The sequence below is a fragment of the Pseudopodoces humilis genome, chromosome 7 (genome assembly GCF_049639895.1).
Source record: "Pseudopodoces humilis isolate 2021_Gansu_Grassland_sample_001 chromosome 7, ASM4963989v1, whole genome shotgun sequence".
NCBI lineage: Eukaryota > Metazoa > Chordata > Aves > Passeriformes > Paridae > Pseudopodoces > Pseudopodoces humilis.
Genome location: NC_142206.1, coordinates 21,919,424 through 22,063,602, shown reverse-complemented (window position 1 = coordinate 22,063,602; position 144,179 = coordinate 21,919,424). Strand labels below are relative to the sequence as shown.

At 41.3% G+C, this 144,179-nt stretch overlaps 2 protein-coding genes across 2 annotated transcripts; both read right to left on the bottom strand.

Moving 5' to 3' along the window:
- Positions 1 to 35,870: 35,870 nt before the first annotated feature.
- On the bottom strand, positions 35,871 to 89,789 carry TTC17 (tetratricopeptide repeat domain 17). The gene is made up of 25 exons (XM_005522403.3): positions 89,574 to 89,789; positions 77,332 to 77,421; positions 75,827 to 75,996; positions 74,763 to 74,874; positions 73,547 to 73,678; positions 72,738 to 72,847; positions 72,307 to 72,451; positions 71,787 to 71,926; positions 71,400 to 71,560; positions 70,969 to 71,081; positions 69,901 to 70,041; positions 69,456 to 69,571; positions 68,168 to 68,342; positions 67,597 to 67,674; positions 65,188 to 65,412; positions 62,843 to 63,029; positions 47,000 to 47,170; positions 46,388 to 46,638; positions 45,683 to 45,848; positions 43,262 to 43,382; positions 42,784 to 42,943; positions 42,223 to 42,306; positions 40,634 to 40,753; positions 38,291 to 38,434; positions 35,871 to 36,926 (listed from the first exon to the last, which is right to left on the bottom strand). The coding sequence occupies exons 1-25, from the start codon at positions 89,787 to 89,789 to the stop codon at positions 36,795 to 36,797; spliced, it is 3,660 nt and encodes a 1,219-aa protein (XP_005522460.3). The 3' UTR covers positions 35,871 to 36,794.
- Positions 89,790 to 91,444: 1,655 nt separating this feature from the next.
- On the bottom strand, positions 91,445 to 108,494 carry API5 (apoptosis inhibitor 5). Its single transcript, XM_005522402.3, has 14 exons — positions 108,354 to 108,494; positions 104,748 to 104,909; positions 103,868 to 103,961; positions 102,773 to 102,838; positions 102,258 to 102,409; positions 100,738 to 100,944; positions 100,108 to 100,212; positions 99,336 to 99,425; positions 98,599 to 98,780; positions 97,349 to 97,442; positions 96,798 to 96,854; positions 95,644 to 95,720; positions 95,175 to 95,311; positions 91,445 to 93,579 (listed from the first exon to the last, which is right to left on the bottom strand). The coding sequence occupies exons 1-14, from the start codon at positions 108,420 to 108,422 to the stop codon at positions 93,500 to 93,502; spliced, it is 1,572 nt and encodes a 523-aa protein (XP_005522459.1). The 5' UTR covers positions 108,423 to 108,494; the 3' UTR covers positions 91,445 to 93,499.
- Between the last annotated feature and the right edge of the window lie 35,685 nt (positions 108,495 to 144,179).

Here is a 144,179-nt window from a genome sequence, read left to right as displayed (position 1 = left end):
GAATGCTGCTACAAATTTGATAAGCCTTTACACTAAGATTTGATTTTCATTAGCCTTTAAAATGGAACCTGTCACGAATGAGACCCATGGCCTTTAACATAATCTGCGCACATATCTGGCAACCACCTTAAAGAAAGAGTTATAAACAAGACCAAAAAGATAAGACAACACTTCAAGGTAAATTATACAGGAACTTGAACAGGTGGAAAACAAGGGGAGGCTGTGATGAAGAAATGCCAAAAATCTGTGTCAGTCTTTACCTCAAGGTATCCAGTATTACAGTCAGTGTGAGAGAATGGGATATGGATAGGGTGATATTGAAGTAATTTAGGAAGAATTTATTTACTGAGATAATAACACATTAAGACAAAGGATCCATCAAAGAAAAAAAAGTCAAGTTCTCTCAAGGCAGAAGACAGTGAGGTGGGAAAAAGAAAATTTATTCATTTCTTAGATGGTGAGGTGAGGGACAAGGTGAGATGCCTAGGGTTATGAAGACAAGGCCTTGTGAGTTCTTATCCTGATCTGTGGTGCTCTTGTAACACTGTTCTTTCCTAATTTGTTGCTTCTGATTTGCTCTTCTTTATAATGTAGTTCAATGTGGCTATCAAAAATTGCAATAAAAAATTGCTACTCAGCTAGAAAATGTAACACATATTCAAATAAGGACAGGATGGTGATTTCATCAGTCACTCCTCTACTTACCTTTTGGGCTAAAAAAAAAGTCTCAAATTCACACTGTTCAGTAGTCCTGGAATTCCTATCTCTCTAGACCCCCAAATTACAGAAATACACATTCAATAAAGCAGAAACATCTGGCAGTTTCTAATAACATGAAGGAAAATTAAAACACAAATGGATCAAAATATCTAGATCACATATGACTTTTTGTCCGAACATCTATTTTTATCCTTGGTTACCATTTATGCACTGTGTGCTAATAGCATCTTCAACCCTATAAATGGCACCAAGATCCAAGCTGTTTATGCTCAGATCCAAGCTGTGTTTTCTGTGCAAGCCACTGGTTCCCTGACTGTGACTGGAAAACCATCATTGTGTACAGAACTTGTGGAAGTCCCAGGAGGTCCAGCTGGGCAAGCACCAATGGCTCCTAATTTCCCAGATGCTGAAATCTTCTCAATAGAAACATGCTAGACTTCATATTCTTTTACTTTGCCAAATAAATGGCAATGTCTATTAGTACATGGTGTTATTTGGTCATGAATTGGGAGGAGATAATTCATGTGACTGGGCACAGGAATGGAAACATCTACAAGTTTTTACTGTATAGACATGCTTCAGCTCCCCTAGGAAAAACTGTGACGGCTGCTGACTAAGAGCTATCACTGAGAAGACAAGACATGCCATGAAATTCACAGGAAGAAGGACACACTTCATTACTTGGAAGAGTATAGGCCCTTAAGAAAGTCCTCAGAAACTCCACTGCATTGCACACACCTGATCAAACCACTACCACCAGCCAGTATATGGCCAAATGCAGGTAGGGGAACTGCACCGGTTCTCTCCATTTTGTCCCCTCTAAAGCACAGGATGGGCAACAGCTCTGTCTCTGGTCCTTGCTGTGGCTGTATGTACATCCTTTTCATGACAAGAGATGTGCATTAATACTTACCCAGCTCATGATGTGAACTGGATGGAGAAGTATCATACATAACTTACAGAGTATTAATAGAATATCTGGAGATCCATGGATGAGCAACAGAGAAGTGCAGGCTATTATCATATTGCTATAAATGCCTGCTGCAGAGCCAGGGGATGAAACCCATATACTTATGCAAATGCCTCACAGATCACTGTTTTGTGCTGCTTTTGCAGTAATTGCAATTATTATAGGACTATATGAACAGAGATACAAAGATTGAATTACATTCCATGTAATGATTATCTGAGCAGTTCAAGGTTTGCATGTAAAAGCTATTCTGAGTTGTTGTTCAAGACTGACAATGAGCATTTAGCTAAATTTAGAAATGTGTTAATTTTTGTTAACGTTAATATTGTATCAGCTGATTGCTCCTTACATTAGCAACGCGTCACAAGTTAAACTTTCAAACGTGAGCTACATTATCATATGCTGGCAATCTCAGATTAAGCTCCCATCCTACTGGATGCTGTGAAAACCCAGAATCAAAAAGTAACAGTGTGGAACATTCTATCTGGGAAACAACACTTGAAAACAGGTTGGAGCACTAAAATAAATCTGGGTCCTTACTCAGGGGGGACAAAAAGTAAAAATAATGACAGACAATGTCACTGTTATGTACCTACCTGTGATGTGATAGGTACTGGACGAAATAATGAACACGACTCAGTACCTGCCCCATAAAGTTACAATTCAAATGGAAGGGCACAGAACAGAGTCCCATGAAAAACAGAGGGAAATTATTTGTGTCCCAGCATAGTTTTGTTTTTTGGAGTGGTTATCTTTTGCAGAAATATTATTTTTACATTATAAATTATATTATGGAGTTAACAGATTATTTATATTATAAATTATATTATTTATATATAAATATATATATTACAATACATATATATAATAAATATAAGAGATATAAACTATATTGTGCAGATAATTTTGATAGGATTACAGTAAGTGACAGACAAGCTTATAGGCAGGAGATCTTGGGTTGTACAAAGAGAAGTGGAAAGTAAGCAAGCAGTAAGAGCAAGATGCATGGCCTCATACAGTGGGAGTCAACGGGAAGCTGGTGGCTAAGCCTGAGAAGCAGGAGGAACTGAAGGTTCTACACAACAAGAATCTGCAAGAATGTGTTGCAACAGAGCAAATATGAGGGCTGAAACAACCTTTGAATCCTATTTGTGATCCTGGTGTTTCAAGGGGAAAAATGTCATAGAATATCAAAAAATACTCCAATGAGTATGAGGATGAGTGGAGCCACTCATCTTGGCTTGATACTAGGTTTTCAGTTGAGAAAGCAGAGGTGAAATAACTGGGCAGTGGGACTGCACATAGATGTCACTGAATTTTGGAGTGTCTTTCAGAGAGGTCTGCAGTGGAATTGAGAGAGGGCAGTTCTTCTGCCAGACTGTTTGTGGCCTTGTGTCCTCTTGCTCATTTTTCTGTAAACTAAAAGGGAGTCCAAGCAATAAACTGTTTTGCTCTACCTCACCAGCACTGACCTTTTGTCCAGTCCTTCTACAGAATGCACAGTTTAGTAGAAGAAAGAGTTTTGCTTCTTGTGCCCAGAGTTTATAAGGTGGTGTGGGGTTGCCTCTCTGAAGGCTTTTCATAAGAAAGTGGTACTCTCATTGCCCATTTCCTATGAAGAAGACTGTATCTAGATCTCCAGAGGTACTATGCAATTCTTGGTAAGACCATTCAAAGAAGTACTTAGAGAAGAAATACAGGATTTTCATCTATATGGCTGTCCACCTGACACTCAATATGGTGACATAAACGACCACCATCTTAAATAAAATCTTCACTTTGGCATTAGCTTATGCAGTCTCCTTGAGATAAGTTGCATCATAGGACATAGTTTAACATGAGAAAATCAGGAGTAGCAGAAGACCATACAAATCAGAAGGAGTCCTAATAAGGAATATCCTTCTGCACAAGCGTCTAAACCAACACAAGCCTTTTCAGGGTAAGATCCTGCGTTGATGCACTCCTGTTCACTGTTGCACTAGGAGGAGACGGTAGAAGAGAGAAAGGACACAGCAGAAAAAGAAGTATCGGTTGGCTCTTTCGATACAGAGAATCCTTCTAAACCTGACATGAAAAAACACAGCATCTGGAAAGCTACAGAAGGGTAGATGAGCAGTGTGCAAGCTGGAGAATTCCCTCTATTGCACAAGCTATGCAAATGTAATTGTAGGCTAGAAAGTGAAGTGACTCATAGGTGAAGTGGATGTGAGAATATCTGGGTTAAAGAGAGTTTGTACAGAGAAGACCTCTGTGTTCTGTGTAGGACCTCAGAAGTTCCCAGAGAGAAAGAAGCGAAAGGAGTTAATGAAAACCCATTACCAAGAGTCATGCTGCCACAAACTGCTTTCTTGAAGTATCAAGGGAGGAGCTCCTGAAGCTGTTTAAACCTGGTGGCATTTCAAAACATTCAGATATCCATAGCAGTCAAAGATTTGGGGGATGGGACAAGGAGCAGAGAAAAGAAAAGATGAAGCACAAACTTCAGTTAAAAAGGGTTGGGAACAGCTTGGGGTTTTGGCAGAAGATGATAGAGGTCATTGAAGCAAAAATCAGAGGTGTTAATGCAGATTATGAGGGCACAGGTTGGACCTGAAACAGCATCCCAAGGTGACACACTCCTGCTTCTGTAATGTTATGTGGAGGAAACAAGAGTGGCACTGTCCTGGGATGTTTCACCTTTTGCAGTCTCATTACTCAGATGACATATTCACAGGAATTAAACACAGGATTTCCATGTTTCCTCAGCTGGACAGGCAAATGAGAGATGAGGGGTCAACAGATGGCAGTAGAGGTGATTCAAGTCCAAGTTTACTTGAGATCTCCAAATTTCTGCAAGGGAGGTGGACCAATGATACAGCAGGCATCAGAAAAATTAAGTGTTGGATATGTTCAAGACCAGGCTGGATAGGGCCTTGAGCAACATGGTTAAGTGGACACTGTCCCTGGAGGTTGGAACTAGATGATCTTTAAGATCCCTTCCAACCCATTCTATGACTCCATGACTAAGAAATGAATGCTTTGTAACCAGCACCCCATTCTTGATAGATCTGTCCTTCATGACAAGGGGTGAAAATAGTGTATGAGCAAGTGTGAAGGGAAAATGCTACCTCCTAACCACCTCACTTTTGACTTTCTGCACAACCTGCAACAGCTTTGACTTCCACTGCCACCTCACCCTTCTGAGGCACTTGGTCATCACCCTGCAGTTGCATGTTGTGTGCCCTCTGAGGTCAGGCTGCTTCATGGCTCTGCTGAGTGCCCTGAGATTCCTCAGAAGAAAAGGCACTGCCCAAGGTGTGACACATTACTCATATTGTGCCTTGTGTCAGTTGTCACAAGGCATTATTCCTCTAGTTATATAGAACTTGAGCAGGATCCTCTGAAGGAAAAAATGCTTTCCACTGGTTACAGTAGTTGGTCCCCACAGCTACTTTGGAAACCTTCCCCTCACACAGTGAAGACCATCCAACTTTTTCCAGTTAAAAAACCTGCTTGAAATTAGTAATATATCAAACCTTCTCTTCTCAGGCAAGACATCTCTTGATAACCACATCGAGTGCAGCAGCAGTAAAGAAAAGCAGGATGTGCACCACAGATGGCTGCAGCCAAGGTGGAGACTAAGATTCAGTAGCTGCTAAACTCCCATTTTCTCGAGCTAACAGTATCTGCAATTTGCAAGCCACCAAGAATTAACCGAGAATTTTGGCATCTTGGCTTGCACATTGCAGAGCAGCAAAGTTTGGAACATGTAATTCTCTTTAGTTTCTTTATAGATCAGCTTTCAGAAATTACTATGTATAAAGATTTCCCTCTACAGGTGGTTAGAGCTTGTAACAGCCTCTCACTTTCCTGCATCAGTTTAATTAGTAATTTTTCTCATCATTTACCTTGTTACTATTTTTCCTATTTCCTCCCCTCCACTATGGACTTTCAATCTATTCCCACTGGTAGCAAATTCTCTATGCAAGAAATGTCAACTCCCTCCCATCCACCTTAAGCTTCAGCACTGCTGACTTTGACTCTTTCTGCAATTAAAATTTCATTTGCAAGCTCGTTTCCCCAGTGACTTGACGCCTTTCTTCTCCCCCCACCCCAAAATGTGACAAAATGAAAGTTGCAGGCTCTATAAAAAGTGTGTGGGGGTCTTAAATGCATAGCTCCCTGCCTGCAGTTTGAGCTCGCAAACTAGCATGCTTTCCTGCAGGAACATCAAATGCACAGGACACACGACACGACAGTCTAGAGAACTCTTCACAAGGAGGGGGAATGCAACGCTGTCCAGTCTTTTCCAAGGCAGGCAGCCGAACAAATCAGAAAAGTCTGCTTTTTGTAAAAGCATCTAACAACTGAAATCAGAAAACTTTGCAAAAAGCAAAAGGAAAACACCTGCACACACACACACACGCACGCACGCACACGCACAGAGAAACCTACCTTGCAAAATCTTCTTCACTTATTTTTGTATGCAAAGAAAAAAAAATCAACAAAGCAAAACAATCCCCAAACAAAACAAAAATAAATAACTCCCTCCCCTCCAAAACTGCTTTCTCCTCTTCCCCACGCCTTAGCTGGATTTCTAGGGAATTTGGGGACTGGTGGGAAGAGCCGAGGGTGGAGGGGCTATATAAATAAACTAGAGCGTTTCGAGCTGTGTATCGCGAAAGGCTGTGGGTTTCGCGTAATGTGTGCCTGCACTCTTCCAGGAGAAAGGCAAAAAAAAAAAAAAAAAAAAAAAAAGAAGAGGGAAAAAAAAAAAAGCCAGTTCGTGTTCAGAGCCTGACTTGGAGACAGGGAGAAGCAGCAGCCCCCTCCTCCCCTCCCCCGCCGGCCCCCCCGCCCCGCCGCCCACGCACCACCCCCGCACCGCCGAGCCCGGCACCTCCTGAGCGAGTGCGCGGGACGGAATCGCTCAGCCCCCGCCGCCCCGCGCCCCCGCCGCTATTTATAGCCCGCGGTCCCGGCCGGCCGGGCGGGCACACGCGTGTCCCTGCCTGCCTCCCTCCCTCCGGGTGCGTGCACCGCCACAATAACGCTGCCTTTCACAGGTAGCGAGGGGGTGGGCTTCTTTTTCACCACACTGCCTCTCACCGCGGATTTTTTTTTTTTTTTTCTGGGGTGGGGGGAGCGGGGGGCGACTACAAACAGCCCCCGAGGTGCGTGGGGGGCGGGGAGGCCAGGGAGGCGGCGGGGGTATGTGTGCGGGAGCCGGGGTGTTGGAGCGGGCTCCCAGCCCTTGGCTCCCGGTAGCACAGTCAGTTCCTCCAGTGTGTGCTATTGACCTGCATTGACGTCATTGCGTCATTAGGTCTCCCTTAGAAACACTGACTTTCAAAAATAGTATCAAATTAATTCAACTGGCAGAGAGAAGCCACTAGCTGGAATGAGCCATAAAACTCCAGAATCTTCAGCCCGGCTTTGCTGTGCCAGCCCACCCCCCTCCCCCCAACCCCCCCCCCCCCAGCCAAGCGGGCAGAAATCAGATTGTATGGAAAATACCACCGATGGAATAAAAAAAGAGAGAAAGAAAAAAAAAAAAAAAAAAGGAGGGGGGAAGAGGGAGACCAAATTAGATTGCAAACCCTAGACCAGCCTCTCTCCCTCTCTTTCCTTTCTCTCTCCCTCTCCCCTCCTTTCCCTTTTCTGATCTAAAAATATCCCCCTTGCTTGAGCTGACTGCGGTATCTTTTGTGTTGCATCTTTCTGTTTTTAGCTTTTGCATGAGCCATTGAAGGGTGGCCTGCAAGAGATCAGAAGCACAAGATATTGATCTATTGATACCCTCTGGGGCCAAGAATTAATTTTAAATGAAAGAGCTGCACCTTGATTTTGGCAGTGGGTGGGTGGGTGGGCAGATGACAGGGGTTATTTTAGGATACCATTCACATTCTATGAAGCTGCAGCTTCCACTTTCTCCCTCTAGATTCATTTTAAAAATATCTTTCCTTCCTCACCCCACCTCTCTCACGTGGACCTGTGGGCAAGCACATGTCACCCCCATTCATACAAACACAATGCAACGGAGCAGCGGTAATTTGCAGAGATGGTACATTCACAAACAGCAACCCAGTCGCTTTAATGCAGGTTGATTTCACAGAGAGGACACCGCAGCCCAGAGGAATTTGATTAGACTGGTGACTTAAATTTGCAAGCTGCTTATTGGGTTCCTTATTGTCTTCGTTCTAAGTTAGCAAAACTGATTTAATGTCTCTCTCTCTTCCTTTTTTTTAAAAAAAATAAATAAAAGAAAAATTCCATTTACACTGTAGATGGTAGACTTAAATCTTAGAACAAGTGGTAAAGGACAGTAAAAAACATTGATGGCGATCAGCATTTGAGTGCTTTGCATCAAGGCACACACCCATGGCCAGATACAGCTATATCTATCCATGACCTACACGATGCAGAGCTGTATATACGTACCAAGCAGCAAATCTAATCCTGCAACGTTCACAACTCAGGAGAGTGAGGATTTTTTTTTTGCATTGGTGAAAATATTCAGAAACAGAGCCACAGTGCTAGACAGTAATAATTTGCAAGATCAGGCCATAAATAGGGCTCTAGCCCTGCAAATATTTATTCACGTGCCAAGTGTTAAGACTGTGACTAATCTAATTTGAAATCAAGGGGATTACTCATAGTAGTAACATTAAACTCATGCATGTTTGCAGGATCAGGGCCTAAGTGATTAATCACCACTGCAGCTAGGCACTTTTGGGTACACCATTTATTACTTACAATACTTCAGCACTGTATACACTCAGACCCATGCTGGAGAGTGTGCATTGCTCTGCTGTAGTGAAGAATGAGCATCGTATTCTGCTGAATGAGGAAGTATGCAACACACCCCAATATTCATGTGCTCGATCTGATTTTTGCAATACTGATGAACTTCCCAGAGGCCCTGGCTAAAACCACTTGGGGCAAATTTGGAGTCATTTGAGCAAGGAGCTGCAGATGCACAGCCTGCCTGAGATGGGCATCTCACATGTCATTTGTGTGCTCAGAGGCTCCACTCTTAGTTCCGAGGGAGAAATAGAGAAAGACTAAAAGCACGGCCATTGTATGAATCATTCATTCATGCATTCATTCATCTTTGTATTACTACTGATATTTATTATTATTACTACTACTATTATTATTGTCGTCATCATCATCATCCTCATCATGTTTTTGCAAAAGATGTCTTGACCCTATTCAGACTGGTTTGTTCTTTGATATTCATTTCTGCTGCTGCTCAGCACCAGTGATGACACTACTGCAAAAGTGATTGACCTTTGACCTTAGGTGCACACACAAGCTTGTGGCAAACTATGGAGTCAAAGAAAGTGAGTTGCACGTGAGAAGGAAGACCTGCTGAGGCAAGAAGGCTTCCAGGCAGCTTGCTGGGAAAACAACTGAGTGATCCACGTGGATCACAGGGTGCCATGGGCTGTTGGCTAAACCTGAGCAGCACTCGTGCACTGTGCAGGTGACTTTTCTTGACAGTTTTGGGAACAGAGTGATATACATGCTGGTCATGTTTTACAAGAGCTCCTTTTGTCCAAACCCCACTATCTCTGGTTTAAACCAACATTTGTGAGTTCTCGAAAATAAACAGTCCAATGTTGTTTTAGAAACATAAGTAGCCAGGAAAAATCAGTAATGACTTACTGAGGGAAGATGGAAGACAGTTAAAAACAACAGGATTAGGTTACCTGGAGCAAGGAAAGTGAATGCAGTCAAAGAAAAACAAGCAATTTGGTCATCTACTCCAATATGTCACTGACAAAAAATCCCTTTAGCAAAAACTATTCTGAAGTTCCTAAATTTTTTACATTCTGGGGGTAGTGGACAGAAGGAAGGCTTTGGGGCATATGCACCGGCTGAAGAGGGGCAGGGTGAGTTGGCTGGATGCAGAACAAAGGAGGGTCTCGAGGAGAGCACAGGAAGGAGAGGATAGGATTCTGAAAGCACAAAAGCAATTAGAATCAGTGGGTTAGAAGACAACAGGAAAAAAGGCAAGGGAGTAGAGCTGGGGCCGGGTGTAGAATGAAGACCATGTAGGCAGTTATGAGGACAGATTAGAAGCACCTCCCATTCCTCTCTGTGTAAATGCAGTACAGAGGAATTCTGCTGGGCACCAAGCCTGTCTCTGGCCAGAGCCACCTGGTGCTGTGTAGACAGTGCTTTCCTTCATGTGGCAATTTTTTCTTGACCAAGAATGAGTTTCTGAATTTCCAGAGCTGTCAACCCCCTTCCCAAGGCAGCCTGGGGCTGACCCTTGGCTCTCGTCCCTTGTGCTGCCACTCTGTGCATGGTGCACTCACACCTCAAAGCACTGCTGTGCTCTTACTTGCCCACAGATATGTCAAATAACCTGCAAGTTTGATGTGGGAAGCAGAAGGGTAAAGCTGGGATGGACATGTAGGAGGAAACAAGAGAGGAGAGCTGCAAACAGAGCTGCATGGAAAGGAAGGGGAAGGTGTCAGAAGGTATGGAGGTAGAAAGTGTGGGTGCAATGAAAGATTTCAGAGGACCTGAAATGCTGTAGGAAGCAAAAAGAGCACAAAGGAATATGGTAGATGAAAGCAGGGAAAAAAAATGAGAGGAGCTGATCAACTTCAGAACCAACACCCATACCTCACAAGGCTTTGTTTCAGGTCTCCTGCTTGTTGTGTGCACTCCCTTCACATTTGTCACACAGTCTCCACTACAAAGTGTAGTCAGTGGCCCAGGCTACTCCACAGTCTTTCCCAATGTCCTCTTTGGAGATTTTTGTTGGTACTTGCAAACACAGGAACATTAAGAGGAAAGTAGTGTGCAAGACAGTGAACAAAATCCAGTGCAAGGACCTGGGCTCTCAACATGGAAAAGGTTACATTTTTCTGGGCGTGTGTATGTTTGTGTGAACTGAAGAAGACTTGGTATGACTTGGTATCCAAAACTTTGCTTAGAGGGAATTAAATTTCCTTCATTTCCCTTCAGGAAGTAGAGAAGCAGAGAGCAGGCAAAAGCAAGCAAGGAAACTGAAGAGACCCAGAACTGTTGCACACATTGCTGCTTGCAATGCAAACTCAAATTTGCCCTCTGGGTGCTGTCCCACAGCAGGGCTCTCACCTGCCATTGCATGCACACTGGAAATTAGCATGGAGGATTCCTGGACAAAGTCTAATGTCTCCATTGCTGTGGCAAAACACAAGGCAAGGTCACCCAAGCAAACAGGTGCAAGTTAGGCTTGGCCTCTGTTCCAGTGCTGAGCCTACATACATCACATAAAAAGATGTATTGACTTTTCCCTTTCTTTACAGATTCCTTCTGTGCAATGGCCTAGCTCACCCCTTCCAGTGGCCAGATCACATCACTAGGCTGTGGACAATTCCTGCAGACACATTGGCCAGACTTGCCAGTGAGCCAAATAACCCACACGCCATCTCTCAACATAGACCTTGCAGTGTTTCATGATATCAGCTTTCCCAAGCTACACTGGCAGACAATCAATACAGCTACAGTCAACACAGTTAATATACTCAGAATAGATGCAGATAAATGCTGGATTTCCAATTTGTTGTCTGCGATTCTAATAATAGCACACCCAAAGAGAGTGTCTCAGGTCTATTTATTAGGCTCCTCAGTGTTTGCCATGCCACTTCCAGGAGCTAATGCTAGCAGCTCACAGTTAGGATAGTGCTGGGAAGAGATATTTCTTTTAGCATTTCATTGTTGACTTCTTAGGCATTGCAGTCCTATGACTGTTGGAATTTTCTAGAAGAGCAGGGAGTTACCATACCACCTGTGCAGCAGCAAATGTTGTAAGCACTAAATAATAGTGAAAGGAGGCAGTTAAGTGCACACAGTGCTGTATGGTTCAGTATAAGAGAGCGTGCTGTACACAAGGAGATTGCAGTCTAAATGAGGGACTGTACAAAGAAAAGCAATTAGAAGAGAGGAAGAAGGATGGACAAAGTAAGTTACTAAATTTCACTGTGGGTGGGACAGATACATCTTGCTATTTTCAGCTTTTAAATCAAATTGGCATCCTGTATTTAAAGACTATTAGGAATTACTGCAAGAGCTTCAGTCCTGGAAGAAGAACCAGGAGATTTTCAGTCTGGATAAGCATCATGGCACATGGCTTTAGGGGTATTAGAGGCCACAGGCTACAGAGAGCACACAAGCAAGTGCCTGCGTCTAGCCTCGAGTCAAAGGAAGATGTCTTTTTTTCCCATGTGCAGAAGGGTTAGCCTTGAAACTTGATGTCCAAAGGGAAATTTCTGGTCTGCACAAAGTACAAGGAGTCTGATGGATGGAGAATTTTCCTGGAATTTAGCAAAAGCAAAAAGTACTACCAAAGGCCTGAAAAACTGGTAACACCGTGAGATGTGACTGTCCTGCATCTCACCTACCCAAACATGACCCAGGGGAAAACTAGGCTTCCTGAAGCTTTACCCACACCACACACAAAATGTTGAATGGTGTTGTGTTGCTGTCAGCATAATGAATTAGCTTCTGTAAGAAGACCCTTATGCAGCAGTCTTGGGTATGATATGCTTTAGCATACTTCAGGCTCTTTGTTTCTACTGATTTCTCCAACAAATGTTATCATACACACATGCCACTGTTTTGTCAGAGCATTTTACATGACAGAAAGCCCTTTGCAGGTTTATTTCTACCTCTGCTGCATCGTACTCGAAATTTCCAGACATGCCATTTTGGGAAACTCATTCAAGACATTAATCTTTTTCAGACTAAAGGTAAACCCAGCTTGTTTCCCCTCATCTTTTTTTGTATAAAACCTTGCAGTACCTATGTCTTGCTTGTTCCTGTGCAGAGGCAGAGAAGGACAAAAAGGGCAACATTACCTTCTGACCTGCATGATGAGGGCATTCCCTGTCTTTTTAAAATGAGATGAAGGGGCTTGAAGACTGAATTATCAAAGTTAAACAACAGTGGCTGTAGGCCTGGTCCTCCCATGCCTAGTTACTTGAGGAGGCGTTCCTTGTGACACACCAGTTTGTCACTATGGAGTAATCCAGTATCTCCCCTCTGCACGCTGTAGGGACAGCTCTGGTACTTCTCCTTACTGCCTGGCTTTCCTCCTCCCCATCAAAGAAAGTAAAGGGAAACAGGAAATAATCCAGGGAGCAGAGGAAGACTCACTGTCTGCAGCCCTGCCCCTTATTTCAGTGCGGTCTCTAATGACTGCTGGAAGAGTCCTTGACTGCGCCGGCTGGTCACAGCCCATGGTGGGTGAAGGTCTGACAGCGTTGCCCAGACACTTGGAGGGGAAGGGCTGCAGAAGAAGGGCGTGGGCTCACAGGGCAGGCAGAATGAGGGTTGCCTCCTCCATCCTGATATCACTTTAGACCATCCTGATCAATTCTCTTTTGTCAAATTCATCCTTGGCTGAACTCTGTATCTTGGAAAGTTATGAACTAACTCCCAGCACATCTGGCTCCAGTTTGGATTGAGAATATAGGGCTCTAAAAAGCCAATGCACCAAATATTTATTGTGAGGTCCTCAGAGAGAAAAGCCTCTGTTCATCTCATATTTTCTTTAATCCATTTCATTGGGAAATTTGTTTGAAAGCAACACTTTACAGTGGTCTTTAGCGGTTCCTAGTGCTTTAATTCATCAGACTATTCACACACATCTGAGACCATAGAAGGACTGGGCTAAAGCATCCCCAGGGGTCCATGCTTCCTGTTCAGTGCTCAGCCCCTCTCTCTTCCTTCTACACTGGTTGCCCTTTGGTGAAACCACACAAGTCCCAACACAGTGCTGTAAGGCAGGAAGAGACAGCAAAAGGTGGGGAAATTACCATGGTGAGGATGGGTTCAGCCACACCGGGCTAGGAGATGGAGGTGGATGTCAAGTTTGCTTAGAAATAAATATTCTGCTTGTAAATATTCTTCTTAGACATTAGTCTCCTCTACTGTCACCTAGTGAAGGAATTAAAAATGTTTGGCAGCTGAGAGCATTTGCTACAAAACCTTAAAAAAAAAAAAAAAACAACAACAAGGCATCCCCAGAGCCAGCTCGAGCCTGTGACTATCACTAAGATCTTCCTGGCTTTAGAGTTGCTGCTGTCATTACTTTCAGTATAATCTGGAAGCAGAAATTCGGCTCCCTGACTCTCCCCTCAGCAGAGCTCCCTGCTGCAGCAGGAGAGAGGCACAGAGAGACCCCAGGTGCCCTTTAGCCCCCACCACTTCTAGGAACATCTCTGTTTCCCTGGGCACAAGCCCCCCGGCCAAAGCTCCCCCGTCACTACCCGTGTGTTCTCCAGCAGCATTAACTTATGCACACACCATTCACCAATTGTTCAGCTTTTTTTGTCAATGAAGGCACATTTTATGAATTAGAAGAGCACATGCCCCCTTGTGGCTTGACTTCGCTCCCTGCTCCACACCGCCAGCCCCTTCCGCACCCCGGCGGGGGGACTCGGGCGCGGGGAGGCTTTGTTCGAACCTGCACAGAGGTTAAAAATAGCTCACGGCACCCGAAGAGATGGCCGGGGCGTTTGAAGGATGAGCTGGAACGACAGCGTGCGAAGAAACACAGAAAAGAAAAAGAATTTTCAAAAAAGGAAAAAAAAGAAAAAAAAACAACAAACCAGTAGCTTGAGCAATAGAGGGATATCTACTTCTACAGGGTTTTAAGAAGGGTTTAGCTAATTGAACCAAACAGAAAAGTAAGGCAGCTAACACATATGCAAAGTGCAGTCCCCTGCTCATCCATGGAGCAGGTACAGCACAGCAAATGGCTTCTGCCTGACCTATATGGCTCAGACACTCGCTAGAGAGCGTGAGTGGAGCTGATTCTTCACAGCCTTTTCTCTCCTCACCCCCTCCAGTCCCTAACACAGGATTTTCTGGGGTCGACTTTGGTAGCAGTTTAACCACAACCAGTTTTACTGAGAACTGAAATGAATCCCATGACCTAATCCACAGAGGGACTCCTGAGAGGATCCAAGTACAACACTGATTTGGGAAATACAAGATTAAAGACCAGAGGAGAAGAAGCAAGGCTGACAGTGCACAACCCACCCATGGACCTCATTTACAATCAGGATCATATCCTGCCGTTGTTACTCATGGCAAAACCCAAGGAGATAGAAGCCAGAACAAACCTCCAAAAGCCAGAAAGAGCCCTGGCATCACAGGTTGTGGGATTGCTGTCTCTGGGATTGTGCCTGGGGTTAGGAACTAAGAATGCCAGACATCCAATTCCAACTATCATATCACTCCTTTCCTAGACAAGTCTCTGTAAAACAAGGATTTAGTTCTCCACCTCCTGGGGGATATGTGACTGAATTATAGATGGTAGAAGGTGAAAAGCAATAAACAAGAAATCAACCAAATTGCTAGCATGTGGGAAGAACACGTATTAATACATTTATGAAAAATAAAATCTTTGTTTGTGCAAATGTGGGAAGGAGTGCTGTCTCATGGTTACTGGAGATAGGGAGAGGCAGGACTCCCGGACTGCAATGCTGGCATGCATGCAGCAGCACGTTAAGCTCAAACTAAGCACTCAGGGCAGCTTGGTCCTTACTTGCAGTTGCACATTCTTCGGTCAAGGATTTCCTGGTTATTTTGGGGGGAAGCATCTAGCACTGTGGTGCCCATGGATGATATTGTGAGGAGACAGGATGCTGGACATAAACTGCACACACACTTGTGCATGTGCATATTTGCAACCCTTTTGAGCATAACTGTCTGCTTACATCATTAAAAACATTTTTGGCTTGGTATCATACCTTTATATTTGTGCACACAAAGACCCCGATCACGATTAGGGCTTCTGAGAATGGACATAATAAAAGTTTAAAAATACAAACAGTAGTGGGTGTTATGAATGACCTTTGTTTCCTCTGCCTTAGACAGAAAGACTTGTTTTTCACTAAGCCTTACACAGTCTTATATAGCTTGTGGGATGTTTTAGTTCATGTGACTGTCGGTTTAAAATACTTGTGTGGAATATTTCACTTGAATGCTTTCTACCTTCTTCTCTCATACTTTGCATGAACCAACACAAGTTTCTTCTCCTGAGTGAGCAGAGTGTCTCTAATACAAGCAATGGAAGCTAAACCTGCAATTGCTGCGTATTCTCCTTCCTAGGTCTTGGTTCAAAATATTCAATCTAGCAAATAAAGCCCCTTCACACATGGGGAGAGCTAAGTCAGTTAACTAGACCTCTCTTTCCTCCTCAGAAATGCAGAAGAAAACAGCTTGCTAACTTATCTTTCTTGGGGCAAGTGGCCAGCTCCTTTCGCTCCCAAAACAAGAAGGGGACTCAACACCCCATTTTTTTGGTGAAAAAATTGTCACTGGCACCTGTTCACCAGAGACAATTACCAGGACTGCATCCCAAGTTTTTCCAATATGTTTTTCAAAGGTAAAACACACAAGATTCTACCCAGGAGAGCAAAGATGCTTTTGTCTTACTAGATTTGGAGCTCCTGTTAGAAATGTCTGGAGGGTTAGTCCAGTTAGCAAAGACATCCTAAGGATACAATACAGCCCAAAATATCCTTGGTTCTCTGTGCTACAAAGACATAAATTCTGCTAAATTAATTGTGTCATGCCCAGGGTGCCCCCATCAAACTGACCTGATACAGTGGGAGCTGGGGGTGATCAGGGCTAACTCCAAAGGGCACTGAGAGCCGCCGCCATCACTGGTTGTTTGCTCGGGAGAGATCCAGCCCTGCAGCTGTGGCCACCGCCACTCCCAAGTGCAGTGCAGAGGATGTTCAGTCTTGCTCACCACACTTGCTCTGGTGTAGTCCAGGGACTTTGTTCCCTATTTGGCTCATCTGGGGTGGCTGAGATGAAAGCCCTTGCCTACCCATTCTGGGGAGGCTCTGAAGAAGAAAATTGCTTTCCCCTGACCATGTCTCTGGCACACCTGGTGGTGCCTGAGAGGGTGAAGCTCTTCAGGTCTTTGCATCGATGCAGGCTTAAACAGGGAGTGGGAGGAAGATGGCTGGTGATGGGCTGCAGAGCTCTTTGTACTGATGTTATTTCTGCATGATAGAAATTATGAATCCAGATGGTTCATTCCTTTTGGACCCAGAGTTGGAAGAGTGGATGGTAAGAAAGCACCACATAAACCAGGCAAAGGTAGAGGTACAGAGGATAAAACTGCCCTATCCATTACCCTGGTGTAAACCCGTGTGGGGTCAGAGCAGTCATATTGCCAGTTACTTGAGCCCACTGCAGCCACAGCTGTATTTTGTATTTTACCGTTCCTCCTTTTCAGCTCCTTGTCACAGTGGGGATGTGACTTTGACTCAGGCAGGGCGGGCAGCCTGCCGTGGCTTGGGAATGGAGGTGGGCAGGGGCCGGTGGTGGGGAAGTGGGCTGCGGCGGGGAATATATCCTGCCCCGCAGCCGGGTAGCTACATTTACCTCGGGGACGTCCGGGTTTGTAAGGGGGTTGTTTGGAGTTATTCGCCCCCCAGCACGCAGGGCTTACGTGCCTGTGCCTAAAAATAGAGTGGAGCTGGGCAGGCCCTCGGTGCCGGGAAGGAGGGCAGAGGCTGAGCTGCCCCAGCGCGGCGGTGCCGCAGGGGCGCGGAGGGGAGCGTGCCGCTGATGTAACCGCGTGTGTCCCGGCCAGGGCTGGGATGTGCGCTGGCTCCGTGCTGGCTCTGTGTGCGGGGCTCACGTGGAGCCACTCCCGCAAGGTGGTGGTGTGGGGGTGCGTGGGGGCATGGGGAGGCGGGAGGGCTGCCGGCGAGGCCACCCGGGCTCTGCCCCCGCGGAGGGAGCACGGGGCGGGAGTGCGGCTAAAGCTGCGCCGAATCCTCTTTAAAAATCTGCAGTTTGATGCCTTACTGGGTTTTATTTCTCTCTCCTGTTCATCTCTCGCCCTGGAGTTCTGTAGTAGCCCTGAATTAGCATGTCACGTGTATGGCATGTGGAAATGAATCAGGGGCATGTGAGGAGGAGGAGGACGCCTGTGTCTGTGTTTGCATCCAAGGATCTCCTCTCACTCTGTGTTTGCGTAGGTGTCTAGCTCCCTTCTCCCTCCTCCCATCCCTGCCTGCCTCTCTCTCCCTGCCTCCCTCTCATCCCTCCATCTGGCCAGCCCAGCTCTCCCTGCCAGCTCAAGCAATACCTAAAGCAGAAACTGCAGCTTTTTTTCCCTGCACCCCATTAGAAAAATAGGGTGGCCCTAGGCTCTGGACATGTGCTCAGGGGAGAGCATGCCCGCACAGACACTCCCAAATCAAGCTCTCTTTCCCACTCTCCACCTTCCCTGGATTTTTGCTCCTTAGTCAGCACCTCAAGCCCTGCAGACTGCACCAAGGGCAAGCTTATTAATGCTAACAACAACAGAACACAGCCGCAAGCCGAGCCCTAGAGCTGCTTCTGGCAGTGGTACATTGCCCTCACCCCATTTTAGGGAACTGCCACCAGCACACATCTGCATATAAAGCCAGGCATGAATCAAATCCACCCATGCATAGGGAAGGGAAAATGTCCCCAGTGGGGCACAGGAAGCAGTCAGCATCCCCAGGGAGAGGGGCCAGGCATGGTAGGGGGAGCAAAGGCTCAGTGACAGCTGAGGGAGCTGGGGAGGAGGCACTGAGACCCTCTTGGGGACCCTCTTGGGGGTTGACACTTACATGCCATGGTTCTGCCTCCAACCAAGGTCAGAGCTTGGCACCCCAGGAAATGGATGACGCCAGGAGAGGGTTGGGGAGCACGGTCTGCACTCATTCCCTTGGGTCAACAGGCCACATAAGCCCAGAGTTCCCAGTCCCATTTATGACTCTCCCTGGACTTGCCACCCCCTACCCTTGGGACAAACTCCTCTTTTTTTAGATTCTCCTGCTGTACTGGGTGACATGGGTGACACGGGATGTTTCTACTCCCTCAAAAAGGCAGGTCTCACTCTGATCAGCTCCCAAGTACTCCCCAAGGCACAAGTTGCCTCGAGATGATTTCATTCAAAGCCTCCATACTAACCAGGAAATAGCTACCTGACATCTCCCTCCTCAAATCTCTTCCAAAACAGCTTCTGTCCTCTGTCAAGCACGGGAGACAGGTCTCCTTGTCCACCTGCCTCCAGCTCCTCTCCACCTTGCAATCCATGGTCATCCAGTCTGCACACCTCCTGTGCTCTGCTCCCTGCCCCTCGTTGTCTTCCAGGCTTTCCCCTGCTCTCCTCTCCTTGCCTGGGGCCCCGTGTCCTGCCCCGTGGATTGCCCTGTCCTGTTCCCCCCGGGGGGCGGCTGCTGCTGCTGCTGGCAAGGTGCAGCCTAGTGTGGCGAGAGGCTATAAATAGCTCTGTAAGCTCCGCTCTCACTGACACCGTTTGGACAGAGGATGGAAAAATAAACAAAGGAAACTCCAGGCTCCAAGCAGCAGCTACATTCCTCATGCTAAATAATGTCAGTTTTTCCTCCAAGGTGTGTGGGTAATATACAGATTGGCACTGCGGGGTGGGGGGGGGGGCAGGAATCAAAACAAATTATACACACCCAGTGCATGTCAATATTTTGGTCCCTCTCATTCTGCCCTGTAGTAGTTAAGCACACACAGATTGCCTATATTTAGAAAAGGGTATATTTTTAAATACTCTGAGATGGAGATTGTTTCCATTAATAATGATGGAGCACATTGGAGGAGGCAGACCTGGCGAGGAGCTGTCAAATGTTGCTTTAGTGACATATAGAGGCCTGAGAGATAAAGGACAGGGCAGGAGCAGAACAAATATTTTGAAATCAGGCAGTGATTACCCTGAAGTTTGCAGTTGTGTTGCTATTTTTACACAGGGGGCTGTTTGCACTGGGAGATTGTTCACAGTTCCCTGGTGCAGAGACTCAGTGGAAGAGGAATTATATTATCAGGCGTTTATTTTATTTTGTGGGTTTTTTCCTTTTTTTTTTTTTTAATTGAGGACAGAACATACACTGCAGCAGAAAGATTCAGCTCAGAATGGATGAAAGAAGGGATGGACACAGAAAAAAATGTAGCATTTATTGCCCAATTCTAGGATGCTAACTCAGTCTTGCTTAGGAAGGGCAATGACTGCATTTTAACAAAATCCTTTTTTTTCCCCCCTCCATCCTGTCATTCTCAAAATAGCTTCTCCCAATCTCAGTTTTCCTACAAGGATATGTGAATACTGAATTTTTGTTTATGTTATGGGAGGAAGTAAACAACCAAATAAGATCTGCACCATAACATGTGAGGAGCTAGACATGCTGGGTATTAAGAGGCTACCCAAGGAGCTCAGTATGTGAAAAGAGAAAGAAAAGGAAAATGATGAAGACAAAAGGAAAAAACCGTTTGCGCTTACTTTATAACTGGGTAAATAGAAGTTGAGTGACTTACCCAAGGCTGTAGAGATACTCTGTGGCATTGCTGGGACACAAAGGCAGTTTTTTTGTCTTGGGGCTACACCCTTCATATGATCAAGAAGATACTTCCATTTTTCTTTCTCCTAGATGTTTCTGCTTAGCTATTTCACAGGCAGGATGATTTACAAAAGCAGAAATCCCAGTAATCTTCCTATTACTCTCTCATGGAGGGACAAGCACTAGTCAGAGCTGCCCATCTGGTGTCCAGCACGGTGCAGGAAGGCAGCCCCAGCAGCCTCCAAGGCTCTTTCATGTTGGAGTCACTCCTGTGCTCAGCCTGGCTGTAGCCAGTGGGCACCTGGGGCTTGGGGTGGCAGCGGCCTGCGGTGACACTGCTACCGCCTGACCCGCATGCTGGTAGGGCTGCCTGGGGGGCATCCCTGCTCCTGTCCCCTGCTGAGCTGAGTCAGCCCTAGCCCAAAGGTTCCTCACTCCTGGGGAGAAGAGGCCAGAGGAGGCTCCAGCATAGCTCTTCAGATACCTAGTGCAGGGAGCTTTAGCTCTTCTCCCAGAGGTCTATCCTGCTGGCACATGGAAAATCTACTCCTGAAGGGCCATGACTTGTCTCCTATCTCCACCTCCTGGTCAGGGCTCAGCCCCTCTCCCCAGCCATGCTACTTAAGGAAGGTCATCTTCCTCTGTAGCCTCCTAGGACAGAGCTGGTCTTCACCAGCTATGGCAGTTGCCTAATTTATCAGATCTGCACATGCAAATAAACTCCCAGTCTCCTGGGAAAACCCATTCACACCAAATTTTCCCCAAACTTGAATGCAGAGAGAGCAGATATGACCTGACAGATATGAAAGCACTGGGGCCAGATGTTTCTCAGGCTTTATCTTGCTTCTGTCATGGCCTGACCTGGGTAAGTCATGTCCCTTTACCCAGCAACATAGCGCAGGGGTAGCTGGGGTAGTCACAGGGTGAGATTAATCAGTGACTTATAAATACTTCTAAACTCAGGAAAAACGAAAGTTAGGTGATGGAAGACACTGAAAAGTTTGGAATGTGTGAGAGCTCAGAACCAGTGTTTTTTAATCTGCCCTGCACACACACACATGCCACACACTGCTGGGCAAGGACAAGGTCCTTCCTCAACTGGTCTTCACCAACATCAGGGTAAACCTCAAGCTGTCAGAGTGCTTGAGAGGATCATGGTGGTTTCTGGGCTTTGTTATTTTTTATCTTGGAGTATTCAGCCCACATATTTGAGCTTTTCTCTCACAACTTCCTTACAGATACAGTGAAAGGCAACAAATTGGGCTGCCTTCTTTCTCCAGGGGGAGAGGGGTGGATAGAGGTGGGCATTTAAGGCTAAGCCTACTACACTTGCTGAAAAAACTTCCCTTGAAATACATGTGCGGAGTTCAAATCTATCTTCAGCTAAACCTTTGAATGAAAAATAAGTCGACAGCCTCATTCCGCCCATCTGATGCACAGGCGGCACACCCCACACACAGGAGCTTGGGATTTGGGGGAGAAGCAGTGGAGGGATTCCCATCAAGGAAACCCCGCTCACTGTCTGCTCTGGTAAGTTGCGGGGGAGGGCTCCTCTCCTTCTCAGTGATATGAACATGAGATCAGTTGCCTCATGGTTGCGTAATGCCCTCACTCATTTGGGAATTCATGTGTTACTCCAATTTAGAGCCAGTAAGAAGAAAGCCCTTCTTCTGGGGACTGGGGGCTAAGAACTGCTGCTGAGCAATGCCACCGCTCTTGTGTTTCCAATGTTCATCTCGCACTGCATGGAAACCCTTCCCTCTTCTAGGTTTCCTCTCCAAGAGAAATAGCTGCTTCACCTGGGGCTGGAGCTGGAAGTGAGTTAGCATGAATAGCTAACTATGTGTGCTGTGCAACTCCCTCAGGGAACTGGGGGCCACAACATGGGAACTGAATGGATTCGAGCTTTTAGCACAACACGGCTTCTTCAATGTCAGCAGGCTGGTAAAGAGTGACATAGCATAGAAGACCAGCCATTTCTGGAAAACTCATCTTGCCCTTACAACCTCCCTCTAGCCTGCTCCTTGGCAACAGAGGATGAGATGGACCCTGGTTTTAAACTATGTCAGGTTACCAACTTCTGCAATTGCACTATAGCTGTATCTACACTAATACAGGTTTGGAAGTACACTAATTTACTCTAAGCTCTCTTCCCAAACCAAAATAGGCTCTTGGCTTCTCTTTATGTTTTGGTTGTTATGGCTCATCAAGCTAATGGTGGCACAGACTGCTCTCAGGGGATTGTCACAGAGTGGCAGAGCTGGAGGGCACTTGGGTTGCTTTATCTAATCTATCCATCTAGCTGGAGCAGAGTTAGTCGTAACCAGCGTCATTCCTGACAGATGCCAATTCAACCTTTTTAAAGGCTTTGCCAATATCCTTTACACACAATCTCCTTTTCACAGAGGACCTCTCCGTGCTGCAGACAGCAAGTGCAATGGTTCAGCACTGGCCACACTCATGCCTCCAAACGGAGAACTTGGATGGACCTGGCCAAGGCCCATGGTAACACCACATAAAGTGGACAGGACTGTTAAACCTGGCAGGCAGCAACCAGCCTCCATGGTAGCCCAGAAACATTAAGCAAGCGTAGGTTGAACCTGCACTGCAGAGCTGTGAATCTTGTGGACAATATAACTAAAAGATGAGAGACATCATACCTTCTACTCCTTCTTTTGGAGACTCTTGGAATCATGAAAATGAAATGGGGGCATAAAAAGAAATACAGCTACAGAAGACAGCTCCAAGGAAGACTTGCAATAGGAGGCTGAGGTATAGGAATACTCTTAGCTGAGCCTCAGGACTAGGATTTCTACTGGCCTTGATGACAATAAGCCTGACAATGCAGGATGCTGTTATGCTCTGATATAGCTACAGGGACAGTGGCACCATGCCAGCTGGGTGTTTTATTCATATTTTGCTACTCTTATAAAGATAGACCCAAGTGACTCATATGTCACTGACCACATACTACACATTTAAGGTCATTGTCATGGATTTGATTTCTGGGGGTTAGGTTGTTACTGTTTTGTTGTTTTTGTTGGTTTTTTTGTGTTTTTTTTTTTAAAGATATTAATTCCTTTCCCTCTGCTCTTCTCAATTTAATTAAGGCCATGTAATCTGGAGATCTGTAAGGCTCTAGCATGAGGTCTCTTGGCTATCAAGTTCCCATGCTCACAATTAGTAAATGGAGACAAGAGCAGCAGCACTGGAAGAAAGGGGTTTTAACTTAAGATGCTTAAGAGGATCTGTGATCCTGTAGTCTCATCACTGACAGGAGGGCCACAGGTGAGGAAGGTTTTAGGTTTCAAGCCAAGATTCAGGACATTTTAACCAGTATGAAAATCAGACATTGTTGGACTTTCTATAGACAGACATAAGGAGGAATTCCTAGAACATCGGAATTAGGAGCACTAAAGGGATTTTAAGCCTCACCCTGTAGTGTTCAAGAAACATTGAACAACACTGATGTCTCCTTGATCTTAACTGAGAAGTTCTCATTTCCTCTCAAATGTCAATGAATGCTGGCTTTTGAGCAACAGAAGCCTGAAATTACCAAAATTAATTTTTTCACATTCTGATTATCAGTGAGTGCTGTATCCTTCTTTTCTTATCCATATCATGCCATAATAGCCTCAGAGACATCTCACTTAAACTTTGCACTTGCTTCTAGACAGATTCTTGCAGAGGGAAAGGGCCTTCAACACAGTCAAGTGGAAGACAAGAGGCTTGGAAAAGTCTAGTTTGGCACCTATGGTGCTTCCCCCAGGACTTCTACACTGCACTGATGTGTGGAGAGCACAAGCACACGAAACAGAGGGCACACTGACTCGCAACATCATTCAGGAACTTGCTGGCATGCTTTTGAGTTCAGTACTGGTCCACCATACTTTCCGTGTCATGCATGAAAAGTTGTGTCTCATACCACACTCCTGCAATGCTCAACTAGGCATCCTCAGCATAGTTTTATCGTATTTTAGGATGAACTCAAAGTACAGATTCAGAATGGTACCATCCCAGAATTAAGAAAAGTAGATGTGGTGTTTTGGGAAGATTTCAATTAAGTGATTGGATAGAGCTCATGAACATTTTCCATTTCAAGAACAGATGTACTGACATGAGGAATTCCCTGCTATAAATCTCTTCTTTCCAAGAACCCGTTTCCCCCCTTTCTTCTGAGGGAGAATTTTTTTTTCTTAGATGTTCTCAAAGTGCAATAGAGTGTAAGCTAGCAAATATTTTACACTTGGCTTTCTCAGAGAAAACACCATACCTGTTATGACATACCTGTCTCCAAGGATCTTGCCTCTGTCATGGGATTTTCACTGCCATCTCAGATGCTATGGAGCCTCTTGCTCATGTCCTGTGCTGTACCACAGTAATGGCTTGTCAGTGAAAGACAGTCTCTACACATCTCCCATATAGGCACCCCAAGAGGTTGGCTGTGTCCATTCAGACCTGAAAGTAAAAAAATGAGAAAAATCAAAATTTGCTTATTTAGGCAATGCTATGATTCAATTGTCATGGGTATGGAAAAATTCTTCTATGCTGGTTCTTGCTGCAGCCACAACTGAGAACTTCTGTGGGCTGTATCCCTGCACAGGTGGTCTCATGGTGAGATTTTGAATTGCCCACAGATGCAAGGAAAAAACATTGGAATAGAAGTAGGTGGTACATTGGGGAAAACATCAGACCTTCTCACTGTGCTTAAACATGGGACAGATGCAGCACCTAAAGCAAGTAATTTCTGTGTAACTCCCTCCTCAATGATGATGCTCCATTACAGAAATGAAGGATAATACAAATAGCCAAAAGCATGAATCTGGTTCAGCTTCCTAAATGGAAATTTCCTCAAAAGGCAGGTGACTGTCTGGGGGCTTGCAGCCTCCACTGTGATGTGGTACCAAAGATGACGAGAAGATGGAGGATGCTGTTGCACGTTTGATACTGCAGTGGTTTGGCACTGCAGGTTTGGGGAAAGGAGGAAACCTAGCTTGAAGGTTAAAGTCAAAACTGAGAATCCCACCTCCTAATTTGTGTTCCAGGAATTGTCTGTTAGGTGGCTTTGCACAGACAAATGTGGCTCACTGCCCCTCCTTTTATAAGCAGGTTAGTGACACCAGCTGTCTCCTGGGGGGTACCTGAGACTGAGTGAAGCAGTGGCTGCAAAGGGCTTTAGGAACCTCAGTTAAGGGATGAGGGTAAGAAAATATTAACTGGCTGGTAGTAGACATGCAAAAGATGCCCTTCTGCATATTGACTATAGGAAAGCAAAGGGGAAAATTACTCTAAGTGCTTCTCCTTTTTGTTTTCCTTTAGACTTCTGCTGCCTGATTCTTGTTTCTGCTTCACAGGGAATTTTTTTTTTTTTTTAATCTGTCATATAGGCAGAAAACTCCTGGACCAGGACTGTGAGGATTTTTTTGGGTGGGGACAACTGCAGATAGGTACTAAGCCTGTACATTTTAATCTCCCTATCTAGCTAGATTAAATACATTTATAGCACACAAAATGTGCTGCAAAGTAGAAGCTAGAAGGCTGGCTTTGTTGGGCAGGAGAGAGTTAATCCCTATGGGGTGCTCATGTACGTCAGAGCAGGTTCCTGTCTGTGCAGTGCTCAGCTAGGATTGAGAGCTTTTGTTCCTTGTTGTTTTTCATGATTTCTTTGCATTTAATAGTGTTTGGATTTTTTTTTTTTTTTAATACATTTTAAAGAGCATTTCAAGCTGGAAAATGGGGGGCTGTCTGAGAAGCCTGTGGACTGCAATCCCCTTGGTATTCTAAGATATTAAAGAACATCATAGACACAAGCAGGACAAGTCCTCACCATGGCTGTGGCTTCTGTACCTCAGCCTTTAGTGCCTGTGCCACACCCTGCGTGGTCAATTTCCTAATTCATCTCTCATCACCTGCCAGGGGGGCTGAGCAGGGACTAACAAATGGTGGTGGGACTTGGGGTGGGGATGCTCGCACCAATTCTCCAGCTCTGTCCCTCTCGGTCTCCAAAAAGCAGCTTTTACCTGTCCCAGCAGGATTGGTGACCATCAGGTGAGAAGCCCTGATGTTTTGCTCCCAGGTTCCAAGTGAAGTCCAGCTCGAAGCATGACTCTCCTGTTTGATTTTTGACTGAATTTAAAACAGTTTGGAAGAAAGTGGTGTCATTCTCCGAGCATGAATCCAGCCCGAAATGTTTGAAACTGACAGAGCCTGAGGTGCTTTGTGCTCTGAATTACAGACATTTCGGGACAGATGCAGTGCTGGACGATGTCTCTGCCCGCTCCAGAAAAGGTGAGCAGGGAACTCCCTGCCAATGGGCTGTCCCCTGGGCTCTGGAGAGACAGACTGCTGTGAGAAGCTAGAGGGCACGCAGAGGTGAGGCGCTGAGCTGGTGAAAAAAGCTGGGGAGGGTCATCTGGAAAGCAACGATCGTGAGCTTCGTGAAATAAATAAAGATTAGCCCAGCTGTGACTGAAGTTTTTGCCAAAACAACAACCCACAGTGACAGGCGAGGGAATCGCACACCGCAGCCCGAAGGGCGGATCGGCGTGAGGCTGCACAAAGGAGCATTCCGTGGGCTGGGAGGATCGCCCGGAGAAACCTTCCATGGGCAAACCCTCCCCTTACAGAATCTAGAGCTGAAGTGGGTAAACCCCTCAGAAGTAAAATGCTGGACTCCTCCTGCCCGGAGGGGATCGCCGGTAACACCGCGCCGCCTCCTCCTTTCCACCCCCGGCACCCGCATCCCCCGAGTTTCAGACCGTGTGGGCGTGAGGGAAGATCCCCCCCAGCCACCGGGGCGCTGCGGTGCCCGCGGGGAAGCCGGGCCTCCCCTGGGGCCGCTCGCCGGGCTGGGAGGCGGGAACGGGGCGGTGGTTTCCCCACAGCCAGGGCTGTCCCGGGGGTTCCAGCCGGGCTGCGGGGCCAAGTGCGGGCGGCCCCGAGCAGGGGGGCTCAGGAACACCCCCGCAAAACCTGGCGCTCCCACGGAGCTACCGTGGGGGCTTCTGTCCCCAAAAACTCAGAACACATCACCCCCTGCCTCCCCCATCGGCCCCTCAAGGGGCGAACCCGGGCCGAGGCGGGAACCCCTCGGCCGCACCTCGGGCACGGAGGGGAGAGGGGGCGGCGCTCTCTGAGGCAGCGCACTCTCGGCTGCCGTGTGGGGAGCAGCCGGGTGTCCGCGGGGGCGAGCCCACCGGGCTGGGGCCGCGCTCCGTGTGGGGGGCAGAGCGCGACGGGGGAGCCCCGACGGGAGCCCCGGCCCCGCGGCGGCGGCGGCGCTGCCCCGCCCGGCCCGCCCGCCTCACGCCGGGCTGCGGCTGCCACCTGCCGGCCGAGCGGGGCGTGGCCCCCCCCCCGGCCTGCCCCGGGCCCCCCGCCGCCGCCGGGCCGCCGAGCTGCGGCGGGAGCGGCTTTTGTCCCTGGCAACGAAAGGGGCCGGACGGGCACGGACCGGGACATCTGCGGCACGGACGTCCCCTTCCAGCATGAAAACCTCCCGCCCGGGGTGTTAGCTCAGCCCGAAGCTGGGGGTACTGAGGAATCAGCGTGACCCTTGGCGCGTTCCTCAGTGCCCATCGCCGGCACACGTCGCACTGGCAAAGCCTGGCCGGGAAAGGAATACAGGGGACAGAGAGAGGGCTGCCATGAATCAGCAGCTAGGGGCTCAATACGAGGACCCTTTGGAAGGCATGAAGGGGGATGTGGGTGTACCTAGGAGGCTCCAGCGCTGCTGCAGGTGTGTAGGCACAAAACTGCGCTACCAGGGAGTCACAGGGCCAAAGCTGGCACACAGAGAAAGGCAGAGCAAAAACTGGGCCCTGCGAAAGCGATTCTGTCAATAGAGACCAAGACTGTGGTGGAAGAGGAGGAGAAAAGGCAGCATGACTATAGCTCAACAAACCCGATGTGCCCAGACTAGCTAAGAGCTGCAAGACCCTCACATCACACTGACTCCCCCCAGGAAGGTGCTAGGATAGTCTGTGGCATGGGATAGGAGAGATGTACTGGGACAGGACAATCTTACCTGCTCCTAGTAGGATAGACCATCCATCCAAGTGCAAATACATCCAGAGAGGAGGCAATACTAATTTTGTCCTTGGCCACTTCTCATCTTTGCTTCAGCTGCCCATTCATTAACTTGGAGGTAGAGAGAATAAGGCATGACAGTGCTGGAGCGCTTCAGTATCAGTGACAGCGCTTTTCCCGGCGTGCAGAAAGACAGAAGCATGGCAAGGGGGAGGGAGGTGGTGGGCATTGCCCTACAGCCATTGCTCACACCACTACCTGCTCCTCAGCCTCTCTGACGTTTTTCTAGGTGAGGAACAGAAACACAGCTGGAGGGGGCTGCAAAGGGGAGCAGACAGTGAGGCTGGCTCTCAGCCCCTAGGTGCTCTTCCTTCTTCTTCCTCCCACTCCTCCCACTTCCCTCCAGCTGCTGGTGCTGCTCTTTCCTCCCACACAGCAGCTCTAAGAGGCTGGAGGAGACAGTAGGAACAGGGGAAGCACTTACAAGCTGACAGATGCCATTGCCTGGTTTCTTTCCAGAGCCCCATCTTCTTTCGACCTTCACTGTCTCCTCCGCTTGCTCCAAGTTGGCAGCAGTACTCACAGAGGTGGCTGAGCTGCATGATATGGGGCACAGAGAAATGTGGGTGCCTGGGAACTAAAGCTGGTTACTGAAGCCCTGGGAAGAAGTCACTTTGCTGTAAGTAAGGGAGGATTAATGTAAACATAAAAAAGTAAAGATCATGGGTTCTCCCCCCCAAAAACCAAGCCATGCCATCCAGGATTCGTTTTGCTGGAGATCTCGTCAGTAGTGTGCAAGCAAGGCTCTGAGATGGTAATCAAGGGTTGCTGGTGACACTTTGAAGAGTCACAGGGATGAATTAATTTCCATTTTATCTGCTGTGACCTTGCTGCTCGTTCAAGTAATACCAACTTTTAAATGAATATTGTGAATTCATTCACACTTTGCATTCCCCTCTCAAACTTCCTAGAGTCATGCTGACAATATTAGAAAGTCTTGTTCTTCTTTTTCACCCACTTGAAGGGTTGAACAAAGAAATCACAGTAACCTGATATGCTAGGACATGCTATCCAGACTGAAAGAACTGCAACTGCTATGCAGTCAGTCAAAAAGATTAAAAAAAAAAAAAAGCTCAGGGCTAAGCCAATAAATAAAAAGATGGAAAGAAAATAAAAGCCCTGTCCCTGGATTCACACTGGTAATGGAATGGGCTCTACTCCTCTGCCCAGCATTGAGGAAGGTTGAAACTACAGGCAAATAGAAGGGGTTTGTCTTGGCTTCTCTTCTGAAGAGTTTCTAAAGGAACTCCCACCCATTTGGGTTTTTTACTTATTTTTGTCTCTTGCAGGTCCTACAACTGAAGAAAGCAAGCCTTGCCTACACTAAAATACACCAAATTGTTTGCTCTTCTGATCAAAATGTCTTTGAAACTTTTTAGGAGCAAGCATTTCATAAGAAACACTCTAGGCTTCTAAAGGCACAAAATATCCTGTTACGATATTTTGTAGAGGGTTCTTTGTCAGGGTACCAGAAGCAGTGCTGCCCTGATCTGATCTGCTCCTGAGGAAATGCTGTCACTTGGGTTGCAGCCACCCAATTTTCTAAGAGCTTTTGGTGACTCTCCTGCTAGGGTTGGTTATTGTATGCAGGTGTAGTGTGGCTGTTGCTATAGATATTCAAAGGAAGGCCCATGTAAACCTACGGTGACAAGGATAAGAACTGTTTTAGAGCTCTTGCAGCCTGATGTGCTGACTAAGCTGCTCCAAATAATTAAAATTGCCCTATGATGACAGTCAGGAATTAATTTAGTAGGGTTTGTAAGATCATTCAATTCACCTCTCTCAGATCACTGAAAAAGACTGTAAGGCTGTACTCTAATCAAGATAATATACAGATTAAATAGATTTTAAACCCCATTTTCACTATGGCAGTCTGAGAGTTAATAGAAATGGTTCAGTGACTGAGGTAGGGTTATCATGTTGTGCAAATGTGTGCATCCAGTCATGCTTAGGGACATACACACGCTGTCATCATGCCATCCACTTGCATAGAAAACTGCCCACAGACAGACAGGTCCCTGTGTCACACAAGACACAGAACTCACTATTTGCAGGTCCCCAAGAAAGAGGGCCAAGAATGAGTATGCCAAATGTGAGGTGTAGATTTGCCACCCTGGTGTTAACACCTCAGTTACCAGAATCATATCCTGACCTTTCTTTTCCAGAGGTAACTTCAATCTAGGCTGAAAAAGCAGAAAAAAACAAATTACGGATGCTGTACAGTCTTATAAAAATCTTAAAATCTCTTTTAAGCAAGTATTCTACCCTTTCAAAAGAAGTCTAGGCTAAAATCCAAGCTGAATCTGGTCAGGTCTCAGTTTAGTCAGGAAGGCATGTCTTAGATAAGTATGTCACAGAAAAGGTGAGGGAGAAAAGCTGTTAATGATCTTTTATAACACAAGAAGCAGCAGGCTCAAAAAGAACAGATATTGCTTCACTGGAAACTGACCTCTGGAAATCCTGGCTGTAGGTGACCATGGGAACTTCCATTCCAGGGCTTACAGGACACTTCTGCACTTGTCCCTTAGCCAGGGAGGCTGAGCAGCTGTGGCCCTCCAAACTCCACGGACACACTGACTGTGCAGGAATGCATGTCAGTGCCAGGTGCCCCACTGTCTGAAATGGCTTTGCAGCATTGACGGCTTCTCAGATGTCTCTCTCCTTGTTTTCTGATGTCTCCAGACAACCAGAAGGAACCATCCACTCAGGCCACTGCTTTGTCATTTTACCTTGTCTAGTTCTGCCACCAAAGTCTCTGATGCTACAAAAAGCAGGACCCTTCTCTTCCTTGCTTTTACCTGGAGCTTCCTCTCCTTTCTTCAAGGGTCTCACCACTAAAGCCTGATATATTTATATATATGATATATATAACAGAAATACTTTCTGTTTTCACAGAGAAAACATTTTCCTACATTAGCTCCTAGAACAGTAGTGGGATAAGACTGACTCCTCCATCCATTTAGTTTGTTTGGATTGCATCTGCCCACAAGTTAGTGTCCCTTAACAACTTTTATGTATCAATTTTTGCTCCTCAGCATATAGATCACAAGACAGGGTACAGCAAAATGCACTCCTAAGACATAGTGGTAACTCATGCTATCATACTGTAATCTGTAACAAACAGCTGCAGCTCTGGGAAATAATTTATTTAAAAAAAGAAAAACTAAACCAACAGCAGAATTAGACTATTAGAAAGGACATGATTGGATTTAGATCAACAAGCAGAACAACCACAAACTTTCCATTGAATTGTAATAGGATGATGATCATTGATTTGTCAGAGTATTATTCTCAGAGACGTGTATGGCTTGGATTTTAAAACCAACAGTGGTGTCACCATGGAGGGACTGTGGCCAGAAGGTTTGACTCAACAGCTGTCTGATCCCTGGCTAAGGCACTAGTAACCACTGAAACTCTTCTGTGGGACAATGTCTGGGGCTGTACACCCTTCAGAGCAGAAAATGGTTCTCCTGAGAAGTACCTGGCATGCCATAGGCACAAATAAACATGCACAGCAATACTCTGTTAGACTAGTAATAACTCAATTCTGATGGACTGAAAATGGAAGTAAAAGCCTGGCACCAAATAAAAGAAAAAAACCTCAAAAAATCTGAACACCTGCATTAAGAAAATACCCCTAGATTATGAATATCACAAAGCTAACTCCTGCTCACCTGTATTCAAAACCATTCCTTCTGTGGCACTGTCATTGCGTCTCCTCTGGGACTACCAAACTTTAATAGTATTATTTTTTTTCTGGAATCCAGAAGTAGATCATTAGGTGTAAAAGTTTAAAAAAACCAGCTACTTGCAAAAGTTTGAGGGAATGCTTTTTTAGGCAGTCAGCCTTATCAAAACACTGCTCCAAATCAATCCTGAGCTCTTCAATACTTAAAAATGAAAAAAGCTTAAAGTACAAGAACCCTTTCCTTTAATTCAGACTGTCATTTGCTTAACTTTCTTTTTGTGGAATATAGGCCGTACCACTCTTGTGCAGATTCCCTAAAAATGGTAGTGAAAACAAATTGCCTTTAAACTCACTGCCTGTCCCTTTGTGGCAATCATTTGCACAACCTTCTGTTGGCTCTCACAGATAACCAGCCATTGAACTTCAGCAAGATGACCACAAATTGATAGGAAAGCTTCATAAGCCTCTGTTCACAGACCCAAATTGTTCTGTTTGAATAAATACTGGCACACTTGAGTACATTCAGCAAATCGAGAGTCTCATTGACTCAAACACGGCCAGCTGGTCCTCTAAGAATCAAGACAACCTGCAGCTCTCCAGAAAGACAGATCTAAGTAATGCTTGAGATGGGAGGATCACCTGAACCTGCCATACAACATCCAGTTGCTCTGGAAAAGAGGAGCTTGTATTTTCCTGAATAACCAGGCAAGTGCTTCTAAAGCATTTTCACTCTTTCAGTGCTGACACAGACTATTAAAAAATTGGCCTATTCCGTTTCATAGGCTGTTTTTAATTTGGGTTGCTACTATTTGCAATCTTTGACATTACAACTGTTTCTTACATGAATTCACAAACAGCAATAATTTCAGTTCCAACCCCCCTCCCCGCCCCCCAATGTTCTAAAAAGACATCAGACAATGTGTGGGAGGGAGAGGTACAGCAAGAAGAGGATATGTGTTGCCTGAAGTCATACAGGAGGACAGCAACAAGGATAGGAACATTACTGACCTGGGTCCAAATCTGGGGGTTCCTAAATAGGTACCCAGAAAAGCTAATGGCAGCTACTGCAAATTGTAGAAGCAAAAGCATCATAATACTGCAGTAGAACTAAATAGCCTCTTCAGCCATACCATACCATTCTTAGAGAAAGGTTGTGGGTTTGTTGTTCTAATTCTTTTCCTGTGAGAGGGAAAGATGGAGGGTTATAGAGTAGGGAAAGAAGGTTGTAAGCTGGATCAGAAAACTTCTCTGAAGGCCATTTTCTACCATAGGTGGTACAAGGCATCCACAGGTGATCTCAGTCTCCACTGCATTTTAAAACCTCTTGTTTGAATATGATCCTATGGTCACTCTGGATGCCAACATGGTATTTTACTGTTTCCCTTTTTTGTGTGCCATGAGTACAGTCCTGAGCAGTACTATTGAGGCATCAACAGTGAATTAAGTTCAACCATTTATAGATAGAAGTGTCTGAATCTTTTCCTGTATCATTCTACCTCGAAACCCCCCGAATGCCAGGAGTTTTAGAGGCTGAGAATTTTAAGGATGCTATCTGCGAACAAATGGAGACTTTTTTTCCCATTTGTACTTCATTTCTGGATATGCTCTGAAAACAACTGAGAAAACCCCTTTTTTGGGGGATGAGAGGATTTTGCCATTTACCTATGGTTATGTCATCCCTAAATCAGACTACTTTGGTGATATGTTAAGCAGAGCCAGTCAATATGAAATGAGTTATCAAGCCTCATTATTAGAAATCGTATTGAAGTTCAGTTTGTCAAAAGTATCTCAAGAGTCAATGGAAAGGAACAGGCGGTTTGAACAGGCAATTTGTGACACTCTACAACAGGAAGGGTAGATCACCCTCTCAAGATAATAATATTTTCCATTTATGAAAGACAGAGCCTACACAACCATCTCAGCTTATTTGGAAGGAGATGCATGTACTCTCTAAATAGGTAACTTACCCTGCAGAGAATCACACCTCTGCTCCTAAAAATTCAGTGGCCTCCATTTCAGCATGTTGTCCAACTTGTTTCTGTTCACAGGATCAGCATAATTAATTTTGACTGACATTTGAATGCAAACCACTGAAACACACCACTTCTTGGCATTTATAGAGGAGGGTTGAAGGCATGGAGATGAGTGTTCCATTAGCCTTCTCCAAGGGCAGAAGCCAGCATTCCTCAGCAGATTCACCAGTGGGTGAAATCTTTTAAGACACACACTGTTGCTAGCATTAGGTCGTTTATGATCTCAAGTAGAACTTACTTCCCTGCTTCAGTTGGGTGTACTTCTTGTGCAGTACACATCCAGGAATTACCTAAAATTTCAGAAAATATAATTAAGAGGGAAGCATAGGCTATTTTAAAATTGGTTGTATGGCAGAGACCACACAGTAGCCAAGTAGCAAATGAACATCTATACATAGAAGTTTTATGGGATTAAGGCAGTACACATTCAAGTACTTACCCAAGATGCAGAAAAATACCCCATCATCAGATTACTGCAGTTTTCAAGAACCATTTCTAACGGGCAAATTCTTTGAAAATGCAAAGATGACAAGAACAGCAATGTCCTGCTACCTCTCCTTGGTGCCAGTTTACAGTATGGCCACACACAAACTTAGTCTTCCTACATTTTGCTTGATGACTGTACAGCGCATCTTGCTGCATTTCTTAAAGAAATAAATTAGTAAACACTGTACTAAGCAAGATGTAAGCTGGCATGAGTATGAATGACCAATTTCAAGTGCCCACCAATACTGTCTATGAGCATAATCCTTGCTGATCCAGAAAAAGTCTATATTAATTGGATCTTTTGTCAAAGCCATGAATGACCACCTGTGCTCCACATATTGGTGGTGCTTTAGGTTCTCTTAAGGACCAACCTAACTCTTCACTTAAATCCCAGCATTTCCCATCAGCAGTGAGACAGAGGCAGTAGAAAAGAGCTCAGCACATGGCAACCACTTGATTTTACCACGTGATACATCAAGAAACCAACTTGAAAGGTATGTGTTCCGTACCAAGCTAAGTTTTTGCATGCTGCATTTTAAAACTAGTACATGAAATGGAAGATTTACCAAATGTATTTAAGTGACTCCCAACTGTTTATCAACCACTATAAAAGTGAAGCAGATCAGTTAACAAAACTGAATAAAAGCAGCTGCTCCGCACATTAATTCAAAGAAAAACCTTTGCTCTTTTTTTCTAGCTCAAATGGAAATTCTTTCCATTTACTTGCACCTGCCTTGCTATTTTCCCCTCCCACAGCTCTATGTCAGAAATCTCTGTAATTCATTATCCCAGTCCATGATCCTAGTGGTGGTATGAGACTTTACATGTAGTGAATCTTCCTCTTGGAGTTTATACAGAGATACAGCTATGCCAGTCTCCAGCCAACAACATTCAACTTTCCAGTAACCTCGGGAAGAGAATAAAATTTGACATGCTCTTGACTCTGTTGACAAATTTAAACATGTTCACCCATTTTTAATAAAAATCTACCCAACACTAGCACTCACTCATACCTCTGTCAGGCTTCCTACCTAAATGGAAATTACTTGCAATAAAAGAGAGGTAAAATTTGCATTGGAACTGCTCATTTTCAGTCATATATAAAAATATTCAGGGATCCTTTTATGAAGTAGTAAGTTCCAGTATTATGAAAATTACACTGATGTCATAGTTTCTACCACTGCCATACTTATTCTTAATTTGTATCAAGACAGGAAAAATATTGGGGGAGAAAAAACATCCAGTAAATTCATAAACATTGTTAGTTCTTTAAAATGAATCACTAAGAAGCATGCTTAACACTAGAAGCTGTAGAGTGGGTTATGTAACTGCTGAGTTAGTTACCTTTTCCTTATTTCCTTTTGCCACAGAGTCAGACACAGAGGTGCAAGGAATTTTCCAAGGGTATGCATGAAATTATTGGCTGATTAGGAGTGTCAAAGGCTTTCCTGGCTCCCAAGGAAAGGCTGTAGCTCCTCCAGGTTAACCTGGACTCTCGCAAGTGGCGCATGACACACACAGTACAGGAGAAGCCGTGACTTGTTCATAAACAATTTATTTTATTTCAAATATGTGCCCTTTTTGATTCTGGAGAATCATGTCCTCCACCAACCAAAGACAGAACTGATTTGGAAATCTTCCACCTGACTTTTTTGCTGTTGGTACCTTGACACCATGTCCCTCCTCCTCCTTGGCAGCTGAAAGTATGGCTCAGGGTGAGCATAAACTTGCACCTTATTCCAAAACGGCTAGAAATACAGTGAACAAAGAATTAGTAAATCAACCATTCAGGGAGGCAGAGGGCTATGAATATACAGACAAATATAAAACATCTTATTGGGATTTTTACCAATTTTTTTTTCTGCAAGTATGATTAAAAACTACTTTGACTTTAGGGTCCTGCTGTTCCCTCCTTCTCATTCCCTAACAGAAACAATTCCAAAAATACTTCATGTTTCTCATGTTTTTTAATAAATATGTAAAAGTCTGTTCCTCTCCTTCCAAGAAGCAGGTAATATGGTATGGAGTGAACAAGACTGGACAAAGCATGAGTTTCACATGGATGAATTGCTTGATTATCTCTTACTATTTGGTACATTGTGTGCTTTGCATTTCCAGTGGCTTAGATTATACGACATGAAGCAAGTTATTTTGGATGCTGATGCCAATCTGAGCATTACGGAAAAACTAACAGTGCCTAGGTCCTGTTACAGGTGGTCACGGACTCATGGAAGTTTCTTGGTTTAATATTTACACGGATGTTTTAAAATTATGGTCTGTGAAATATTTTCCAAAGATGATCCTCTATTTGACAAAAAAATAATAAAAGAACCCTTGATCCAAATCCCATCTCTTTTTAACAGTCTTGTTAAAAATTTAGATTCATCAATTTATCTTAGCACACTTAAGAGCAGAATAGAGAATAATGACATTTTTAAAAAAGAGAAAGATGCTGATCTCTAAGGAGACCGTCGCTCTTTTTTCAGAAGTAAATGACACTGAATGGTGCGGATTCGATTCTTTGCTGGGGCGAACTCCGGCTGAAGCTTTAGTGTTGACTCATACCATTTCATGGCCTTTTCAAACTCCTCCTGTGAAGAAATAAACCAGAGTGCAAAAAGTCAGATTCTAAAAACAGTGAACACATTTTCTATGCCTTTCCCATCCCAACCAGTTGTGCAGCATGATATGCACAAAAGTAACCAAACCAATCCTTGTGATTTAGAATTTTTTTCCTTTTCCCACAAATAACTGATATTTTCTTGAGCTAATGACTCAATTCTGCATAATCCATGGAAAGGAGTTGAGTTATTGCTGAGAATTATTGACCAATGTTCTCGCCTTTTCTTTTTAATAGTACACCTCTGTACTCTTGCTGTGAAAGTAACTTTTAAAAACAGATTTCAGTCAGAATTTGAGTAGATCAAAGCTTTAAAATCATGGACAATGCAAAACAATAAAGTTTTCTGAAAAGCTAACATTTTTAGAAACAACCTGAAATTATTTTTTAAAAGATTACTCAATAAAAAGAGTAAAAACTGAACAACGCTCCCCCCCCAAAAAAAAAAAGCTCCCAAAACTTAAAGAGCATACAATAGCTAGACAATTTTGATTGATAAGCTGGACACCAGGCTGGTAGTTAGAAGCATTCATGTGGAAATAGCATCTATTTTTGTATAGCTGAAATCTCATTACCTATACCACCCTGCTTTTTTATTAACTAGGAAAGCATGCCAGTATCCAATAATGTATTAGAGGAAAAATGTGAGGAGAAAAGACCCAAAACATTCTGGGGTTTTCAGACAGTTTCATCACTCTTTTTTTCCTAAGCTGCTCTTCTCAGTAACTTTAGTTATGTAGGGAGTAGTAGAGGTAGTATGAATCTCTGGCCATATCATAAAGACTAACTACATCAAGGTGAGATGTAAATATTCATTTTTTGAAAAGGTGTGTTTTAATAGTATATATAGACAGTATGAAGAAATTTGAGTTCAATCTGCAAATTATGTTGGGTATTGATAATACAGATATTGAAAATGAACTTCTCTTGTGTTTGTTCACCATACACTAACTCTGAGTTAGGTTTTACTTATTATTCCAAGCCTACCTCTTCAAGATAGCGACCAAATTCATCATTAATTTTCTAGTATTATAAAAACATCCTATATTTAGGTGGGTGGACAACCCAAGTTACCAATTGTTTGCTATTGTCTTCAGAAAGCTTTGCACACAGCATTCTTAAGCCAGCTTATAAAAATGTTGGCCTTAAAGTACTAAACGAGAAATAGGAGTAAAATAAGTAATAAAAATTTTGACTTTCTAAAGATACTCCTTGATGATCATACCCCAATTTCTTGAACGTTGCTCCTTCAAAATCATTTGTGGGAATAAAAACTTTCTTATGCCTGTAAATAGTGTCCCAAAGACAGCCATACCTGGGTGACAGCACACTCACCATTGCTACATAGACATTTGCCAGTGTGAAATGATTAACCACAAAGTGCGGTGCTATTTCCACTGCCATGGTAGCCACAATGATGGCATCATTCCAGAGTCTGGCGTTGTGGAAGATGTTTGCTAGGCTTATTAGTGGTACATCCTGGAGGAGAAGAGCAAGCAACAAACAGTTTCTTTCCACTGGAATTGTCTCAGGATCAGCAAGACAAACAGAAGAATCCACCATCAAGCTGCACTCATCTGGTTCCTACCCACTTCCCTCTCTTTTGATGTTGAGTAAGGATCCAGACCTATTTTAACAGAAAACTACATTTGGGCCTGAGTTACAAACAAAAAAACCTCACATCCATACCCACTCACAATAGTGAAAAACATTACTCTTGGATAGAAAAAACAACTCAAAAATTAACTCACTTAAGTGCATGTACATTTAGTTTTTAGAAGCTCTTACACTATTTTTCTCCCCAAAGATGAGCTGCACTCTTTAGAGATAAGAGAAGCTGCTTTGTTTGAACACCCTCCTTCAGCTCTTGCACAAAAGGAAAGGAAATATGAACAAAGGGGACAGCAGGAAAGTGAAAGCATGGTCTAACCATTAGTGCAACAGATGCATCATTTTTTGTCCTGCCTGTGCCACAGAATTGTTATTCTGATGCTGAGTAATAGCTATAAATAAAATTTTCTCAGCTAGACACTGATGGTACGTTCTTTATTTCCTGGATTTCCAGACTGTGACCTTGTCTGACTGCAAAAACTGTAGAGCCCTGGCAGCCATAACAGACTCTCTGGGAGCTTGGCCTCACACCTTCAGAGCACAAAATACCGCTTAGTACCAAAGCTTAGGTGCCTTCAACAGGACAATAAAAAGTTCTGGATGTATGTGATCACAGATTCCTTAACCTTCGCATGTCAAGGAATACCTGTGCTGGACAAGTCATTGATGTTTGCAAAAGCAGGTATTATGAAAGTCAGAATCACAAGAAAAGTTCATAGGAAAATTAATTACCTTTTATTTGCATGAGAAAAGTAGCCAAGTAGCATAAAAGCAAAGAGGAGGATAAACCAAAATACATAAAATAGCTTTTAATTCAGTGCTAACTCTGAGTAAAAGTTGCAGCTCTGTCTTTACAAACAAGATCCACAGTTTTCTCTGGAGGCAGCTTCAATATGGAGGATAAAAACAAGGCACAAACTGGGAGGCTCATACGGTCCCAAGCAACATTATATCATATTTCTAGAAAACAGCACAACTCCACTATAATCTTGCCAAACTAGTTTCCAATCCATAGTGTGACCCTTATGAATCACACAGCTAGGGACTCCTTTCCTGAGGAACCAATTACATAGAAAGACAGGAAAATAAGCAAAAGCTTCATGCTTCAGGTCTTGGACCCAACCTTGTTTTAAATGGATAATGCAAAGAAACAGAATTATATGAAACATACAAAGGATGTGCAGTGGTGATATGCATTTCTTAGTTGAGGCATTTCTGCTGTTAACGGCTAAATCCTCCTAATAACATCTTGAAAGCATTAATTACTTCGTCTCCAAATTTTCAGAGAAAGGTTGAAGACCAAGATTCCAGTGGAGTTCACATTTTTCCATGCTGCACAATTCATTGCTCAGGTCTCAAAGAAAAATCTGCTATGCTGAGTAAGGAGCCTATATCACATTTATCAGTTTGCAAGGGGGAGCTTGGTGTTTAAGAGCAGACATTACAATGCTCAGCACAGCACCTGGCAAAGTGAAAGGTACAGAGCACTTCAGACAACTGAAACACTAAAGACAAGACTGTGTCCAAAGTACTGCCTTTTTTTTTGAGCAAGTAACTACTGCACAAAGTCTAGGACTAGTGTACAACTGATATTCACAGCCCAAATACTTAAGACTCAAGCATTTAAGTAATTCCTCTAGAAAATCACCTCCCACCATCTCTAAAAGCACAACCAGAAGACATACTCCCCTCTCTAAAAGCATAACCAGAAAACATATTCCCACCTCTTAGGTTAGAAGATCTGTCCAAAGGCTGATGAAGACTTGGAGTCCTAACTAACAGGAAGAAGTTCAAGTCCGGGATGCCCAGAGAGGTGTCAAACCCACTGAACTGCAGGAAATTCCACTGAACATTTTCTGCAGTTATCTTTTTTTTTTTTTTTTTTTTAAGAGATAGTCCATACTAAACAGATGGTGAAAATCTTGGTTTCACCTCAGCAAGCTAATATCTAATACATTAGAGACACCTGACATACAGTGTTTGCCTTAATAATAGTCTGTGAAAGCTTTGCAATGACAAGCAAAACATTCTTCCATCTGAGTAGTGGGCACACACACGTGTACACACCTTCATGTGATGGGGTGCATAGTGCAACGCTTGCCGTAAACAATCAATTGCCTTCTTTCCTTGGCCTTTCACCCTCCAGTAAAGAGCTGCCATACTAGAGAGGACCCACGAAGTCTGATTCTGACAAAAGAACACAAAAAACTGTCATGTAAACACCAGTAGTGATTAGTCTTCCTACCTTTCACTCTTCCAATTTATTTGATACACTGAGGTAGAGAATGTTACACTTAAAAAGAGCATTAAACTATTTAAAAGCAGCAGAAAGTTTCTGACAACATATATGCAATAGCCAGGTAAATGAGTCTGCCAAATGAAACAAATTCCAAATGCAACATCATTTCCTTAGGAATGGAGTAGCAGTTAAATAGCTTTCAACAGCAACAACAGTTTCAGCAGCCACAACAGCTTCTAACCAGCTCTCTGATGCTGAGCATCTATATGTGCACACACATTACCCAACATGAAGGAAAAAACTTAGCTAAATTAGCTGATTGGACTTGTAGGCTCCCTGCAGTCAGTGGAAAGAGAAAGGATGCCCTGGGATGAAGCTCAGTCCAGAAGCCTGACAAAGCCCAGCCTCTAGCTGGCTGACTCCCATACCCTGTGTTACAAAGGAAAATACTGAGAATTCCATTTCTAATTTCTGCACTAAATATTCAGTTTATTTGGATAAATCTTGGTGTCTGCAGGGGAAACTAGCATGTAAGAGAAAAAGCTAGTATACATCTAAAGTGAAAGGAAACTAAATCTTGTAACACGAGGATAAGAGTAAGGTCTTTACTTTCAGGGGATGGACAAAGCTATATTGGTTTTAATTTCAGACAGCCTTCAGTCCAACAGGCTAGGGGCACCAAACTATGTTCACTGAGCCCTCTATTTTGGGATATAGCAGTTTGTCCCTACTAGTTGTAAATACAGAACAGCAATCCCTGGCATCCTTGTCTGCTTTGTGGATCCTGTGAAAATTATGTCCTTAATCCTCTCATTCTAGGACTCACAGCTGAGGTCCTTAGTAGCCTTTAGCTAGGAAGATTGGGTTTCTCTGAGGAGAACAGGAAGTGCAGGCTTGCACATGGTACCACACCTCTGCCTGAATACATCTGACACTTCAGGCCAACACTGATAGAACCAGATAGAAGCAGCAGGCTGAAATAACAGGAAGCCCCTTTGAGCTGACTGCTGCATGCCAGGAGTGTTACTGGAGAGGGGAGACATAGCTTAACTCCACTTTCCATAAGCTCCAAGTCAATGTAGCATAAAGTGAAAGAAGAGGGCTGAGAACTGTTGAAATTGTTTAATAAATCAATAATCAGCAATGCTGCTCACTACAGGGCAGGAAATACTGGGACATTTGACAGGCTTAAGTATCAGCAGAGAGATACAGAAGACATTTGATGGTATAAGCATAGGCTATACCTCAACAAAATACCTGTGAGGGCATTACAGATGCTAAATAGACACAAATCCCTAGTCCAAATACTAATACATTCCTTGAGCAGGATTTCAGACAAACGATTTGAGACCAGATTGACCACTATGCCAGTCATGAGCAGTAAGTCCAGACTTCTCATTTTCTCCTTTACACATACCTTTTCCAAAGCTTTGGCTATTCGAGTACCAACTTGTTCTAGTGACTGTGGTGAGTAGTGGTCTTTGCCAAGATTCTGTAGGACCTGTGGAAGAGAAAGTAGAAGTGCTTAGATGCTGGAACCTGGTAAGAGATGTCCCCTTGCTTGTCAGTTGCTTTTTTGCCTGGCCTTTTACATATGCTGTAACCTACTTCAACCTAAACATCACTGTCTATCATGAGTTGATACTATTTGTAAAACATGGTGCTATAACTCCATGGTACTGAATACTAAGAACACTAGAAAATCTAAGTATGCTGAGTTGGACTTTATTTTCACTAATTCATCCACGTAGGGCTATAAATACAGAGACACTAATGGTGTTTTAGGATTTTCCTCAGGCCAGATTGTTGATGGCTGGGAAAACATTCTGGTAAAATTTCATGCTGCACTGTTTTTCAAGTTTTATCCAGGCATTCAATCACTGAAAGTCACCTCTGGAAACAAGGCACTGAGCTAAAAGCACCTTGAATCTGCCATGGTATGGCCATTTTCGTGTGACAGCCTTCAGCTCTGGCATACCTCTTTCAGTTGACTTTCTCCAGTGTAATGTAAGCTGGCCCGACTAGAGACACCTTGCAGGTGGTCCAAAGTATGCATACTGGCTGGGAGATTTGAGTTACAAAGGGGCTCCATGGCTGGCTCCTGCAGCTGTGTGGCAAAATCAATGTGTTCTGTAATGCTACAAATGTCATAAAACAAGTCAAATTAGTTAAGAGAACAGGTCATTAGAAAGCTCTCTAGTGAAAGTAAACTGCCCAGAACTTGGCAGAATCTCATTTGAGCAGCTTAGGAAACAAGAGAAACTGGCTCTTTTATCTGCACTTGCACTTTTCCAGTCTAACCAATGAAATTCCACATGGTGTTTTCAAACTGCTAAGAAATCCTGGCAAGATCTTTCTTACTAACATAAAACTGTCAGTTTACACACACTGAAGACCATGTAACTGTCCTGCTTTGAGTAAGTAACTTACTTAGGACTCATATCCAAGATACTCACTCAATGTTCTTAGCAGAAACAGCAAGCCACGTGCTGGCCACTGTTGTAAGCTCGACCCTGCGGAGTTTCAGGCATTCATCAGGACTTGGCCAGCCAAGGCTACGGTAGTCACGCCTTTTCCCTTGAGAAAGTAAAACAAACATAGAAGAAACTTTCTGGAAGGTGAGCAGATACATCCCCTACATTATGAAAGTCACTGTCTTGCAGACACATTTCTTTAACAACATTCCTGAATCTAAATGGAGTGAATGGTACTGATAGCCTGCACAGATAGAATCAGATTGTGCACATGACAGATTATCAGATAAAGTTTCAAAACCTGTTTCATTACACTTTTTCCGAAACTACAGATTAAAAACAATTGTCAATCTCGTTTACAGGTAATGTCTCTACTTAAATGCCCTTAAACTAAATTTGTGAGTCATCATTAATGTTTTACAGCTACAGTTAAAAACTAATAAAAGTTGATTGGTCTATTTGTTGACAATTCCAGGCAAAAAATACTGCTACTACTGTTCAATGAGTATTGTCTAAGACAGTCAGTATTTTTACTGTGTTCTTACACTCAAGATAGAAACCTTCCTGAAACTATTTAACAATTACAATTTAGCTCTCCCATTTTGCAGAGAACCAAAGCAAGGCAGGGAAAGGTTAAATAACTTGCTTTATGTTAACAGACAGATCACTAAGAGAAACGTGAACCTGGTCTTCACACCTGAACTAAAGCCTACAGAAATGTTTCCCTCAAATTTAGTGGATACTGTATCAAGTCCTAGGAAACTGGTCTGTGTTAAATGTTAGGAAACATTTTTCTCTCATATCAGAAACATCCAAAGTATTTGGAACATAAGAAAAATTTACTATAGCAGTAGATTTGCACAGTGGGAAGCCAAGTTTAACAACATGCCAGTCATTCAAACCAGCTATGTAGACAATATTTCAGTATTTATTTATAGTTACATGAAATTTTGCCCATTTGGATGCAATTCCTATTTCTCATCCATGTTATAGTAAACCACTTCATCACATTTTGCAAATAATGAACAAGTCTGCAATACCATGTATTTTGTAAAGTATTGTGATAAAAGGGAAATTAATTTCAAGATAGAGAGGGACATTTCAAAAGGAAATTATCAGTTCTCATCATCACCACTGTGAACTATCTGATTGCAAGTTCTTATTGACATGAACAGCAAAGGACATAAAGAGGTATGGAAATGCTACAGACAGTTTGGTAGTCTGGGAAGGAGTGAAACACAAGACATACACCATCATTCCTTCGCTCTACCAAGAACTCCCCAGGTGACCTTCAATTTGTTACTCAAATTTTGATTATTTAGTTCTTGCAAAGAGTTTACCAGCAGACCCTGCCTCACAGGAATGTTGGGAAGATTACTTTACAATCAAGGGATGCTATGTGATAAAGCCACAAAGTAACTCAGAGAGAAAGAAGATAAAACATTGAGGAAAGGACAGGTGTGTGCTCACAAATGATATTTCCATGTATTCCTTCCCCCTCCCATGCCAAATTTAAATATTTAATTCAACAACCTGCATTTGTCGGTTGCTAAAAAAAGGAGGTTGTTAAAGATTTAATGTAAAAGCCTTCAAAATGTGAAATCACTTTCCAGGTCATCAAATCATCAAGGACTAAGATGCATTGTAGAACTTTGCTTACACACCAGTCCCACAACATTAAGATTTTAGCTTCATTGAGAGGTAAAACAAGAAGTATGGGGGTCAGTTACTTGGGTTTTATTCTTTGGCATCATATTAACAGATTACTCTCCAATTCCTCTTATTCAAGAAGCAAAAACTCCATCTGCCTCTCAAAATCTCATCTGTGCTGGTGCAAAACTTACTCTTCTGTGACTACAGTTTTTGGAAGACAGTCTCTAAGTTTTCTCTTATAATATCACTGAACAGTTATAGCAGAACACTTGATTTTTATTTATTTACTTAATTTCTATTAAACTAAGATTTCAGCTTTCTCTTTTTAAGTTGTATGTCTCATGTTTAGGCAGAAGTCAGTATAAATTCTTATTTTGCATCCTGATAAACTAACTCCTCTGCCCATTCAATTTATCACAAGAGATCACCAAAGTCCCCTCTCTCTTTTACAATTTCTATTTACAGTATCTACCTCTTCCATTCTCCACTCTCACCACCTCATCCCCAGAAGTTCTGGAAATTAACTACAAAGTTTTCATTCAACACATAAAGCTAGGCTGCACTTCATCAAGAAGGTGCAGATGGAAGAGATTTCTTATTTTTCTATCTAGAAAGGAACATTTCACTATGTAGTTTTTGTGATGTTTACTTTCAGTAATAAACCAGTGTAATTCAAGGCTACAAAGGAAAAAAAATAATGGTAATACAAAAGCTGCAAATGATTTACTTTCTCTAGAAGCAGCAGGTTACCTATTGGTCCAGGAGAAGGTATCTTTGGTCCACTGATCTCTAGAGCAGTTTGGTAAAAGTTTTCATTTTCTGCATTAGTCCCTTCTTCCTCATTTCTCCCAACTGGCTCCTGGAGATCCAAGCTTTCTGCTTTTGGTTTCTTTAAACGTTTGACCTGAAAAGTGATCTACCAAAAAAACAGTATTAGGCAAGGTTAACAGTAAGAAACACCATGACTCTTACCAGCTCCAATGCACTACTTGTCTTAGCCCAAAGATGTTACAGATGAGATCTTTGTCTCACTCCTTTCCTCCCCATCTCAACACATTCTCAAAGCCTGCTCCCTTTCACTGCATCAAACTGAGCAACTTCTGACCTCCAATACAGGAGAAAATCAATTTAACTGCTGGAGAACTGAAAGGCATTTTTCAATATATATTTTACTGGTAACATGATGACAAGAGGGATTTCTGTGTTTTCATGCTAACCAGAACTTAACAGGTTAAAATCCTTTTTTTTTTTTTTTTAACTGTGAGCAAGAACTTGGTGATGCATTGAAACTACTTGTTCATTTCACACCAGCCATCAATGACTACATCTTTTAGGCTTATAGGGGAAGTTCATAGATCTGTATCTCCCAGTGTTAAACCGCCTGAACTGTTCTCATCTTTCCCATATTGTCCACAACATTTAGTACAAGACTTAAGTAAACTCATTCAAACTTACCCATTCAGCTTCATCATCATCACCACAGTCTCCAAAACAGGAACTAGCAAGTCCATCCTGAGATCCCTTCTTCAGGACCCGGATTCCCTGCAAGTCCATCCGATGACCTTTTACTTCCAGTGCCCCTTCAAAAGCTTCTTGAGGCCAAGAATTTTCAAACTCATCCACCAAAGCCAGCATCTCTTCAGACATCTGATTGTCTTCTAAACCCTCCACTCCTTCTGAACCGTTGCTCTCTGCAGTGACTGTGTCTAAGAGGGAATACCATAAAAAACTTCAAAAATTATTTTCCCTCTGCTTTCACAAATTGTACAAAAAGAGTCTTTTTTTCTGTGACCTGACTTTTCCACTTGCACAACCCAGGTTATCACTGACTATTCATTGCACACTGCAAAAAGAGAGAACTAGTCAATGCAGACCTCCCCACTGCAAATAAGCATCCCTATTGGGCTTGCAGAAGAATGGTGAAGAGAATGAAACTGGCTTATGGGGTTACTTCTTCCTTTATGGATAGAGGGGAAAGCACAGGTTCTCAGTGGAAAACAGACAGCTCTTCTGAAAAATCTAGAAGCCATTTCATTTGCCAGACCTGATTTGGTAAGGCTGACTTACTTTCCAGTCTCAGGAAGGACGGATCTCTTGCTGAACTCTGAGTAAGGACTTCTGGATCTTCTGTACCTCCCTCAGAGTGTCCTTCTGTCACTGCTGTAGCTGACTCATAGTGGTTGTCAAAGTATTTCTCCTTGCCATAACTGCCATCTGGATTTTTCTCATGACAGTGGCCTGAAAGAGAGAAATTTACTGATATACCATGAGAGAAAGCTCCTCCTGGATACAAGTGCAGAAGCTGTATTGTGGAAGCTACCATCTTCCAGTTTTCTGTGGATTTTCTATGTTTTGCATCTGTGGATTAAAAGAATAATTCTAGAAGCATGAAAGACTTCATTCAGTGATAAAACAAACTGGTCTGCCCATTGACAAGGGTGATCATGTAAAACAGTTACAGGAAACTATGTTGTTAGGTATATGCTGTGAACTACTAATGCATGAAAAATCAGCTACTTTTCAAGGGAAGGTTGCACAGGAGATGAGATATTACTGTGTGTTGGTAGTCACTCCAATAAATACTCCCAACACATGTTTTAGTGACAATGCACCATATGAGGTGTTTGCCTGCCACATGAACTTCCACTTATGACACAATGGTCACCATGCTGATGTGCAAGAGAAAAAGGGCCAAGGCAGACTGATCTGGCAATGCCAGACTGACCTTCTATGCCAGCAACAGACAGCATGTGGGTACAACTAGCTTGTGAAAGACAAAAGCTAAGAGCATTAATCTGTGCAAAAAATCAGAAGTTTAAACAGCTGAAAATTTAATATCTATAATTTTGTGCTCAGATTATAAATTCACATTCCACCGAATGCAAAGATCTAGGAACAGCATTGGAAAAAATCCAAAGGTAGTCAGTAATAAGCAGAAATAAAAAAAGCACACACTTGCAACAGTAGCCTTTGAGCACCCCTCAGTACCACATAAGCATTCAGACAGTTTAAAGGGTGGCCACCTGCATCTTTGTAACAATACTTTTGATAATAAGTACATTTTAACTACAGATCCCAGATTTTTTAATACTAATTACTTTCCACAGCCAGAGGTGCTTATGACACAATTCTCCACACGTGTGAGAGGCTGGGAACTGCCCTGAACCCCAAGGTGCACCTACGGGGCTAAGACATGAACTGGGGGCGCTGGTTTCATCACATGGGAAACCCGTGCCCACTGCAAAAAACATATTCCATGTACACAGCCACTCACTGTGAGCTGCTCTCACGCCCTTCCTTCATTTCAATCACTTGTGAGTGAAAATAGTATATACAAATGAATTAAGAAGCGCACAGCTGAAAAAAAGAAAAATGAAATGCAAGATTCTCAAGTACATTCCCCATTCTACCTTCTCTGTGTGCAATTGTACTTCTCCATGCTTATAGGAAGCATTATTTTTTTCAACCAGCAGCACAAAATAACAAGAATGTGAATAAAGTAGATCAGTGACCCCTTTCTACTTCACACAATGATCCCACATTACAAAAGAATAACTTCAGGTTTTACTCCTTTATCACTCCAGTGGGATGAGAGGATGGCTCTAACTCTCATGTAAAGGTAACTTGTTCCACTGCTTCTCTGCAAAGTGAAACTACAGCTTTTAGCTCTCTGCTTCTCCATCTGGGAACACTCAGGTGTCGTATCTGGAGGAGAAAGCAGACTAGTATTTTCTCTGTGCGTGTGATCAAAATCAAAGAAATCAAACTATATTTATAAATACTTTTGGAAAACTATTTCTTGCCTTACCTTGTCTGCTGTATGTAAGACAATAAATGTTATGAGTAAATATATAAAACAGAAGTAGTTAACTTCATGAACTCTTCTATTATCTACCATACAGTTATATTCAGCCTTTCATACTCAGCAGTCAATTCTTTCATCAATCCCCTGCCCAACTCTTCTATTCTGCCAATAAAAAATGTATTGGCTTCATAAAAAAACCCCAAAAAACAACAACAAAAACCCAAATAACAAAAAACCCCCACCAATCATTCAGTATATGGAGAGCCTCATGTTTAATTACGAGAAATGGTGCACTTATAACACTTAAGCTGCCCCCACCTGACATCATGCCAGCCTGATTTCAGTGCAAGTCAGGTGCTTCTCAGAAATGTGATGACCACAATTCCCTTTGCTGAGGATCCACTCATTGTTAGTATAAAGAAAGAAGCAGACAACTATTTTTGATTGAAATAAAAATGCCAAAAATAGTTTAAAAGGCTGGAAAGCACAAGCAGAAGGAAAAAAAAATTGATGGCACTTAAAATGGTACTTAACACCAACTCTGTTAATATTAATTTACAAACACTGACAGCTAAAAACAGACTAGATGACTGTGCTGGCTTTCTTGGGATCTGAGAGCTGCTATATATGGAAACCTGAGTGACCTAATTTTTTCAAATTGCTGCTTTTGGTTGTCTGATGTTGCTGGAGACAAAAATGCTAGCTGAAAAACCAATGGAAGTTGAAGATATCTAGTGAGTGAACTGTGAAGCTGCTGGTACCGAAACACTGCAACTCAGAACTGCATAGCTTCTGTCAGCCAGATGCCTGCAACCCACCAGGGAAGTTCAGTAGGGAAGAGTGCGAGATCAGCAAGGGAACAACACAGTTCCAAACTCCAGGCACATTTTCTGTCTGTAGAACTTTGGCTGTATCCCTGAAATGCTTCCAGCACCTTCGTTGTGCTAAGGCAATTTTTTGCCCAATGTGAATACATTTGTACAGCATTAGCACAAACCGAATTCTAAATATTGGAAAGATTTGCTAGATTATCCATCCCATTTAGTATCAACCACCTTCATGATTTTCAGGACCCCTCTCAAATGTCCACTAAAGCTGTGATAACTACTGCAGTTGGTAGGGCAGAAAAACCCTAGACAAAAACTCAGGCTCAAGTTGTTTAAGAATGGGGTGATTCTGAACTCTTAAGCTGAAATCCAGTTAGCATAAGGAGGGAAGCACCTGGAGTGTTGACATCTGTCACAAGGAAGGAGAAATATTAGGAGGGCGAAGTGTTGCAGTAACTTAAAACTTGCTCCATCTATGAATGGGTAACAAATTCTGAACCATATTTAATGTTGTCACATTTCTCAGAAAAGTCACACCTGGAAACCATTATGAACTTTCCTTATTACATATGAACTTTTCTGGTGCTATGTGCTGGGTTTTTTTTGTTTTTTTTTTTTTGTCTAAGAGCAAATTTCTGTCAATTAGGTGACCCCAGATGCTCAGATTGAAAGCCACTCACCTAAGGCAAGGAAAAAAATGTGGGAAATACGGAAAAGAGGAAAGATAAACAACACCCCCAGAGTATCACATGGAAGTGCTGCACCTTAAGTAAGGTCTTTAAAGTAATCAGACCTCACCATTAAATAAGGCATTGATTGTTCTAAAAATATAAATTAACTGCCACTGTATCTGTTTGTTACTTGTGGTACATCTGGCAGAGAGAATGAGGCCTCATTAAATATTTTCAGTGTTTGATTCCTATATACCAACTAAAGATATATGATTTGGTGTCATCAATAGCATTAGAAATAAAAACTAAAATTATCTCCAAGTGTCTTTGGTCAGCACAATATTTTTACTGACATTTAGTTCTTTATCACTGCAGAACCTGCAAAATATGGCATTCCCAACTCTACCACCTATGTTCTAACATCCTAGGTTTATGAAAATTATTGGGTCCTAACTTGTAATGTTATAGAGACTAGTTCCCTTAAAATTATTTTGGTACATATTTAGAAATTACAATGGCAGAATAATGCCTCAGAACTGAAAGTCAAGTAATTTTAAATTTAGGTACTGATTTTTTTTTCTCTACCATTTGGAATAAACAGAGCTGCATTATCTCTTGAATTATTACAAGAGTCAAGGACTGTTGCTGTAGCCAGTGACTTGCATTAGGTTCGGCAAAATGCACATTATCTGGAGATATGTGTCACTTAAATGTTTTGCCTCTTTATGGGTAAACACAGCCAACAGAAAACTGTACTTAACACAGATGTAAGTTAGCCTAATACCTGAGTTGTCAGAGTAGAGAACAAACTGAAACCAAGTCACTAACAGGAGTTATTAACTCCATACTTATTTTTTATGAACACTCAAAACTAGCATTCCCCACAGTGAGATTCAGTAAAGATAGGTGGTCTTTTTTTCCTTTTTACAGCAGGAATGACATATCACCAAGCTCAGTGGAAATAAGTTTCAAACCCTGAATGCAGATGAACAGTCTCATCTACAGACATCTCAGCAGCAGTGCATCAATAGAGTCTTCTCTTTTGCTAGTCACTGCTTACACAGAAGCAGAGACACATAAGTAAAGGGGGTGGTGTATTACCACCATACATATGTGAAAGGGCAATGATGCTGCTCAGAGGTTACATAAAAAATTTGGGTGTGCTCACTACTTGAGTGACATTGTATATTTACAATTAGGCTAAAATATATTCATTACAGAAATTAAACTGAAACCCACCACATCATCACCCATCACTTTTACAAAACCTGTTTTGTTCAGTGCTTCGTGTCACAGGCAATTTAATTTCCCAGGGTTTATAAAAATAATCTAGAATGAGAGAATTTACCTATTGGAACCTTTTGTGCATCTAGAACTACTGGGATCTCAGCCATCAACATGTGGGCTAAGTGAGCACCTTAATAACTGTCTTACTTTCTGCACCACAGTGACTCTGTTGCAATCTGACGTTAAGCCAGGCAGTGTCACAGGGAAGTGCTGTTTGGGAGACCATCCTCTAGACAACATAAAAACATGAACTTTGACTTTCATGGCAATGTTAACACTGGTGATTAACACACTGCATACTCTAATTATCTTGATCTTTCAAGGTGACCATGGTAATTTCCTAAAGAACTTCAGAGACATCAACAGCAACCATGTTATTCCAATCACATATGAACATATATTTGATGGCAAAGCATTTGCTAAGGGAAAAAATCCAAGCCACTTATTTTGAGTATTTTGAGATTTATGAGTTTTAAGAGCAATAGGATGAGCAGTAACTACAGAAGAGATCTATCTTTAGCAGCTATTGCTGCTCTGCTTACCTTAATCATAAGTTAACATGGTACTATTTAGATTTTGCTCTAAAATTAATGCAGTCCTTTTCTTACTGTTTTAATGAAAAAAATACATATTTATACTTCAAAATGTATACTCCCATAATTGAGCTCTGAAATCAGAAACTGAAGAACCTTTAGGACTGAACAGGATTGCCATGAAAAACGTTACAGGAAGGTCACAGGCCATAACTGCTGAAATGTACAACAGAAGAAGCAATACCAAAGGAATTTGTTGCTTTCCACACACACAAGCACAAAAAAATACAACTGAAGAATACGCAGTTAATTTTTAGTGAAAAATTATCACCAAAGTGATAGAGCAGGTCGGTAAAAGGAGATGAAAACTAGGAGTTTTAATTAAAATTAGTTAGTTGTGCAATACAGATCTGTGAATGTTTGCTAGGTCTGTATTTAGCTCGAGAAATACACCAGACGTACCACATATCCACTGTGCACTACAGGACCCAGGAACGATACAAAGCAGATGGGTAACCTATATCTGCAGAAACATAAAACACTTCACAGCCTTGCTGATGACTTGAAAAGCAACCAGGCCAAGCAGTGGTCAGTTCTGCTCTCTCTGAACCCAACAGTACCACTCCTGATTTCAACCACGCACGACTCAGCCCCAGAACAGGAACACCAGTGGACCCCCAGTGCCTTTTACAGTTGTAGCACACTGGATGAACCACGTAAAATCTACCACCCACATATCAACACAGAGTCTATTCTGGATATCAAAAGATTGCAGGAAGTTCCCTCTCTGATGAAGTAGCTGTATGGGTACTGGAAAAGAATGAGGAGTGTAGTGCTCAAATTTTAAACTAAGCTTTTAGTGTGTTTTCTCCCTACACACACTGTTTGTTAATTTTTAGCTTTCTCTTTCAATATAAATCCTCCTTTAAAAAGCCAGAACTTACAGGACAAAAATAAACATTTTCAAAGGACAGGACAAACTACTATTTGAAAAAGTGAAGTACTGAAAACAAATAATCCAAAGCAAAATTATTTTAAAAGCTGATTTTCATAAATTCCTCCCTTTGATAGCCAGTGGCCCTTCTTCAAAGATGATGAGAGGCATGCTCAAAAAGGAATAGTCAAAGAAAACACTACATAAAAAGCTTTCATTTGATGCATAGCAAAACCCAGGATGATAATTTATGCCATCAAAATTTAGACAGAAGCACATAAAATGAAGCATAAAGAAGTTCTTCCTTTTTTATTATTTATTCCAACAACAGTTTCCCAGTTAAGAGGTTTATATGGTAACACTGTTGTCACTCTAGAAGTTTTAAAATCCGATTTGTAGCAAAAAAGCTGCCTCTAAATTGGCTAAGCTATAGATTTAAAGGTTATCTCTTTGTCTCATCACAGCAGCTGATTAAACCTTTCAAAACATACAAATGACAACAATATATAACCAGATTTCTTGATCATATTGAGAGAAATACCTCACCACTGCATAACAGACCAGTCCCTGATGAACAGATACAAAAATTCTCCTTATGAAATATAAAGAAGTAATAAATAAAAAATGGGAAAAAAATTAAAGAGAAAGACAAACCTATTTAAAGTAGAACATAATGGAGTTTAATAAGGGACACGCATGCAAAACATCCTGAAGAATTCAGTAGGCTACTCTATAACAGAGCAGAAAATGTCAATCTTCCTCCCAGCATCACGGAGGGGAAAATCAAAGAGATTGACTACCTAAAGCCTTCACTCGCCACCCACTAAAATAGGAGCTTATTGTTTTCATGATGCACATCTAGAAGCAGAAACTTACTCTATGATGCCAGGAATAGGGCCTAAAACATATAAACATCTAAATATCTAAATGTAACCCCCCCAATCCTGTCAGTGAATAAAAGAAGACTAGAAAAATGTCTCTTTCAGAGGACCTAGTTTCTATGTATAGAGTACGAAGGTAAGTAGCCCTCCAGTCTGAATTTCAGTCTGTGACGTAAGGATAATGATTTTTTTCTGCTTGTTTGTTTTGGGGAAAGAGAGAAAAAAAGCAAGAGAAATAAGCACATAAAAGTCTGAAGACAAAGGCTTGTCCTCAGTGGCCTCTCCTTGGGCCAGATTTTTTTACTGTAGATAATAATTACTTATGAATTTCTTAACAGTAAACACTGACCCGCAGTAGATCACAACATAAGGCTTGCTATGAATATTAAATTACTAATATTTAGATCCCTGTAAATGACACTACTCTGAAACCTGTTTATGATTAAGCTGAAGAAAATGCTTAGTTTAAGTATCAACTAGCGTAAGCAAAGCCTACAGTGGCCTGCATTTTTTTGCTCTTTCTAGTCTTTCCTCTTTTCCACATGTCTGTTATGCTAAACATCGCATATTTTTTAAATCCTGCTAGATCCTAAGTATCTATGAACTCAAGTCTAGAGAGGACTTGAAGTACAACAGTAACCTTCTACTAAGAAATGGCATCATATAGTTGAACTCTACGAGAGTTAATACAAGAGCTGCTCAAACAGCAAACCAGTGTTAACTAGTCAGGTAGGCTTGTCCCTTACTATCTACAAGGGCTTTTAAGTGCTTGGCAGTTTGCCTGACAGGGCACATCCTACACAAATCCATTAAAAAGCAGAACTGTTGCTGTAAATAGGATTAAAAAAAAAATAATTCCTGGTGTTGATGGTCGTGATCATCAAGATTAGCCTTTTCTTAAGTAAGGGACACCTGCAGAAGGTTATGTTTGACAAGAATACTGCCAGCCACCCTAGATTAGAATTCAACAAGAAAACACTCTCCCTCACACTGCCAGAACAGTACAAAGCCATAGAATAGTTACTGCAGAAAGAATAAAAATTTTTGGAAGAATGTCCTTTCTCCCCAAAACGGTTACATTCAGAAGCTTCAGTCTCTTCTTCTAGGGAAATGCTGAACTGTCCTAGTTTCAGTCTCTAGTAACCAGAACAGATGATAGATTTTAAGCTTTGAGGACAGTCAGAGCACAACACAAACTCAGATAAACCAGGCAACCAACCTTAAAAGGAAAAAACAAATCAATAAAGCAGACAGATCAGGGGTAGTTAAGTGCCTGGCACTCCATAGCTCAGCGTGCAGTGCTCATTTTAATCTGAGCACATGGCATTGCATGCTGCTTTGAGACAACTGCCACATGACTCATTACAGGCTGAGGCCACACATCACCACTTTACAAGTTCTCAGATTTAAGCCAAGTTAATACAGGCTTCAAGGTCTCGGCCAGCTGCTAATGACACTAAACTACACATTGTCACTTTTCCCATATGTGGGGACCACTTGTTCTTTTCTCTTCCAAACATGCTTTAACCAACTCACTAATCCAGTGTGTACAGCTCAACTAGGAACATGTCTGTGAAACTGCATCTCCCTACAGATGTAGCTGGGGAATTACTACTCCTCCTAAAAAGGCTGTTGAACATATGCAGTTGTTGGAACTTTTTAAATAGGTCCAGCTCTAGGTGGTGCATCCAATTAAAGTTCAGTAAGAAATTTTAGCAGCTGCATGTTAAGTAACTGCCACAGGCAAAGACAGCCTCTCAAACAGAAAGGAAGACACAGACAGTCACAAATTTCTCATTTTTCTCTACATTCTTGTCACAGAAAAGCACCACATGAGAAATGTCAATCTGGTAACTGGAGTATCAACTTTTGAAAATTTAATTGGAGAGAGAATCTTTTCCCTTCATGCAATGCCTGATGTTTCTCCTTGTCCTACATGAACATGTAGCTGTTGCTCAAGTAAAGGAAAGATCCAGGTAACATATGAAGAATCTTTTACACTGAAAAGGAAGATAAAAATGAGAAATGTCATATTACATTTAGTTTAATACTGTACTGCTTTTTCTTAATGCTGAATGGTTTTGCATCAGTAAACTCTCCCTGAATTCCCCTAGTTCTAAATTCCCTTCCACAGTGCAATTCTCATTTCCTTAGTAATTCCAACCAGCAGCTGAGGCCAAGATTTTCTCCTCTCTCTTCTGCTAGCCAATGGCCTTCTGATCTTGGGAAAAGATAGAATGGATACAGAACACTAAATTTTGCAGGCATATCATTCTTAACAGAGCATGATGCAAAGTGAGACCGGTGGCTGTTGGGAGAAGCTGTCAGGTACACAGCCATGCAGGAAATAATCAGGCCATGTATGTAGGATAGCAAGACATATTTTGCACGATGAAAGAAGCTGCAGAACAAACTCACCCATTAGCATATTTAACACATGCAAAAGAGAATGACATTTGAGCAACAGAGATATACTTAAGGAATCATGCATTGTTCACAGAAACCTTTAAGATTCTTAATGGCTTTCCAGCAAGCAGCAGCTTGGAAGTAATGTGCGTAAGCAGTGGGTACACAGCCTTTGGATTCTGGTGTAGCTAAAAGTGCCACCTTCAATGTAGTACCACGCTCTTCAATTTTTCAATTTAAGAATCTCAATCTATACATTTTTTACATAGTTTTGACACGAAAAATACATGGAAAGGAAAGACAGGTTTCCAAGTGAGGCACGACGATATTAGGGAAAGGTCATTCACCTTCAACTTCCTTCAGACACTCAAGAGACATTACATGAAGACTTTCCAGGGAAAAGTATGATTTATAAATCAGGCTCCAAGGAGTGAAAAGTACCAAGACTGCATCTGGTCAGGTATTTTCAAGATCACATCACTAGTATTCTAAGCTTACTGCAGCAAAAGCCGACTGTGAGAACTGCTTCTTCCCTTACTGGGCTAGTGGTGCAGAAACAGTAGCACAAACCCACAATAATTGGGTCACATTTTTCTCACAGAGCACATTCTCACATGGATTTCTCCAAGATCTTCCACTCAGAAGCACATCTGGCATTTCCCAATACCCTCACTCCCCAGGGATGCTGGCTTCCACCAGGACAAAAAGCAGACCTCCTTCTCCCTATCTCCCACCTGCTGGCATTCTCCAAGATGTTTTCACTCTACACAAGTACAATTTAACCCCCTCTTACTCCTCTAACACTACAGAGCCCAAATATGGTGACCTAAAGTCCACTTGTGTGGCACCCACCAGACCTTTCACATGGATGGTCAACTGTACAACCTTCACTGCCAGAGAAGCCTGACTGCCAGAGGGAGAAAGAATCCAGCTTGATTTTCAGATTCCAGGTGCAACTTGCAGGGTGGACAACAGGCACACAGGTGCACTCCTGTGCATGTACAGGGCAGCAATAAGCAACTGAGTATTTAACTTCGAAGGATAACAATGATCTTGGAACTGCCACTGTTTCACACAGAACCCACTTTATGCTACTCCTAAATGACCAAGGCAAATTATTGCCATGATGTGTTTCTGAGAGCTCTGACAAGCTGTTCATGTGCTTCACAGAATTCTGCTTGTTGTTTAAAAACCCTACTGGTGTTGACTCTTCTGTTCATACAGATGAACTTTACCATAAGGCAAGAGAGAGAGAGTAAAATCAACAGAGAAACAAATGGTCACAGATTTCACCCCTTTCGCTAACTTCAAGATAAATAAGAATATATGCAGTATTCTCAATAAGGTTCTGCCTTCTATTCTTAGAATTCTGCCTTCTAATATCCATATCAAGGTGGGAAAAAGCTGAATTTTAAACATACAGAAGTGCTCAGTTCAGAATCCTAATTGGTATAGATTCTGGCCTTTTGCTTCAACTAAAACACAATTAAATTCTGAGCTAAACTCAATACCCTTTGTTCCAAGAGCAAAGATCTTAGCAGACGTTTATTCCATTAACATTAATGTAACGCCATTAACACTGTAAGTGGTAAATATTCCTTGGATGAACAAAATACAGCAGCTTGAGAAGGAGGAAACTACTTTTACAATAACAATGCCTAAAAGGACCTCATGCTACAGGAAATGGAACAAAAGTTTAGCAGTCTCTGTTGCTGGGACTATCAAGTCAGTCATAACTGGTAGGGAAAGCTGAGTTAAGTGAAAGGTGCATTTAAAAATGCAAAGTATTTCACACCCCTGCGTCTTAACATACTAGAGTAAAGAAAATTATGTGATGCTTTTGCTTAATGTTTTTGTATCTCAAATCACTAAAGCGACTTGAGGTGATTGTAGCTGTCAAACTTGTGTCAGAGACTTAAACTGGGATGTTGATTTAAGGAAGTTATTTAATCTGTCATAAGCTTACTATTAGAGTTTGAAGCAGAGATTCTCCTTTCAGGTCAACCTCTCCCCTTTAGGTCAATTTGCTTAAAGGTATAAGCTTATTAACTGTAACTTCCTTTAACTTGTAAGAACGTAAGTGCTGGGGGATAAAAGGAAATCCATACACACGTAAGCTGAAGCACCTTTTCCATGTTTTATTTTAAGGGGAAATAGACGGAATAAACCAGGAGTTTTGGTTTCATGTGGTACAGAGTATTGGTACCACAAGAGGGCACTAAAGGCACACCTAAAGCGGATGCATATTTCAGAACTCACTCTGAGGAGGAACAAGAACGAACTGCTTCCACAAACACTCCCTCTACATACAAGGATTCGGGTTTCTTGGTGGCATGCACATACACTCACAATGAATTCACACTCCCTCGACTTTCCACAGAGCAGCACAAAGCCTTTTGTAAAAGCACTATCCTGCCAAAGATGAAAGACAGTGAGACTTGAAGCAAGTCATGTGTCATGCTTTTGAATAGCATCAGTCTATTAGTAAGATTTTGAATTTTGGTCTTGTCTAAAAGAATGTGAAGTGCACGAGCTCATAACCAAATGGAAATGTGAGTCAGAGGTAGATGCTTAGTCAGATAAAAATATTATGAGTACAAATTACTTCTGTTTGCCCAGGCAACAATTCTGTTTACACATACAAAGAAAAGTGTTATCCAACAACAACTAAGAAATCAACATGTTTCAATGGCCAGCTGACCATCACACTAAAAACATGTTTCTTGTATTCTGTAACCTTTTTAATAAGGCTTGGCAACATCTAATGTTTATGCCAGCTAGTGAAGTGCCACAGGAACAATCTCATAGCTGGAGAGTCCTCTACAGACCTTAATATCTGATAAAAGCTACTTGCAATGTTTTAAGCCATAAAGCATGCAAGATAAATCTCAGCAATGCACCAGACTCAGCAATGCAATCAGACAAAAATGATGTTGGCTTTCTCTACTAGCTTAATAAGCCACCCAAATATTTCATTTCTGCACCTTTGAGAGCTGACCCTGTTTTTCACATTAAGCTTTTTACACTTGCTAATATACATCACTTGGTCCTGTCAGCTGTGTGTCAGACATGGCTGCTGAAGTTATCTGTCAAGCAACATGAAGTTTCTTAACCTGCTTCAGGAATGACTCACCCATAACCTAACAGCTGATATAGCAACACCCTTAACACTGCCTAGTCACCTCTAGAAGGATCACCACAGCATAATGCTGGAAGAATGAAGTCTTCCAATCGTTTTCTCAGGTATTTGGGAACAAGCACTGCGTGGGCTCTTGGTGTACAGCATCTATATTAGATGCAACTGCCTGAACTCCTGCAGCTGTCTAAAATACATGTCACAGATGATAGGGTTGGAATAACTTTGGACACTTCACACACATCCTCCATGAGAAAAAAAAACCAAACACCAAAAACTTCTGCAGATTTAGAAATTCTTTTACAATGAAAACAAATGTTTATATAAACTTGAATACAAGACGCAAAAGTTAAATAGCAAAGTGTTGGTCTGAGATTTTTAATTGGCATTCTCATATGCATGAAGTGACTTGGGTGTGAAATATAACTTATCTATACCAGAAGTAAGTTACTGAAAAACAGTACCAGGCAGTAGTACAGACAGGAACATATAAGCAAGCATCCAAAAAGTCAGCATTAGTCTGTCACACTTCCAAAGTCCTGTGCTAACAGCAAACTTCCCAACGTGCTTGAGAAAATGCTTATTTCACTAACTTGAAATAAACACCAAGCACATACTGTAATCAAAAATCAGGCCATGAATTCAGATTTTTGATCCCATATTCCATCTCATGCTAGCATATATTTCCCACTGACCATGTGCTGGATTCTGCCGATGGCTCACGGCAGCAGAGCAAGGAATTCCATGTCTCGCTACTTTGTTCAGTTTTCATGAACAGAGACTTTTGACAGGCGAAGCAAAAACACAGCTATCACATGGGCCTACAACCCAAAGCACAGGAAGCCTACTGCTGTTACTTTCAGAAATACTGAAGAAATGCTCATCAAAACAAGATATTAAACCAATGACATTCCAAATTCTTGGTAAATTTTTCAGCATAAGATATTGATCTCAAAGGATACAAATATTTTATGAAATGCCATCAAGTGAATAATAACAATCTCTTTTCAACTGCTTTCCTTGGACTGAAGGAGCAACAGAAGACTCCCAAAATTTCAGGATACTTTTAAGTGCAAAATATGATTTCTGAGTACACATTCTCGAAATCATTCTGGTTTTAGAGACTTAACCTCACTTTCATATAGCCTGTCAAGGTTCCTCTTGAGTCAGTTGAAGTTTACAACAGGGGGGAAAAAAATATTTCCCCAAACCTTATGCAAATAAGATAGGTAAATCTACCCTTCCATTTTTAAATTTTGAGTTTGGACTTAAACCACAAATCATCATCAAGGCTGAATTAACCAGTATCTTTATTTCACACTCTGCACAAGACTGTACAAAGAGTATTTAAGTTATTTGTCAGGTTTATATTTTTAGGTTTCTTGCACTAAAATAAAAGATGACCTAAAGGATATTATAAATAATAATAAAAAAAAAATTAAGACAAGAAGAGTCCTAGAAAAAGGCAAATGATATAAATACAGAATAAGACAAATAATGGAATACTGAAATTTCATGAGCTCATTAACATGCTAAGGCATATTCAGCTCCCTCTTGATTTACCAGCTTCACAAATTCCTTATTGACTAAAACCCAACTCCAAGGTACCAGATGAATATATTCATGCTCACTTTGCTAACTAGTGGCCCAAGCTGGCAAAAAATGGGCAACACTTTTCTCTTAAGCACTTTTGAGACAGCTTTTCCCTCACATTCAAGAAACACAAACTTCCTAAACAGCATATGCTGTAACAGCTGACCTCAAAATGAACATCCTGGATCAGGAACCAATGCCAGCAGAAGCCAGGAATCAACCAAACTACATTATGACAAGTTTAAGGAAGAAAAGCATATAAAACAAAAGATGTCAAGGATAACTTCGGAATTCAGATACAACCACTGCTTGTTACTGTTTCTGCTCTGTGAATATACTTCTAAATTGCTTTCTGCTTAACTTCAAAATAGAGTGGCTATTACTAAGGTTTGACTGGAATAACTTTAACCTTGTGAGTTACAAACTTTTAAAAGATCTTAATTAAAAGTAAACAAACACTGTACTGTTCTTCATTTTTTAGAATAGTGTGTCTCATGTGATGAAATGTGCAAGTTCCATTACTGCCTACAGTATCTCCTAGGATTTTTCTAAGAAGGGCAATCTGAAGTTAAGAGATTGATTGTGAGGTACCAGTATAGGAGTTGACATTATGGATATCAGCAAGAGATCTACCAGCTGGGCTGCTACACCACTCACTACAGCCCACTCAGCCAAACAGCATTCATTTCTCTGCACAGCTGATGGGCTCTCAATCACAGCAAAATGCACAGGGCCATAAAAAGTAGTATTTTAATGGCATAATCCTGGAATTTCATCTATGACAGCATCATCCATATTGTACCAGGAGATAGGAGGGCCTCCAGTCTGTGTTTAGACAGCACAATTCTAGATGCTAAAATCAGAGGAGGTTTGTCCATGTCTTTTCATTGGAGAGGGAATTTTAAAAAACCTTCAGAGGAAGTCCTAGCAATGCTAAAAATCACAAGCATTTCTCTGGTGAGGTTTACACTTGAAAATAAAGAAAATAATAGAAGGAAAGAAAGATACCTTACTAACAATTTGAGACAGAAGGGATTGGGAAATACATTAATAAATTGTCTTCAAGATTGCTCATGTGTATCATATTGGCCATATTCAAGTACAGATAAAGTACTGAAAATATGCAGTGGGATTGAATAAAATTAAAGAATCCATCTCCAAAAGCTATTATTCTTTTAAAATATAAGTAGCCATTAATGACAATAAATCATTCTGTTGAGAAGATGTAAAGAATTTTTTGCAGGGAGAAATTGGATTCTTAGCCATTATTACAGATTTCTGGAGTGTTAAGAACAGTGATCACAGGTCCCATAGAAATAATATAATGCTGACGCAGGACAGTCTATTCCTTGAAGACTGAATTTTAGAAAATGATAACCAAAGTACTGAACACACTGAAAGGATATGAATTAAAACTAAACTGCTCTTCATCAAATTCAGCTGTAAGGAAACAGATCCAGCTGAGTGTAAAACCTGAAGGGATATACAAAGGAGCTGTTGAGCAGCCTAGCAGTAGATGTGCAGTTCCATAAATACTGAATCTAGCATTCCTCATTTACCAGTAAGGTATCGGTAGTGCTGTTAAGGTATTATTGACAGGAAGCAATTTGCACTCACTGGAATCTCTCAAGATAGATATCTTAGATATTCAAGAAGTCATCCTCAAGCAATTATTTAATGAACTGTAACTTTTCCATTAAAAATAATGTCTCAGCCTTGATCCTTAAAGGTAGAATGCACTGTAAAGCAAAAGGGTGGAAACTTGGAAAAAAAATCTCCAAGTCCCAAGGCAAACAGACATTACTTGACTTGTGCTATATCTTTCAGCAGTTCTTACCACTGCACACAGAAGAGGTGATGTTGTACAGGAAAGGGTAAAACTGCAAACAGCGGATCATCTTCAGGCTGCTTTCACACTCCAAGCACTTGGTTGTCAAATCCAGTGCGTGTCTGAAGGCCTGCAGTGCTCCACTAACGTTGTTCTGAGCCAGGTATGCGTTTCCTAGGCTCAAAAAAGTCAGGGGCTGTGAAGAGAAAAGCAACACGCTGCAGCATAAAAGCATGTTTGCTGTTTGAGATTGAAGCCAAGTAGGAAAAACCCTTAAGTCACACCCTCCCAAATTTGATGGGAAAGAATTTAGAAAACTTCTTAAACAGGCATTGCCTATTCTTACAATGGAGAACTAAAAGTTTGATGCTTTGGTGGTAACCAAAAGTTGTTTTGCCATAGGGTTGTGTTAGGAGTTCCATCTTTCTACAATTAAAAAAACAGCTGTTAAATACACACAAACTGAAATGAAGCATTAAGTACTTACTTATAACCATCAGAAACACAATGCAGAGAATACCAAAGGACTAAACGGAAATGCGCAAAGACAATTTAGAATCGTTAGAAATCCGCAAAAAAGCAAAAATATCACTAATGCTTTAGCAGGACAGATTTGCATTTGCCAATTCAGATTTACCATAGCAAAGCCAGGTTACTGAAAACACCACTGTCACACTAGCCTAGAGGGGTACACATTTATGGCATTCAATTCTTTGTAGAACAGTATTTTTGTATACTGCTTTTGGCTACTATCACTAAAACATGTATTTTTTTTGAAAAGTAAAGGTTATAAACACCTTTTCCACTGGGTAGACCTCTACACTTTAATACAGGCACACAGTAAAGCATTACATTTATTGGTTGACTGAAAAGTCTTTCAATTGGACAAAGTAATTTGCTGCAATTAACCATACACTGCTGGAATAATAACTACAGCATTGTAATTTAGCAGTCATTTTTCTCACTGAAACATTTTTTACAATGATTATCTACAAATGTGAAGACTGAGCACTAGCTGAAGTTTTTCCAACTCAGCTTGTATTACTAAATTGCATTCAGAAAACGGTGCAAGCTGAGCAACAGGATTTTTTTTTTTTTCTTTTTAACTGCTTTTGCTGATAGAGCACATATTTTACTTCCAGTAGTTGTAAGAAATTTTAATTAGTATTTACTTTCCATTATATTCCAGGAAATACCATTCAAGTACAATGCCTCTTGCTAGTTTTTCTGGTACAATAGGCATTACAGAACTGAGTACACCTGAAAAAAACACGAGCAGGCATTACTGTAATGAGGCAGGATTTATTACTGTTTTTGAAGAAAAGCCCCACTCACACATCATTGCCCTAAGGATTCCTAGGTTCCTCCCCCTCCAAGGCTGTGTTTTCAAGTGTTGTTAAGGCACATCACTCAAGCATAGTTCTTCCTGTAGTTCCTTTTCGCACTTACCTACCACCCAAATGGACTACATTCCTTTCCAACACCTGAAAATTTGTTTCTGAATGCTACATTGAATAAACTTATTCTGTTTTTGGCTTTTTTATGTGCTAGGTGACTGATGTCCTGGCAGGTTTAAATGCTGTTAACCTAAGTAGAGAGGCAGAAGCACAGGAAAGAAAGCACTTGAACTTACTGAAGTGTCTCTAATGTGAGACCAAAATTATCTCCTAGAGAAAAGGTGTTCCCTGCTATGCCATTCCCTCCCCCTTCCTTTTCACAACTGTTCGGGCCAGTCCAGTAATTCAAACAGTGTATACAGAAACTGTCTATCTGACACAGGTGACAACCTGCAGAACATTTATTATGTTACTGTTCAGAAATACAAAAACCTGGTTTGAATCTATGGTTGGAAGTAAAACCACCAAACAACTAGAAAACAACACTTTTTCCTCTACGCATATATACAAAACCTAGGGACAAATAGAACTGTACAGATAAAAAGTCAAGTGTCAGAAAGATGTCTATACAGTCAAAGATCTTGGTGGCACACGTGCTACTTAAAGGGTTCAAGAACCAAGATACAAAGCTGACAGCTTGACAGATCGCTGTTTTATTTAGGATAAAATGTTGCCAAACAGCACGATTAAATTCCTTGGAGGCACTGCTGATAATAATAGGTTTTGGGAGGCTGAAAGTCTGTCACTGATTTACAAGAACTTCTCTAGATGTTTATACTCTCAACAATCAGCACCACCCCTGGTACAGTCAAGAATTTATATGAAAATTAGTATCCATTGCAAGTCACAAGCTGGAAGATGAACTGCATGCACAGGTAAGCACAAGTGACATGTACTTAGAAAATAATGAGGGGAAACACATTCACTGCTGAGCAAACATAAACCCCATCATCTTACCTCAGAGGCATTGATGGCCAAAGCCTTCAGCAGGAGCCTGCTGGCATCCGAATGAAGACCATAATGAAACAAGAGGTTAGCAAGATTGACCAGAGGGATGTCCTGATACTCATGTGGAGCCAAATTATATGCTTTTTGCAAACAGGTGATAGCAAAGGTGCTATTTCCAACTGCACGCCAGTACAATCCAGCTTCATTAAGCACAAGCCATAGAGGATCTTCTGGCTATAGGAGAGTCAGGGAAAAGGATAAAAACACCCACGAAGAGGTGTCACAGGAAGACAGAAATGCCTGCTTTTTAATAAGAAGCAAACAGAACTCACTCTTGCATACTACATTGTTAACTAGATACAAATTAGACTTTGCTGTGACTATTAGCAGATTATTCAATCTGCACCATTCTACTCAAATGGACTGGATTTACAGGCTGAACTGTAATTTAGTAGCAGCTCTTGCTCACACTACTCATATGAATGCTTTGTATCACGACCACAAAAACCCTTAAAATGTACAAGCGATAATGGTTAGTTCACTACAGGAAGCAAGGCTTGTCAAGCACTTCAGAGTCTTAAAATTATACAAACACAGATCACAGATCTATGTAAAATGCTGGAAGTTGAAAATCAGGCAGCTATTAAATTACAGTTAGATGTGCTTTCAGACCCTCTGTCTAACATTACCTTTCCCTGTCAATTTAAGGTTACACAGTTGTTTTTTCTTAGATTTAGTTATCTATTTGTCTTATGAAAGTTGAAAACTGGCATGCATTAGATACTGTTTAAAGATTATAAAACAGCAAGCAGTAAGTGAGGGCAGGTGAAAGAATGGAGGAAGTGTCAAATACACCTTGAGTGTTCCTTCCTCCTCTTTAACCTACAACAGCAAAAACAAGCACTCAGCCTACAGGAGAAATAGCAAAATTTAATATACTGACAGGCTGACAGAGGTAGGTAAAACACCCGCTTTCAGATGCACTTAGAAAATATTTAGAAGCATGTTGTATTTTTTAATATTTTCATCCTTCTGTACTACCCAATTCTACAAAACATTTACAGTATAAAAGCAACACCTGAAATGGATGTCCAGTCCTACCTACATGTCTGAAGCCTAGGTGCATGCCTGTGTAGGAAACACGCAGCTAGGATTAAGGAAGCAAAACAGTGATACTATGTTGAATTAGTCAGTAAAAAGATGTTTGTTCCAGGTTTTAAAAACCCCCTCACACAGAAGTGTTCTAACTATGGCTCCAGATGAACTGGAAGAGATCAACATGATAGAAAGTTCTTTGTTTGAGTTTCTTACATCATCTGCAATTTCAAGATTATTAATGACCCCTGTTTTGAAATGCACATACACAACATTGCTTGCATGTTCTTCATTCCAAACTCCTCACTGGAGTTTGGATAATAATAATGAGAGTAATAATGGAATTACTCTCCATACACAGGTCTCAATCACCTTTCCAAATCGTCAGCAAGTTATTAGCATTTTGTCTTTCCCAATACAAAGATGCTAACTGTGGCATTCCTGCTCTAAGTAGTTTATCATTACAACAGGTAAGACACAAGCCTGTTCTTACATCAGCAGACAGAAGTTCAGGCTTTTAGCATGACAGCAACAGAACACTACAGTTAAAACCAAAATACTCATGCACTGCAGAGCAAGATATCAGACATGTATAGGACTGTTCTGAACAACATAATAATAGGAATCAACTCCTACTGCTCATTTTTCTCCTGGCTAAGACAGATGCACATAGTAAATGGTACTGATTTTAGACTAAAAAAAAAATCTACATATAATACCTTGACACAACTTCTGCAAGAAAGTAAAATTGAGAAATATCAGCTTGACATGTCAAAAAGAGTCAACGTCTCTCTCAATGCTTCCTGTCATTTGACTCTCAAAGGCCCCACGCAAGATGGAGGTGGCATTCCACAGGGTTCTATACAGAGGTACATTCTTTGCCCCAGAGTGCTAATTATCCTGACAGAAGATTGACAGAGGGTTGGTTTCCTTGGAGGGAGAGTAGGGGGAAAAGCAGGGTAGTGGGAAGGAGGAGGAAGAGCACAACGCAGGCATGCAGGAAGGGGTGGCAGACGGAGGAGTAGTTCCAAGGTACTTCTCTCAATTAAGCAAATGGCTGCCAGAATTAGCTAATATATTGCTGCTCCATATCCTTGCAACAAGAACAAACAACTACAGGGCTGTTTGATGCATGTTAGGCTAAATTAGATACATCTCTATATATTTGTTCTTTACTTGTAAACATAGATTCTTAAGTCAGTCTCATCTCAGTTACAGGCAGCAAATAAACTCCTTTCTAGTGTGTCACTGACTACTTTAGAAGTATAAAAGCAAATCTCAAGTATGAATTCTGAATTCATCTCATGTGACAGTCTGACATACCTTTTTCATGGCATGATCTAGAAACACTCCTATCTTCGGCAGTGTAAAAGTTTCATTGTCGATACGAGAATTCAAAACCTGGAAATACAAAGATTTGTTTTTCCCCAAACTACTGAATAAATTTTACAGTCAAGATCTATCTAGAAGGGCCATTCAACACTTGCTTCCTTAAATCTCTTTAGCAAAGGGAAGATAAAGATATTGTACTAAAAAGAGGATGTGAACACGTAACACCTGAAGCAACCAATCTCCAGAACGCAGTATGAAGGCCTTGGTACAATGCAGTAGTAATTGGAAAGGAATTGCATCAAGTGACTCTTAGATTTAAAAGAATGACGTGCCTTCAAAGAGTAAATGAAATTTCCCATTTTGTGTGCTTTAGGTCAGCATCTGAAAGAAGTCAGAAAAATGAACACTTTCTCCACTACTATTAGAGAGAATTTGCCCATGTTTTTCAGAAGTACTGATTACCTTGAAATATCAAAATCTTCCATGATGTGAGTAACATTTTTAAGGAAATAAAGAGGAGGATTTGAAACCAAAAGAAAACCAACAAGAAAACATCTCTTACTTGTCTTGCTTGATCGTCTGGCATCCTGAATTTCAAATCTAGATTAGTGTCTAGTTCCTTGACCAGTATGTTTAGAGATTCATTATTACGAGCATCAGTAATGGAAGAACAATCTGGTGCCTGTGCTTCTCCATGCTCAACAGTATCTCTTGAGATATTCAGTATTGTCTGGATTCTAGCAATAAGGAGAACCAAGACAAATTAACAGCATGTGCTGCAGGTCATCATGTAGAAATACAAAAATCTGCTAAGCCTCTTACTGAAGACTGCTATCAGACATGAGCTGCAAACATGAAAAACTTGGGGATCACCCTTCCCTTGAAAAGTAATTTGTAAGGTCTTTACATTTTTAAGCACATAATAACAAGAACAATAAACAGTGCAGTAGAGATAACAGTAGAGAAGGTTCTCATATTATGCTAATATGGATTCTGTGAAGTTCAGGACTACACAGATATGTGACCAAAAAAAAGCTGAACTTTTATGCACTAAAACTTGATTTCAAAATCTTCAAGAGGTAGCCAAATTACTTACAAAGAACACTCTAAGATGAACACTGTTTTTTTTCAAAGGAAGCTGCTGGATGTTTGTAGATGGTAAGCTTTAACACAAGCTCAAGACTAGTATTATACTGACTAGGTAGAACAAAATAGCTTTTTTACTACCACAGTTATAATGTAAGCAACTAGGGTATTAGAACATTGCATTGATCTATGTAAGTTTGCTATTGCAGTACAGACACATTTGTTTTAGCCTATATAATAACAAATATTACTGACTCTTCCATGACTAAGCTGATTTTCTACCTCTGTCTCAAAGGGATGAGCTGGAGTTTTCCACTCCTAATCCTTTTTTAGTGTTGTCTGGTCTTCATCATTTTCTGTTATCATAACCAAAACGCTCAGAGGATGTATGTAATGTACAAGAGTTAACTGTAGTTATTAAATAGATGCTCACCTCATTCTCTCTGTCAAGGTTTTTTGTTTTTTTTTTCTGTTAATATATCCACAAGACATTCAGACTTGTGCTTAAATACTCATTCTGTCTGTAATTAAGGTGTTCACCCTGGACTAACACTCAGGGAAGAATCACCATGAAATTGGATCTGGCTGTTACACTTACAGCAAAGACAACAATCAAGGAAAATACCTTCCTCCTGTGGAAAGGCCAGAGAAAGAGGTGTGAATAACTCTGCTGTTGATGACTAACTGCATCCATCCTCTCCAGAAAGAAAATACTCACTTTAAAGTGAAGATTTACAAATATAGCTTTAAAAATCAACACTTGCCTGAATCCCCTGTTTTCTGGAGGTAAGAAGTAAGTTGGTAGTTCTTCTGGATGAGGAATTTTGGGGAAAGATTTCATGCATTCTGACCGCTGAGGCCAAAGAATATGCTGTTTGTCCTAAGGGGGAAAAGAATTATTTTTTATTATTTTCTCAACATTTTTAATATTCTAACGAACAAAGTAATAAAAGGGATATTAAAGGATAGTCTGAAGAAAAGTAACAAAATCAGAGATCTTTAAAACTATTTTTTTTTTTTAACATCAGCAGTTGCAATTTCTATCTTTACTTATCTGTATCGCTTTACATGCAGCAGATGGTTACAGAACTCTCTCTGTGCTGCAGTACATTCAAAGGATGGGAAACCCGTACAGAGAAACATAAACAAGGAGAGGATTCACTTTCACCCCTCCTCTGTGAAAGGGAAAAGCTCATCCTCTTCACTCACTCTGCTGGGCTCCACACTCCACACCGAAACAACAGAACGAGCCACAGGGGAAGACTGCAAGGACTGGCTGTGAACACTTTGGTTTGCATGAAGATCCAAATTCATGGATGTCATTCTAGAAGTTGAAGAGTCTTCACCAAACTAAAAACAACAGAAGGATAAATTTTAATTAAGGAGATGGTACATTCCTTGTTGAATTTCTCCATGTTATTTCCCCTCCCCACTTAGGTAGTTAAGCCTCACTGATGAGCTGAAGTGTGGGTAGCAGAAAAAACAAAAAGGATTTAAGCCTCTTGATCCACTCAGACCATGCAAGAGTAATATTCATATTGTAAATAGGTCAACAATGAAAACACAAGTGCAAATCAAGGAAAAAAATGCTAAAAGGTAAAAGCAGATACTTGTAATAGACCACAAATAAAATCTACTTATCTAGATCGCACAGCTCAAGATCAAGGCTTTCAGAATTATCTCAATAATCTGAATTTATAATTACTATAATAGGAAAAACAATCAAAGACAACAAGAAGACAACAGCAAAATTAAAAATAATTATTCCTGTTTCTTAAACTAGTTAAGGGGAAACTTCAGAACAGATTCCACACTGCAAAATAACTGAAATCATAATCCTTATCTGTAGCTGTAACACAGCAGACAAGTTGATCAGGTGGCTGTAATTCTGTATTTTCAGTATTAGTACACACTTTGCTTCCAAAACTACTTAGTACTCTTGTACCAAATTTTCTTGGTGCAATAATAGGAAACTAAGGCTTTGGACTAAAATGAAGATTTTGAATTCAAGTTATTTTCTTTTCTAAGTAAAACAAAGTCTTTTACAAGAAACCCTCTGCATCTCTACAGTTCACAATCTCTCAGCTTGTATTAATATCAAAAGGAATGCACATTAAAGTACTTTGCACTCTGGAAAAGAAAGAGACTAAGATTTCTCACTATAATTACCACACCCAAAATGCAGTCCTTTTATCAACCCTGAAAAAATTGAAACTATTTTACTAATAAAGCAAATGGAATGTAACTTGAAGCAGTGGTATCAGTTCACAGACAAACCTGAACATATTCCACATTTTCAAAAATGTCTCCGCGGTGATAACGAACAGGCTGATCCCACTGACAGTGCAAGCTATGCTGCTGGTTGCCCAATCTGCAAATCTGATGGTTCCCTGTAGAGCACAAAATATTTTTTTATACTAGAGAAGTGTGGTTTCTGAGAAGACAAAGACAGCATACAGTCAACCTCTACACCCCCAGTTTGGTCAATCCTTTTTATTTTCTCCATCAACCCAGAGGAAACTCCAACCCCAAAAGACTCAAAAAGAATTCCCTGTTAGAGAACGTACTGCAATCTCTTGTTTTAATAAAAAAAAACAAAAGAGCCACTCAGGGACATCTTAATATATGAAGAAGTTATTTCCTGACACTTATCTGAGTATGTGGCATATTTCATTGCTTTAATGAGCATGAACACTAAGAAGTTGTACCTAATTGAGCTTCTTTTGCCATCTGTGTCTCATGAATGATGTTCCTCAAGATTTGTTCCTCCTGGATGAGCTTGTACTTGTCTAAAACATCTTGTTGCCTAAGGTAATGGTCATGCTGCTTTTGATATTCCTTTAATTCATTTAATGTTCGCTGAAGTGATCTTGGAAATTAAACAGAGAAGATTTACTTTGAATGCTTTCTAGAATATCACCTTTTCCTACACTCTTGCATATTTTCAACTCTAGGTTCCTTAAAGTATTCTTATGCTTAATTCTATTGCATAATCAAAGAAATACAATAATTTAAAAACAATTCTTCTTGAAATGTAAAAAATTGCTGCAACAGAACTACAGGAGTTTCATTGTATGCATTGCCACTTTAGTTACCTATGCTGGGCTTCCAATTTTTGCTCAAGTTTTTGCTGACATAGGACAGCATGCTTCCTTTTTACAGCTTGCTCAAATCCTGGTTTGGCCTGTAGAGCATGATCATAACACAGGACTGAGTGGTTGTACTCTCCAAGCATCTGAAGAATGACCAAATGAGAGAATTAGCCATTGTGCAGTAACATTTAATAAACAATACTCAGTTCTTAAAGATGCCATTAACTTAAATTTTATTTTATGGTAACAAGCAGCCTGTCATTTCTGACACTCAAGCCACTATATCTATTGAAGAAAGGCTCCAGAAGAATTTTATTGGAATTTATTTCCAGGTGCAAATAAAAGCCTTTGCTAAAAGACAGACTTTTGAATAAAAGCATCTTGACAGAATTTTAAGCATTAAGCATGAAATGCATGTGGAGCACGAGGACACACTGTAAAAATAAAGCATTACAAGTCAACCCCAAAAGATTAAGTAACATTTAATTTTCTTCAAGTCTTGGAAAATAAAGATTATATTTACTGCGTATATATTTCCTAAAGTGTAATAGCTGGTAAAGAAGTCACTGTAATCCAGAGCTGCATGAACCACAATAGCTGCATCTGCAGAGAAGTGAGCCCGGTGCAAAATATTTGCCAAATTTACCAGTGCAATGTCTTTATTTTGTCTAAAAAAAAGAATATAAAAAGGGAAAAAATTAAAAACTAACATTAGAGGAAGGTAAGACTGTAAGAATCACGCACAAGGATATATTAATTTGCCAGTCACACATTAAATATATCACTTACTAGAAAAATGTCTCAACTATTTATATGCCTAGTATAGCACACAGAGACCAAGAACAAGTAACACAGATTACTGCTTAGGATACCGTCTTAGAAACCAAAACCTGTTTACTAATTAGGATAACTAGAAAAGCAATCTGAGAAGAAATCCTTATTAGCAATTCTTACCTTGAAGAAAAATGAAGGGCACGCATGGCACATTCTACTACTTGGTATGGCTCATTCTTTATTCGCCAGTAAAAAGAAGCCATGTTATAGAGTACCCAGGAAGAAGAGTTCTGCAGTAAAGAGAAACACATGAACTGTACTAGCTACTAACACATGAACTAAAAGGTTAATCAGGGCTTTAATTACTATAGGATGAAAAGCAGAGCACCAAAGTTGGTACTCAGCTGCACTAAGCTATCCTCTTCCACTGGAAAGCTGCCATTTGGCCACAGTTGTCAATGTTTAGGAACACTGAACTAGCATATTAGTTAGTAATGCATTAAAGAAACAGAATTTTTGCATTTCAGGGAGGTAAAAATACAAAATGAGGTGAAATGAGAGGTGACAGTAGTTTAGGCATCAGCATCTCAGCTGGAGTTCAATGAGGGTTCCTAGATTTTGCAGGAAGACATTTAACAAAAATATACACACTTCAGTACTGTTGTTTCTTCTTTGCTCTTGAAGTACCTGCATTTTTTGTTTAAAAACTCTTATTACCTTGACAAACCACTGAATGTGGCTTGCCAGACAACGTAACTACATAAGTCCTTAAAGGTGACAGTAAGTATTTATTTACTGGCTTTGCTGATGCCTTCTCCTGCCTCTACTTGCCTACCAGAAAATGGTCTCAGTTTGCCTTTTGAAATTGAACTGTAAACCAACAATACACGTGCAAAACTAGATCTGACTGCTTGTACAAGGTGTATCTAAACTTGTGAGACCTTTCCAGCAGTCTTTTTTGTGTATCCAGCAAGATTACAGTTTCATACCTTCATGAGCCCATCATAAATACGATGACCTATTTCCTCTATACTTCTTCCCAGCCTCCGTGATAAGTATGTGAAGATTGGATCTTCTTTGGGTAACAGGGGTGCAGAAAGGTTAACCCTTTCTTGGACACCCTAAAATAAAAATTGAATACAGATATTTGCTGACACTTAAGAGTAGACAAATAAAAACAAAAGCATGACTCCCAGGAAAATGTGCGGCTTGGTTATTTTACAATCTTATCTTGCTTTCAAGATCTCTGGGAATTGATAGAACAATCTTGCCTCTGACAGATAACTATATATCATTGCAGATAGGAAAACAGTAGAAGCAGCCAAAAGCAGCCTCTGCTTGTGAGTTCTACAGGGGAAATACTCAGTTCTGGTAGCACTGTGTATCTGGCAGCTACTGATTTCACTAACGACCACTGAAGCACTTAAGTCAGGGTTGTCAGATGACATGCACACAAGGGAAGTATCCCAACACCTCTTCTCTTCCTTCGTTCCCCAAGCATAAACATACTTCTTTCAAAAATATATCCAGACCCAGGAACAGAGCTAAAAAACTCCACTTAAGTGTTTAGCTCTAAGAAAATCCTTATTTGTTGATGAAAATACTTGCAGTAAAATAAATATCAAGATAAAAGCACTGAAGCTGAATCTGCATTAGAAAATCTGCTCATATAATGCTGTTGACCAAACCAATTTTCCTACTACTCTTTCACTGTAACTTTTCTAAAGCAGCTGAACTTTGCACTAGTAGGGGACAATTATCTCATCCTCTGGGTTAGGGCTTGGCATTCAGATACCAAACAGACATTCACATTTGTTAGGGGCTACCAATAAAACTGCAAACAATTTTTTGATCCTGAATCTTCATACATTTTAATGACCCTGTTCAGCACTCTCCAACTTTCAACTGAGACAATTCACAAGCTAGCAGTAGTCCCAATGAAAGCTACCAATTTGCTAATGAAATGTGTTATGAAAACAAAATACTCCATTTTCCTAAAAATGTCCTCTAAAATAAGGCCAAAATAACAAAAGAGAAACTGTATACCGATACACAGCTACTTTAACCAGGGCCAAACTGTAGTTTTATAGAAGTGTGAAACAGTCTTGGAAGATTCAATACCTTTCAACCCTGAGTGAGAACTGCTAGTAAGAATTTTCTATTCCTCCTCCTCATGGGGAAAAATATTTCCACTTGTTCACTTACCCGTAAGTGCTGGAAAGCATGAATACTGTATGGAAGATCTAGAACTTTTGTACAGTCTGGCTGCTGCAGGTCTGGAGGCACTGGGGACTTTGTGTCTATATAGTCTTCAGGGCTGAGGACATAATGACACAATACAAGTTCCTAAGATACAGTATGGTAGCTGATACAGAGAGTACTCTGATTTAATCATTACGGAAATCCCCTGTTTGGGCACATTAGCCCATTTCTGCTGTATTCCCAGATTTCAGTTGTATCAGGATGTCATGACCATAGGATAAAGAAAATAAATTTGTCTGCTTGAAAATATCAACATTTGGATAGCCTCCAATATGTATCAGTGTCAACCTAGTGTATCACTGCTATGATTAATGATCTGTCTGCCAGGCAAATGGCAATGCATACAGACTCTTCAACTGAAACAAACAAACCAATCCCAAATATGGGTGATGAGAAGTCCAAATGAAGGTGTATGATGATAAAAGGGATCTTTTCTCACTTCAAGCACTCATGCAGTTATGATAAAAAAAACCCCAACTAAAACAAAACAGTCATTCCTGAACATGAATTACCAATGATGCTGAATGTCAAGTACACTGTCTGCTCATCCTTCACTTTCTAAACACAGGGGACAAAATATGACCAGAAAGTTCAACAGCTTGGTAAACAATGGAATTTCATTCAAATTTAAGTCAAGACAGTTTCCACTAAAGCAAGTATCTAGTTTTAAACAGTGAAAGCACACTCAAACAAATTCAACTCCCTACTACATGATGTATTTCACTTTTATTCATGTGTCTGGTCGTATCAGTACAGAGTAACAGTAGGAGAACTGGGGAACAGAAAGGAACAGTTTCAGGGCAGGGCTAGCATAGACAGTTTGGGGGAAACAGCATTTGTATGTTGTACCTGTTTACAACTAGTGGCATAACACAAAACAAAAAACTCCTATCTAAAGAAAGCCAATGCTAGTAATTTTTCAGCTGTATTTAGTGGTACTGTTTATTTTTTTTTTCATTCAGTAAAAATCTTAGAATATAAAGCACCTTATTAAAGCATCTTATTACCGGATATCTTTGCTCTCTAAGGTGATGTATGTGCCATCGTACAGATCAAGGTCTCCCAGGGGCACCTTTGCTTTAATGCAGTCTGGATCTTCTTTATTATGCCTTTGTTCCAGCCCTGTGTCTCTGTCCTCATTTTCCTCTATATGAATCTTTTGAGCAACTAACTGTTTCTGTAGGAAAAAAAAAAGGAAACAGAAGCATGTATTACCAATGAAAGCAAACACTATAGTTGCTATGATTCAACAGTCCAACTTTTTCCTTAAAACAAAGTTCATTTGAAAAAATCTAAAAAATTCTTATTAAATTTTGGGAATATCTCCTTATCTTTTATAACATCTGTAGGACTTTTCTGGATTTGGATGGCGTATAAATGCTTTCATTAGAGATAATGAGCCCTTATTTCTTCTGTTGAGGCTAAAAAGTGGGTTAGTAACATTAGTAACATTCCAGATCCATGGTAGGCAATGTAGGAAAAGAAGAAATGGCTGCTACAAGTACATCCAATTTTTCACATTTCGCCCCCTTTTTTTCTAAGATCTTGTGGAAATAATACGAGACATTGCAACATCATCATCATCATCTTAACTGTTGAGTGTGCTAAGTTCAGCTGAACATGAGTACATGTGAATAGTACTGTACAAGAATACCTGTGAAATGAGAAAACCTGCATTTTTAATTAAAGCCATACACATTTGATTACATGCTACTATGAAAAAATAGATATATATACACTAGTAGCAATTTGTACAAGAACTTAAAATAGGTAACTTCAGCTGAAAGCCATTTGTGTATCAAATTGGACATTTGTAATTTCCACCCCCACAACTCACACCTCAAAAAGCTTGCAAGTATTATTTTATCCACAGCTAAAACGTCCATCACCACAAAAAAAGAGCATACCCTGATGAGAAAGAATGGCTGAATATAGTCACACCAGGGGCTGTCCTGCTTATTTTCCATTCTCCTACTTCTCCCATTCACCTAAAGCTACCTCCAGTGTTCATCTGGCTTTCCACTTAGTTATCCATCCCAATCTGATAAAACCAAAGCTGGCACAAGAAAGGGGTGCATGGCCAGAAGGGCTGTGAGCTGTTTGCTTACCTAACCCCTATTGTATTTAAACTTCAGTTTATCAGTTCAAAGTTCATAAAAGCCCTTTTCAAAAGGGTGGTCTCACACTCCTTCTCAAGAATAAATGAGCTTGAAGAAAAACAGAGATGATTTGCTCCACGCTCTTCTGAAATACAGTACAATAGAATCTAGTGACTTTATGCAAAAATGTTAGGATTTATGGCTAACAACAGGGAATGATACAACTAGAGACCAGTTAGGCAGACTTGAGGGAAAAAATTCTTGAGATCTGAAAAATTTTTTATCCTTTCACTGAAGCAGAACTTTGCCAATAATAAATTATTTTCCCCATTTAAAACCATCACTATAAAGTCTACGGAAAAAAAAAATCTGTATTTTCTGAAATTAGTTAGTACTTAAATGTTACACTTTACCTCCAGTTCTTTGAGGTAGTTAACTGTTGTTTCTTGTCTCATTAGTATTACCAAATCATGTGGGTTTCTCAAGTTCATTGGTGAATCCACCTGCAAGACATTTTAACAGTCCATCATGTAAGACATTCACCTAATTACAGTGATTTTAGAAGAAGGCAGTTATGTTCATTCAATCAGTTTGCCTGTTCAGAGGCTTTCTGTCCAGTCAACATTCATTATAATGTCCATTATGAAAATCCATACTTCAAACAACATTGTCATTTGAGAATCCAATTCAGCTCATGCTTTAACTTTAAACTTATACTAATTTAATCAGACACATAAGTTCTAAGCATAAGAGGCAAATCGATTTCCACAACAAATATTACTAAGAGTACCTACTGCTGAAATACTAGATACCTTAAACTGCAATCACAGAAACTTACTTTGTTTTGTAACTTTAAAATTCCTCCACCACGTCCCTCAAAAGGCATAAAGTACTTCAGCTTCAACAACTTTCTGCAACTAATTTAACACACTGGCCTACCATTAGGATCTACTGCCTTCAGGACTAATAAATAAAGGAATTATTATTATTATTATTATTAAATAAATAAAATCAAGAGGGAAACAGGTAAAGACTGAAAACTGTTTCTGAAGACCATGCTACAGCTTCCACAGCTGTGCAAAGGAGTTCACAGCTCCATGAAGAAGGACATTAGAGGCAAGTCACTCACAGAGCAGTTCCACGTCAGCCCCTAGCTGGACTCTGTAAACTACATCACTTCACCCCAGGGCTGAAACACCCAGCCTTGTCCTCATGCCGAGCTCTGCTGTCTCACCAGGCAGGGGAAAGTCCCTACAGCGGTGTAGCAGCATCTGAGCTGATGCAAAGGCTCACTTCCAGGCTTGCAGCCAGTGTTTCCTCCCATATGCCAGTGCGAGAGCAGTAACACTGGCTGCACACCAGCTGTGGTGACCACCAGGATCTCTTGGAAGCTAACCCAAACTCAGGAGCTGAACAGAACATAACTCCTTCCTGGTTGTTTTGTCTGAACTAGTAAACTAAATTGGTTCATGAAGGATTCAAGGAGCATGAGAACAGAAACAAGGAAATAAGAGTATGTGATGACAGCATAAAAAGACACAGTGACAAGAACAGCAACATCTCACACATTTAACATGACTGCTAGATGGTCTACATCAAGATGTTTTTTCTGGATCTGTTCAGTTTCCACTCAAGCTTTCAGGATACAGAAACAGCTGCTGCATGAAGATGTGAATACTTACCTGTTTTCAGCTCTGATACTTCTAAATGGGCTGTCCACCCCATTACATCTGTAATGATGCAACTTGAAGATATTACAACTTAATGGAAAAGTCTGCCATATACAGGTGCAGGAGAAGTTCCTGAGCTCCAGTTCCTCCTTTTTTGTCACCTTTCCAAGTAGCAAATGTCTGTTACACTCCCTTACTGCAGAGAACTGCATCTCCAGCATATTTTCTGGTCATCCTAATGTGTCCTGTCAACGGATTATGCCTTAGGGCTGTATTCTCTTGGCTGTGAGTCAGATAAGAAGTTCAAATCTACTTTGTATGGACTACTGACTGTGAAGTCTACATGTTGCAAGATTCTTGACTGAGTAAGGACCTTGTCCTCTTGAGATATAAACACTTGTTCCTTTCACTGGACTCTAAGCATGCTTTTGGCTAAATCTGGCTAAGTATTTCTTTCCAAAGCAAAAGCTGCAGTGCTTCTTTTAGTATGGATCCATTTTGATCAGTGGCTACCTGTACAGCCCAAACAGCTACATATAACTCATTTTCTCCCTTAGCAAATTAATTCTCTTATATCACCAGATGAATAGAAAATAATGGGTGCTACTGATACTAGTCCATTTTTACGCTATGAATTTGGAGATAATGGATTCTACTGTTGCAAATAAAGGATCACCAAGTATCCATCATGATGCAGAGATGTATAGAAAATATAATTTCAAAAAAAGTCTAATGATTTTGTTAGTCAAAGTATTAAAGTCTACAGCATTTTATTCATGGTCATATTTCCTATTTCCTCCTATGGGCCTCACCTCACTTTGAACTGGTTGCACACAAAGCCAGAGCTATGCACTGAATGTAGCACTGGTTTATGCCTCATTTGCTGAAGAAACAAATGTGCAAATGAATGAGAGTTGAATTTGAAAAGAAAATAAGTTTCACTGTGTTTAAAGCACTTCATCACCCATTCCAAAATAGCACTGCTCATTTGACATCTAAAGGCTGCATGCATGATACTACACAGTCACTGAGGGCAAAGTCAACTATCAGCTCTGCTTTCAGTGACAAACAGCATCTGGGCAGACATTTTTGGAGAAAAGTTATGCAGGCATCACCAACTAGAAAACCTTATTCTGAAAGATGAAGGATCTTGGCTTATCATTCATCCAGAAACAGAATGATATTCAGGGTCGGCTTCTGTTTTTAACTTTTGGTAAGACAGTGTCATTGAGAGTTAGGTCTGAATTTAGTATTGGAGAATTTGGAGTGGTATGTTACCAACCCAGTGTGTGTGGGTTGACAAGAAAGCAATGCAGGAAGTACCACACTCCCATCAACTACTATCTGGCAGTAGAAACCAAAGTTTCAACAATCAAACAGCAATATCACTGAATTAATTAATGAAGTTACGTCAATCCACCAGGAAATCACCCCAGTCAAGGATATTTTTCTTCAGTCTTCAGATTTTCTTTTCCACATCTGACTCAGTTTGTCACCAGCAAGTACTTTTTAATAACAGCAGACTCCTTCAGCCTAATAGAAAGTTAACCTTACCAGCGTGCAAACACAAAGCTCCTAACACAGAATTTTAGTAGCTGTATTGGGTTTGCATGGCAAGGGGTGCCTTCTGTGAGAAGCTGCCAGAAGCCTCCCTTAAGTCCGAGAGAGAACACTCCAGCTGGCTCCAAGATGGACTCGCTGCTGGCCAAGGCCAAGCCCATCAGTGACTGGTAGCACTGCTGGGATAACACATTTAAGAAGGTAAAAGAAGTTATTGCGGCCAGAAAAGAGAGAAGTGAGGATATGCAAGAGAAACAGCTCTGTAAATACCAAGGTCACTGGAGAAGGAGTGGAGAAGGTGCTCCAGGCGCCAGAGCCAAGATTTCCCCAGAGCCTGTTGTGAAGACCACAATGAGGCAGGCTGTCCCCTGCAGTTCACCAGTGAGCAGAGATCCAAGTGCAGCCTAGGGAGAACCTCACACCAGAGCAGGTGGACACCCAAAAGAGGATGTGAACCCGTGGGAAGCCCACATTGGAGCAGGATTTTGGCAGGATCTGCAGACCTCCAGGGGATCCACACTGGAGCAGCCTGTTCCTGAAAGATGGCATCTTGTGGGAGGGACCCTGTGACATCCCATGGGAAGGAGCCACACTGGAGGAGTGAGTGTATAGAGGGAATCAGGAATAAGGTTAAGTCCTTATAATAGGAATAAAAGGATGGGTTGGGGGAAGGTATTTTGAAGATTTTCTTTTACTTCTCATTACTCTACTCTGATCTGATTTGTAATAAATTAACTAATTTCCTCAAGTTGAGTCTGTTCTGCCTGTGGTGGCAACTGGTGAGTGTTCTCTCCCTGTTCCTTATCCAAATTCTTGAGCTTTCTCTGGTGTTTTCTCCCCCATATGCAGCTAAGGAGTGATAAAGCAGCTCTGGTAGGTACCTGGTAAGCTTTTCATTACCCACTTCTCTGCAGTGACTTTGAAGGTGGCCTTTGAACTGAAACTTACTCATCTCAGATCCAGCCTCATCACCTGATTCAGTCAAATGAGTGAAAAATACACAGATATTGTGACTAAGATAATCTTTTTCAAAACATAACCAACTTTCCACAAGGTTCCTCTGAGATGCAACAGAACAGACATCAACCTACATAACAAACACAGCCTCATGGTGTGGAGAGTGGAGCCTCCTGCACCAGAACAGATGCTTTGTCCAACTTACTCATCTTTAACTCAAAGTGTTTGGCTATAGCAAAGCAAGACATTCATTTACTCTTCCTCCAAAGTGCTGAAATTGTGACATTCAAGATGAAGCGCTTGAAATGCAAGAATTTGACTTCAATTCCAACACAGTAAACAGGGAAAAAAACTGTTGTGCTGAAAAGCCTTCTTTGAATTTTGACAGCTACTATAGTTAAGACTGCAGAAAGCCTGCCAGTAAAAACACTTCTAGAATAAGTGTTCTCTGTTCAACTTTGCACAAAGGTGAAAGTTTCTTTATAAAGCACAGTACAAATGTATTCACTGTCACAAAGTACACCAAGAACCTTATTCAGCAAGAAACACAAAGAATTTGTGTAATGAAAAAAGACATTGAGTTGAATCAAACCCTGAAGTTTTACAATCTCCTATGTTACCTCCATATATCAAAGTCTCTTAGCAATTAGACTAGAAAGCTTTGCCAAACCTTCCACCATATTTTTCCCAACAATCCAGCACTAGGAAGTAAATTCTTTAAATAAGGGTTGATTAATGCCTTAGTCAACTATTTTTAAATAAGACTTTTTATAAAATACTGTGGAAACCCCACTGTTAACTGAGGCACAGGCAAATCAAAATCAAAACAGCTGTTCTGCTGTTCTGTGCCTCTGCACATCCTAAAAGCATTATACTACATGCAGAAGGCAGATTATTAGAGAAAGAAGCTGAAAAACACACTGTATCAAATGATGGTGTACAGAAAAATGGACTCTCCATATTTGTTTTATAGGCAGTGCATGTTTTGTCACTGTACAAAATAAAAGCAATTCCCCCTCCAACGAGTTGGAACTTCTTGCAGTCTTGAGGGGGAGCCAAGGATCTGAAAACTGGTGCCTGTCTTTTCATATATTCTTGCTGTCTTGAAATACTTTACACTCCAACATGATGCTACATGGAATTTCTGAGGAAGCTGCAAAAAAATCTGTACACGTTTCAGCGCAAGACACACTACAAAACTGGAAAATAAATAATGGGACTTATCCAAATGATGAGCAGGCAGCATCAGAAGATACTTACTATTTCCAAGGGATGTCACTGAAAAAACTCACACAGACAAATGATGTAGAAATGAGATTTTATAAGTATTGAGCCATTTAAAAGCTTAATGCTGCAGAATCTGTCAGCAAACAGCAATAGATATTTGATATTAAGCACTAGTACTTAATACCAGCTGTGCTACAGGGAAAACACAAATTTTTAACACCTGTAGCACTTCAGAAATAAAACCTAACAAAACTGCAGTACTACTGAATAGCTCTGCTCAACTGAGATCACACAAGCTATGAATATCCTAGGTAACAGACCTAAATACATCAAAGGGAAACAAGACTTTATTTGAAACACCATGAGCCCAATGTGTTGCTGGTCATACTTAAGGGTATCAATTTCCAACTTGTATATTCTAGGTAAGGTTTATATTCTCCAGTAGCCATATGCTCAGCTGAATGAAAACAAGAGATGGAGAGATCATTCAGATATACATTTGTAATGAACAAGTACTTTTTTTTATAAAAGCAGACTGGTTCTTGATGTCTTCTCACTGCCAAATCCTAAAAATTTCAAGTCTTCTAATATTGAAAATACAGACAAGAAGACAAATTATTGCTTACTTAAGACTTACTACTACTTACAAGATACCTACAAAAGATTAACCCTGAGCAGTAATTTCTTCAGCAAATGAGCAGCAGAAAACCCTTTTTTTTTTTTTCTGTTAAACTTTGAGGGAAATAACTTTCTCCAGCAGTGTATTTTTAAAGCAGGCAGGTACATGAAATAAAAGTGGATTTCAGTCTTGCTGACTTTGCTCTTTTGGGCTTTGGTGGGGTCTTTATGCAAACATGTCCTTGGGCCAATTCCAAGGCCACCCTTTTGCTGTGAAGTTCACAATACAGGGAAGGCATTCCAGGCACCAAGCATAACTCTCACCACAGAATAACCAGTTTTGAACAGATTATTCATAGCATCTTTTCAGATTGTCCAGTCCTTATTTTAAAGGTGACAGAAAACAGGATGAGAGGCCAGGAAATCGAAGTGTGAGATCCTAAGAGAAAAGGGACCTGGGAACACACCGTGTCCAGAGGACAAAGGCTATATGGAAACACCAGCATCTGAGGAATGAGCAGGACATGCCTACACGTGGTCAGAGACACTGCTACAGTATTCTGGACTTACAGCCTGAACCACCTTGCCATGTATTATCAAGCTCAGCTAAATCCAGACATCTCTGCACTAAAGCTTTTCTGTCAGCAGTCAAAACCTGGCATAAAATTACGTGCTGGGCTGTGGCAGGTGTGAGGGGCACGGCCACCAACAGCTGCAGCTCAGCAGCCCTTGGGATCTGCCTCTTAGCTCCTCCACCTCAGATGCAAATCTCTGACTGCCGAGTTGAGAGCAGTGGAAGCAACTTCACCACTGCTGCTCCACTGAATGAAACATTTGCATTTCTGATGCCACATACATCATATAAGGCCTATTTTTATAAATTCAGATCTAGTCGTGATGTTCACAGTGACACAGAAATACATAGGCTGTGCTCCCCTGGGAGAAGACAGTGCAGCTCTAAATCCCCACCTGGGACAATACCGGCAACTACAAAGCATTCAGGTTCAATAATTTCTTATACACTTATGTAAAGGCAGAAGATTTGAAGAGATTTATTTTTTTAAACTACTATTTTTTCATACCACATGATGGCCTATGCTCCTCTGATGATCAAGAGAGAAGTTCTAAACCAGAAAAAGTATTCCTTTCCTTGAGGAAAACCTTACCTTATGCCTCAGAACCATCCTGCTGCAGCTTTTCACCCCAAGGTTGGATTACATCTAGTGAACTACAGAACATTCAAACCAATCAGCTCAGGTGTCTTTGCACACCCTCATAAGGAGGTACTGACAACTGCTTTGGGGAAGGCATGGTTCCACCTTACACACTTTGGTAAAAATGAACAACTTTTTTTGGTGTATGTGTGTGGGTCTTTTTTGTTTCCTTGTTGTTGTTGCTGTTTTTTCGCACACAATAGACTTGGAAGGATAAGAAATCCAGTCAAATAAGAGTTCACACAACCAAGCAAACTAACTTTTAGAGTAAGAGCAAAGCAAACATTCACCTGTCATTTTTAAGATAGGACTGAGCGACTACTTAAATATATCACAGAAGATGCTTTTGTAAGCAGCAAATACTTTTTATTTGGCTGCACTAGAATCACAGCTTTCCTTGGGTTTGGATGGCTGCTCTTCCTATATTCTTGAGCACATGGACCACTGCTCTCATACCAACCTGTTAGCATACATGTGCACTCAGATGCCAGACAGAGTAATGCATTAACTAGCTCTAAAACCACCCATGAATCAACTTGCCTTGCTCGAGGTGCTCTTACACTCAAATCTGCAACCAAATGAACAACTGGTAGGTACTGTCTCCCCTCTCTACTGCACCAAGCCAGACTGAAGCACACTACAGGAAATTCAGATGTCACATTTGTTGAGCAGCTGGTTGTCTTAGTCCCAAATAAGCTAGCCAGTATTGCTCTTTGACTCTTCTCTCCAGATCATCTCTCATGAACTTCAAAACACACGACAACATATTAAAACTAAAGCAACTTTTTGCCAACTCAGATTCCTTGCCAAGGGCTCTTTGCTCCTGACAACACTTTCCCAATCCTGCTTTGGATCATCTGCCTGGAAGGCCTCTGCACTTCTTTTAGTTTAATTACTCTAACTTCTTCAGAGTTTACAGCAGTCCACAACAAGGCAGTCCTTTGAATCCCCACTAGCTTGATCAGTTTGAATCACCTCCACCAAGGCATCTCTAGCAAGACCCTACCTCAGCTCTCATGTCAAGTCTCTGAGCCATGGTAGCAGCTGGTCCCCACCATTAAAGCCATGAATGACTACATTCTGCATTGCATTTAATTTGACAACTGTCTGTCCTCTCTTTATGCCAAGTTTCTCTCTTCTCTTGAAGTACACTAGTATTTCTGTAGAGTGACTAGCTTCCCTACAAGCACTGTCTAAAATCAGTTATATATTAGCCTGAACTTTATACTGTGAGTTGTGAAATGGCTTATAAACATATGCACTGAGCAGATATAATCTCATTAAAGAGAGACGATTATTCAGTCCCTGGCTTTGCAGGCACACATTTGAAGGTAGACTCAGACTAAAAGAAGGACATGAACTGATCCAAAGAATGATGTCTTTGATCTGAAAACCAGCTACTAGAGCAACAGATACATCTTGATGGTTTTTTTCTTGATGGCTGAGACTTGGAAGTATTACATACACTACCAGTAATTTCTTCTGTCATTTAGAAATGCTCACTAGAAACTTGAAAAACAGTAACTACTTAGCAAGTACTCCTATTTACTAGATGAGATCTTGCTGATATATGGAAAATTGTTCAGTCTGTGTTAATTTTGCCACTGCTGCCAGGTTATTGTACCACTAGGAAATCAAGTCTGAGCCAGGGTATAACTGTGGTCTTGCCTCACAGAAAAGTCAATCTCACTTGAATGTAGTCTCATATTAAATGCTTGCACCCTTGCTGCACTGTAAGGAGAAACAGCTAAGAGATTTTAGGTCAATAACATATAATAATCTCACCTTTCTTCCCTCAAACACATTCCAGCAACTACATTCTGTATTTAGGTCAGGATCTGTGACTCCTGCTGTCAGCTCCTCATCCACAATGCACATTGGTAACAAGGAAAACAAAGCTCACAGTAGCAAACTCAAAGCTACAAGGAAGTCAGTTGTCACTGGTGCTCATCTGCATTTTCACAGATAGTGGCTCATTCAGCAGTGGGAATGTCTGGGTCTTACCATCAATTAAGTTTTGCCTACATCTTAATTATACAGGCTTCACTCAGATAAACTGAAGTAGTTCAAATGAAGACCAAGCCTGTACCTCTCTAAAAAGGTAATCTTTGAAGATGTGTTCCAGACTTTAAGAATTAGTATTTATTTTTTTTATTAGTAATAATTTTATTAAGAATAATACATTAATATTTATTATACTTAATATTTCCAAAATTAAATCATATAAATGCAAATTAATACCATTCTTTGCCATCACCAGCCACTTCCAGTCAGAGACTGCTGTGCTGGAAGCCTTGCAATGAGCAGTGCAAGGTCCAACAACATCTGACCACCAGCAATGTCCCTCAGGGATCAATACCAATCATTACTAACACAGGTCTTTACTACTGACAGCGGGTAAAAGAGAACCACAAGCTTGGTGTCCTCTGCAAACGTGGGGTAGCGTGGCCATTGCAGGGCTGCAGCAAGACAAGGTGCTGGAGAAAGGGCTCTGTCAGCCCAATCTCATGAAGCCAACAATGGTAACACAAGCCCATGGGATGAAATAGCCCCATGCAGCAGGAAAGGCTGGGGCTGAATGAAAAACACTTTTCAGAAATGGCATTTGGGATCTGGTGGGGAGAAAGCTAGTGGTGAGGCAGCAGCAAGCCCTTGCAGCTGAGGCAGCCAACTGCACCCTGGGCTGCTGCAGCAAGTCTGGAGCCAACTGGGCAAGGGGTGAGACCGTGCCCCTCCACCAGGCACCCATGTGAAGGTGCCTGCTTCAGGTTTCTGTCCTCACTTGGAGGGCCAGCAAAGCCCATCTGAGGTGGTGAGGGCCCTGGAGCACACAGCACGCAGAGGTTCCCGTTGCCAACGAATAAGAGTATCTCAAGTTGGAATGGACCCATGAGTTCTCATGACACGTAACAACTTAATGAAGAATATTCTGAAAAATTAAAGCAAAGGAATGCTCTGCAGTGAAGTTTGAGGCTTTTGTCCTGCTAACAAGTCCTTGGTATTAGGAGGAGAGCTTAAATATTTTGGAATATTGTGGTTCTACTAATGAACTGATAAATCACTTATGAATTCTCCAAGATGTTATGAATCCTGCCGAGATGCTGCTTGACCTCTGACACATTTGGTGCTGTGACCTCTTTGCTGGGGAGCCTGTTCCATTGACCTGTCTGTGAAGAACCTTTCCTAATGTTCAGTCTGAACTTTCTCTGGTACAGCTTCATTCCATTTCCTTGTGTCCTCTCAGCAGAGAGGAGATCAGCACTTGCCCCTCCATTGCCTTGCTTGAGGAAGTTGTAGGCTTGGATGAGGTCTCCTCAGAACTAAGCTGAACAAGCTGAGTGACCTCAGCTGCTTCTTGTAAGTCTAACCCTTGAGAGCTTCCATCCTCCTGGTTGCTCTCCTCTGGGAGGGCACAGTCTAAGAGTTTAATGTCCTTATCCTGAGGCACCCAAAACTGCATGCAGCACTCAAGGTGTCACTGTACCAGTGCAATGCAGAGTGGGACAACAATTCCTGCCTGTTGCTGGACATGTGGAGACTGTTACTTTTGCTGTTAACTATTGAAGCACTGCTACATTATGGCACTTAAAACAACATTGATGTTCACTAAAAAACTGGTCCAGCAGTTCCCCAAAACACAAGTGAGTGGAAAAAATGAAATTCAGAGGTGTTATGCAGTATTGGCAATAGCAATAACCACAAATTTAAATATAATGTTCATGAGAGCCAGTGACATGACAGTAACAGATGCCAAAATGCATCTAATTACAAAAAACTCACTGGACAATTCCCAGCACCACATTCTGGGTACTGAAGAATCTGGCTCCCCACATTCCAAGTAATAACATAATTATAACTGGAATTTCCTTGCTGGAAATGGGTGAATGAATTTTGACCATGCAAGTAAGAGCAGTTATTCCACAGATACTGTTTTCTCACCTCACCTACAGGCTTTGAGAACTTGACAGAGGGAACATGGGGATGCCCCTGCTTACAAAGCATTTGGAACTGTAATAGAAAAGACTAAGGCATAGCAACAGTACAGTGGAAGCTTCTACCTGTAGCATCAGTTAGCTGACATGGTGCAACACCATTCCTTAAAATCAGTAATTAATTCAGCTAATAAGGTTTTCGAGCCATTTTATCTAATTGGATTTTTCCAAGTCACAGCTGCTTTTCACGCAATAATCAAAATCAACACCTGACCCAGATGTTATAATATACACTCAGTATACACACACAGATGCTTCCAGACCATTATCATATACTTGCACCACTTCCTCACTATGTTAAGTGGGGAAAGGAAATGAGATAGCACTGGAGCTGTTGTCATTAATTCATTTATTATTAATGAGGGTGTTAGAGCACCTGGATCCACCCAGACAGGCAAAACGTCCAAGAAGCATAAAGAAAGCAGAAGTTTCCTGCAGAGGAAAGTCTGCTGCACCTGTCTGAGGATCTTAATGCATTTTGACAGGAAAACCCGATAAAAAATCCTCACAAATTGAAGGTGATAATGGACATTCATTCAGGTCTCCACTCTTTTCTACAGAGGAAAGGCCACATTGCTTACTCCAGCAATCAACTCTTCCACTCCAGAGGGAAACGGACAGATCTGACACGAAAGCAAACTTCTGCTCCCTTTAAAACAAAAGGAAGGCAAGCAACTAAGAAAAAGCCTAAACACGAGATACAGATCGACTCTTTCAAGCCGCTTAGTGAACGTGAGGCACAGCCCACTATCAAAATAAGACATTTTTACTAAAGAAACCCACAAGGCGTGCGTGTATTCCTGCACCGAGCACACATGCCACCGCTTCTTCCCTACTTCCAGCAGGAAAGAAAAGCGGCCGGGTGGGGTGCAGCTGGACGTGAAAAATCGCAAACTCACTGACATCTCCTCCCCGCGGCGAGGAGTCCGGGGATGCCCGGGGCCGGCCCCGCTCGGGTCCCGGCTGCGGACCGGGGCCGCGGTACCGCTGCTTTCACCACCAAAGCGGGACCCGGCCTCGTGCTGAAGGCTCCCCGAGAGCGGCCCCTAGGCAAGAACCACCGCTGCTCCAAACAGAGTTCCAGCCGACATCCATCGTCGGCTCGCCCCGACCCACCGACCGCCCCTCCCCGTTGCCTCGCCCCGGAGGATTCAAGCCACGTTTCACAAGCGCCGCCAGCTCGCCGCGGGAGACCCCCGTGCCGGGGCCGCGGGAGACCCCCGTGCCGGGGCCGCGGGAGCGACCGGCACCGCCACCCGGCTGCTGCACGGCTGCGGGAACAGGCTGGGCTTGACACCGGGCCAAGGAGACCCGTGTCCCGCGCCGCACGGCTCGGGACAGAGCGGGGCTATGGGTGAGCGGCGGCGCGGACAGGGGCTCTCCGTGCCTCCACACCCGCGTCCCTAGGGCCACTCACCTGCTGCTGGATCTTCCCGTCCTCGGTGACCACCCAGTGGGTGGTGGCAGCGGCGGGCCGCGTCCCCGAGGCCAGCAGCGAGCACAGGCCCAGGGCCCAACCGGAGAAGACCCATACGCGCCCCAACCCGCCCCGCCCGGACGCTCCAGCCGCCGCCATCTTCCCCAATCCCGGCCTGCTCGCAGCCCCCGGAAGCGGAACGGCCGCCGCCGCCATTTTGGGGGCGGGCGGTGCGGCCGCGCCGGGGGCGGGGCGGGGGCGCGGGCGGTGCCCGAGGAGGAACCGGGAGGCACCGGCCGGAGGTCTCGCAGTCCCGGAGCAGCCCCGGGGCCGCGGCCCTGGAGCACGGTTAACAGCACCGCGCACCGACTGCCCCGCGCGGGGGGCCGGGTACGGCCAACGGCGGCTTCCCGGACCCCTGGCAGCCCCGGTAACGGCGGAGCCGCTGTCCCGAACACAAGACCGGCGTTAAATGCCAACAAGCGCCGTGTGGCGACACGCTGAACGCTTCAATTTAAAAGAGGTGCTGTTTGTCCGGGGCACACTGGAACACTGGCCACGACGGCTCGAGGGGACGACTTTGTGCACAGCGCAAACGAAGCCGTCCCTGCAGCCATGCACACAGAGGATGCCAGCACTCCCAGCAGCTGGGTGAAGAGAGCTCTGAAGAACACATCGCGCCTTTTCACTTCTAATGCTTTTCAGTTACACAGCAAGACCTGAACTTCTCCTTTCCTGTTCTAATACCAACCCATCAGCGAGAGCCTGTTTCCCTAGTACCGAGAGATATCTGAACGCTGCACCCTTCAAATTTTGTTCTGTTCGATCTTTCCGCAATCCTGCTTTTTGGGAACATCAAACTTCCCAGCGCCCATTAAACAGCAGCATTCACTCCCAACTCAAACTCACTAAGTGGAAACAAGAACAAGTTTACAAATGGTGTGCCAGTGGTTCAAGGGATTCTGTTTCCATTAGCCTAGAGAAAATACTGCACAAGTATGATAGCTCCTTACTGCTTCCAGAGTTTTCAAATCAGGTATATTACAGATTCCACAAAAAACCCTAGGCTGCCCTTCCAAGTGGCTCTTGCTCCATCATAAGTGTCAGGAAGATCCAGAAACGCCAGAGGTTTATGCCCAAAAGGAGACAGAGGAGTCCTGCAACTTCATTCGAACAGAAGAAGAGTCCACCGGGGCACACGCCCGCGGGGTTTTCTCTCTCGGGGTTTCTGAGGGCGCAGCCTCCTTTTATCCTAAACTCCCGGCCACATGTTGCTCTCTTCCTTCCCCACTGGCTGAGGCACTAGGAAGGTACAGACTTCCCGAACAGCCTTCCACATATTCCCCCCTTGAACCTGCTATTTAACCCCAAAGCTCAGAAACTCAGGCTTGTGCAGATAGATCCTTGTCTGTTTCAGGAGCCCGGCTGTCCGGGCTCTGCAGCAAACCTGCTGCCCAAACTTAGGAGAGACAACAGGACCCATTTCAAAGATATTAACACCCACACCTTCACCCATCACGTTGTTTGTAAACATTAACTTTCATAAGGTACTAACAAAGTGTATCACACTGTCAGCATCGAGGAGTTTGACAATGACTGATTCGTTTTCACCACATTTTCAAATAAGATTTATAACATACAGCTTTTGATGAATATTTAAATTCCCCCTCAAAATTCTACATTTGAAAGTTGAATTACTTCAAACTTGAAACAGTTAATGCAGTCTTATTATGATCCATTACTTAGTGGCAAACACTTTTCTGCATCTACAGCAATCTAAGGAGTAACTCAACTAACAACAAAAAGGTACCACAGAACCTCTTTTACTAAGGTGACACAAAGCTGCAGAGTAACTGTGAAACGAGTCAAACAAAATTACAAAATGAATTTATTCCAAAGCTGTAAGGGAGCATTTACAGTTCAACAAGATGGTAAACAGGTGTTTCCACAAGAACTCACTGTGTTAAAATAGATAGGAAACTGGGGAAAAAGAATGTAACTACTTCTGAGGCCACAAGAACTTTGCACATCACCTCTGAAATACAGGAGTCACACAAAGAAAACTCACTCAAAATTCAGTGAGAAAAGAAGCAGCTAGTACCTAGTTACTAATCTAAATACAAGCTATGTTTAGGCTTTGGGATTACATTATTAAATCCCCTCAAAATACCAATTATAGCCTCAAGTGCAAAATGTCTTTTTTTTTCTCCCAAAAGCTTTTTACATATCTAGTGCCTATTTTCAGAGTGACATTTTGACCTCGCAAATTTCTCCTTCAAAGCTTTTAGCCAAGTTTCATGGTTTTAATGCCAAAACAGAGTTTAGCAGCTGGCATGTAATGAGAAATACAAAGTCAGTTCATGTGTCCTGGAATGTCCAAAGTTTCCTACCTACTGCTTCAGAATTAAGCAAAAATAGACTTTGAATTTAGCATCATCAACAATGTTTCCAACTTTGACATAATTTTGGTATTCCGTGCCTTCTGATTGTAGTGATAAATATCAAAGAGTGTTAATGAAAACACCTGAATCAGATTCACAAGCAAATACAAATGGAACTAGGGTGGGGAGACATCACCTGTGGATATCACTGGGCAAAAAAAAGGGAGGAGAAGTATTATTCACTTTCTAAAGCCTAAGGTATTTTACATCAACATGCTCTGAAACACTTAATTAAAATTTTTTTCTGATTTGACTTCTTTTTACTATATACTAATTTCTTTACAATGTTGAATGACCTGAGAAAATTTTGAGTGGTGAGAATAAAAAAAAAAGCATTGTGCTCTTACATTGTATTTTCTGGGTGCACACCAGTAAATAAAAACCTAAAGTTGCTATGGAAAAAATAGCATGGAATTGTTAACTTTTCCACCTGAATCGAACTATGTAGCTGGAATTTTTCAATGTTACCCAAAATACAATTTTATTTATATATTTTTAAATGCAGTTATTGGTTAAAAAAAAGAACCAAAACACACACACACACAAAAATCACAAAACAAGAAAAACCAACCAACCAACCAACCCACCCTCAAGTGCCAACTAATCCAGAAATCTGCATAAAACAGAAAAGAGCCAGAAACTTCTATGGTCCAGCTCCAGCCTATGAAGTTTAATCACTGCATCAGTCTTTACCCATTCCTGAAATAATTAATCATTTATTGTTTTGGTTTTTTATGCTATTCATTTACTGAGATTTCACGGCATAACTATATGCACATATTCATATTAAACATTAAAAATTAATTTTCAAAACATCACTTTTGTATTACAATGCACGGAGAAGAGTAGGATGTGCAAACCAAAAAACGCCACATTCTCCACATCTCTAAGTAAGAAGATTGCTTCATGCTACAAGCAGAATAGATTTTCAGCCATGTTGCAAACTTAAAAAAAACCAGCATGTATCTCATTCAATTCAATTAAAGAAGGTAAATCAAAGAAAATTTAACAATGGTACTCTTCTCCACATATTGCAAAATATGGTTACAGATGAGGAAAGGATTACTTCAGCTGCTAAGCTTATCTAACACGTATCTCTGTTGTCATGCCTTTCCTGTCCATTAATACATAAACTCAATTATATAGTTTCAGTTATGCAGTAGCTGACTTTTAGGTTAATATACAAACTGTCAAGATGCAGCTTTTGATGAAACATCTATGCTCTTTTCCAATTTTGAATCCTGAAGACACTTCAAAAGAAAGAACCCAAAACTGCTGACTGTAAGCATCCAAAAATACAGTTGTAGTTTCACTATGGACAAGTTGTAGTCCGTTAGAAAAGTAGATCATACATACAAAGGTATAAAGAACATTTAAGTCAGTCTCAATGAAGGCAGTCCTTGAAGAAAACAATGCTCCAAGCAAACTTGCTGAGTAGCACTTTCACTTTAGCCCTTCAGGGGCATGGAAGATTTAGCAGTCTTCTCAGTAGATTCTTCCTCGGCTGCGATTGCCACGTCCTCCCCAGCCTCTTCCTCGTCCACCCCGGAAACCACCTCTTTGCTCTGAAATAAGAGTCAACACTTTTTAGGTAGGTTTTATGCTGTATACAGATCCAAACTAATAGCAGGGTCTGGAGGTACTAAAGGGTAACTTCAGTCTCTGAGCCTGCTCATGGACCATGAAATTGCTGAGTTATTTTCTGATGGAAAATGGACCCCACTAATTTTAAAAGGAGGTCAGGAGAATGAGCCCATCTAAATTAAGTGCAGTCTTTCAGCATACTAATGCTGTGATACATAACTGTCCCTGTAATTTGGGACTATATTTAGGCCAATCCATCACCACAGAATTGAAAACTGGCTGCCTAGCTCTTCCTCCTGTTCAATAACACAATATTAATCTTGAGGTGTCAGTCTGATGTGCAACTAGTGATTTTATAGAATGATGGAAACCCAGAACTTTGTCTTTCTGTCCTTTCCTATCCTTAACATTAAGTTATCACCAGCATATTATTCTTTTTCCTGGGGCTGATATCATCATTCCATTAAAAATGCTAGCTAGAGATGGATACCACACAAATATTTGTACACTCTAGAAAGTTTTTCCTTTCTCTTTGTTAAGAACAAATCTAATCACAGAAAAAAAATCCCCAACACCACAAACCCTAATAGTTTATATAGTTTCTTTGGATTTATTTGAAAATGTGCCAAACCCTCATTCCCCTTCCATGACTTCTCTTCATGTACAGTCTTAAAATACAGTTTATACTGATCTACAGAGAGAATTGCATGCTGGTTTTAAAGGCTACAGGAATCAGAAGCTGACAGAGGAGGCTGAAGCATCTCACTAACAAGAAACAGTAGCAAGCAATAAAACATTTCTGTTTGAAAGCTTCCCAATCTTTAGACCTGCAGGATTACAAGCTTATCTTAAAAGACACAGGTGTGTTACCTGAAGTTTAGAAAAAGAAATTTGCAGATGGTGTTATCTCTTCTCTTTGCTTTATGTATCTACCAATGCTTTATATTAGTTTTTCAACCTGTGGGTGTGTGGGTGACAATTTGTCATAGCAGACTCTTTACCTGCCAGAGGTAGGACCAATGGGCCTACAGGAAAGTCAGGGATAGGCTGCTGCCATTGCTGGGCCTACTCATCCAGTCTGCAACTGCTCTTGTGCTTCACCCAAAAATATGACTTGCAGAAAGGCAGATTCAGTGTCACTGGGAGCACAAGGACATGACTGTGCAGGCACAGTGAATCTCACAATTCCCAGAATTTCTGGATCAGGTCTGCAACACCAGCAATGGCTGTAATAGTAATGGAGCACAGGTCCAGTCGTATGACAGGAGCTGACCCAGCTCTGCCGCTTGCTGTAACTGGCCTGTTCAATGGGAAACTGGTGCACTATGTGTCATAACAGAGAACACAACAGTGAAATTACTAACTCTGGGTATTAAAACACTACTAAAACTAACTTGCAAATTATATAAGTTATAGGCTGGTAACATTCACTGCAATACATCAACAGCTAGGAAGAGACCATCACAAACAAAAACTCATGACAGTACAATTTGATCTTCCAAGGTGTGATATTTATTTGCCCCACCCCAAGATACAACTGTCACTTGATAAAGTTTTTCCAAGCTGCCTAACTTACCGTAAGAAAAACTACCCAGGTTACTGCTGTATTTTCCACTGGGAGGATTATATATTTGCCTGGCATCCCTTTTTGGTCCTGCTGAAGCTTTCTTTGGGGGTGAACTCGAGGTTGTATCTTCACTTGCTCTTTTTTGACTGACAAAAGAAAACAAAAACATATCATTACACCCTTGTGGTGACAAGTACACTAACAGCAGTTCAGCCACAAAGATTAACCACTGGAAGCCAGCAGCAGCCAATGATGATAGCCTGAACAGTAGTATCTCAAAAAAGCCTCCAGTTGATTCAGTTTTTAGTATCCCTAAAACAAGACTAAGAACATTTCTCCACAGCCACAGGATGGGTGTTATTTTTGATGTGAAACTTTAGCTCACATACTGTCTATATTGTACAGACACAGCTTGGGAGGTTAATTTTTACTGTTTACAAAATAAACCCCACTGTTTTATTACATGAAGAACTCTTACCTTACATCTGTCTTCTGTACTGGTTTCCAGGACAATGTAACTGTACTTTTGTAAGAAGGAGGAATGTGGAAAAGATCCTAAGGGAGGCAGAATTGGACAGTTTATTCTACAGTTAAACTAATGTTGATTGCACTTCAAAATTTTAGCTACTTACTGAGACTCCAGAATAACCACTACTTTCCAGTAATTTTAAACCCTTTAGTCCCATGGCAGACACAGAAGGCAGTAGTTTACTGCCTTATCCAGATGCCTTTACTAGGAAATTCAAGCAGCATTTATCTTAGCAGATTAGTGTCTTACACTGACCAAATAGAGAATCATAAATTAGTTTGGGTTGGAAGGGCTGTTTAAATACCGTCTACTTCAGTGACCCTGCAATGAGCAGGGAGATCTTCCACAAGATCAGGCTGCTCAGACCCCCATCTAATACAGCCTTGAGTGTTTCAAGGAATGGGGCATCTACAGAGAAAGCACAGGCTTCCTCTCCTTCCCTGTACACATCAAGCATCTTACCATGAACTACAGTGCCTCCTGCTGGAAGACATCTGATATCCCTATGATGGTACGAGATAGGCTTCTCAATATGGTAGACCAAATTTTTGGTTTATTGTGAGTGAAAGTGAGATTGAAGAAAGAGAGGAAAAGGGGGTTAGAAGACATCAGAATGGTTTCATGGGCTCCAGATGAAAGTCTCTTTCTTGCAGCCCATATCTTCTAGGCTTTTTGGAGAAACAGGTTCTGTACAGAAGCTTGCTTTGCCTCCTCCCTCCTTTACACCTCCTTCTACCTCTTTGAACTATTCCGTACTCCTCACTGAGAGGAGTACTCTTCACATTCACTGTAGGAAAGGGAAATGACAAGAAAATCCAGAGACCTCTAAAGAAGCAAGATGATCTTTTCCTGGGGACACTAGTGCTGCAAGAAAGTGTATCCACACCTCATCCCAAGAGCAGTAGCAGCAAAAGCTAACCTGCTTGCAGGACCAACAAGATCCACCTCTTCAGAAAATAAATCAGCACCATCAACTCTGAGCTGGCTACCACCAACTAACACAATACACAATAACACAATACAACTTGGTTGAAAAATATTCCTTTCTTCTGCATAAGTTACTCTGCTGTGGGAATTTAGTTCTTCATAATGTGAGGACTTACCTTAATTAAAACATTAATGTTATTGGTTATTTTCAAGGCAACCACTTTAATCTTGTTCTGTAAAAAAAATAGAGTCACTGAGCATCTAGTAGCTTTATGCCAACCTCATTTCATGATGTCCTAACATTAAACTGCTCTTCCTAGTGAATTTCTATAGTAACAGTGGTAGTGAAAGGTGTGTACACTTCCAAGTTTTTATCACAGCTGCTTTTAAGGTTCTTGTAGTTTCATATTAACTAGCTGCTTTTAATGCTCCAGTGTAGCTCCCACTGTTTTGTTTTTTTTTCTCAACATATGAAAATTTCCCCTTCAAAACAAAGCCCAGAGCACAAACCAAATACATGTGGCTGCAACAAGCAGCTAACAGTGGTAACTAAATCATCTTCACTTGCAAAATGTAGCATAAGGTAACATGCATTTGCAATGATGTTAGCACTATCATTCCCTTAATCTATTTGCGTACTTAAAACTGACTGCAGCCTATTAATATGTCCCAACAGTTCTTTCAGTAGGCGCAATGAGAAGAATCAGAATTCCTGAACAATTCTTACCTCCTCTGTTTTCAAAGCTTCTCCTGTTTTTCCTTGAAGTGCCAGACGAAGCTGTCGAATGTACACCTGCAACCCTCGAGCAAAATACTGTAGCCTAAAACATTTAAAAGCAATGCCTTAGTAAAATTTACATAGTCCTGTAGAAATAAAAGCATAAGCAAAGGGAAGCTGTCATCTTGTTTCTTCCCCCTTAGAAGAAATGCTCAAAATAAGTCTTCCATTGATCTGATTTGTGCTTCTTTAGCATCAAGACAATAACTCACATTTTCATAGAGTCAGAGAACTATAAAGGTTAGAAGAGAACTACAGGATCAGCTAGTCCAACTGTCACACCTAAACCATATCCCCACATTCAGTGGCACATTCACATGCCTCTTGAACACTTCCGAAGACAGTGATTCCACTACCTCCCTGGGCAACTTATTCCAGTGCTCAACCACTCCTTCAGTAAATTTTTTTTCTCTAGTATTTAATCTGATCCTTTCTTGGTGCAACATAAGGCCATTTCCTCATCCTTTCAGTTGAGACATGGCAGAAGAGACTGACGCCCACCTCACCTCAGGCAGTTGTAGAGGGCAATGAGCATCCTTTTTTCCAGACTAAACAGTTCCTACTCCCCCATCAGACGTGTGCTCCAGACCCTTCCCCAGCTCCACTGCCCTTCTCTGGACATGCTCCAGCACCTCAGTGTCCTTCTTGTAGTGAGGGGCCCAAAACTGGACACAGCACTTGAGGTGTGACCTCACCAGTGCTGAGTCCAGGGCGACAATCACTGCCCTGGTCCTGCTGGCCACATTATCCTTGATACAGGTCTGGATGCTGCTGGCATTCTTGGCCGCCTGGGCACACTGCTGGCTCATACCCAGCTGGCTATCAGCCAGCACCCCCAAGCTCCTTTCTGCTGATCAGCTCTCAAGCCACTCTGCCCCAAGGCTGCAGTGCGATGTGGGGTAGTTGTGGCCCAACGGCAGCACTCAGCACTCCACCTTATTAAATCTCATGTAGTTGTCCTCAGCCCATCAATTCAGCCTGTTCAAAACCCTCTGCAGAGCCTTCCTACCTTTCAGCTGATAAACACTCCCACACAACTTGGTGTTGCCTGCAAACACTGAGGATGCAGCCAATCTCCTCATTCAAATAATCGATTAAGATGTTGAACAAGCCCCAGTGCTGTGCCCTAGGGAACCCCACTAACACTTTTTAATGAACACCTTGTAACGGAACATCAACACTTGCCTCTAAATCATTACCTGATTTTGAAGTCTTTCAATTTCTCTGCATTCAGCTTGGCTGTGAGGAAGTCTGGAAGTTTGCGACCCAGCTGATGGAAGCTATACAATAAACACTCCACATAACTGAATTGCAACTTGGGTTCTTCATTGCCAGCATTTTCCCCATTTTCTGCTTCCTCTGGAGGAAGGGGCATATACTCCTGAAGAGCAGAAAGGAAAACAAATACGTGAGACACATTTATGCTGACTTCTCTTTCACAGTGTTTGAACTGGATGGTTTATCTGTGCTGACAATTTGAAAAGTATCCACCTACACTATTGAATAAAGCTCTGGTGCAGGTGGTTTGCCTACACTTCTGTGGCTCGACTCAAAGGAAATACCTATGGTGGCACTACTGCCACAGGAAGCAATAATGTACTGCACCAATGCTTCTGGAATAGTGTTGAATTTGCTTAGAATAGTCAGTGCAGATACAGTATTTAATGAGATCAACATGAGTCTCTCATGACTATGAAATTTAAAAAGAAAAAACACACATGAGTTTACAGGACTAAAAACATTATTCAAGTAACAACTTTATCTACAAAGGCTTTAAATTGTAAAATTATGTTCAAACTTCTATCAGTGGACAGGACTATCTCTGAAATAGCCACTTCAGAAAAAGGATAAAGAGATGAATACATAAAAATAACTTGTTTTGATGAAAACTTATTTTCTTAGTGTTTTACATGAATAAAAATCATATTAGTCTTACCAGTAATTTATCAAACAGCTTCTTCAAATTTGACTCAAGCTTTTCCATATCACCACAAAATGAACTCATTTCAGCAAGAAGCTTCAAAACCTACAGATAAGGATAGCCAGGTTTTTGTGTGTGAACTGAAAGTATACAATCTTAACATTCAACCTAAAATCAATTCTCACATCACTATGGCTGGCACAGTAGAGGCCAGCTATTACAACCAAATCCCTCCCAAACTGCAGGAAGGAATACAAGGAAGTACATGCCTAATTTGTTTTTCCTGTCTGTCAAGAGAACCACAGGTTTGTGTGTCTAATCCCAACAAGCATTAGTCAACAAGCAAACAAAACTTCATCTCCCACATCTGTAGCTCAGCTCACCTTCAAGTAAGAGCCACAGAGATCTAACTGAAGCTCTAGCACTGATTAATGTCAACAAAATTACAGACATTAAGCCACTCCCTTAGGAGGCTAAATTAGCACAAACTATGCAGCCATCATTTCAGTAAATGCTATGTGCTTAAAAAAAATTGAGAGTAATATAAAAATGATTACACTGATCTACTTATTCTACCTTGCTTCAAAAGCTTGGAACAGATGACACATGCTTTAAAAGGCAATGCTCAGTCATGCCTCAATAGAGCTAATGTTTTTTCTAGGGCAGCTACTTTGCCTACAAGCCAAGATATGAAAACTACTTGAGGAAAGAGATTGTGATTTTTAAAATAGCTGTCTTTAGGACTGTTATTAGCCACTATTTGGAAGATGTTTTAGCTTTGGCTTACCTCTAACTGGATATCAAGACCTTCCACTAGAGTAGTCAAAGAGCTGAGGTTTGGCAGAACATGCTCACAGAAGTAAGTAACAAACTTTGTAGAATGAACATTTTTCTGAAAAAAAAACCACAAACAAACCATTACACATTATTCATGTTACTCTTGAGTCTTTTTTCCCATCACCCCTCCATCCTTAAAAAAGCCTGCCTCACAACTGTACCTTAAAGCTTTATTAAACTTCCCTCTTATTCCTAAGACACAGACCTCCTTGAAGGTAACCTAAATTCAGAGGATGTCCACAACAGCAGCTGAAAAGATTGCTTGCAACCCAAGTATAGGCCCGTAAGTGCTGCAATTGCCTGGTACTAGACTTGAAATAATCAAATTAATACAAAATAACGCAAGACTCTTGTCCTAATTCACTGTAACATCTTAAATTTGTAAAGAGAAGAGAAAAACACGAGATATCTTTGCATTTGGAGGCTTTAAGGATGTTTCCAACATTTGGATACATCAGAGGTTAAAGGTGGAAAAGTACTGATTTGTGGTCTTTCAAACATAATCATTGGGAACACTGAAGCCAAGCTCCAGCCATTAACTTTCCTCAGTACCTCTCATGCAAAGTAAACAAATACATACTGAGAACAATGGCACTGCCTGCCGAGTGCACTGCAGCAGTCTGTCCACACAGTCCGTATCTGATGGATTGAACGTTTGTTCCAGGTCAGCCTGTTCAGCCACTAGCTCCACCAGTTGTTGCCTCCCACTGACTGTCTGTAAGCTTTTTAATCCAGACAATATTTTCATGAACAGAACAAATTCCTCGCCTGTCACATCTTCTAGAACCTTAACAGAAAAACAGAAAACATATTTCTGTGGTGGTAATTTGCAAACCTCCAAGTCAAACTTACTGCATTTGAAAAGGTAAAGTGTGCAAATATTTAGCATTTAGTTATTTAAAAACACAAGTTTGAAGGAACACATGAAAACATTCAGTAAAATTGAATGCACCTACAAATTAAAGCATGTGTCATCAAGCTGTTCATAGGTAACAGGTTTTTTTAACTCTAAACTTAAGAACAAACTCCTATCTAACAAAAATCAAATGCTTCAGGCAGAATAAAACTTAAACAAGTATCTACTCATTCCTGGTTGTTTTAAAACTTTTCACATCTTTCTCAGCTTAGGGAATGCACAGAAATCCCGTAAGATTCCACAAGGACAAATGCCAAATCCTGCACCTGGGATGAACTAACTTCCCTGCATCAGCACATGTAGGGGACTGACTGGCTGGGGAACTGCTCTGCTGGGAAGACTGAGGGTTCTGGGGCACAGCAGGCTAACACAAGTGACAGCAGCATTCCTTGGGTGACAAGCAGTGTTCTGGGCTAAGGACAAGAGCACAGACTAAGGGAAACAAAGGGACAGAAGACTGACAGGTCCTTGGCTGGGTTCTCATCTGACCAAATCTGGAATACTGCACCTAGTGTTGGGCTCCTCTGTATGAGGAAGCGCTTGATAAGGTTTAGGAAGGCAAATCAACAAGGTGATCTGTGTCTGGAGCACATGAGCTGTGAGGAGAACCTAAAGTAATCAGGCTTTTCCAGCCTAAGGGAAGAGAGCTGTGGGTGTGGCAAACCAGCTAATTTTCCAACACTTCAGAGCAAGACACCACCCATAGCAGCCAGGTTCTTTGATGAGGTAAACATGGCTGGAATGAAACAATGACAAAACTAAAATGGGAGTTTTCAACAGGATAGAGGGGAAAAAAAAATCTGTTGGGGACAATTGAACATTGAAGCTGGCTGCCCATAGAGTACAGGAACTCTCCTTTGCTAAAAGGCTTTCAAAACCCAGCTGGAAAAACCACTGAGACTGATCAGAATTCAGCTGAGCATGATTCACTGAGCAGATCAATCTCTCAAAGACCCTTTCCAATGTGAACGATTGTGTCCAATTCTAATCAAAGTCACTCTTAAAACATTAAAAGAGCCATGATTTCAACATTACCACAAAAAAATGCTGCAAACTTTGGAGTATATCAGAATAGGTAAACACAAGATCACATTTGTACAGTGCTCAAATAGACCTCCAAAGCAACACCAATGATAAGGGATGGTTGAACAATACTTCAGTTTGAAGTGAAATCAGGCACTCACCTTCTTTGATTCAGTCAATATGAACTCTTCCACCTCCTTTGTCATCACTTCCTCTGGTAAGGTTTTCAGTTTTGTAGAAAGGAACTTAATGGCTCTCTCTCTCACAATATCCTCTCCCTGAAGAATCTGACTGAATAAACCTCCCAGAGTCCCTGAATGAAGAATAAATCGGGTAACACAAATTATTTTAGAAGTTATGACCTGCACTTTTTAGGCAGAAGGAACAAGTTTCATCTTTTAAGATTCCATGACACATTTTAAAATAACTGCTATACTAACTTTTAAAAAAATTTACAATTATCACGTATCTTGACATAAAAATCCACACTTTTTTAAGTCTGTATGATTCAGATTCACAACTAAATTCAGTACTGTTGGCAAAACCAAAAAATTAGAGTGTGTCTCACTTTTTCACTTAAAAATTAAATTAAAAATTAAAATTAAGTCCTGTTCTCATCCTACCACAGACTGAGGAGTGTTTATAAAAGCCATGTATAGAAAACTGTATCCTTTACCTTTAGCATCCATCTTAAATATACTAAGCAAGGCATTGTTCACCAAATTGAATTCTGCAGAATCATCTGGAGAGAGAAAAACAATTAATATACATCCACTCGAAATGGAAAAGTAAGAGAAGAAAAACAAAGACTGCTAATACTCCACAGGAAGTATTCTGTCCTCAGCATTTAGCTATAAACAACATAGCCTATATTTTTTAAAAACTATTAGACTGAGGAAGTTCAAAGCCATGATTATGGAAGTTGGAAGCAAAAAAAAAAAAAGGTATTTGTCGCTTTAGTCTCTCTGTCAAAAGTAAACCTTGAAACTTGATAGGACTGAAAACTTGAAGGGAAGTTATTAATCTATATATTTGAGTTACTTTAATAAACAAGCTAATTTTCCCTTAATTAATGTAAAATAAGCAGTTATTTATTTTTAAACTCTTAAATAATCAACAATATTTCTATGTGGCAACTATTGCTCTCTTAAACCAAATGTAGAATGGTGTAAATCTCAAAAAACCCAAACCAAAACCTAACTTCTGAGATGCCCAGAGTCTTAACCATACAGTTTTAAAAGAAGTTTGAACACCTAATATTTAGCACTTTATAACTCACTGAGATTAAATGTATATTAAATTCTGAATTTATCCCCAAAATATTTATTTTGTGCCAAAAATGCAACTGTATGGAACAAAATGCCCTCAGGCTTTTTCAGGTTCTAGAAACTGGATCAGAAATTCAGTAATTCTTTTTCAGAAAGCACTTTGCTGCAGTCCATAACTGGAAGGTTCCCCCCCTTGCCTTTTTCTAAGATGCTTTCAGAGAACTTGAATGAAAAAAAAAATTGAATGAAAAAAAATTTGTTTTATTTAAAATAAAGATTTTCAGTTTAGATTAGAATAGTTAGTGACTAATTAGAATAATTAGTGACCTTTCAGGAGAAGCAGCAACCTAACTGTACAGCAAATATAAAGCAGGAGAAAAAGAACACAAAGACATGAAAAGCACTGGGATAAATTATGAATCAATGGAAAATGTTTTACAAAGCCAAAATTGTATACATATTTAGGTGTGCCATGGGGAGATCAGCCAGGATATGTCTCCTACCTGACTGCAGAAGCTGGGTCAGTATGTCTGCTACCCGAGGAAGATTATCTCCAGTGGCAAACTGAGGCAATTCCTTGATTGCTTGTCGACGGATCTGTCAAAATTGTCAATAATGTAGAAATTTAAAAATTTTAAAGATTTCAGGAATTACGTTAACATCCCAAATCCCCCTATCTTGACATATTTATGAAAAAAATAATGTCTTTTTCTTAGATCTAGGCAGCACTGGAAAAAAATCAAATTCAAACAGCACTCCTGTTCACAAAATCATTCCGAAAATCAACAAAATAAAGGCTGGAATGTGTGTTGTTAATGAGTTTTATTTACTAACAGGAAGGATAGTTCTACAGTTGTGCAAATGACAGGGGTAAACTCTAAGGTTTGTTCCCAGCACTGAAAAAAATCTTTGAATGATCTGTCCAAATCCCTTAAGACCTGATAAGCAAGGATGCTTCAAGAGTACGGCTTCTACCAGCACCACAGAAGCAGCATGAAGCATCTCAAGAAGCATAACAGTCAGAATCACATCCCTGTGGCTCTCAGGTGCAAACAAGATTCCATCTCCCAGCAGTATTTACCAGGATCAACTACCACAAAGCGCCTTTTGATAGGAAAACATGTGAATACTATTCAAATAAACTGTAAGTTTCTTCCTACAGAGTTATTCCTCTGATCAGTGGTGGGAACTAAAAAAGAGAAATGAAAACATGCATCTTCCCAAACCATCACACAATAAATTAAATGCAAGAATACAATTAAATTTATGATTTCCAAAGACCAACCCTCCCCTCCCAAAAGACACAGCCCATTAAACAAAAAGAGAAAAAATAGCAAAATATAAATTCAAATTATCAACTTGCTACAAGGTTCTTATTCTTACAGAAACATCTTCATCCTCACAGAGGTCCAACTGGGCATTGATAGCTGAGTCAGCTAGCTCAGGAAAATGCTTGAAAAACTTAGGAATAAACTGGGCTGCAAGTCTCTTCTCCTTGGCACCTCCTTTCACACCATCCAAGATCACCTGGTAGGCATCCTTATGCTGAAAGAACAAAACAAATACATTTCTTATAAAGAACTATATTCTCTTAGACTGATATATCCATGCCAATTTGGTAATATTCGCCTCTGTTGCTTGGCTCCTGTCTGTTCAAGCGTGTACCACTCCAGCTGCCAGGCCCAAGGCTAACACCTCTTGCACACTGTGATTAGATTAGTGCAAGGAATTCTATGATCACTGCCACTGAACTTTGCCAGTTTTTCAAGGAGTTTCTACCTTTTGTATGGTCATGTATTGTCTTTGAAGTAGAGATTACCTTTCCCAGTAACTGTGCCACTGTACATTTTGTTAACATACACGGTGCTAAAGTATCTCTGGCATTGATTCAAGTAGTTAAGTTCACCTGCAATCTCTGGTATCTATTCAGGCAGTTAACCTGGGATGAAATACAGTGCTTGGAAAAACTATTGAGGGAAACTAGATTAAAAAAAAAAAAATCCCAGAAACCTTGTTTCAAATATAGGAATATATATTCCAAATATAGGAACAAACACTTCAGCAACAGTAACATATACTCTAGCTGCTCCAGCTAGAATCACACAGGTGCTTCTGATTCTGTGCCTGCAGGACTGAAACTTTAAATTAATTGAAGTCTTTGTTGTGGTTAGCTGTGTGTTTGTGAAATAGAAGTCACCATTACTGGGATACTAGTGGAAATCAGGATCTTCTAAGATTAATTTTTCTCATGGTTGTGAAAAAGAATGCTTAAAACAGCTTATCCTACTTTGAACTGCAACCCTGATAGCACAGGATACTTTCTTTGCTTTATTTACATTAAATTTTCCAGAGGCACATATATCATCACCACTACTCCACACAAAAGTTATCCCATAGTAAATACAGATACTAATTTACATAGCAGTACACTGTATTAATGCCCTCTAAAGCAAACTGCATTTTAAAATTTAGTGCCCACGCCCCTGAAGCACTCCCTACAGCTTGTTGATAGCTCTGTGTTGCCAGAATCTGGAGTGGGATACGGATCTGGATGAAAAATAAGCAGTGAAAGAATTGGTTGCCTTTCAGCTGATCCACGTCACCACCCAGTTCACTCTGTAGTTGGGCCAATGCAGTGCACTCAGCAGCAAAGGCAGGAATGACCCAGCACAAACTAGCAATGAAAACACACATCATTACAGACATGAGTTCTCAGGCTGCACGTTAAGAACAAGTTCTGTTGTAGAACACATAAAACTTAATGCATATGAAAAAGCATTCATGCAGCAATGGAACAGAGTAGCCTGCGTTCCCTCCATTTGCGTTCCTGCATGCTAATTACTCCTACCAAGTAGGCAAAATACAGCTCAGGCAGGAGTTTGTTTCACCTGTACCTGGCAGCATGGAATGCTGTAGAAAAACCACGGGCAACTACAGAAGCAGTGTGATCCTTCTGTTCTGTGCATTCCCTTCCTCTTTACAAAGGAATGTCCTAAACTGGAGACAAGTGTCCAGACCTTTGTCTCTAGTAACTGTTAATTGATCAATCATCCATTAACTTAGTTCTTGAGTCAATTCATACCCTACAGTGCCCTGTGACAAGTTTCACAATGCATTATGAAAGAATATTTGTCTTCCTCTCTATTTTCATCCAGCTTCTTAATAGTTTTTTTCAACTTCTTACCTTCATTCCACTTGTGGACACCTCATACCTGAACCCCTTTCTCAGCTGAAACACTCTAAGCTCAATACTTCCAGTCTTTTAAACTACTTCTCTTGATATCATAACTTCTACTAGTCCCCATGCCCGTGTTCCATGTTTCTTTATTTGAGACATGGTGACTATGACTTTTTGCAGAAAGAGATCATGTTCATAAACACTAACATGTTTATGTTAAGAGATAATAAAACACTAAGTGAGATAAAACTGATGAACATGGAATGAGCCATGTTCATCATGGCTTCTCAGAATGCAAAAATTGGGAGACATCAAGGAAGATTATGAAATGACAAATTCAAAGAGGTAATTCCGTCACAAAGGTTAATGAAATAATGAAACATTTTAGCACACAACCTTTATGTGCCAGAAGCACATTCAGTTCAACAAAGCATCAGAAAAGTTCACTGAAGAACAACCCCACAAGCTATGCTGGTTACAGAGACACTTCCTCTGGGAACCCAAAAGCTGCAGAGGGGCAAAGCTGGGAATGTGCTTTAGGAATCCTCATTCTATACTTACCTTCCGAGGATCTTATACACCATCCCTGTCACACCTGCATTTCTTAACCACCCTGGAGTTGGCTCTATCTAAGATGGCCATTCCTTCCTCACAATGGCTACTCACAAGAATCAAGGTGAGATGAACCGCACATTTCTAAAGTGCCAAGGTACATAGTACATTTTATTTGCACTTTGTTTTTGGTTCTGAGGTTTCTCTGGACTGTCTGTAAGGATGCTTTGTTTCACTACGGCATAACCGCACAAGCAAAGTGAACGGACATGAATTAAAACGAAAAAAAGAAACTTCAGCACCCCCCTGCCCCCAATCAACCACCAAATCATTTGTTTTCTTAAAGAACTTTCTAAATGACCTCGTATAAGCAGCGTTCTTGTTTAGCTTAAAATGCATGATTAGATACAGAAATTGCAAAAATACTTCCCTATTTATTGATATTACGACCAAAACAACAACAAAAAAGTATCTTCTGCTTTTTCAGGAGGCGATTTGGGAAAATGAGGAACTGATGCAATTCCAAAACTAACTAACCATAGTATTTTCTATTGGTAATATTCTAAGTCATCCTCTTTTCTTGAATAATTCAATAATAGCATCAACAAACGTTTATATAAATAAATAAGTAAATATAATGTATAGAAAATATATATAAATATATAAACAGACATTGCCAAGATTTTACAGAAAAAAAATCAGTCGTAAGGGTCAACCTTAAGTTCTTGCATCAAGGAAGAAAAAACCCAAAGGCTACGGGCAGCTTTCAAACCGTAAGACCTCAGCTTCCCACAGCAAACCTTTTAGCAAGACAACCCTGCCAGACGCCCTCCGGATCTGCAAGTGCGCTCGATCTGCAAGTGCGGTGTCAAACATTTCAAGGCCTGAATTCACCAGTCGAAATTCCCCGCCCCCTTGCGAAAAACAGCCTGACTAGCCAAGAACTAGTTAATATCCGCGACGCCACATTTAAAGGAGAGCTGCCGACACGCCGCGGATGCTGCAAAAGCGACGGGAGCTGCAGCAGTCCTTGCAGGTCCCCGGGCGCGCTGCTCGTTTCCACCCGCCCCGCGCCGCCGCGGGCCTGGGGAAACCCATGCCGAGCACAGCCCCGGCGGCTTGCCGGCTCTGCGGCGAGGTGAGCAGCCCCTCTGACGGCACCCCGGCCCGCCCGCCCCGCCTCGGCCCGGAACACCCCGCGGCGACGCTACGCAAGCCCGAGGCCTATCGAGGCCTTGCAGGCCGCAGCCACACCGCACCTGGCCCGCCGTCTCCGTGGCGTCAGCAAGGATGCCGTAGTTACGGTAGAGCTCCTCCACGGTGGGCATGGCGCGGCGGGGAAGGGGCAGAACCGCCGAAACACCGAACGCGCCGCTAACGCCGCCGCCGCCCCCGCTCCGGCCGCCGATCCCGCTCGGGCCGCGTCGTCAGCACCAGCGAGGCGCCAGACCCAGAGCGGCCGCGCGCCGCCGCCCGCGCGCCGCCCCCTGGCGCTGGGAGGTGGCACGGCAGGGCCGGGGGCCGCGGGGGCGCCCAGCGCGCCGAGCCCCGCAGCGCCCGGCCCGAGCGGCTGCTCACCGCCCCCTGCCTTATCCAGCACAGCCTCGGGTGCGCGCTTGTGCTCACAGGCGCGCCATGGACTTCATCTCTAGCGGCTGTTTCTCCCCACCCCGGGCCTTTCTTCACACTCATCCTTTCCTTGACTGATGAGTTCTCCCAGCGCCTCGTTTCTGTCCTGTACGACTACAACACAACTGCTGTTCCTTTTTGTCTGTCCTATACAATTACAATGGAAGATGCTCGGGAAGTGCTTGTTGCACGCTGAGCTCCTAGTACCAGACGGAGACTGCTTTTCTGTGATTTGGTGACTTGCATCTTTTCCTGCAGAGGAAGATGCTCCCTAATTCCAGAAACCAAGGTATCTGCAACTCATGCCAATGACAGCAGCATGTGTTCATTAGACTCTAGTCCCCAAATACAAATTGTGGCAAAAGTTTTAAGGCTAAGGTAGCAGTGTCTTCTCCTCATATCTCAATACACTTTAACGTCCTGCAAATTTCACAGGCACTTAAAATGAAAGAGGATTCCCCTTATGTGAATCTGAGGCTGAACGAAGCAAAGCACTGGACTTTTCTTTAATATCCTTCTCAGCAGCATGAAGGATGCTGTTAGAGGCATTTGAAGCTCCAGCCTGTCTCCAGAGTCCATGCTGGTAGACTGCATGCAGCAGGGACGTACAGCAGCATCAATCATTTGCCACCTTTTGTTTTTCCTCTATTCAGTGTTTCAGCCAGTGGCCGTAGTGACAGCATCAGTCACCTTTGTCCCCTTCCCTGAATTGGGGCTCAGTGCCTTTATCTGTCCACTGGTGGATTCATGTCATTCCTGTATACTGTGATGGGGTCTGAGGGTGTGGAGATCTTATGGCTGCTGTCAGATCCAAGAGAGCTCTAACCACATCCTGTCCCTTGGTGTGCTTGTGGCCACTTACCCAAAATAATCTTAAAAGAATATGCTGAATAATCTTAGTAGTGGGAACAAAACACAACGTGAGAGAAGAAATATTTTTAATATAACAAAAGACTGTTAGGAGAACCTGTCATTTTCTAGGGAGGGAGAGCTTCCTCAGACAGACTGGTGGATATTAAGAGATGTCAATCTCTTGTCCTCTAGCATTTTACAGGCAGCATTGCATCTGAATGCAGATTTTAAAATTCATTATAATAATCTTTATCAGCACTTCCACGGCAAGCTTTTACAACTTGGCCAGAAAAGGGGAAAGATAAGCATCTCATTTAACTGCTTTTTACTTTCCCTTCTGAAGTGTCTATATAGATGGAGCTGCCTTGTTATCTCCTTTTCTTGCTTTTTTTCCTCAAGAACACTCTATCAAACTGTGATTACGTTCCATAGGAAGCATGGATAAATATGCAGCATTTTTGCATTGTTGTATGTATATATGACAGTTGTGGAGAGAAAAAAGAAGTAAGCATGAATGAAAATGGTTATAAGAGGGGCTGTGTACCTTCTGGGAAAGACTGGCTCTGCATTCCACAGCAGAGCAGAGGGGGTACTTCAGACACTGGAGAGTGATGGAAATGAACTCCAGTGTTGGACTTTGGCTGCATGGCGGGGATATTAACTGGTAGGGTGAGATGGTAAGCAACTTCAAAATGCTATGACAGCATTATATATTTTGTTACAACTAACTATTTTAATCACATTTTTATAACATCTATTACAGGCCTTGGAATTATACCTTTCCAACTTCTGTAGCAGTGATACATTCAGCTGTTGTCATTGTCTTTCTAACGAACACACAAAATGAAAAGGGGTATACAGGGCCACATTAAAAAATTGTTTTCTCTGAGGTTTGTTCTGTTTCCATCCTTTGATCCTGGAATTTTATTTCCTTAACTATTTCCTTGTTTCTTTACATCTTTCGTTTCAATTTTTCTCTCCTTACAAAAATTTCTGTTTTCTAGTATTTACTTTTCACCTACTTATGAAATATATATATTTTTTGTAATGGACCTGTTTAAAATTAATCACCGTTAGTCTTTAGCTTTTATACAGAAGGAAAATAAATGGAGAACTGATGGTGTTACATGTTTGGAAGAAATTACTTTTCAAAGTTAGTCATTGATCTCTTTGTTAAAGCTGTGATGTTTTGAAAATGCAGCTTTAGGAACCCAGAAGCTTGAAATGCACATTTGAGAATGACACAGCTTTTTCAGACTCTGCAGCGCAAATCTCATATTTTCACAAAACAGGGTTAATCTGGCCATCAGTCAGGATTTTTCTCTTTTTTTCATCTCAATCTCTGCAAACCCAAGCATGTGGAGGTAACCCTGTGGTAAGTTTGATAATGAAGTGGTGTCATTAGACATTTGACTTCCTTTCTGGTGCATAAATCAAGTACTCTGGAATCACTGCAGGTTCTCCAGAGGAAAAAATAATTTACTTGTGAAATTAATGAAGTTTTCTGTTTTCCTCTGAGGAAAAAAATTACTATTCCTATCCCACAAGTGCACTGGTCTTTGGTGGAGGACTGGGTTCAGACAAAGCCATAGTTGGGGCAAGAAAAGACTTCCATTATGACAGAAGGAGAAGACGTTCTTAATGAAAACTTCACACTGGAATAGTGGTTTAATCCCATGAAGTAAACCTGGAAAGTTTCTGTGAATAATAAAGTGACTGAAATAGGGTCCGTTTGTTGGCTTATGTTGGATGAGCAATTGATCCTGAATTCTTCTAATCTCACTTTTTAGAATTGGGCTTGAGTCACTAGCAGAGGTTTTATGTGTGAAAGGGTACAGCAATTAACCCCCTATCCATCTTAAAAATCTGTGGAGAATTTTTCAGAAAATGGTGTCCAGGTATCACAGGGGAATACAGCGAGTGTATAAAATACCTTCACAGATGTAAAGGCAATGTAAATCTTTATTGGCACACACTAAAATTATCCTGTATAGCTGTAAGCACCTAGCTACTCCCTTCAGACAAGCGCGGATTTTCCACTGATTCCTTCTAGTGTGATTGGGTTTTCTCGCAAAATTTTTCCCTGGCAAGGCGAGGAATTGTTCCCGCAGGAGCGCAGTGGCTGGGCCGGCCGCAAGGCGCGGTGCCAGGCGGTGCCGGCAGGCGGCGCTCGGGCCCCGCGGAGGAGCCGGCGCGGCGCGGCGGGAGCCGCTCCCGGCAGCAGCGCCCGGCCCTTGCTGCATCCCGCCGCGCTCGGAGCCGCGCCGCATGGCCCTCGGGAGAAAACCTTACGCCTAGTCTGTTCCAAGTCACATCTCCAAATTCAGCCGAAAAAAGGGATTAGAGAAGTAGAGCCGGGTTTTTTTTTTCACCCTGTGCTTTTTTTTTTTTTTTTTTTTCCAGGTTGCTGCCTTTGTACACAGTCTGCTTGTGTCCCTCTTACTGCTTACCCTGCCACAGTGTGTAGGAAATGTAGAACATCTTTTTAAATGGTTTGTGAACGTATAATGCTCCTCTCTTCTACAGTTCAGAAGCTCTCACAGACCCAACAAAGCTTGTGCTTTGCACATTTACTGTGGTCAATAGGTGCTCTCGTTTGGAGACCAAGATTCTGCGTGTCTTTCCACACGGGCAAGGCTGGGTAAAGATTGAAAACCCAGCCCTCTTCAGAGTCTTTGATTGTCTTGTTTGTGTGGAACATTCATACATCAATATTAGAGACAAAACATCTTGAAGAGTAAGAAAATGGGACTGTGAAATATGGTATTTGGCAAGAAGACTTAAAAGCCGACAAAGCATCTACGAATTGGTTATCTCAAAGAGCATCTATGGAAGAGGGACACATGACTGTTTTATACTGAGTTTATTCTACTTTCGTTGAAAATTCCACATGTATACAATGCTGGCTAGGGCAAATTAATAGGACAGATAATGGGTACTGCATCCTTCATTGAAAAGACATAAAATGATTGGGATGTTACTTTTCTACAGGCTGAAGTTTGGATGCATTGTGCCTTTCTGCTATGATGGTCATCATTGACTTGCCATGCCATGATTCCTACCTGCTGGGACATTTCAGTGTGAGTCTGCTGCTTCTCTGGGCTCACTCAGGACAATTCATCTCTGATTTTTGCCTTCAAACTTTTGCATTTTCACACTGCCAGTTCATGGCCCCCCACAACATCCTTCTTTTCAAACTGGAGAGTGATGGATTTGATGGGTGGAGTGTTGGATGGATTAGGAATTGCTTGGAAGATCACCTCCAGAGTGTGGTGTTCAATGGCTCAGAGTCCCAATAGGTGTCAGTGATGAGTGGTGTTCCTCAGGGGTCTGTATCAGGATGAGTGTTATTTATTGTCTTCATTAATGACATAGAAGATGGGATCAAGAGCACCCTCAGCAGATGACATCAAGCCGAGTGGTGCAGTTGACACACATGAAGGACAAGATGCCATCCAAAGGGAGCTGAACAAACTTGAGATGTAGTGTCATGGGAATATCATGAGGTTTAATAAGACCAAGTGCACCTAGTTCAGGGCAATCCACAGTATAAATATTGGTTGGGAGATGAATAGATTGAGAGCAGCCCCACTGAGGACTTGGAGGTGCTGGAGGATAGGAAGATGGACATGACTCACCCATGTGCACTCACAGCCCAGAAAGCCAAATGTGTCCCGGGCTGCATCCAAAGAGGTGTGGCCAGCAGGGTGTGGAATTCTTCTCCTCTGCTCTGGTGAGACCCCACCTGGAGCTCTGAGGTCCTCAACACAGGAAGGATATTGACCTATTGGAGTGAGTCCAGAGGAGGGTTACCAAGTTGGTCAGAAGTTTGAAGCATGTCTCTTGTGAGGGAACACAGAAAGTTGTGATTGTTCAGCGTGGGAAAGAAGAGGCTTTGGGGTGAGATAATTGCAGCCTTAGAATACTTGAAGGGAACTTACAGGAAAGATGGGGCAAGAATTTACAAAATGTATAGTGACAAGACAAGGGTGAACAGAGTTCAAATTGAACAAATTTAGGTTTAGATTAGATATTGGAAAAACATTCTTAACCATGAGGGTGGTGAGGTACTAGAACAGGTTGCTCAGGGATGTTGATTCCCCCATCCCTGGAGGTGTTCAAGTCCAGGTTGGATGGGGCTCTGAGCAACCTGGTCTGCTTAAAGGTGTCCCTGCCCATGGCAAGGGGGTTGGAGCTGGACGATCTTCAAGGTCCCCTTCCAACCCATTCTATGACTCTATGAAATTCCCCACCACTTGCCTCTTGCTTGATGAATTCAGCCATGGATGCTGACCTAGCTCCCATGCTGAGCAGTACATTCTGTACCTTCCACTGCTCCTGAGGCTGCTGCTGGTGAGACAGCTGTTGCCACTGCTTCTGAAAACACGTGAGAGCTGCTCTGCAGCACAGTGACAGATTGGAAGTGCTAAAGCCACATGGCAGCAAGCTGTGAAAACTTTTCCACAGCTTCTGTGTATTTGCAGTGGCATTTGCAATGGCATGGAGCACTGTTTTCATCTGTGCTGGCTGATAAGAGTATGAAAATGACAGTGGCTACACAGAAGGAGCTAGGTGGTGACAAAAGAGAAAGAATTTGGAGGAGTGAAGTTTGTTTTTAGTTGTTTCTGGCAATGTTATCCAGACGTACTTCAGAAAAATCATGGCAGTGTGGATTAAATACCTGGAATATTCTGAATATAAGTTCAAGTAGCACTTAATAATGGTCCATGCCACCTGGATGACACACTGTGGGCTGTAGCAAGCTGTGTAAACTTGACTATGGAAACCACAGTCTGCAGCGCTTGCTGTGCTCCAAGTCATAGTTGAAACAGGATCTCTAAGCAGGTGATTCTTTTCGACTTGGAACTCGACTAGATTAGATTGAAATAGTATTCCTCCAGCACTTGGAGCCCAGTCTAATGTGAAAAATCATCCTAAGTAGATGCAGGCCTTTGTTATAATGGAAAAAAATTGATGGCAAGTTGAATCTCCAATTACTCTGAAAAAGAAGCAAAATATTCTTTTTCCTTCTCCCATTTCTTGAACTAGAGAAATTAGACTGCCAGAGTTGTTTTTTTTCTGGCATAGCTCTAAGACTTCTGTTGTCATGGGGATGTCAATTAATGGGGCTGTTTTTTATGTTGCTAACCTAACTGTGCCAACTAAGCTTTTGCATGCAGACCAGGTTTTACACCAATCTGAAAACTCATAATAATAGGAACTGGGCTTTCTGTTTAATAAATTCTCTTCTGAAGACTTTACTGTATGCCTTAATGTTTTTTTCTCCTCAATACCATACTTTATTAAGTAAATGAATGTATGGGCATGTATTGTATACATACAAATTGGAAGATGTCTTAAACACAGGTTTTGTTAATGCACACAGATATAAGTAATCTGAACTTTATTAGCGTGTCTGGATGTGTGCGGGTCCTGCAGTGATGTGTGTTGTGAGGTGCAGGCTGTTCCTGCACTTTGTATGATCTGCAAAGACACTCATATAACATAATGCACAAATATGTGCACATGCGCAATGTCTGGCATCATGCATGTGTCAAATATATGGGCATGTGTGTAGTGCATGTCCGAGTGCATGATTACATATTTTGTTGGGTAAATACAAGATGTTTTATACTTTATATACTTATTTGTCATAAATGTGTGGGAGTGTATAGTATTCAATGAAGAGATTTTAGAGTGTGCAGTGTGATGCATAATGAGACTTAAAGCCTGGAAAGCATCTTTTTGAGCAAGTCTCACATTGCATAGACAATCCTACCTTTCCCATGAAAAATATTTTAAAATTATTTATATTTTCAATTGATCTGTGTCTACTACGATTGCTAAAAATGTGAGCAGGAATAGATATTACAACAGTTTCCTAGATGTTTTGCACTGGAACTCTTCAGCTGTCTTCTCTACATCAAGAATCTGTGTTTCTTTGAGCACATGAATATTCTGTGCTGACTAGAGACCCTTGCTGTCTGCCAGCAAAATGTTGGTAGTGCCCTTTGTTGGCTTCCCTGGGGAGCTCACACAAATCACTTTGAAATACAACAAACAATAAGATCCCTAAATGCTTTTAAACAAGACCAAATTAGAAAAAGCATTCACATTGAAAACATAATTTTCAATTACTATCTATTCAGTAGGAATGGGAATGAGGTGGGGGAAAGCTGGCATGTGAGATAAACTGGATTTGTTAACATGCCTTGAAAACACTTGCTGGCTAGCATGTCTTTTTTCCCTTGTGAATACCTTGCTGTAATTTGGTGACATTTCCATAGTCTCTTTGCTCTTGTGCTTCAGATGGAAATGAACTCTGCCCAGCAGGAGGCTTGAGACAACCACCAGCCTACTGTGTTTATGCATCATGTGGAGAGCTGAGTGTTGCTGCACAGGCTCCAAGTTGGGGAAGGAACAAGTATTTTCTCTCCTCAGTTCCTATCTATTACTATACACCAGTTCATAGAGGAGACCACTGAACAGGGAGGTGGATGTCTGAATGGCCAGAGACCAAAGTGACATCTCATTCCCTCAGGAGTAACTTAATGTGTCTAATCTGTCACTGATGTGGGAGGTGTTTTTACATGGATAGAGAGTGCTAGTCTGCAGGAAAGGCCCTGGGAACCCTTTACTACCTGAGTGCATTTTGTCAGCATTTCTCTCTCCTGACAGAGGGAGAGCAGAAAGTTATTTGCTGCTGCAGTTGCTAACAACTAAAAGAGAGGCATGAAATACAGCATAACTAGCTACTTCTTTTTTTTTTCTTTTACCCTTTTTAATTTATTCTCCCTACCCTCCAGCATGTGGCAGCATCAACTGTTTTTCCTTGTGTTTTGCATAAGGGTGAGTGTACCTGGTCCTTTTTTTTACTGCTTTGGTTTGCTTATATTAGTTTAGCTTGGACCTTCTTTAAATGACCTCCTTGCCTTATCTTCTCTTTCCATTCTCACTTTCTTTTGTTTCTTGTTTTTGCTCTTATTAGGAATTATAATTTTCTTGCCTCTGTTCTCAGGAAATATCAGCCCTGCCACATCTTGGCATGGCTATGCCATGTTATTTTACCCAATGTATAGAGTGGCCCATCCCTGTGTTCATTTTTATGTGCCATGCAGGTTACCTGCTCTCTCTGTTGCACATCAAGGCCCTATGCTAGAGATGCTCTTTCACATCTGTTTGTGTATCCCTGGGACCACAGGAGCTCCTTGGACCAGTGCCTCTCAGCTCATCACCTGACCAGCTGTTCAGTCCCTGCTCAGCCCAGAACAGATCCTGGGATGAGCAGTGCTGCCCCAGGTCCATAGCACTTATTTCCTCCTTCATTTTTCATTTTGGCAGCAGGGACTTACGGTATTTGTAATGGTCAGGAGAATCAGCACAGCACCTACTGGAAAGAGGAGTCTAAAAGTTCTTTTATCAAAGCCAAGGCCAGTAGCATTTGGTATTTTCAGGGGTTTTCTGTCAGGACATGCAAGTTCTAGGACACTCATTTCACTAGTTGCACTTGCTGTGGTGAAAGTGTCAAAATTTTGTCACACTGTTCTGAATACTCTACCTAGCTGAGTTTCCCTCCTTTTTCAAAAAGAAAGAACTAATTAAAATATGCACCTAAGCAAGTGCAGAGAATATGCATGTTTGTCAGGGAGTGAAAGTACTTTTTTGGCGGTATGTGATGAATACACTTCAGTGAAGACAAGGGGATGTCTTTCTAATAGTAGAAGTTAGATATAATGAAAAACTAAGAAAGTACTTGTGACGTTTTAGAACTAAAGCTAGCATGTGGTTGTGTTTTGGGTTTGTGTTGGGAAGAGTGTGGATAATGGGGAGTTATCAACAGTGCTCTGCTGAGAAGCGCTTAAGGCCTTCTTCACTCCTCACCCCACAGGTGGGGAAGCTGGGGGTGCACAAGGAGCTGAGCAGGGACACAGCACATCTGACCCCAAGTGACCAAAGGGACATTCCATACCTTATGGCAACATGCTCTGCTTATAGATCTGGGGGAAGAAGATGAAGGAAGGAGAGGGATGTTCAGAGTGATGGTATTTTATACCCAAGTAACCAGGGTGTGATGGCTCCATGCTGTCCTGGAGACGGCTGAACACCTGCCTGACCATGGGAAGCAGTGAATTAATTCCTTGCTTTTCTCTGCTTGCGTGCATGGCTCTTGCTTTACCTTTTAAAATGTCTTTAGCTCAACCCATGGGTTTTCTCACTTTTACCATTCTGATTCTCTCCCCCATCCCATGGTGGGCAGTGAGTGACCAGATGTGTGGGGCTTGGTTGCTGGCTGTGGTTAAACGACAGAATTCTCACATGCCTTGTTTCTCTCACCTCTTTTCCCAGGCTCTGGAGCCAGAGGTGTTTATTATGTACATCCTCTTGTTATTCTCTGACAAATTGTCCCTCAACTCTATAAACTGACCATTTCCCTCTCTCCCAACATCTCATCTGTAATATATTCTGAATGAGGACCAACACCTTGATTCAGTGCCTCTTTCATCTCTGCATCGTTTAGAGAATCCCAAGCAAAGGGCTATGTACTATAATTATATCCTTTCATGATGGAAATCTGCAGTTGCAATACAATCTTACACTTATGGAAAGCTGAGTATAATATATAGTAAAAGTAAAAAACAAATTCACTCTAGAATGATGTTGCAGACATCATGTAATCTCACAACAGTTTGGAAGAGGCATAGGCTTGGTCTCTATTTTATTTTTTAAAGTGGTGTGAAACAGTGATTAGTGAAGATATGTGAGGGTCAGCAGAGTTTGTGGCAGTTTGTGGACTGGCTAAACTTTCTCCCTTAACAACTCACTTCTCTTTCCATTCTGAATTTGTGACAACAGGAGACCACTGAAACACTTTCTCAGCTCTGACCTAGTATTGCCCAAACCATCTATTTTTCAGTTCAAACTGAACAAACTTGGTAAGAAGATCCTCTGCAGCTATGTATTCCTTTCTGCTTTGTTTTATGCAGCACTGAGAACTGTCTCATGTAGGGGACAAGGAGGGAACAGCCTGTTTCTCTTTAGCTTAAGAGACAGTCTGAATTTTTCTTCTGGCATGGGGTTAAATTTCTTGATTATGTACAGCTTACATACAGACAGAAATATCACTCACTGTCAAGGAAACAGCAAAAGGTTAAACTTCTGGACATGCACTCTTTAGAAGTTTACAATATGAACTGTTTCCTCATTAGTTTTATTGGTCCCAGTGAGGCATTCCAACTGTTCCCTTTCTCTTGCCATTGAATTTGTCCCTTTGGGCAGCCAACTCAACTAGCAATTGATTATTTATATAAAACTTACCAAAGACAAAATTAAATGCCTGAATCACAAATGGAACAGAGACAAGTTTCTCGGAAACACCAGTTGTTTCCTCAGAACTCTGCATGTCATAGATGAATGACTGATATCCCACGCGAAAGAGGAATTAGGTTGGGCTGTTCTCTCTTCTGGATTTATTTAGCCTTTCCTGGAGTCAACAGACAACCTACTCAAATGTCATCTTGAATATATGTCAAGTGATAGATAGAGAAGAATTTTGAACCAGTCTTGATTATTCAAGATCCATGGCACTTTTTGACGATGCTGATGCTCAAATCAAAACTCGGATCTCAAAGAACCTCTTTATATGTGAAAGAGGTATGTGAATCTCTTGCATGAGATATTCATATGTAACCCTTTCCCTTTCTGCAAAAAATATTGGAGTAGAACTGAACTAACCTGAATTTTTTATTCATCCCTATTAAAACCCTGTATAACTTCAATTGCATTTTTAATTGTAAACAGGCTGTGGGTTTTTCTGTGCTCTTCTGAACAGCTGCAGTGTTCTCCCATGTGTTTCCTGTGTTTTATTGGCAAGTCGCAGGATTTATGAAAGGGATTAGATGATATTGTTGCCTGTGATAGCAGAGGACCAGACTCAATGACCCAGGCAGTCTCTGCCAATCCTATGTCCCTATTTTCCTGTAGATGATATAAATGATATTAGGACTTCTGGCATGAAAGCCACAATGCTAATCTTTTTTATTATTGCTTTATCCATTTTGAGCTGGCATATCCAAATCACAATGCTTGATTTTCTGTTGTCTTGCCGCTTATGCTGTCATTTGAAGTAACCCATAAAGCATGTCAGAACTCATCTGAATCAGACTGGAAAGGCTTGGAGTTCATTTTACCCAGATGTAAAATGATTACCTAGGCAGGGGGAGATCACTTCTCCCCCCACCATATGTTTTGATATACCAAAACTCCAAAGACATTTTTGCACTGTTGATCTGTTAACTGTCTTTTTTTTCAATGATTTAACACTTCAAAGTATAGATACACCTGTACAGGCAGAGGATTATTTATGCAGGAGAACTTTAATGCAATGACAGGCTTCTTCACAAGAGAATTAGCATAATATATAAACATATAGTTCTGAGACCAAATGAACTAATGAAGTCTGATTTCCTATGGTTTTGTATATTGTGGTTGGATTTTCCAGTATCCTGTAATGCACACACTGCAGGTGAGGCATTTCAGACAAGTTTCTTTGTCAGAACTCTAATGCTGAGTGAAGATGATCATATCTCAAAAATCTTCATTTTCACAGGAAACAAAAATACCAGATAAGAGCAAGACTTACTTCCCAGCATTGTTGCTAGGGCACACTAACCATCAGAAAGAAGCTGGAGCCTTTCCTCCTACCTGTCCATTTATATGACCTGTTACAGCTCACTACTGGTAGATTCAGGAAGAAAAGTGCTGCTCTGCAGCCCATCTGCATCATGGGCCACATCCAGTTCTGCAGCTGTTTAGCTGTGAGAAGCTGATAATTCAGAGGCAGGGCTGCACATGCTTTCTGTGAGATGTTGGCTGCTCCTACAAGAGCCTCTGCCTGCTTTCTGTCACCCTGGAACTCATTACAGAATAAGCATTTTTCTTGTAATGACAAGCATATAATAAAGCACCCGTGACCCAATCAAACACGTGAATCTTCAGCTTGGCTCTAAATAACTCTGCAGCTCTTTCATTTTATTAAGGCCGCAAAGTAGGCATTTTGTTGGCCTCTGTGAGGTAGGGAAAATTAGATTGCTTTGCACTGCATAGCTCTTTTATTATAATAAATGCATTGAGGATTGAGCTCTTTAATTAATATCTGGAGAAGAAAGGGAAGGATCTACTACTGTAGCCCTTGGGCCATCTCAAGGAGAGGGTGAGAGTTAGAATTAGCTGGAGAAAAATAAATAAAGCAGCTTTCTGAAAAGAATCCTCCATGATACTCACTTCATGTCGAAATACTGTGAGAAACAGGATGTTTTTTTAGTGGAGGAGACATTGCAGGACCATCACAGAGAGAAAATCATGGTGTCATTGGGTTCAGCATCACATTTTATCTTTCACGAGTCACTTTCTCTGGAGGTTCCCAAAGCAATTGAGCAATGACAGTTTGGCCTTCTGCCCTCTGGAAATCTGTGTAAAGGTTGTGGTTTCCTTCTTTCTACCTGGCAAAGTGCAGCACTGGAAAATGACAGAGCAAGGCACACAGCAAGGAGGTCAAGAGCCTTTGAAAGCAGTGCTCCTCTATCCTCTCTCCTTCTGTCTGTGGTGTTTGTGCAGTTTTGCCAGTTACTTGTATTTTCACATTTAGAAAAAAACCCTGCCTTTTTCTTGCTGGACAACCAGAAAGATGGACTGGCAACTTTCACAGTCTCAAGCGAAGGTGCTGGGAGGGAGTATGCTTCTGACACAAAAAACTGTTCTCCCAGGCTGAGTGGCCAGGACTGCAATAGGCCTCTTACAGATGTAACACACACGGCTTAAACACACCAAAAATTGGGAAGATTAAATACCTCCCAATGGAAACTTTGACAGACAATACATCTCTTATAAATATTGAATTTTCATGTAAAATAAAAGTGTAACAAAAGAAAGAACAAAGCTGGTCTTTGGCAAAATACAACAAATCATGTTGCATTCTTGAAAGAATGTCAAGAACATGTGGTTGGTGAGTACAAAATCAACTCTACAGTCTCTTTGGCAGCTGTTGCTCATTCTGCCTCCTAACTTGCCGGCTTAAATATTTAACATTTAAGATCCATTTTTTCACTGGACTGGAAGGATCCACTTAGAATCATAGAATGTTAAGGGTTGGAAGGGACCTTAAAGATTATCTATTTCCACTCCTGCCACCATGGGCAGGGACATCTCCCACTAGACCAGATTACTCAAGGCCTTATCCAACCTGGCTTTTAGCACTGCCAGGGTTGGGGCATCCACAACCCCCCTGGGTAACCAGTTCCAGTGTCTCACCGGTCTCACAGTAAGAATTTCTTTCTGACATCTAGCCTAATTTCCCCTCTTTCAAATTGTACCCATTGCTCCTTGTCCTAGCATTACAGTTCCTGATGAATAGTCCCTTCTCAGCTTCCCTGTAGGCCCCCTTCAGATACTGCTATGAGCTCACCACACAATCTTTTCTTTTCCAGGCTGAATAGCTCCAACTTTCTCAGCCTGCCTTCACAGGAGAGGTGCTCTAGTCCTCTTACCAACTTCATGGTGTCCTCTGGAATTGCTCCAACAGTTCCATTTCCTTTGGTTCGTCTTATGCTGGGGATACCACAGCTGGATGCAGCAGTCCAGGTGGAGTCTGACAAGAGCATAGTAGGGGGTGAATCCCCTCCTTCAACCTGCAGGTGACACTCCTTCAGATGCAGCCCAGGATTGGTTTGGCTTTCTGGGCTGTGAGTGCACAGTGCCAGCTCATGATGAGTTTTTCATCAACCATTGCCCCCCAGTGCTCTGCAGGGCTGCTCTTAAGCACTTCTCCACACAACCTGTAGGCATTTCTGGGATTGCTGCTATCCAGGTGTAGTTTCTTGCACTTTGCTTTGTTGAACTTCATGACATTTGCCTCAGCACACCTCTCAAGTGTGTTAAAGTCCCTTCTTCATCACTGACTCCAGAAATATTCAAGAGATATTTTACTTACCATAATTCGCAGTGGTTCAATCCCAGTAACTGTTGGATGGTACTCCAAAAAGTGGCTTTTAACTTTTGTATATGTTTCATTTTTAACTTCTGCCATTATGACAGAACAGCTATACTGCTTCTGGATTTGGTTCCAGCCAGGTTGGCATTAGTGGGTGTCAATGGATAAAACAGCATTGGGGAGCTGCAGACAGAATTCAGTCATTCTCATTCCTACATCATGGGCTCTGAAGGAGCTGTTTCAACTTGGCTTCATTTAAGACAGAATCAAACAAAAACGTTCATATTACCAGGTTGGGTGAAGTTTAAAAGTGCTATGATCTGGCCCCACAAATTTAATTCAGATGAGCTATTACACAGAATCACTCACTCTTGGGAAAGGCTTGAGGCTACACCATGGAAAGTTGACTAAAACGGCACAGCAGCTCCTCTTGTCTTTTTTTCCAAACCTGTTCTAGAAAGACATAAGGAGAGGCTGGATACACAGGACTGACTTGAAGTAGCATCTTTTGGTAATTAAGATCTGACTGGCTGAATGACTTTGACAAATTTCTGAAGCACTGAACTGAAAAAAGAGGAGCAGATTCTCTTTTGGCATGCTAATACAAGCCTCTGCTATGAGTGGCTCCAAGGATACAAATGAAGTCAGAAGATGAGTTTATGAAACAAATACCAAGTTTGTCTTTCATTCTCTTTACTTTGATCTCTGCAACCAATTAAAAGATAAAAAAAATTTACAGCACATATAAGTCCAATTAAATCTTGTAATGAAATCCTCAAGTATTACTGAGGTGGAACTTGCAATAATTAGTTTTGATACATAAATAAATTTTCCAAATGCAATTTTGTTCTTTTAAGATCATGTTCCACTTTGAGTTTATAGTGTTTTATTATTTCACTGATGTGTGAGAAGTAGCTTCCAATGTTTCTGTTCCCTTGGTTCTTACAGCCTCTATGCTAATGCATTAAAAATAACTAGGATTAATGACAAATCTAGTCAGTAATTATTCTAGTGGCAATGCTATAAACTGGAATTCAACTTTCAGGAACAGGTGAAAAATATTCATAGTCCCTTAGTTTCACACCCTCATCCATGCAGAGAAGGACAAAGACACTGGATTATCAAGGCACTGAAGGCTTAACATAGATTTTACAATGCCACAGTCAAAGTCGTGGCTAAGATGCTGTGCTTGAAGTTATGATGAGTTTTGTAAGCAGCTAATAATTTCACAGGCTGCAGTGAAGATTGTCTCCTTAGTGAGGTTATTTGAGTAAAACACCACATATCTGTCCCACATCCCCTTTTTTGGAAAAGATTTAATGAATTTACACAGTTAGAGCTCAAGCCATACATAGGTAGAACTTTTTTACTTGCTGCTTTACTACACTCTTCTAAGACTTATTTTCATTTAAACAAAGTAAGATACAGTCTCATAGTTTACACTAGGACAATACACAGAAAGGATGGTTTTCTGGCTAAAAACCATTACAAAAAGTGAAGATCATGAAAGCCCCCTTCTCCATACTGCGCATTTCTGAGTTGATATAGACCTTCACTTACAGTGAGTTTTTGGGGCTTTAGCCTATATCTTCAGAGGGTCAGAACCTGTTTCCTTTTTGCTGGCAGTTTATGTTATTCAGGTGCTTAAATCCCTGTTTTGAAGGAGCAATAAGGGTGTTGTAAAAATAAATACATGAATATTTATAAGAAACATATGGAAATTCAGATAAAAGTTGATTTAGTCATTCTTAAACAGCAATGTTTTCAGGTGTTTGTACCATGGCACTGGGAACTGAGTTACTGCACACAAAAGATAGGCAGATGCTAATTACCATTGCTCATGTCTGGCTTATCTTCAACAGCCATAAACATTCAAATTACAGGGGCTTTCCAGTCTTGCAGGATTCTAGGCATAGTGTTGCAGCTGCTACCAGGCCTGCCTCTTCTAAAATGCTCTAAGCCCAGTCTACTGACTTTTCACCTCAAAAGACTCTTCACTGGACTCCAGTCTTGGCTGCCTTATCAGTGTACTTCTCATGCTGTCTTCTTTCTTTCTTCTGACTGACTCTCTGGGCAAGTAATCCTAGCTCTGTCAAAATAATTTAATGCTACATCCTTGCTGCACGTCTTAGGGTTTATCTTTGCTGCCACAGAGGGAAACTCAGATAAGGCTTGGGCATATACGTTTCAGACCTAAGTCAGTGCAGACAGTAGAAGGGGGAAAGGCCAGGCTTGTTGTCTCACAACACAGTCTGTGGTCAAAAGAAACCTTCCTGAAAAGAATATGTCAAGCTGCAAGGGGCTGGGAGTTGGTGCACATGGTAGAATAATGAGTCTTATACTCCCCTGATAGGTTCTGTTGATTAAAACACCTTCCTGCTGCAAGTACCACAGAAGGCCATGCAAAGGACTTATCACCTGATTTGCTCTTTATAGATATTTACAATTAACATAAGTTAAATAAGCCCTGGTTTAGGGCAAATCTGGGAGACAACCTCCAAATGGGGCTCTTCCAGAAAACAAATTGAAGTGGCTCCTGTGTCAACTGCTTTGGGAAAAGATTTCTTTGGAGAAAAGTGGAAAAAACCTGTTTATTTAACAGAAATTGAATAATATTAAACAATAAAACCTCTTGCTGTTTGATGAGATGGCAAATCCAGAAAAGTCCTTTTCATGTGATGTATCTTGCTCAATCTCTTACCAGTCCCTCCGGTGCTGGAAAGTGCTGAGGCCCAGGCCCCGGTGGGTCACAGGCGTGAGCTCCAGGGTTTGGCTGGGTTTTCAGTCCAGAGAAGGTTTGAACAGATCCAGGAGAAGGAAAAAAACCAGTCCAGGGAACTTCTCTTCCTCAGCTAGCTAAAAACAGCACAGGAGAGCTCTGTCCTGCTGTCTGTCCGTGCTGCAGACAACACAGTCCAGGAGCGGGATGCGGGGCTGTGAGGGCTCGTTCTGAACACAAACTGCGGCTTCTTCTTCCCCCGCTTTCTCTCAGAGCCAGTGTCAAAGATGCAGAACTTAATATGTACCATAAATAAAGCATTTGGGGATACAAGCATCATAAAGTCACCCCAGCACAGATGCTTATTCTGATGGGAATATTCTCAACATCACACACTGTGGCTCCAGCCTGATGTACACTGCCTGCTTTAGCAATCTTGCTAAAAATCTCACAGTCTTTATATTTCTGACATCAGGATTACATCAATTTCTATGGCTTTAGGTGGGGATGCACAGATTGGCTTCATTCCGTCTAGTCTGGGATGTTTAAATCAAACACTTTGCTGGGGATCAAGGTATAAAGATATCTGTAATCAAGGGAAAGACAGAGATGCACCTCCAGAGGATTACTCAGATTTATCTAGTGAGATGTTGTTTTGTATTACCATCCCTTAGATTAGCAGAACAACATGACTAACTGAAGTAACAGCTGTAGTCTGGAATATAGTTGCATTAACATGGCTCTGTATCCCAAATTTTCAACAAGAAAATTTGTGAAATGTGGTGCCTTTGAATGATATACAGTGTTCATGAGCTCCTTCCAAAGTAAAGCTGGAGCTAAGCCAATTTACAATGTTGCTTCAGTACCTTACAAATAACTGTCAGTGAACTCCCTGCTCAAAGTACAGCTAATGGCAACATGGCTACAAAAGTCTTCTTTTCTCTCCACTAGCAGACAATAGACATTTTTCATCCCATGACTGTTTAGGCAGTGAAGGTATCAGCCATTTGATGGGGTGCTCCTTCGTGTAATTTGCAATTACATGAATTAGTGAAAACAAAAGAAAAAACTTGCTTGTTATGACTCTCAGCAATCATGATCATAATAAAATGTCTTTTATAAGACGAGTCAATCAAAATCTTATTTCTTAGATGGCAAAATAAATGTCTGAGTATCAAGGATACTAAATCCCACAAAAAAACAAGTGCTAAGGACATGTTACAGATGACCACTTACAAGGATAAAAAAGTTTAATTATCTCAAGAATCATGGGGAATCTGCATAATCATTGCATATCATCCTCAGTGAATCATTTTAATTCAACAAAAAGAGGTGAAATGTTTTTTTCAAAACATCTGTCAGGAGCCAGGCAGCAGAGCAATCCAAGGTGTCTGGTCTCAGCGTTTATTAGAAAGTCTTAAAATAAGCCAGCATGTGGGAGCACACAGAAGCAGCCCATCAGCATCTACTCAAGTCCATGCACAGCCCTGGCAGTCAGCAGGGACACAGTGAGGGGATTGTGGCCCCCAATCTGCCAAACAAAAGCAGGATATTCCTCAGCTTGAAAGAGGAGGTACACCAGTGGTGGCATTTCCAGTGTTCTCAAAGATGAAAAGGGAACTGGATAATAATATCCCAGAGCAAAAATATTTTTTTACACTTTTTAAAAATACTCAGACCTGTAGTGAGTAACATGCAGCTTCCCTGAGTTTATTTCTCCCCAGGCAGGCCCTTAGAGAATGATGAGATGGGTGACAGAAAGGGTCAAGAACAGCAGTGTGTTCACTTGTGATGGTGGCATCCAGACTCAATCAACAATGGCAAAACTTCCAGTTCATGCATTTCCCCATGGCCTTGGCAGGGTGCTGTGGACACTGTTCTGGAGAGGAGCTGGGTGTCACATCTCCACCCAACAACAATGTGCTGTGGTACCCTGTCCCCTTGGTCAAATAAAAAGTGAATTTAAACAGGAGTGGAGAATAGGCAGAGAAAATAAGGCTTTCTTTTCACAGAGATCTCCCTTCTCCTTCATCCCAAAGATTTCCTCAAACCTGCAAACCTTTTAATTGAAAAGTTTAAACCATCAATCATATAAAAGAGCTTGCCACATTCTGCACTGCCTACCACCTGCTTATGAGGAAAAAATAGAAAGTACCAAAGGAACATATGAATGGAATTGAACTGAAAATTTACTCATTCAACCTTTTGGGACCAATTCTTGTCTCTCAAAACTGATTTTACTGCACTATTTGCCTTGGTAATATAACCAGAAGCATTTTCTTCCTTCTGGGAATTGAAATGTCTCTTGCTCTAACCTGCCTGGCATCTGAGAACATTGGGGCTCTATTAACTTCTGAGCAAAGTCTCAGCCATTAAAACCTTTCAATTCTCTATTGTGGCCCGCTTTCAGGTACCCTCTGTTTTGAACAGGAAAGACATCTGTTGGGCCCAATAAAGCATTCCTTCAGAGATGCCCAGTCAAGTGCATGCCAGGACTAGCCTGCCTTACTGTTCAGCAGTGAAAAGAGAAAATTGTGATAGACAATGAAAAAGTAGCCTTTACACAGGATTTGAACACCACAACACTTAAATATTGCTGATGTTTTCTAAGAAAAACTGATTTTCTTGTAGCTAAATCCTTTAAAAAGGAACGTAATTCTGAAGCTGCAGAGTTTTGATGTGGACATTGAGAATGAGGCATTAGAAACATAGAATCACAGAAAGTTTTGAATTGTAAGGGATCTTAAAGATTACCTAGTGGCAGCCTCCTGGACATTGTAAGGGACATCTTCCATTAGACCAGGTTACTCAGGGCCCTATCCAGCCTGCCCTTGACACTGAGGAATGGGACATTTGCAGCTGCTCTGGGCAACCCGTTCCAATATCTCAGCAACCTCACAGTAAAGAATTTCTTCCTTAGAATCAATCTAAACTGGCTCTCTTTTAGTTAAACGCCATCCCCCCTTGCCCCATCACTACATGACCTTGTAGTGGCACTCAAAAAGTGCCATTTTGGCTTTTTTTTGTAGGCTTCCTTTTGGTAGGAAAACAAGTTAAAGCCTGGTGTGCAGGCAGGTGACACTGCAGTTAGCTCTCAGCTATCAGTATTTTTGCAAAGACATACCTCTAACACGTTTGTATTGATCTTTGAAGTACAAGAAAACCCTTTTGACAAGAACCAGGCTTTTTTCCTGTCTTAAATATTCCTCACAAAGCATCTGTTCCCAAATATCCTTGGTATCATTTCTTGCCTTTTCTTGATCCTTCTTTCAAGTCTTATTCTAGAAGATTGATTTGTCTGCAGTGTGCATGGGAAATCCTCACATGTCCAGTCTACACAACCCTCTAGTCCAAGCAATTTCTCACCTGCTGCTACTGTGATCTATGGGAACAATATATATTGACTAGTGGCTGGACATGAGCCTGTGTAAGGCTGAAGGACGCTTCTTTTATTGAGACCCAATTCCCTGCTTGCTCCATTTTCCTGTTATGAGCTCCAGAAGCAGAGATTAATGACAGCAGTTCCACTTGTTTAAACAGCTGATGTCTCAGGCCTAGATCCCACCTGGGGCTCCCGTCTGGACAATAACAACGCCATTTCTGAGCTAAGCAAAAAAATACTGGTAAAACCAGCAAAGTTTTAGCTTCCAAGCTGGCAAAGAAAATAACTTCTTCAGGAGCAGAAAACCAGTTGAAGGACAGAAAATGAAAACCACTATGAGCAGCTACAGAATTTTTATGTATAGTCCATATAGTCCTATAGTCCATTACTACTGAATTTTCATAGACACAGATTGAAAAATGCAGACCCTGCTAGGGTGAGATGCAGCTGAGGTGAGAGGGATATGAAGAGACACAATTGCCATAACTGTATGATGGATGTGTTCACAGTGAATGAAATATGGAAGATGACAGGGTCAATGATAATAAATGTGTAGATACAGGGGGAGAAGCTGGAAGAACGGAACAACAAAGGAGAATAGGAAAAAGCATACGGAGCTATTTTGGGCCCCTACAGAAAGTGTTATTGACACAGAGAATAAAGAGGATATAGGCAGCAGACCAGCAAAGCTAGACCATGGATAAAAACCGGTGCTTTAAAGAGTGCTAACCTAGGAACAAACTTGGCATTTCTAGTTCCACACCAAAAGGCCTGGATGAAGATATATATGGCCCAAAAAAAGATGTAGGTTGCTTTGCTTCTTTGGCTACAAGAGAAAGAGGCTGGCAATATTAATGAAACATAGAAAGATTGTGTTGCTGCTTCATGTGCTACAGTTATTCTTTGTTTAGAGGACTTTGGATTCCAAGGTTATTTTTCTGGTACAAAAATAAAATTTTTGGAAAAAGTGGCCAAGAATAATAGCTAGATTAAAGGACTACTTGAAAGACTCCTACAGGCAAGCACTAAGGGTTCATTGCCTTCTATTTCTGCAAAATCTCTATAGTCAGGTAATTTTATTTTTTTTTTTCTATAATATGTATTCATATTTTTAAATGCAAAATCTCAAAATTAACTCTCAGGTGCAATCAGAGAAACAAGAAATAGGCATCATGCAGCCATCAAGCTTGCCAAATATATTTTCTTTCCTCATTACACATGAAAAATAGCAGCTGAGCCTTGAGTTATATTGCATACTATTGTTACACCCTGTAGCTGCCCTTAACTTGCAGAGATAGGGGAGTTTGGAGAGCCATTTATTTGACTAAGAAACAAATAGAGAAAGGAAATACTGAACCCTCCACCCCCTGTCATCACCACTTTGTCTATCTGCATCTGTCATCCACACAGGCTCTTAGTGATTAAATTTACCAGCATTTTCAGACATATTGAGTGAATACTGCTGAATCAGGAGAATCACAGTCTGGTCTCAGCAATGAGTTAATATTTTAAGCCTCATGTTAGTTAGATGTCCTTGATAAAAACCCAGCTGTTATTTTCAGAGAATTTGAACCAGAGGAGAGCTTTTAGATCCCAGTTTCTGCACTCTGAGACTTTGGGGGAGGAAGGATGAAGAAAATGTTTTTTATCTGTGATGACCTGGTTTGTCGCCCTTTCCTTGTTTTGGGCAAAGGAAAGCTACTAAACCTCACCAATACAGTGAGGAGGCTGGGCTGGCCTGGCTGCCACTCTGAGGTGTTCAAAAGGACAAACAAAAAAGCCTGGAGGGGCCTTATTCTGCAAGGTGCTTTGGCCTCAGTGTGCTGCAGAACAGCCTGGCTGAACCGCTGCTGTCGTGATGGAACCAGATGCTCTTGTCTGCTGACCTGATTGCGCTACTCTGCAGTGATGATCCAAAATGACAGAGTGCTATTCTTGGTATTGACAACTTGATAAAGGCTGCCATTGCCTGGGCTGCTTGGGAGGTAAATAAAGATAGGAGCTTCTCTCTGGAAATTTTGTAGATTTTATTGGGATGTCAGAGAAAACCCTGGCTTTTGAGCTTACTTCATACTGTTGCTTTGGGCTTTTGTGTAGCTATCAGGCTTCCCTACGCATCCTGATGAATCAAAGAGGTTGCTATGTAAAAGCCAAATAATGCACCCTCAAAGGTTGAAATTTTGAGATGTCAAATAAAGGATTTTAAGGAGACAAGATGGTGGCAAGCTGCATAAACCCCACATTTCTGCTGAAAAACAGCTTGACAGCAATTTCAGGCAAAGGAATCCTGGCTCTCAGGTTAGGACTATATGAAATAAAGCTCCATTGATCCTTTCTGAACTGTCTCACTAAATCTAGTTTGACTCTTCAAATAGCATTCTTCAAATAGCTCCTGATAAAATGAAGACTCAACCTCCAATGTAAGTCTTTAGCCACTCCTTTCCTTTTGCAAACAGCACATAAATGTCAGAGTGGTTTTACTGACCTCAATAAATGCTTGCAGGAAAGCAGGGATGATCCCAGACACTGCCAATAGGAGACCATTACGATTGATGTTATGTTTCCACAGACTCTGTCAGCTGGAGAGAACCTTTGCAGTTTTACAGTCTGGTGGTAAGCTTGAGTCTGGTGTTGTTCAGGCAAGAGACAGGGCTGGCTGAAGCATGGGGGGAAAAGCCAGGAGATTGTTTTCCTCCATTCCATGTCTGGAATGTCATGCTGAGCAGCACTTGACAGGCAGCTCCCATACAGTCAGGTGGGATGGTGGCTGGAAAAAAGCAAAGTGAAAGGGAGAAGCTGCAGAGATATTGTTCTGCTTCCTACTCAGTACCAGCCAGTAGAGTTTGCTCATTGCATGGGTGAGAATACATTCTGCCTCAGGATGGATTTTAGGAGCAGGAGTGATTCTTTGCATGCCAGAATGCTCTGACTGCTTTCTTTAGAGTCCTGAGGGGCAAATTTATCTCTAACATGAGTCAATGGATTTTCACAAGAGCTGAATAAACTCCACTCACTTTTGTAAGAAGAAAAAGAATGCTTTCAGCAGCTAGGAAAAAAAAAAAAAATTATATGAAAGGTCTGAAATCAAGCTCACATGTGGTATATTGTTTTGGAGTGGCAGATATAAGTGTCTTTTCCCTGCTCTCTCCAACAGCTTCCTCCCGAGGATGCTCAGGGTGTGCAGCTCCAAATATTACAGGAATGCTTCCCTGGTAGTCATTGGGGTGGCAGAACAGCACCCACATACTGACCAAGTAAGGGCTGTGCTACAGGACATTTGGCTGCTTTGCAACTGCAAATTTTCACAGGCATTTCAGAGACAATGAGGCTCTGGAGAGAGGAATCCAGTGCATTGTGACCATGTTTCTTCCAATGTTAGAGGCAGAACTTTGTAACATTTATTACTTGCTCAGTTTCCAGGTGCTCACTTTCAAAGCATCCATAGGAGAACTTTGATTTGTTAGTATTTTCTAGCATTGCCCTCTCATTTTGTATTTTCTACTGTACTTTACACAGATTAACAGAAGGAAGATTGAGCAGAAGGCGAGAAAACAGGATGCTGGCTCATATTTATTCTTATACTTCATTTATGAAACGAAGAAGTCTGACCTCAGCTGGAGAGCAATGACTCCTGTAGTGGGATATGAATGTTGATGCTTCAGAAGCCTCAGATTAGTTTTAGTTTTCCATCTCAAGGACAGGAATCCCATAGTGCAGGTAAAGCTTCTCTCTGAAGTTGCTAGACCACGCAAAATAGGCACATACATTTATAATGAAGGAATTTTGGCCAGAGCTAAATAAAGTTGGATTCTGGTCTCAGTTATAGCAGCAAAAACTGAATAGGAGTTCTGATGCCAGTGACATAATTCTGGATTTGTTCCTGAATCCTGAGCGAATCTCCAGCCCTCAGTCTTCCCTCCTTCATGCTCACAGGAACTTTTGATTGAGAGTATGCATTAGTTTGTATCTCTCATTTCATCTTTCTTTCAGCATGTAAAATTCCAGACTCAAAGTAGAATTTGGAAGTAATAGTCAAAAAACGGAGCCAAAGTAGATGTAGAACTCAAAGGATGATTTTGTCTGTACAGATCTCATACAAATGTTAGTGAACTTGTTGAATATCTTTTCCAAGTTTATTTCAAAGGCTTCCAGTACTCTGAGGAGAGCTGGCTTTGGTCATCACTTCCTTCTTACATTGTATTCCCTCATCATCCTTTGAAATACTTCACTGTTTCACAGGAGCTTTTCTCAGCCTAAGTAGTAGTCCTTGCATCTTTGAACAGAGCAAGGACAAAGTAGAAACAATTGCTACTTCTTCTCTTGGTATTAGAGTGAAACTTACTTTCCAAGCAACTGCATTTGCTACCCAGCCTGTGGGTTTGACAGTCCTGAGGAGTGAAGTTTCCCATGGAGCAGAGTGCTGTATTGAAAAGCAGTGACTCTTCAGAAATCTAGAAAGAAAGCTTTCCCAGAGAGACTTTCTCTTGCTGCATCTCATCTTTCATGGAACTCCAGCTTTCAATGTTTTATCCTTTCTCAATTTGTATTTTTTGTCATTTCAATGAACAGCTACTTTGGAGGAAGCACTTACTTCTTTATGTTTTAATCTAATTTAGGCAATTCCCTGATCACAACATACCAATGATATCATATTTAGTGTGTGCTCATTGCAGGTTGTTTTCAAAGACTTCCAATATTTTGTGAATCTTCTGCTTCAGCCATATCTTTCCTATTCTTTTTTTTCATATCTTATTTTCATTGTTTCTCTATCACACCAAAATACCATATTTAAATCTATTTTTCACTGTCCCTTTCGCTAATAGTGCCCTGACAACTGCTGTTGTCAAATCCCGTATTAATTTTTGGTTTATTTTTAAACTCTCCGGAGATTTTGAACTTCAACATTTCTGGCCCTAATTAAATGACTTTAATAAAGCCATCCACATATGAAAATGTGCTAAGTGATTTGTCTCAGGAGCATTATGCAGCTGCAGCACTTCCTCTTTTTTCTCCAGACAGAGTCCTAAACCAACAATCCCAGGAGGGTTACAGCCCTTTGACGGCCAAAATATAAACCCACATTCTGGAGAATGTAAATGGATGGAGTTTTGTGGGCACAATACTTGTAGGGAATGTTTTTGAGATTTTGGGATATATCCGTATTTTAATTAATATTGTTGTCCTACATTCTTTTCTGGGAGAAGGGCAAAAAAAGCACAATTTTAATGAGCTCTCATAGGTTCTTTTCCAGGTAAGTGATAATGTCCAGAGACAAAACTCACCAGATCAAGTCAAGGGAAACATAAGAAAATGTCTGGTTAATGGATCTGACTTTGTGTAACAGGGAAGCACAGCTGTTATATGTGAAGAAACTGTAAAAGAGACTTAAAGATAGAACACTAATTCATATAGGATTTAAAGCCACTCTGACAGTAATAGGGAAACAGGAAAGAAGTATGAAGATGAATTTAGGAGATGCATGTGAATGGAAAGGTAAGAGAGTTTCCAATTATAAGATCAAGAAGATGTGAAGTACTGGAAGGAAAATGGTGATGTGTTTGAACAGGCTTTCGTTTAGATCTGAAGATGAGGAAAAGAGGAGTGAAGTTAAGGGGAAGGAGAATTAAGGTTGATGGAAAGCACCATCTGTCTTTTTGTATGTTGGTTTATTTGAAACATATATTTTCACTTAGATGTTGGTTTATGTTTTCCTCAGATTTTCCAAGGTAAAATATTTTTCAACAGAAATTGGAACAGAATTATATTCTTTAAAAAATATACTCCTTTTTTAGCTGAAAAAAAGAAGAAACTTTCTGTAAATATTGTAACTGAAAACAGTATGGATATATTTTCCCAACAGAAAAAAATGGTTTGAAATCCGGAAATAATTAAACCTTCTCAAGGAGTGAAAAAGAGTGCCTTTGCTTTACAAGGGAAGAAAGAAATTGTAGCACTAGGAGTAGGACTTTGGTCTGGATGTTGGCCACAGGTATATGGCCCTCTTGCTGACTGCAACCAAGCACTCAAAAGTCCTTGTTCTTCAGCAGCAAGAAAGCAGAGGTGACTTTGTTACATTGCTGATAACTGAAGACTTATCTGTGGTTCACTTGGGAGAAGCTTTTGGTTTTGAACTAAATGCCTGTATGAGCATTCTTCAATTACAGAGGGGTTAATCTGCCTGACCAGCAGGATTGATACACCTGAGGACAGACCACAGCACTTGTAGTTTGCAATGTCAAGTTCAATACTGGGATGCATAAAGTATTATTACCAGGCAGCTGCTTGCTGATGTGGCTAATTGTCTGACTAACAAATTGTTTGCTAACAGCAAAGCACAGAAATCAGAAGATGGAAGGATCCTAGTGGCTAAGTAATAATTTATCCAAATCAGTCAGTTGGGTCTACATGAAGAATCAAGATCATAAATCATATTTTAATTTGTTGTGTCTCCTTCAAAAATTGCTCTACTTTAATATATAAGTTTCTGTATAAAATACTTGATACATTTTTAAGTCATCTTTTGTAGACATGATTTCTGAACCCGAGAGAATTTCAAGCTCTCAGGGGCTGACTGTTCTCAAGGGAAAGTCTTGGGAACCTTTTTTCACTCAAGGATTTTTTTGTGTAAATAAGGGTTTCTTTCCCAAAACAAAACACATATGTTCTAAGCGTGTTTTCTCTCTTGTCCCACCAATGGGATGAGAGAGGTGTTATTCCTTCTACCAGTCAGGGTAACCTGATTGAAACAGCTTATATAAGGGTCCTAAAACCCCATAATAAAGGCTTTTTTGCCTCCGGAAAAAGCCTCTGTGTAGCTGTGATTTCTCGGAACCCTGGCAATACTTTGTGTCCCCTAGTGACAAGCTTTGCTTTGCTTTTCATTGCTGTTTATTATATCTGAACAATATATTTCTGATTCTAGTTCAGTGAAAATCTCAAATGTGTCAGACTAAACAAAGAAATTTAGCCTAAACACAGGAATAAAACTTAACAAAGTTGTGTCTGGAAAACAAGGTGTTAACATTGTCCACCTGCTGACAAGCTCTTGCCATAGTGAAAGATAGATTTTTCCCTCAGTTCTCTCAGTTCTGATTAACCTTAGCTTGTCTGGAGTGTCTTTATTCACTTTAAAAACAGAGAGGCAGTATCTGCAAAGTCCAAGGTGTTCAGAGCCTGGGGATTGAAGCTACGGTCTGTTGTTCCAGTGAGCAACCAAGGAATATGGAGGTTTCTATCAACATCATTTTCCCTTACCCTTTACTTTTCTTTCTAATGTTTAACCAGAGTTTCAAGATTCTGAAAAAATTTAATTATCAAACTTGATATTTCTGAAGCAAACTGACTGGAAGAATAATAATGCCACCAATTCAGGCCCAAAACATATAATTTAGATTCTTATGAAGCTTTTTTCAATAAATTATATAAAACATCTGATGCATCAATATCTTTAGAACTTAAATATTCTTGCTTGTTCCTTGCTTTTCTTCTGAATAGAATGATTTTTAATTTCCCCTTGCTGACCTTCATTCCTCTATCTGCTTCTAGAATTTCTACAGGAGTTGTGCTTTGTTTTATGAACTACCTTTGTCTGGGGTGCTGCTGTCTTGAGTGTATTTTGTTTTGGCTTGCTGTGTTGCCTAAACCATTCCATGTTGTTTGATGATATTAACAAATCGAGCTGCCTCACTGGATTGGCTTTTGTCCTCACTTATTTCAGAGAGCCTTTTGGATTGAAATCTAGCCCATCACAACTGCCATTGTAAATCAAGCTGACAGTCAATTACAAGATGGACTATGTATTTGAGCAAGGCCAGCTTTGAAAGCCCAGCTATTTCTAACACACTTAGAGACCTGCAAATGCTCTTTGTTTGCAGGACACAGGGATGCCCACTGCATGTGAATGGCTGGTGGTGGGGTATGGCATAAAAAATCAGCAGCACTTCAAGACAACTCAGAGGAATTTAGTCAAAACAATAAGAAAATTGTTGTCTGCCTCCCAATGAATAAATCTTAGTTGGTGGGATACTATTTTTTTATGAAGCTTTATTGTATCTGATGCATTGACACTTGCACTGCTGACAGAGAGCAGACAGGCTGGGATGTACTGACGTGTTTCAGAAACAGCCGGGCACACTGGAGTACATAAGAAACTTGTGATTCATGAGGAGATGCACAATAATGCACCTTGCACCACTTTTAGTTCTAGTAGAAAAATATTGCAGCAAGACAGTTTGTGATACGGGTGTATGTGTCTGTGAGTAAACTCCAGTTAGCACTTGGCATAGTTTAATTCCTCTCCATTTGGCAATTCATCTGGTGTTCTCCCTTCTGTTGCATTTCTCAGAATAAAGTTGAAGGGGCTGTCTTCAAGTATACAAAAAAAGAGGAAGCTTAGGCTGCACAATGATTGTGTTCCTAATGCATAAGAAATAAAAGTAGTTCTGTTAGATTTACCATTCTATTATGGTCACCAAAAATCTGCAGAAATGTGGAAACAGCACTGTCTGGACAACCCTGCAGAAAGCATACCATGGTATTCAGTACAGGCTTTTCTCATGACAGCTGCTCCACAAGGCTGGTGTATATTACTCTGTATAATCTTGTATTGAAAAAGGTCTGACAAAAGCAAGGAAAACAGCTCTTACTTCTAGGAAGATGCAGAGAGTCTATCTCAAGTGTAGTGAGACAAACAAAATGAATATTCTGTGTGAGTCTTTCTGTCAGTCTTCCAGTTTATGGTGCCAGTACATCTGCTGGCTTGATTTGAACAATAATAATATACAATAATCTAAAGAGAAAATTATTTTGTGAGCTGATAGGGGAAATAGAAGATTTATTTTTTAAAAGCGTGACTGTTGAAGCAGTTGAGGAATATCTTCTTGCCTTGGGAATCAGCATATATTCTGTGACTCAGACATGGACTAGAAATAAAGACAGAAGTCACAACTCACATGCTAATGCTCATGTTACAAGCAATCCTCTCTCCCTTGCCTGCAGGAACTTTAACAACACAAGGCAAAGCACAGGAACTGATGTTGTGAAGAGTGTACCAGGATTAGCGGGGAACAGGCCTGTCCCCATCTGCTTCTTTGGCCCCTGCTGCTTTCCAGGAACATCCTGTCACTGTATTGGCTTAGTCTGGGGCAGAACAATAAGGAAAAAACACCATGGTGTTCAAACTTGATAAACTGCAGTAGATGCAGATAGTGAAATGACCAAGTGCTGCTCTTCAGGTGCTCTACTACTGACCTGACTACCCTCTCCAGGCTGGTGGGAGAGGGGTTAATTGAGATTCCTGTCTCACATCAACTCTTTAAAAACCCTCTTCACCATCTTGGCAAGCCTATGACTGAAGATGTTCTTCCCTTTCTGTGACAGGTGAACCCTACCTGTCCCCTCAGTGGACCAGGTTTCCCACAGCAATTCCCATGGTCTCAGTAAGAAAACATCTCAGTAGGCTGTTGCACTGGTCCTATAACCCTTTGATGAATTTCCAGATCTCAATGACCTTTTCAAACTCCTTTGATTGGCAGGATTGATGAAAAAACTACCTGTGCTCCAGAGTACTTTACCACCTTCTCTTCATCTACTCATCATTTACCACCACCACTCTGCATCTACTGCAGAGCTCTGTAATCCTTGACACACCTCAGACTGCCCCTGGCTGTATCACTGGCACCCACAAGAAGGAAGAGCAGTGGGTAATTCTCTGGACTGTACAAGGCTCAGTAGTGTCTCAGTGACAGCCCTGACAGGAGCCTCTGCATCACACCTCTCTACAGAGTGTGTCAGGTCAGCAAATGGATGCCTACGTAGCTCTCTGAGGACAGTTGCCTACTTCTTCTACCCATTGCCTTTTCTTAGGTGTGCTGGTTGTTACATAAGGAGAAGGCTGTGCTGCCTTACTCCAGCCTCTTCTGATGTGATGGGTTGTGGGTTTTCAAGCAAGGCAGGCACCCTGGCAAGAGCCAGCACGGACGGCTATCTCCAGCCACACGGACCATGTCCCACAGCATCAATGTGATGGATGGCGTAAATGGCGTTTATTACAGGGGAACTTTACATTTTATAGCCTAGGTTCACTGTGTTACTCCCTTCTGCTTACGTCATCGTTAGGTGCTATTGGCTAATTGCAGGAGATTTTACTATCCTAACAGAGAGGGGTCTACTAGCTTTCCGTAACATCCCGAAATCTTCAGATTGCAAGCCCTTAAACTACAACAATGGGTATTTCCTCATCTGTCTGCAGAGCCATCAAATGATTGTGCAAGGGCACCTCAGGTTTCAGGGGAAGTCTTTTCCTCCTGTTGGGCATTATTGGCTACCCTCCCTTCTGTGTATTCCTGTGAAGGAGTTTTTGATGGCGGGCTGTGAGTCCACTGGAGATTGTGCTTGGAACCAGCTATCCAGTTCCGTCTCAGCCTTCTTGTTACTATGCAGCTCTCACTGCCTCCTGCATCTCAGCCACTTGCCACACAAAGTGGGGGACTGAGTGTTTCTCCTACCTCCATATTCTTGTCAGCTGGCAGCTTTGTCTGTTGACAAGATTGTCACCAAAACTGCAGAAAAACAAAAACTCTCCAACATTTTTTAGTGTTAAAAAATTAAGACATTACTTTATTCTGGCCAGAATGTTGTTCTGGCCAGGATGTGCAACAGAAATCATTTCATCAACACATTGCCTGGGTTGTGCAGGGAAAGTAATTCCAATACACATGCTCTTTACTAGACTTTTCATGTACTTATTCAGTCAAAACCCAGAGAAATTCATTGTTTTAACATTCATTGGTCCCAAGTTACACAGGTCTTAGTACTTGATTTCCTATTGGTTACTGACCCCTTCGCCTTTGATGTTAATTAGTTTCTCATTCTTTGTTCTCTTATCTATCTTTTCTAGGTGTTTCCATATCAGGCTGATGTTTGGAGTTGATGTTCGTTAATGGTCATTATCTTTTTTGTATCTTCTGTGCTACTTCCAGTCTGTTGAGATGTTAAACTCATCAGGCCTCAAGTGGTGAAAAGTTCCTTTGAAAATAAACTTCAATTCCTTTGCACCTGAGCAAAAGTGAACAGAACCCCTGACTAAAGTTATGTAAAAAATTTTAAACTTTGTGTAATTTCCAAGAAGATGAGGCTGAAGTGAGAATGACCTGTTTGTTGCTACGAGCACCACAAGAGGCATAATAACAAACTGTCCTTGCCAGCTACTCAGTATCACCCACCTATTGTGTGTAGTTCTTTGTCTTTCACTCAGCTGTAACTTGAATTTGGGCCATATGTTCTGCCGGGTGGATGAAAGAAAGACTCACTCTTCTTGGATCAACTGTAGTTATTCCAAACTTGCCTCAGGTAGAAGTTGTACATTGCACATTTTATTCTGGCAAGGTTATTGCAGACAGTGCAGTCTGGTTATCAGAGTAAATTCTCAGGACAGGTGTCTACTCCATGCTATGATTGTGTCAACATCTCACCTAAAAGCTCACAATGAGTTGTGGCAGAGCTGAGGATGGCATCCATAAATCCTCCCAGAACAGGAGACAAAGTCTCCTGCTACTGCTATTCTAGCAATGCTGCAAAGAGCTGTAGTGGCCCTAGGTCTATCTCAGGTGTTGAAATATTCCTGGTGAAGGAATGCCCATCACTCCAGAGGCCATACAATATGCTTTAAGCAACTTCGAGGACCTATTCACTCTTCTTTTGACACTGTTTTAGAAAAGAAACATCAGGCCTGTGTTGTGGGTGATAGTGGGGGTTTCAGACAAAGTTTATTAGAGAAACCCTGTTGCTGAGCCATGAGGTGCAGAGATAACCCCCTGCATTCTAAAGTCCTTCTCAGAAAGGAGTCTGGGGATGGCTAAACCCAGTTTTAGCCCCAGAGTGTCAATGGATTAAGTAATCTTATCCTGCAGGATTAAAGATGGCAAATCAGATATATTTCTATAAAATGAATTATTTATTATGACAAATTATTAGACCATAATATTAGTTCAAATTAATTACTACACAGTGTAAAAGCCAAAATCGCTTGTAGTGTATAGTATAATGCACTATATGAAAACAATAATACTAAAGCTATCAAAAAGAAACAATTTTTAAGCAAAGATTGATGTTCCTGACTGTACTAATGCTTGTGTACAGATCTCTTTCACTCAGCCTCAAGGAGTATCCTTGAAGGGCTGTCCCCACTTTAAGGGAGAAAACTTCATACACACTCTCCAGGAAGGAATATGTTGGAATAAACTATTGTATAAAAGTGGACTGGACTTTTATGGTGTTAAGTGGTGTGACTGCCAGTCATACTGATTTTGTTTATCCCGCAATTTTGGTGACAATTTGTCTCCAAGTCAGCCTGGCAGTTTATCTGCCAAATCTTTGTTTCACTATCAGGATGTTAATTGAGAGTTGATGCATCAGATTGGTTTTAGTAGAATTCAACACTAAACCCAGCATGACATCCCCTGTCAGTCCACCACTTATAGCCTTAAAAATAGGGCATTGTCTGACCTACTTGACCCCATTCCAGGGCAGAGTGTCCTACAACCAGCAAACAAAGTCTGCTCTATATGCTGCAAACTGCTTATGCTTGTGATAAGACTCAAGCAACAAACAGCAACTATGCAAGTGGATCAGAAGATCCAGTTTTTGAAGAGGGTGTGCACAGAAGGATCTCTGGAAATATTACTTTTGCTGTTTGACATCCCAGAAAGAAAGGATGCCAGTAAGCTAAAATCAGATCAGATAATAAAGGGATGAAGAAAATTACTTATTATGAAAAAGGAAGGAAATATATACAGACTCATTCTGGAATTTTTCCGCAGTGGTAGCTTATTGTAGTTAAAAATAAGGAATGTGAGAAATACTCATCTCTGTGTAGAGTCTCAGGTATTCATACCTGTTGCCTTATATTTTTCTTCTCCTCATATACGTTTTAGATAAAATTCGTGAATTTCACTTTTTCCTTATCTGAGTATTTTATGGCTCCAGCACTGTTCTCTACCTTCACCTTACATTTTTTTCCCTTTCTTTGGTAATTTGCATAAAATCACAGATACAGCATTCTTGGCCAATTAATGCTCACCGGTCCTTTGGCACTTGCTCTGACATTCTTTTTCTGGTTATATACCCACATTTCCCATTTCCATTCACATGTCATTTATATCAACATGAACATTTCCAATGTTAATAATTCTGTAACAGGTTTCTTGGATGAGTAGCAAAATCAGTCACTTTAAAAATATACACTACCAAAGACTGAAATATATTCTTTTGCAGAGAGCCACCACAAGCTTTAGGTACTGCTTAACTCCCATTGTCATGGCAGAACTCTCTGAGACTTAAGCAGAGGGAAAAGTGAGATTCATTCAATAGCCTTACTTTGGCTGTCAGATCTCAGCCTGGAGGAGGGAGAGCTACAGTAACTCCTAAGCATGACTAAGAAGTGAGAAAGAAAAGAGCTTTCTCATTTAGTTGACAGCACTCCTGGTGCTGAGGCTTGGCTGTGACAAGACTGCTGCAAAGTGCATTGTCAGGCAAGATATGAGGATGGTCCGTTTGTGCTTGCTGCCAGCTTCTGAGCTATTTGAAACCTCATTTTGAACTACCCCTACATTATTCCCTTTACTTCAACTGCATCACCGGTTTTAATGAATATCACCTAATATCATGCTGGGGAGGAGAAGTCTGTGAAAACAGTATGTTTGCAAATTTGATCTAAAGTTTCCGTCAGCTCATAACATGGGTCATCTGCCATCCATGCTATGGGATTATTTTATGTGCTTGTGATTTATAGACATCTTGGGTGTCTAAATATTGTGTTAGTTAAACTTCCTTAAACAAAAAGATATTTACAGGTACCTAGAGCTTAAAATAAGCCATTGTAAAACACCACCTTACACTGGCGTTTAATTTTTCAGAAGTTTAAATTATCTATACACTTAAAGAGTTTTTAAAGACCTTTTTTTAAGAAATAATGAATATACATGGCCAGCTTTCTCTCCCTGCTCTTGGTTATTTTCTCTACATTCCACTTTCTTTTCTACATTAGCAATAATAATAGTAATAAAAACAAATCTAGCATCCTTTCAAATCATTAAATTTTTGATCAGTCTTCATGGAACAGTGACACCAAATTTATTCTAAGTTTTTTTTCCTCCCTTGTATTTGTGTAAGGCAGCTTGTTTCATGGAAGAAGTGGGTGTGCTGGGAAAGCAGTGGTGCTGTCTATGATGCTGGAGTAGGAGAGCAGGCAATAAATCCCATGGAAAGAAGATAGAATCCAAAATATATTCCTTCACTGCAGGACAAGGAATCTTTTGGACAAAAGATAAAATATAAGTCTTCTTCCATGTACTTTTGATCTTTACCTGTTCTTAAAGAGATATTCCAATACTGCTGCCACTATTTTGCCACAGGCATTTTTCTTTCCACTCTCAGCAAGTAGAAATAGATTATGACCCTTGACAGCCTATCTCCTATGCCCCCCACTGTCTTTCAAACATATCAAACCCAGGACCCAAGAAGAATTATTTTCAAATCTACGATTATGTGTTAAATTGATTTTTAATCCTCCAGTCTTTACCAATCTCATCTGAATTTGCCATAAATTCAATGCAATGAATCACTTGGCTTTAGACGAGACTGACTACTTGGAATGAACAACTGTACACTTGGTCAACTCAAGGCCTCTTTTAATGCTCTTTTAATGCAGCACCACCATTTTGATACTCTTAGTAGGACTTTGGCAGTAAAGAGACATCGAGTTCAACTTTGAACAAAGCGAAACCCATTCTAAATAATTACACAGAAGTTGTGAACTATGAAGTTATGAACTTCAATCTATTCCACTCATTTTCACCTAGAGATAAATGGATATGGGTATCCCTTTACTCCTGAGGGTTCTCTGGCTAGCTCTCTTTCATGACTGTTAACTTTACCTGAGCAGCCAGAATGGATGTCTAGGGGAAGAAGAGGAAAAAAAGCAAAACCAAAAATCCCATTATACCTTAAAACTGACAGACAATATCTTGATGAAGTTATTCCCTTTCTGTGTAATGATTTAATTTCAGAAGTATGTGAATATAAGAAATTTTAGTTGTAGTGTTCAGCTTTCATGATTAATAAAAGACCTGGGTGTGGTTTTTGTGGGTTGGTTTGGGTTTGTTTTTTTTTAATTATTAAAATTTTGTACAGAGCCATTTTGGTTGAAAGAAGTTATGGTATGCTTTAATATTAGATACCCCTTGAAGGAATTCGCTGCTCTAAAGATCAGGAAATTAATGATATTTTTTCACATGACAGGTGACCTTTTAATGTATATTTTAGACAATTCAGCGGTTTGTGATAATGTTGTAGATTATTGTATTTCCTTCTTGAGGCTTTATATTAAATGGATAAACATTTCTGGGCAAGCAAACTCTTCTCCAGTTTCAAAGTTTTTTTCTCCTTGATCTTTATGGCAATGTATTTCAATTAGAAAAGCTCTTATGACTTTTTTTTTCCCCCTGGCTTTTCTTATGAAT

Excerpts from the sequence above, each read along its gene's own strand:
- API5 (XM_005522402.3), bottom strand. The coding sequence starts at position 108,422 with ATGCCCACCGTGGAGGAGCTCTACCGTAACTACGGCATCCTTGCTGAC. Across the intron at positions 100,945-102,257 it reads TATTGACTGAATCAAAGAAG|GTTCTAGAAGATGTGACAGG; the intron begins GTGAGTGCCTGA and ends TTTTCTGTTAAG. Across the intron at positions 95,721-96,797 it reads ACATTAATGTTTTAATTAAG|GATCTTTTCCACATTCCTCC; the intron begins GTAAGTCCTCAC and ends TGCCTCCCTTAG.
- TTC17 (XM_005522403.3), bottom strand. The coding sequence starts at position 89,789 with ATGGCGGCGGCGGCCGTTCCGCTTCCGGGGGCTGCGAGCAGGCCGGGA. Across the intron at positions 68,343-69,455 it reads CCAGAAAACAGGGGATTCAG|AATCCAGACAATACTGAATA; the intron begins GCAAGTGTTGAT and ends CCTTATTGCTAG. Across the intron at positions 42,944-43,261 it reads GTTTCTGCTAAGAACATTGA|CATTACAGAACACATTGATT; the intron begins GTGAGTATCTTG and ends TGACATTTGTAG.